Raw genomic sequence first — 121,896 nt, 5'->3', positions numbered from 1 at the left:
GATAATGTGTAATTTCCCATCTGGCAACACCAGTCACACATTCACACTCCACATTCTACAGACCGTGACTGACATCGCCAGGAAAGTAAAGTTACGTACCTGGTAACCTTTAACTGACTCGCTAAGATATCACACCAGAATAGCCCCCATCTTCTGTCACAGCATATTCATGTTAAGGTCACACTTTATTACCCTGCAACAAGATATTCACTGATAAATCCATCATATTTGACTTCACTATAAAAGTGGGTGACATTGTTATCACCAGGAAAGATGAGGTCACCTACCTAGGTTCCATTCTAGAGGCTAATCTTTCCTGTGATAAAATGGCAACCAAGGTAATCAAAAAGGTCAACCAACGAACGAGATTTCTCTACAGAATCTCCTCTCTGGTAAACAAAAGCACCATGAGGATTCTAGCGGGAACTCTCGTTCAACCCTTTTTCGATTACGCATGCACCTCCTGGTACCCTAGCACCTCCAAAACCCTCAAATCTAAACTCCAAACATCCCAGAACAAGCTAGTCAGATTACTTCTAGACCTCCACACCAGATCACACCTCACTCCTATACCCACTTCTCCAAAGTGGGCTGGCTCAGGGTGGAGGACAGAGTAAAACAACTTGCACTGAGCCTAGTCTATAAAATCCGTTACACCTCCCTGATACCGAAGTACATGTCAAACTACTTCCTTAACGTAAATGACCGCCATAACCACAACACCAGGGGGAGCTCCACTAACCACGTTAAACCTAGATTCCGATCTAACAAAGGTCTTAACTCATTCTCTTTCTGTGCCACATTATTGTGGATTGCGCTCCCAACAGGTGTAAAGGAAAGAGCATCTCTATCCTCCTTCAAAACCACACTAAAAGAACACCTCCAGGCAACTACAACTCTAAACTAACACCCTCCCTTCCACGTCATAATCAATCAATCAATGTTTATTTATATAGCCCTAAATCACAAGTGTCTCAAAGGGCTGTACCTCTTCGGATTGTAAATAATCAAATGTAAATAATCAAATGTAGACACTTTTTCTTATACTTTCTGATCTCTCTCTCTATGTCCACTACTTGCTGTACATATCCTACCAAGTCAGTCCTACACTGTTTCAATGTCCATTTCTCTGATGATACAATTGTTGATGACTAAGTGTTGATACCAAACAAACCTAACCCCCCTCCACATCCCACACCCCGGATTGTAAATAATGTAAATAATTCAATGTATATACTCTGATGATTATCTTGTGTGGTGACTGTATTATGATGATAGTATATATTTGATAGTATATACTGTATCTGTATCATTAATTAATTTAAGTGGACCCCGACTTAAACAAGTTGAAAAACGTATTCGGGTGTTACCATTTAGTGGTCAATTGTACGGAATATGTACTTCACTGTGCAATCTACTAATACAAGTTTCAATCAATCAATCAAATAAACTGCGTGTGTAGAAGCGCGAAAGGGTTAACGACATACCGGAAGTGGGACACCAGTTGACTATTTCGGAAAACTACAGGCGTCTTTAAAGTTATTCGTCGGACACGACAAGATGGGAACAACGGCGAGTCAACTTGGGAAAGATTTGCTCTCAGAATACCAAGTAAGTGACCAAATTGAAAGAAAAATAAATATAACGCTAAATGCCCCCCGCGGCTGTGCTAGCTATGTTGGCTTAGCTGCTAACGAGAGCATTGTCAACAACATTGCCTGTCATGTTAAACTTTAAGTTTAAACGCTATTAGAACGTTTGCAAATATCAAGCAGTCCGTGTTTCTCCATGGTGACCGTTATACTTCTGCTTCTAGGAGCTGACATTTTTATCAAAACAAGAAATTCTTCTGTAAGTAAACGTTCATACTAAGGTTCCTTTGGCTGTGTTTATGTAAACAAGCTGGCATGGCTTTGTTATAGGGCGCATAAACGCTTCACTGAGCTGCTCAAGAAAGAAGAGCAAGATGTTCCAAACGCTAGGGTGCCCATGGAGAAGATTCTCACCCTTCCAGAACTAAAGGTGATAAGGACTCCTCCATATAGTGCATTGGGTATTGATAAACTGCACTGACCTTTCTACCTCTTGTCCCAGTCCAACCCTTTCGGAACGAGAATCTGCCATGTCTTCTCCACATCAGAACTGAAAGATGGGAGCCTTACCTTTGAGGATTTTTTAGATCTTTTGAGTGCCTTTAGCGACTCTGCTACACTGGAAATTAAGTCTCATTACGCATTCCGTATATTTGGTAAGCATTGTAGGTTGATTGGCAACACAAAATTTACCCTAGTGTGTAAATGTTGTCTATCTGTGTTGGCCCTGCGATGAGGTGGCTACTGTGATAGGCTCCAGCACCCCCCGTGACCCCGAAAGGGACAGGCGGTAGAAAATGGATGGATGGATGGATGTTTACAAAAAACAACATGCACACACATCTATTACAGCCAAAGTAACAGTTCTATTCATGCAACGTTCCTATCTTTAGATTTTGATGATGACGGAACTCTTGATTGTGGGGATCTGGAGAAACTGATTAACTGCTTGACGGGAGAGACGGATGACACAAGATTAACCTCGGAGGAGATGAGGCAGCTCATCACCAATGTGAGTGAGCTTTGCACTGCAACACAGTGAATCACGACCCTCAAATCCTGTTCTTTCTTCTGCATGTTAAGATTCTTGACGAGTCCGACATCGACAAGGATGGAACTGTGAACCTTTCAGAGTTTCAGCATGTTATTTCCAGGTCCCCGGATTTTGTCAGGTGAGCATAAAGCTAATCAAAAGTAGGGATGGGTATCATTTACATTTTAACTGATAATTGAATCAAAGTTAAAGTACCACTGATAGTCACACACACACTAGGTGTGGTGAAATTAACCTCTGTATTTGACCCATCCCCTTGTTCCACCCCCTGGGAGGCGAGGGGAGCAGTGAGCAGCAGCGGTTGCCGCACTCGGGAATCATTTTGGTGATTTAACCCCCCATTCCAACCCTTGATGCTGAGTGCCAAGCAGGGAGGTAATGAGTCCCATTGTTATAGTCTGTTATGACGGGGGTTTGAACTCACAACCTACCAATCTCAAATGGTACTATCAAAACAGTACATAAGAAGAGGAAGCTATCCATTTTTTTGGTTAAAAAAAAAGCCTTATGTTTATGACATTAAAGTTGGTTCAGTAATTGAAATGCCTAAATTAAAAATTAAATGACCATTCATTAATGTAAGAAAAATCCACAACAAATTGCCATAATTGCAGCAAAACGGACCATAGGGAATGCGCAGAAAAGGAATCATTAGTGTATGTTTGATGCTCATAACCGTGTTTCGATACCCATCCCTAATCAAGTGTTTTATTAAACACGATTTTAGAATTTATTTCAACCCATTTCTCCACAGTTCCTTCAAAATTGTGCTGTGAAGACCTTCAGTCGACAACTGAAAATGATCATCCACTTATTCCATTGTTTAATTAGTCATATAAACCTGATGTTTGCCTTAAATTATATATGTATTTTATTGACTTATCTGCTGTTAAATGTTAATCAACAGGTCAGTGATTTTTGAAAAAACTGTTCTTTATATTTCCATAAAAAAGTTGAACAAAATACACAATTTTCCCAGTTTTTTGTACCAAGTAAATTACAAAATGCTGAGTTTGACTCTTAAAAGATTTGAACAATGAGCTCAAAAAGCAAAGTCCATGTTTATTAACTGTATCAGTCATCCACTTCCTCCTTGACGACAGCAGCAAAAGTGTTCCACCCTCCGCACGTCACGTCAACAACACGCATCTGTTTGTCCCTGAAGTAGTCCACACGCCGCGGCTCATCTGAACAGGACGTCTCATATCCGAGCTGACCGTATTCGCCTAAGAAAAACAAGAAAGTTGTGCTTTGTTAAGTTAAAGTACATTTTTCTGTCACTTTGTTCAGAGTCAATGTCAAACTCACCCCAGCCCCATGTGTAGAGGTCACCAGTGGCTAAAAAAAAATGAGGAAAAAAACAAAGGTAATAAAAGCTTCAGTTATGTTGACCAAGAAAACTTTTAAAACCCAAATCTTAGTAGTGATATAACAGAACAAAAACGTTGGTTTTTAGAGGTGTTTATTACTGTGTTGGTCTGCAATTTGTTTTCAGACTTGGTCTTACCCATCTCTAGCTGTTCAACAAGGTTTGATCTGGAAGTAATCCATATTGCACTTTTGCCAGCAATTAAAATCAAACAAGATAATCCCATTTTAAAGGGTCATATTATTATTTGCTTTCTACATTTAAAACACTACCTTGCGGTCTACATAAAACTAAAATGTTTGCATCGATTTTGTTTTACAGTCTATCTTCAAGCCGCTTTCTGACATTCTCTTCTCAATGCGCGGTTTTGTTAGCAATCTCTACGTACAGAAGCCCTGCAGGCCAAGCCCCCTTCAACTGCGTTGTCGTTTTTAGCACTTTCATATCGAGTCTACTTAGATGTATAAGTTATACGTTACTTTTTATTAGAAATGGCAACAGCGTAGGATTTTAGCATGTGTGTGCATGTACGTAACAGTCTGATCCACAAGAGGATATAGGAAAAACGTTAAACTTCAACTGGGGATTACAACCGAATCAGGGTTTACGCGGGTAATTAAAAAGCATTATGTCATTAAATGGAATTTGCGGTAATGAAGGCCTTAAATGGCATTAAAAAAATCATTAAATATAATGTCCAGAGGCATTAAAATATTTCATACAATTGTTGGCCTGGGCCGATAGCCAATTCCTTGGATTTACATGACGGCTCATCAAATATGCGTGATTCATGTTGAAACAGCATCTGTTTCAATGAGTACTAAGTACCATTTAACCTTTCTCAAAGAAAAATGCTCTATGCTTGTGTTGTTTTGGGCTGTACGAACTGTTCAAATCGCTAAAAGGATAATCGTTTCTTCAGAGTTCCTCGAGAGGTAATCAAGGAGGGCAGAAGTGTGCAAGATTTTAGGAAACGACGACGAGAAAAACGGCACACACTCCACTCCAAGGGAGCAGAGTCAAAGAATGCACGAGTTTGCAGCGATCACTTTGTTAAAGGTTTGTTTGATATACTTTTAACGTTTAGTATTTCCCCTTTTAAGTATTTATCTTGATAATATTTGTATTTCTTAAAACAGATTTTAGCTACGGGTGTCTTGTAAAGCAAGTGTAATTAAAAGAGCAAATGTGAGCACAACCTAAAGTAGTTAAGCTTTTACCAAAGGCAGCAATCATAAATGAAGCTTTCAGCACATACACAATGTTCACATCTAAAGTTATATTTTGATAATGATGGAGAAAAACACGCGTAATGGTAAACGGCACGTGCAACAGCACCAACAAAAAACATAACTTTAGACACAGAGTTAAATCATGAAATGCAACCTTTACCCAAGCAAAAACGATGCATATTTAGACAATCTTGATACCAATTTCCTTGACCCAGCCACACAAAAAAGTTACAGACCTCCATGCTTTTCCAAGTTTTCATCTGTTTTGTCATGTAGAATGATATCTGGATCACAACATAGTTTGATAGGTCTGGGAACTCCAACGGATAATCCTTAATATCATTTGACAAATCTTTTTTTCGATAAAATATCAGTGTCTATTCCATTGCATAGTTAGATTTTTGGATTGTGTCTGCTTTTTGCAGGAAGATCTATGCCCCTTGCGTACTCAGAGTTTGCGCGCTGCATAACAGCCATCTTGGCTTGGTGGACCACCACTGTTTATCATTTCCGGGAAGAAGTCACGCACGGTAGACAAACAATAAGTCTCGCTCTAAGCACCTGAGCTTGTTTATTTGACAGCAGAATTAAATTAACTTGAGTACAGCCTCTTGTCAATCAGCCTCAATCTTTTTCGTTACACGCAGGCGGGACAATATACAGAATGCACGGACATCTCCTCACTACTCGCAACCAACTAATGAGAAGAACTGCTAAGTATCATGGGCGCTGTTAGGGGGTGGCTACCAGGGCTGAAGCCCTTAATGTTTTCTGAAAAGCGACAAACCTGAATTTAATTTTAGGGTGGAAAAAAAGTATTGGCAGTAAAATGCAGTACTGGAGTCAGACAGAGAGAGAGCAGCTGTGTAAAGTAGCCTGCATACATCCTAACTGAGCCTCCCCTGAAAAATAAGCTGTCTGGGGGCTGATGGTCTGTATGTGGCAGCCAATCACCTAAACGAGTCCATTTTTCTGTGCCTACCAAAGGTCCAATTCCATCTTTTGGCTGCCCAATCACAGGAAGTGCCGCAACTAACGACTATTTTGATAGTCCGCTTATCGACTATCTTAACAATTTGTGTGTTTCGCCATATTTAGATTTAGATTTATTGGTCCCCGTTGGGGAAATTCATTTTCACTGCTGTACATTTAAACGATAGACATTACACATCACGAACAAAAATAACAAAAAGACATCCTACATAACCAACACATTTACAGGCTTGTCAGACAGGTCGGCCGGGCCTGCTGTTTAGGGCGGCTATAGCTGCAGGGATAAGGCTTTTCCCGAGGCGGGCCCTCTGGAATTTGATATTTGGGGGCAACCTAATTGTTAGTACTCTCCATAATTGACTGGCCTCAGTTACACAGGCCTATACAATTGATGAAAAATACATTGTTGTTCATAATTTATTTTGAATAAATAAACATTTAATATTTTTGATTGGAAGGACAGAGTGAGGATTTGACAGGCGGGAACCCTTTAATTGGCTATTGTCAACGGCCGATGCACAAAGTCAGAACACTAAATGCAACATCTTGTGAACGTGCGCTTATGCTTTGGCGAAAGCGCGACAAGAAATACATGTCCAACAACTACACATTTCAGCAGAAGTGGCTAGGGTTGGGTATCGAGTATCGATTGGAACCGGGACTAACTTTCCGATTCTCCCGGAATCGTTCAAAAGTTTAAATTTCGATTCCTATTTTCGATGCTGTCACGCCAATTTAGTCCGCCGACCGGAAAAAAATATGTCCGCCGAACCGGACGAAGAAGCCGCTGAACACCAACGAAGAAGCGTCCACCGCCGGAAGTGTTAGCATAGCCGAGCGAGTCAGTCAAGCTCAAGCATGGATAGCGGGTGTCGGCGGTCGAAAGTGTGGCTTCACTTTTCAAAAAAAATTGAAATAACCGCGAAATAACAGAGCTCCATGTCCATCAAGAAACGAGTGGAGAGAGAGCTGCAGATGTACCAGGGCGTTCCACCGATACTTATGTCTGACGACCTTGCTACATGGTGGTGGTCCGGTGGAACCAACAAAAGACTTATCCTTTGCTGTCAGATCTAGCTTTCTCCTATTTATGCGTTCAAGCTTCTTCCACACCCAGCGAATGTGTATTTTCCACAGCAGGAGACACTATCTGTCCAGAACGCTCACGCATCCTGCCTGAGAAGGCGGATATGGTCATTTTCCTAAACAAGAACTGTCTCTGATTTTATACTGTACCTGCTGCTAATCTGGACTGGGTTTTGCAAGTTGTTTCTTATTGTTTATTTGCTTTTCTGCACCAGGTTAGCCCATCAGTGGGAGCACGCTAACATTTTTAAGTACCTGCAGCATCATACACTTGTGTGTGTAAATGTGTTTATGAGGTTTTCAAAAATAAAGCTCTCTTGAGGAAAGTGTACCCCTGGGAAAATGTATTCATAATTTATAATATTTATATTCAAGTTCATAGATTTTATATTTATATTCTAGTTGAAAACAGCCCTGTGAGGAATTTATAGTAAAGTTCATAAAAAGTTAATAGAATTAAAATTGATGGAGAATGTCAGACTATTTAATTCAGAAAGACTGTAGGTTAGCTAGCTCATTTAAAATATCCTAAACTTTTTTTTGACCATGCCTCTTAAGAGAATCGGAACCGAGAATCATCAGGAATCGGAATCGAAACAAAGAATCGGAATCAGAATCGTTCAAATTCAAACGACACCCAACCCTAAAAGTGGCTGGCTGAGGAAGTTTTCAAAACATAATTAAAGCCCATCGAGAAACCTGCAGCGGCGTTCGTCACTAAAGTCTCAAATTCCGAACAACTTGTTTGGAGCAAGTTTAGAAGAATGATATATTTATAAAACTAATTTTCTAACATTCTCCGCCATGCCTCCATGGTTTTATTTTAAATTTTCGGTACTGAGTGGTAGGAAAAGTTGATTTTTGAATTGTAGGACCCCTTTAATATATGTTTAGACACTCAAACAGATATCTGCCAAATAAGATCACTGTTTAAGCATGTAGCAACATGTGAATCTTATGGAACTTTGGAAATGGAAAAATAAAAACGGTAAGTAGAATTTAACATAATTTAAAACCTTGTGAGTGACCTGTGCTCTTAAGTAATTTTGTTTGCCAATACTAAATGAACATTGACATTTGAATTAGACTTTCACCAGCGTGAAGAACATTCACTAAGAATAGCTACATTTTCTTGCCAAAAAAAACTAATAAGAGTGCACAAGTTTGGGAAAAATCTAACATTTTAATAATTAGGACAAGTGTAGCTGTCTTACATGTTACTGCTGCCGTGTGCCGGGAGCCACAGTCAACAGACGTCACCTCACAGGATGGAGTAATGTCCAAAAGAGCTGGGAATGCCTGGATGGATATAAACACTTCTTTGTCATTCTCTTCAGTCGGCAGCTCCTGACATGAAGAAGTTCCTGTAAGTTAAAAAACATAAATAGACTGATGTCAAACCTCATGACATTTGGATACTTTGGTTAAAGTTTCTTACTGTATTGTAACCAGTGTTTTACAGTAATCCATTAAGGCCAATGACAAATGTGTAATGGCCAGTGCTATTTTTAGCTACCACTGTATCCTATACCATTCTATTGTCAAAATCATATAGGTTTGAAGTACTAAGACATATTCTTCATGCGACCAAGATTGTAAGCACAAACAAATCAGAGCAAATTTAGAAGCAGGAGCTAATGTTTATTGGGACTATATTTCTGAGATGACTTTTGAGAGTAGAGTAAATGCTTCAGAGTGATTTTTTAAATTTTATTTTCTTATTTCAAGGTTTGAATAGTTTGCTTTTAAATGGAATACATATTAAGCTGCTTACTTTGTACTATTTTCACACTTAAATATGTACACTGTGTACTTAATTCTTAGAGCACAAATTTTGACAATGTAGTGCCGTTCCAAAATAGGACTGCAGCTATCAAATATTTTAGTAATCAAGTATTCTCCCACATTTTGGCTTGGTTAAAGAACAATTATAAATACACAAGAGACAAAACATTCTATTTATGGGGGCTGTTTGCAACTTGATCAAAGTTACATTTGTTATTACCTTTTCTTATTTTTTTAACAAAAACACTATTAGCTGAAAACAGTATCACAATATACGTGTTCTGTATCAACCAATCAAAAATAAGGACTAGGAGAAAAATATATTAAATGTAAAATGTGTTATTTAAAATATAACCTTCCTCTGATTATAATCCTCTCAGCTATCAAGGCGGAAAGGTAATGTCAACACAACCATGGAAAACAATCAATGTAAACAATATTTTAAAATTACGTTGAACGCTTCACAATAACCTCTTAAAATTAAGGTGAAAAAAAAGGAATATGTTAGAAATGCCTAATAAAGTGTAGCAAAACGGTGCAAAGTGTGAAAAAGTAAACCGAGAAACCTAAAAGGTATTATTTCAAGGGTGAGCGCGGCTAAGGTTGTGTGCTATTACTGATTATGAGCGCCTTGGTCTGACTATGGTCCGTTTTTTAAAAAATCCTAAAAACTGCCATACTGTCGAGGTGACTATTCTTCTTTTATCAACAATTTACTCGCTCTCTGCAGCACCTTTTTTTAGTCTCTCTTCTGACTAAATACAAAGAATGAACCTTGAGACAACATGATGGCGCAACCAAAACTAAAAAGTTGATACTGTTACCTGATTGGCTGTTAGCGTGTCACTCCCACTCACCAGTGATCACTTCCTGAATTGCTCAATTAGCAAGGGCCTTTGTTCATGCAACTAACCTTGCCTCGCAACTTCCTGTTTTATCCGGCGGACCAAAATAAAAAAGCATATATACCTAACGCAATTTTTTATTGATATCGATTACGTGTCTATCGCGATATATACTGATATCGTTTTATCGCCCAGTCCTATGTTACCAATAGTGGTTTAACAGAACCTATCGATATGAATATTTTTTAAATGTCTATATTTTTTTTACATTTACAAGTTTTTCTGAAAAAAATGTTTGTTAATACACAACCAATTGGTTTCATTTTGAAATTACTAAAACTAAATTAAATATTTCAGTATGTTCATGGCTGTGGTGTATTTATAAACCCTGAACTTAGACCTGACCGGCTGACTGATTTAGACAAACATTCTTAGTTAGATTTTACATTTTATTTCGTAGCGGAGCACACGAGACACAATTGATACTTGATATTTTATCACTCAACCAAAAGAGTGAGACACACAATTTCTTGTTCCATGTGCCCTCTCGTAGTTTTTATTTTATCCTTGCATTGAACAAAGAAAGCACAGTCTACTATATCAAATTCCTTGTGTGTCAAACATACTTGGCCAATTAAAATTATTCTGATTACCGGTACACAGAATTGTTTACTAGAAATCACAAGCTATGATAAGTGAGCTAAAATGTTTTTATTTTCTATTTCTTTAACTCCCAGCGCTGTCATGACATCTTTCTATGCCACATCAATGTGGAATGCGCTCCCAACAGGTATAAAAGAAAGGGCATCTCTATCCTCCTTCAAAACCGCAATAAAAGTTCACCTCCAGGCAGCTACAACCCTAAACTAACACCCTCCCCGGATTGCTAATAATCAAATGTAAACAATCAAATGCAGATACTTTTTCTTATGCCTTCTGATCTCTCTCTCTCTATGTCCACTACTTGCTGTCCATATCCTACCCCCCCCTCCTGATTGTAAATAATGTAAATAATTCAATGTGATTATCTTGTGTGATGACTGTATTATGATGATAGTATATATGATAGTATATATCTGTATCATGAATCAATTTAAGTGGACCCCGACTTAAACAAGTTGAAAAACTTATTCGGGTGTTACCATTTAGTGGTCAATTGTACGGAATATGTACTTCACTGTGCAACCTACTAATAAAAGTCTCAATCAATCAATCAATCAATGTAATTTGTAATTAAATAAACTAATAAAAAAGATAAATGGTATATATTATAAGACAAATCTTTGGATTTGGATTTGTTTTTAGTATCAACATTTAATCTTTTTTTCCATTTTATTATTATGCCTTTTTAATCTATTTGTCCATTTTTGCTGGGTATTTATTTTCTTTGTACAATGTGTCAGGAACACATAAAAAAAGCCACATTCCCAAAAATGGTCCCTGAGCCACATGATGAACACCAAGAAGACAACGTGCTGGCAAACGATTAGGGGTGTGGGAAAAAAAATCGATATGAATTCGAATCGTGATTCTCACGTTGTGCGATTCAGAATCGATTCTAAATTTTAAAAAATAGATTTTTTTTTCTTTTTTCCATTGTATTTTATTTAATGTATTTATTTTTTTAATTAATCAATCCAACAAAACAATACACAGCAATACCATAACAATGCAATCCAATTCCAAAACCAAACCGACCCAGCAACACTGCAATAAACAGGAATTGAGAGGAGACACAAACACGACACAGAACAGACCAAAAGTAGTGAAACAAAAATGAATATTATCAACAACAGTATCAATATTAGTTACAATTTCAACATAGCAGTGATTAAAAATCCCTCATTGACATTATCATTAGACATTTATAAATAAATAAAAAGAACAATAGTGTCACAGTGGCTTACACTTGCATCGCATCTCATAAGCTTGACAACACACTGTGTCCAATATTTTCACAAAGATAAAATAAGTCATATTTTTGGTTCATTTAATAGTTAAAACAAATTTACATTATTGCAATCAGTTGATAAAATATTGTCCTTTACAATTATAAAAGCTTTTTACAAAAATCTACTACTCTGCTTGCATGTCAGCAGACTGGGGTAGATCCTGCTGAAATCCTATGTATTGAATGAATAGAGAATCGTTTTGAATCGGGAAAATATCGTTTTTGAATCGAGAATCGCGTTGAATCGAAAAAAATCCATTTTGAATCGAATCGTGGGACACCCAAAGATTCGCAGCCCTACAAACGATGCAAGAGTGTATCCAAGCAAGGTTTCACTGTGCAACTTACACTCTTCTTGAGGTTTCGTACACGCATGCATGGTGGTAATGCACACTTCCTGGTCTTTTGGAGGCAGATCTCCTCTCTCATGGCAAATCCTTCGCCTTTCGTGACCGCTTGTATTTAATTACAAAATGAATGCATGACATTGCCCACTCCCCTCTTTCACTATTAATGTGTTCCTCGACTCACTAAATGTAGAGACAAAGTCGAAAAAGTGGAAGAACATATCCCGTCTGATACGTCTCTGGCAAGGCAGGTGTACATAAGGTGTACTGTAAAGCTGAGTTACGATGCATACTGCCACACTTCCAGTATAATTTGTTCATAAGCGAGAGCGATCCGGAGGTATTTGTGGCAGGGCAAATTTAATTTGCTTAAAAATGTCCCCTTTAAATATATGGGAAACAATGCATTTGCTTCCTTTTTTCCTAAGGATTGGTAACATAAGCGTGTTGGACCACAATAAAAGTTGTCATGCTTTTAGCTTTACCATTATATAAGCCTTGAGGCAGAGGAAGTTCCTGGATAATTTTTCGTAATCAAGGTACTCAAATTACATGAGTAATTGTTTCACCACAATTACAAAATGTATGTATGTTTTTCTTTCCTTTTTAATTGTCAATAACAACCACTAAACTGTGTTCTTCCCATTCTGCTAAGTAGCTAAAATGGCAATGATTAAGGGTGGTTACGGTCAATCACAGCCCACTTGCCACTTACTTATGCACTCAAAATCCAAAAGACTACATTGAGTGCACTACTTGACTGCAAACAACAGAGGCACTTCTGATTCGGTCTCAATGAAGAAGAACGTGCTTGAATTCTCCATGAAAACATGTATGATTTACCATATAATATGTATAAGCACCAGCACTACATTGTGATGCGTTAGAGTAGATCTGACATCCTCAAATAAAATTACTAAAATACGAGTAAAAACCCAGTTTAAAAAGAAAGCTCAACCTGCTCCTTGTTGACTATTCAGATGCTGCCGAGTCTGCCTCACAGCTTGCGAGGGTAGTCCAAGCTGGCCACTCTCATTCCAGCCCCACACATACATGTCACCCCCATCTGTTAAACATATATTTCAAACCATTTATGAAGAGTAAACTGAGCTGACATCATTAAGTGTTTCTGTTACCACTGATGCAAACAGTGTGCCAGCCTCCTGTGGCCACACAGCTCATAGTCATGCCCCAAAGGGCCTCCACTACCCTGGGTTCTTCTTCAGACGAGAGGCCCCCATGCCCAAGCTGGCCATGACTGTTAAGTAGCACAGAAAATGATTAAGGTCTTCTCCAGATTACTCGTCATTGAAACATGTGGGATCTACCTGCCCAATCCCCAGGTGTACACCGCTCCAGCGGCGCTGAGCAGGATGGTGTGCTCTGCACCCAGTGCCAGCCTGGTGGCCTTCAGGAGAGGTGATAAAGGGTGGTAGAAAGGAGGTTTGGTGGCAATGTAACCATCATGGGTCAATGGCAGATTCAGTGGCATACCTGGAAATCAGGAAAGTGATAGAGAAGATGGTGGTGCTGTTTGTTTTTCTTCTTTACATGATCATACTATTGCAACAATGTTATTTTTTTTAAAAATAGGTTAATATAGGGTGTGAACAAATTGACATAAAGATGGGTTAAAAATTAATCCTCTTCCTACTCCTTTTCAGATGTGTTAAATTGTGCAAGTGTAAACTTGTGATGTATTATACTTCCAAGTATTCTATTTAAGCATGTTAAAAATAAGCTCAACTATTATTAGTAATACTGTGTGTGTTTGTGTCATACTGCTATCTAACTGATGAGGTTGGCAAAAAAACAAACAGTTTTTCCTCACTCTCTTTGGTTTTGCATTATATATTTTTTTCCTTTTCCAAAAATACAATTGTGTTTTTTTATTGTTCTTAAAGGGGACCTACTATGCAAAACCTATCTTTTGGGTACCTGTTTTTGTGTATTTGGGATCTGCATAGGTCGCAAAAATGTGAAATCAAACAATGGAGACATGGCGGAGATATTTAAAAAAAAACAACAAAAAAAAACAATGTTGCCTTCATACTTCCTCCAAACAAGCCATTTGGAATGTGCCTCATTTGCAGTGTCAGTCATCTTACCTTAAAGTAATTGGTTATAGTTACTAATTACCACTCCCAAAAAGTAATTGAGTTAGTTACCTCATTGTAAGAGTAACTAGTTACTTAGCAAAGTAACTGAGGCGTTATTTTTCATGTTGTTATTTTATACACTATTATGTTTGATACCTTTAATGTCAAATACATTTATATTAACTGATCAAACAACACAAACACTGAATACAGTATTTTAGAACATTTGGCATTTATCTGAATCGATTGTACTGTACCGTATGATATGCATGTGAATAAAATGTATAAAAACATTCCGTATATTAACATTTAATATTGAAAATACAAAACCCATACGGTACCAAAAATGTAAACTTGGGTAGAGGGACACAAAGGAGCCTATCCCAGCTGCATTCGGGCAGAAGGCGGGGGGTATTCAGTGAGATAAGATGAATTAAATGCGCTGACCGTTCATTGCTCCTGCCAAATGAATTGCACTGAGTGGAGCGGATCACCACTCCAAGATGGCGGCTCCGCGTCTCGTCAGCGCCAGTAGCGGTCGATGCTGCGTCTACTTATAGGATGTCTATGGGTAGCCCCATAGACATCCTATGCCATAGACATCTTATAAGTAGACGCAGCATGGAGCGCTACTGCCTACTGGCGCTGACGAGACGCCATCTTGGAGTGGTGACCCGCTCCACTCATTGCAATTCATTTGGCAGGAGCAATGAACTGTCAGCGCATTTAATTCATTTTACCTCACTGAATACCACTGATTTTCACGCGGTTTTTTGTCATACATGTAACTATGATAAAGGACACATGTTTTGCCATGTTTTATTATTCATAGTTTGCTTAACAGTAATAGAATATTATTATATGCTATAAGTGACCAGACATCCGAGATCAAAACTGGGAATATAATCCCAGAGAAGGGGGAAAAAAACGGTCAGCTATTTTTAAATTGAAGAAACAATACGATTAGGTTATATATACATGCGTATATCCTACATAAACAATGTATGAATACATTAGATATCTATATATCTTAGGGACCTATAGCCTGTATCTCTGTTGCTGCAGCAGCAGATACTTTATTCTGTCTTGACACTTTGTATTGATATTCTGTATTACAGTCTTCCCTTAAATGATCATGTTTACAGTGATTTTTTTAAATCTATGTCGCTTTGGATAAAAGCGTCAGCCAAATACTTAAACATAAACATATATAAACACCTGAAAGTCTTTTTATCAGCTAAAACCACCAATCTGTTTCACTGGATTCAGAATAAAACCAAATTCTGTCTTACCCAACAATGTTAGTATTTGAATATTGTTACTTGAAGACTTATTCCTGGTTACAATTATACTGTTAAGAAAGTATTGTCTTATACTTTGCCTAAAATGAGAACGCATCATAATCAGTGGCGGCTGGTGAATTTTGTTTTAGGTGGGGCTGAAAGTTTGTAAACCAAACCCCTGTAGGGGCGTCATCCTCCCCCAGAAGATTTATTTGTGATTTTCACATACAAATTAAGCATTCTGACAAAATAATGAAGACAAAATAGAACATTTCATCGGTTTCTTTTTACAAAATACAACCAATAGTACGTTAATGTTAAATCTTACTTGTAAAAAGTAATCCCCCGATTACTATTTTCAACAGTCCGCTTATTTGAGTAGGAAAACGCTGAACACCAGCCCGGCATCTTTGTTTTCTACCTGTCAACTGTCAGTTTAGGCCAGGGGTCCCCTAACGTTTTGACTCGGGGGCCGCATTGGGTTAAAAAATTTGGCCGGGGGCCGGGCTGTGTGTGTGTATATATATATATATATCAGTGGCGTGCGGTGAGGTTAATATCTGGTGAGGCACTGCATCATCACAGTCAGATTTACAAACATATGGACCCTAAATAGTATCTTATTCACCATGTGATTGGCAGCAGTTAACGGGTTATGTTTAAAAGCTCATACCAGCATTCTTTACACAACTGTAGCACACAAAAAAGCACATTTAATAAAAAAAACATTATTATGGTTTTACCTTTCTTGCTGGACAGCCTTTGCGTGTGTACCACGCCGTTTGAAAAGAACGGGTCTTCTGTCCCGAAGTCAAAAGCAAACCTTTTAGCTCCGGCGTTGGTATACCTTTAATTATTACCTCCTATTTCGATTGAAAGTCCAGTTTAGAAAACTGTTTTATTTTACATATGTAATCCTCCATGTTTTTAATAAAAGTCCAGGCTAGAGGAAATAAACAATCGCTTGCAAACTTTTTTTTTTTTTTTTCTTCTGCGGCCGAGGAATGATCTTTGGGATCACTACCGCCCTCTACCACCAGGAGGCCGGATTACTGCGAGCCTCAACCAGTACATCTTTTGCAGCAGATTTATGAATGCTCAGCACAAGAAATACGTTACACACATACAGTTGTTGACAAAATACACTGTACATTATATACCTCAGTTAACTAAACTATGCCATAGTTTAGTTAGCTGATATAATTCATATAGCAATACAGTCCCACTGCACAGCAGCTCAGCAGTTAGCCGAGTCATTGTGCAATCCATGTTGAGGCACAAATCAGTGACGTGCCTCATCTGGCTGCTGATCACCGCACCGTCTCTTCTCAGTATTTGAACGGCAAATGTGAAAATAAAAATAAAAATAATCTAAAACTGGTGAAATTAAATGGAAAATAACTTTAGTATAATCACTGGATACATATAACAATTTAATTATTATTTTTTTCTTTTTACATTTTTTTTCTTTCCATGACGGCAGGTGAGGCCCCGCGTCCCCTGCCTCTAGTGACGGCACGCCACTGATATATATATATATATATATATACATATACACATACATACATACATACATACATACATACATACATACATACATACATACATACATACATACATATATATATATATATACACACATACATATATATACTCATCCATTTTCTACCGCTTGTCCCTTTCTGGGGTCGCGGGGGGTGCTGGAGCCTATCTCAGATGCATTCGGGCAGAAGGCGGGGTACACCCTGGACAAGTCGCCACCTCATCGCAGATATATATGTATATCTATATATATATATATATCTAATATATCTATATATTTGATATATATATATATATATCAAATATATAGATATATTAGATATATATATATCTATATATAGATATAGATATATATAGCGCACTTTCCGCACGCGCGATGATGTCACGTTATTGAAGAGAAAATGCATTTTTAGACAATATGATTTGCCTGAGCGGCTAGGAGACACCGTGAGTAGCAAGCGGTACAAAGTGGATAAGACAGAAAAAAATAATTAAATTTTTTATTTGTAATTTTTTTTTAATACTTGGGACTTTATTTTGGACGCTGGCGAGCCGGATTCGGCCCGCGGGCCGTAGTTAGGGGACCCCTGGTTTAGGCTGCTCCCCGGCTACTCATCACCACTTCAAGATGGCGGCCGAATTTCTCGCGTCACAGTAGCCAATGCTGCGTCTACTTATAAGAAGTCTATGGGTAGCACCAACATAGACATCTTATGCTAGCACATGTTCGCTCAAAACACCGGAAGCGTTTTTTGTTTGCATTCTGATTTCAATGGCTGTCGTCTTTATGTTAAGCTTTCAGTTTTATAAAGACTTTAAGTTACAATTGTGATAGTCACTAGAATAGAAGTTGTGTAGAAAATTACCAGCGTCCACAGGTGACGTTTTTGTTTTCATGCTCCATGTTGGCGTCTCCTGGTTGTTATTCAAGTCCCATGACTCAATTCTGTCAGGAAAAGCGAGGATCAAAAAAGACTCTCCGATGGCGGCGTCCTCGCACCCGCGGCTCCGCGCCAAAAAAGTATCACCCGCCGCATTAAACCCTGCCAGGCACAAGCCTCCGTCACCTGACAAAAACGTAGATACATGACTCAGCTACAGGGTTGTTATATTTAAACAAGTGACTCACCATCTAAATGCAGGGATGCTAATCCACTCCAGCTTGCTCGGACTCCACTTATTTGTCTGCCGCAGCTTCCGTCCAAATGACATTTCAGCTCTGCTGGATTGATCACTTTGACTTCCTTTACAATGTTGCTGTTACTGACACTTTCACGCACATGATGCAGCTGTCCGAAGGCGTTAAAGCCGAATCCGAACCAGCGCATGGCACCGGAGTAATACTTTTACATTACTGCGCATGCGTAGAACAACAACCGGCACTTCACTCTTTAATAGTGTACTCAAAACACACAAAGTGGAAATGAAGAGGAGCAATAAAGGGGTAAGCACGCAGTTTAGCATTTATATAAAATATTTTGTGAGAAAATGCTTTAACAAAAAGTGTTCAATAAAAAGAGGAATGTGATTACTTGTGCATTTATATACATTACACACACATATATATTATTCAGATACAGTAATTGTGATAAATACATTTGTTAGAAAATCAAAATGAGGCAGGTATAAAAGTTTTAAACGAAAAACATGGTTTCGTTTCCATATACAGTCGTCCCTCACCACATTGCGGTCTTTTTGTGAATTGCAGTTTTTTTAAGCATATTCTACACATTTTTTGGTCTGAATTAAGCATTTCCAAGCATAACAATGGCTAAGTGAACTAAAAATATCAAAATTATAATAGGAGATAAGACCAAACCAATCAGTATTGTGTCCACTGATTGGCTCAGTCTTAAGCAGTGTCACTACCGTATTTTTCAGACTATAAGTCGCAGTTTTTTTCATAGTTTGGCCGGGGGTGCGACTTATACTCAGGAGCGACTTGTGTGAAATTATTAAAACATTACCGTAAAATATAAAATACTATTATTTAGTTAATTCACGTGAGAGACTAGACGTATAAGATTTCATCGGATTTAGCGATTAGGAGTGACAGATTGTTTGGTAAACGTAGCATATTCTATATGTTATAGTTATTTGAATGACTCTTACCATAATATGTTACGTTAACATACCAGGCACATTCTCAGTTGGTTATTTATGCGTCATATAACATACACTTATTCAGCCTGTTGTTCACTATTCTTTATTTATTTTAAATTGCCTTTCAAATGTCTATTCTTGGTGTTGGGTTTTATCAAATAAATTTCCCCCCAAAAATGTGACTTATACTCCAGTGCGACTTATATGTTTTTTTCCTTCTTTATTATGCATTTTCGGCCGGTGCGACTTATACTCCGGAGCGATTTATACTCCAAAAAATACGGTATATTGGATTAAAAAAGTTTAAGTGTTATTTCATGTCTTGTAGGGCTCTCATAATGTTGAAAAACGATATTTGAGGTTTCAAACTACTATGAAAATATTAAGATTTACAATTAACGATTCTTAAGTGGAAATTTGCAGTCATGTTTGGAACTGTGGCCCAGCTCTATGCTCTCGGCAGGATGCTTGAAGGTGCACAGGAGTTTGCCCAAACAGTTTTGGAGAAGGCATTCGACCGTGTCCACTGGGAGGTCCTCTGGGGAGTGCTCAGAGAGTATGGGGTTTCGGACCGCCTGATTGTGGCGGTCCGCTCCATGTGTGATTGTTGTCAGAGCTTGGTCCGCATTGCTGGCAGTAAGTTGTGCCCTAAACCCTCTGACCAGTAGGAAGTCACAGAGAAGACCCAGAACATGTTGGGGGGGACTATGCCTCCCAGATGACCAGGGAACGCCTCAGAATCCCCCGGCACGAGCTGGACGAACTAAGTCTGGGCTTCTCTGCTTAGGCTGCCCCCACCCCCACCCCCGCCCCCGTGACTCGACCTTGGATAAGCTGAAGAAGATTGATCGATGTTCGGAACCAATTTGAAAGCGATTAACGAGGAACGACTGTAATCACTTTTTGCTAATTATCTAATTTCCGCCATTTTTGGATGTAATCCATAATTACATTTCAAGATGAAATTCAGAGTAAAAAAAAGTTGAAATGGTTTAAGTGTTCAGGTACACTGCAAATATATAAAAACATGTACACACCGTATGTGTTTCAAGATTTAACAATTTAAGTTCCCTCTGGCTATTCCTTCCCGACTCTGCTCATGATGATGCCGTACTCCATCGCTTTATCAAGGCAGCTTTGAGCTATCTTGGAGACCGGGTCTGGTGTGCCCTCTCCTCCTTTTGCCAAAACAGAAAGAATTTCCAGGACTTCACTCTCAATGAGCGTCTCTGTCAGAACCTTATCGGCCTGCATCACGTTATAGACGATGACCACTGCGCGATGTCGCAAGTCGGTTATTTCACTGAGCAGGAGTGCCTGCAGTATCTCCAGCCAATGGGTCGTCTGTGGAAAAGAAAGGAACTTTGTAGTGAGGTTGTGTGCAACATGATGGAAGGGTTGAGGGACGTGGCCATCACAGCTCACCATTTCTGGGATGCGAGAACAAACACTAGGCTGCTCAGCAGTCAGCATGGCCAGTGTTCCCGCAGCGGCTTTTCTCAGCCTTTCGTCTTCCTCGCCACAGTAAAGCACAAGCAGTTTGAGGCGATCATTGCCAGTGGCGAGGTACAGCTTCTGCACCTACCAGCAATTCAACTTTACAGCACAATCTGTGTCACAGAATTACTGCTATTGAACATCTAACCTCTGTGCTCAGTATGAGGTTGCACATGCACTCCGTGGCAGATGCTCGGACCAGGTCGTGCTCCTCAAACATGTAGCCTTCAATTTTTGGAACAGCCTTTTCTTTTATGATTTTTTGTCTGTCAAAGCAAACCATAAATAAACATAAACATAAACTCTTAAATCCTTAACTAATAAGTAAAGATGTCCCAATCAACATTTTTTCCCTAGGATACCATTCCGATTTTTTGGCCTCAGACCTGATCTGATTTCAAGTCTTGGAAAAATATATCACTCTTGAATCAACACAGTAGTTAATACTATGATCAATGTTAATTAAAAACTAAATGTGGGATATAAATATAATGGAAGTATAATTGTTTGTATATAGTATATAATTGGTGCAAAGGTTTAACATGTGTACAAGGATATTTCACATGCCTTTACTGTGTATATAATTGAACAGTATTTATGTTGTGTATAATGTGTATTTATAATATGTTGTGAAAAGGAAATTTCATATTTTTTTTGGAAGCTCATCTCGTACTTGACATTGTTTTTAGGGTTAGGCGCAATAAGTGTTCAACTTCAGCCTAAACCCTTTCGGTCTGTAACATTTTTTTTTTTTAATTTATGAATGTACAACTGTTTGTTTATGAATGTACATCTGTTTGTTTATGTAAAACTGTTTGTGTATTTTGTTGACCATTGACCGAAGAAATAATAAACTAAACTAAGTCCCAATCCGAGGCTTTGACGATAGATTGTAAAACTGAAAATGTCTTATAGTAAGCAACCAAAGTAATGACAATAAACATTTTTATGAAGCGTATCTTATTAAATTAAAACATTTGCTAGTATTGTTGTATACCAGATGATGTATTAAATGTGTGCTATTGAATGTGTCAGACAATGTTTAAACAAAATAAAACGGCTAGTACACAATAACTAAACAAAATCAAAAACTTCTATTGACTGCCATTTAAACATTTTGGGTTTTGCCTTCAAGTCTTCCTGTACTCTGAGAATTACTCCCTGACTTTGTAAACAATAAAAAACGTTAAAAAAAAAAAGTGTAATATTAAGAACAACAAAAATAAAAATATCAATCTAATCACTTTAGAATCGTTTATATAATGATACAATACTAAGTATCAATAGTATTGACTTCTGAGTCGGCCACCAGTTAGCGGTTAACCTATTGTGTCGTGTGTGTAGCATGCTTAGTCATTTTGTTTCCTGTAGTCCTCCAGTGATAATGCTACTTGGAAGAAACATAGGTATCTTAGAAGCAACTTTGCACTGTGGATAGATGACGTGTTCATTATGGCTTGTGCTCAAATTGGAGCCAGCGTTTAGCAAGACATCTTGAAATTCATGCAACTCCTGCATGTGTTTATCAAGGAATCTGAAAATTTAACTGTCTCCCTGAGCGTGCATCCTTTTTGAAGGAATCTTTCACGTGAGTACAATCTTTAGCCAAGTAAACACAGACACAGCTGCGGTAAAGATCAGTATAAAAAAAGCAAATATTGGCCACGATCTGATCCCATAACCGAGATCGGGGACATCTCTACTAAAAAGTGTTGGCGTGATGTACACTATTCTTACAGAAAAAAGTCAATTATATTTAAATCATTAGAAGAAGACAAGTCTAAAATAGTAAATTACTTTAAAGAAGGCTTCCAAATACTAACAATCCCAGAGCTTCTTTTACAAAATGAAAGCAGCGAAGAGGTGTGAATGTAAGCATGAATGGTTGGTTGTTTATATGTGCCCTGTAATTGATTGGTGAGAAGTCCAGAGTGTAGTCTTCCTTCGCTACATGGCGCTTCAAATGTCGGTATTCACCACAATGTACATATTTTACAAATGTTTTTACCTAAACTAAGCATTTTCAAGCATAGAAGTGGCTAAATGAACTAAAACTATCACTATATAGTCGTATCGGCTACTAAAAGAGACTAAACATATCCGAGCGTGCTGTTTAGTATTGTGGACTCTAATTGGCTCAGTTTCAGGCAGCATCACTACATTGGATTAAAAAAGTGTAAGTGATTAAAATGTGTTTTTTTCAATGTCCATGGGGCGCTCTAATGTTGAAAAACGTATTTCAAAGGTTGTTTCGTTGTTTTTTATGCTCTGATTATGAAACCAATTAATAATTGTACATCCTTAATTTATCGCGGTTTACCTGCCTTTTGTCAACTGGGACAAACAAAAATATGAATTGGCCCTTTTTAGTGAGCTACTCAAAGTCAGTAACTGGCAAGATACCATTTGAGGCCATTTATTGGGAGACACCGCCCCCTAGTGGCTAACCTGAGTCTTTCACTGATTCCAGCCAGGTTGGTCAAAGCCATGAGTGCCTCAAAGTTCTGCAGCTGCGTGCAATAAAGACTTAAAAGACTGAGAAGGGGGCGCACCACCTCATAAATCTGTAATAAAAACACACAATGAGGTTAACCCAGGAAATATATTGTAACTTAAGTGGCGCATAGACATTGTTTCCTAACCCTTTCTCCTGGGAAGGCAAAACCTGGATTGGATGTGATCGTAATTTTGGCCAGTGCTTGTGCCGCTTTCACTTTTCCAACGTCAGTATTATCAGATGCCAGTGGGATAAGAGCCTATGAAGGAAAACAAACAATACAGGCTCAAATATTAAAGTGTGCGTCCCCAAATCAGTGATGAATGGCCTACCTTTCCTCCACCCTGTGCCACTACTGTTCCTCTGTCTTCCTGTCGCTCCACTAAAGCCAAGAACACCCTACAAAAAAAGATTAGAATGGACGGATTGGATTGTAAAATAGGTTGGGAAAAAAAACTTCTTAGCTGCTTCCTACCTGGCAATACACTCTCTACAAGCCTCTGTGAGAGCAGGACTCTCATGTTTTACCATACACACTAATGCAGAAACCACTCCAGCCTCCAGCAGCTTCATCAGCCTCTTCTCCACATAGGAAGGGGCATCCTGATACATGAAAAAAAAACATAAGCTTCGTTTTACACAAAAAACTAAACATTATACACTTTGAAACAGAATTATAGTTCCCCTGTGAGGTGTGTGAGGTATAATGTCATTGGGAGTGTTACCTTGGGGTGCACCTCTGGAACGTGCTGCTTTGCATACTTGGCCAGCTCCATCATCTGAGGGTCAGGCTTCTCCACCTCATAGCTGTTGGTGCAGTTCACCAGGGTGGAACCAACAGCAAAAAGTACGGTTTTGTCCTCAGACTACAACAAAAAAACGGCAACAATATGCACGTGTGACTACTAGTGGAGAAAAATAAAATGTACTTGCGTCATGCAATAAAAAAAATCCCACCTTTGCTAGTTCAAACATAGCCTGGAGAGCTTTCTTATCTTCTACTAAGTCCTCTTTCACATCCGCGTCAAAAGTGAGGTAAGCGAGACCTTCCACAGACCACCGACGGGATTTGGGGGGCAAAGACTCATTACAAAGCCACCTACAGTAAAAGGCAAGATTCCAAGGCACCACCAGTTTAGCTGTTTTCCTGTACTATTCTCCTAAACTATATAAAATGTTTGAAAAAATCAGTCACACACACTTCCTGCATTGTTTGGACAGCTTTAGAGTCGATCCCTCGGCAAACTGCTTCATGCTGAAATCTGTCCCTCCTGCTGATCCAAGCTTGCACAAACCCTGCCAGAGACCATTGTTAGTTTTGTCTATATTTAGACATGTTCACATCTCCAACTGTTTGCTTTGGAACTTGATTTACCACCAGAGCTCTCACACGTATCCTGTCATTCTCACTCTTCTTGTAGAGGTCCTTTAGAAGTGCCACGCCGTTGGCTGTGATGAATGAGGCTCTCTTAGCTTTGCCTGCCGCATGAACAAGAGCCTCCACTGCTACTTGCTGGTGAGTTACATCGTCAGAGGCGCACAGGGATATCACTGCGTCCATCATTCCTGACATCTCCAAGGTGCGATTGCCAACATCACTTGGCCCTTGGAGGAGCACAGAAACAGTGTGGATGGCTCGCAGCTTGGAATTGATGCCTGATTGCCTAAAGTTTTGCCTGCAGCGGATATAAATAGCAGACCATTTGTAGGCAGGTTATATTATACATTTAGGGAAAATAACAAATATATACACATACAGTGGTACCTCAACTTAAGAATGTTTTGACATAAGAGCTGTCTCTCGGCTAATTGTTATGCTTTAATTTACAAGCAGGAATTCGAATTACAAGCATCGCCACCATTAGTTGGCGTAGCAAAGGTCATAGTGAACCCCATGAAATCCAAACAAAACATCTGGTCTTACTATCATTAGCTTACAGCTATAGCTCAACATAACTTGGTTTTCTAACCATGGGAACGATGAAAGTGGGTGTTAAGGAGAGTACTAGTAAGAAGCGGCTAATATTAATTGAACGAAAAAAAAAAATCAAAAAGAGGATGTTGATGAAGCAATTGGAGCGTATCATTGCTAGTCTGCACCATACTAAAGTAAAATGAGTCTAACGCCAGCCAAAGATGTCAAAATAAAATGTAATCGGCTTACATTTTTCTATGAAATATATGGAAAAGCTGCAGATGTGTTTGACGGAAAAGCCGCTGAAGGAAATGCCATAGAAATCCACTTTCCAAGTAAATGCTGTACATTATTATTACAATACTTCATAAAACTACTGTAGTTGTTAGTAGTACATTCTATTTTATTGTTTTTATACAACATTTATTTTCTCAGTTAGTTTTTCTTTTTAAATGTCATGTTACATGTTAAAATGGAGCTGTTTTAGGGTAGCAACTAGCAAGCACCGATTAAAATTATTTCTATTAATTTCAATGGGAGACGATGATTGCAGATAAAAGTGCTTTAAGGTAAGAGCTCCGTCAAAGTTTATAAGTTAAGGTACTACGGTAATAATATTTGGAGAAACCTGGATGACCAACTCACTGAACATAGTCTTCACACAGCTTGTTGAAGTTCTCCCGCTCTTTGTCACTATTCAGATCATCATAGAGCTTGTTTAGCAAGACAGAGCAGCTCATGTGGGAATTATCTGTAAGTGGTGGCCCATTTGAGAGCTCGGGCAGTGTTGCAGCCACCTCCAAGATCTTCTTCAGCCCTGCAGAATGATTTCCATTGAGCTGTAAAAATATGTACTACAAAAAGGTAAACACTCTCAACAGACTCAAAAACTGCTGAGCAGAACCCCATGCCTCTTTATCTCTTGCTAAAGTTAACTCATAAAAGAAAAATGGTATAGAGAAGCAAATGTGTGTGTTTAGTAGTGACATACCCTGGTCTATCACCCACAATGTGAGAGAGTTGTCTGGGTTCTTTAAGGATTTGCGGGGTACTTGTTTGACCAGAAGGTTGATGGCGTTGTCTCTGCCAACTCCTGACACATTTGATGCAGGCATCATCTCTAGGAGGTGACGCAACATCGAGCGAAGCTCCTTGGATGGTTCTGTGTTAAATGTATACAATAAGCCAACACTGACAGCACAAGACAAAGTTTACATCAATTACAATAAACCCTCAGACAATCTATTTACGGAGACGATGGAAATTGAACGTCTGCCATCCTAAAACATTTAAATACTGGTACTGTTTGTTAGCTAGATTCTTGGCTGACTTTAAACTTCCCTAAAACGTTTTCGTCTAATTTGGAGATTGATGCCATGTTCTCCAAGAACTACAAGAGTTCTCCAAGCCTGACTTTCCAAACTCACCAGGAAGTATGGCTTCTTCCTTTCCCCTGATCTCCCTCTTCATGCCATCTGTGAGAGCCTCAAACATCACCTGCAGCACGTGGCATGTGGCCAGAGAAACTGATGAGACTCCGGATCCCATTACTGCACACAGTTGCTCCATCCCCAGCTCATTCACTATAGCCATAGTCTAGGATTAGAAACAAAAATGACAGCATTAAGAATGTAAGAACAAGGTGGATACTGCTTCTGAATAGAGGTCCATCCTTTCATTAAACTCAAATTAGAAATGCATCCATACACAAACAAAACGTGCCTTGCTGCAGAATTTTTGGATTTCCTCATGTTTTGAATACCTAAATTCAAATTACAGTGCTGTTGCTCTATCTAGTGGGGATGTTGGTAAATTGCTGTTTCTCAAAATCTGTCCTAGATGATGTACTAACCTAATTATATCAAAATTGAGAAAAAAGACAGCATAATAAATATAATAAATACAGACAAAATGAGTAAACAACTATTGCAATAAATAAGAACAAATATCAGGGAATTACTCTAGACTGATGCTCTGTACACAAGCCAACCAGAGTCCTCAGAGCAGAAAGGACAACATCCTCTTGCTTGGACTGAAGAAGTTTGTGAATTAGCTTCACGCCATCGTTACGGAAGATCTGCTCAGCTCCTGCATCTTCCCGGGATAAGACCACTAGATTCTGGGCTGCCTGAAATCAGTCAATGATTACATTATTTGTGCAGAACTATACAATGCTAGAAGAAATACAACTGTGTTAGTTTTATGTTATTTCCAGGGAAGAAACCTTACCTTTTGTCGGTCAGAATCTTTTACAGACGTATCTACGAGGAGCGAGAACATCTGTTTCACACGGGCATCTGTGGAGTTCTGCTCTACTGACTACATGCATTAAGTGGGAAAAAAAGCAGAACTATATAGGTGTGTTTTTTTTCAAGTCATAAAATATTCACACAGGTTTCACGTCACCTTCTGCTGGATTTGTGTCCCCAGCTGTCTGAGCAGATCCTGGAATGCTTTGTTTTTAGGCTCAAGCTGGGCACACCTCTGAGCATCGAGAACAGCTTGGTCAAGGCGTCCAAGTTTCTGAAAAGCCTGGGCCCTCCTAAATCTGGCCTTCACATCACTTGGGTCAGTATCGAGAGCTGGGGGGGAACAATCACCGTTATCATGCACACTACTCACTGTGGACAGAACATTTGGTTCACCTGCAAAATCTAATAACATTTAATGAAAAAAAAAATCTGTCTTTACACAGATAATGGTCAGTTTTCCGTGTCAGAGATGTATAGTGCTAAACACAACTACAACACAAACATATACAGTACATTGTTTATTTATTCATTTTCACTTGGCTATCTAATTTTAGAGTCACATGTGAGCCAGACACACCTGACTTAAGGCGATAGAGAAAACCTTTCAACTCACATCTACGCAATAGTTTCAAATGAACCTAATGTGTATGTTTTTTGATTGTGGGATGAAACTGGAATAGCTGGAGAAAATTCTCGCCAGCATGAGAACATGCAAACTCCACCCAGGTCAGGAACCCAGAACCTGCAATTGTTGAGCTGCATTGAGTTGAGTTGAGTATGTGTTTTTTTCGAACATGCATGCATATAACATGATACGTCACAATTTCCAGGTTCTGTATTCAACATGTGGCGACTTGTCCAGGGTGTACCCCGCCTTCCGCCCGATTGTAGCTGAGATAGGCTCCAGCGCCACTCGCAACCCCGAAGGGAATAAGCGGTAGAAAATGGATGGATAGATGTATTCAACATGTTCGAAAAGGAGTAGGAAGAAGTAGAGGTTATTTAATCCTACCCCTTTTCCTTTACATAGCAGTTGCTAAAACTTTTGTTCACTTCCTGTTCTCAATTTATTCACAATATACTCCATAAGTAATAACAATAAAAATAAATAAATAATATTGAGTGAAGTAAGTTATATTTTTTATTTGGTGAGATAAGTAAGATTATCTAGAAAATGAATGGATGGATTAAATAAATTCAGAATGTTTATCATGGTTCTTCTTTGTACTTTGTAAACACTTTGAGTTTGAAGAGTTTCTTGAAGTGGATCATATTAGTACATAGTTTGATTTCTTTGCTTAATTCATTCCATTATTCAATTCCACATACTGATATACTGAAGGTCTTAAAGGCCTACCTACTGAAACCCACTACTACCGACCACGCAGTCTGATAGTTTATATATCAATGATGAAATCTTAACATTGCAACACATGCCAATACAGCCGGGTTAACTTATAAAGTGCAATTTTAAATTTCCCGCTAAACTTCCGGTTGAAAACGTCTATGTATGATGACGTATGCGCGTGACGTCAGTAGTTAAACGGAAGTATTCGGACACCTTTGAATCCAATACAAAAAAGCTCTGTTTTCATCTCAAAATTCCACAGTATTCTGGACATCTGTGTTGGTGAATCTTTAGCAATTTGTTTAATGAACAATGAAGACTGCAAAGAAGAAAGTTGTAGGTGGGATCTGTGTATTAGCGGCTGGCTGCAGCAACACAACCAGGAGGACTTTGACTTGGATAGCAGACGCGCTATCCGACGCTAGCCGCCGACCGCACGGATGATCGGGTGAAGTCCTTCGTCCTTCCGTTGATCGCTGGAACGCAGGTGAGCACGGGTGTTGATGAGCAGATGAGGGCTGGCTGGCGTAGGTGGAGCGCTAATGTTTTTATCATAGCTCTGTGAGGTCCCGTTGCTAAGTTAGCTTTAATGGCGTCGTTAGCAACAGCATTGTTAAGCTTCGCCAAGCTGGAAAGCATTAACCGCGTATTTACATGTCCATGGTTTAATAGTATTGTTGATTTTCTGTCTATCCTTCCAGTCAGGGGTTTATTTCTTTTGTTTCTATCGGCATTCAAGCACGATGCTATCACGTTAGCTCCGTAGCTAAAGAGCTTCGCCGATGTATTGTCGTGGAGATAAAAGTCACTGTGAATGTCCATTTCGCGTTCTCGACTCTCACTTTCAAGAGGATATATTATACGAGGTGGTTTAAAATACAAATCCGTGATCCACAATAGAAAAAGGAGAAAGTGTGGAATCCAGTGAACCCTTGTACCTAAGTTACGGTCAGAGCGAAAAAAGATATGTCCTGCACTGCACTCTAGTCCTTCACTCTCACGTTCCTCATCCACAAATCTTTCATCCTCGCTCAAATTAATGGGGTAATCGTCGCTTTCTCGGTCCGAGTCGCTCTCGCTGCATTGTAAACAATGGGGAAATGTGAGGAGCCCTTCAGCCTGTGACGTCACGCTACTTCCGGTACAGGCAAGGCTTTTTTTTATCAGTGATCAAAAGTTGCGAACTTTATCGTCAATGTTCTCTACTAAATCCTTTCAGCAAAAATATGGCAATATCGCGAAATGATCAAGTATGACACATAGAATGGATCTGCTATCCCCGTTTAAATAAAAAAAAATTCATTTCAGTAGGCCTTTAAGTGTTGTACGCGAGTACAAATGTTTTAAATTAAATTTTTCTCTAAGACTATATTCATCCTCTTTTGTTGAGAAGAATTGTTGTATATTATTGGGTAGCTGTTTGCAGTGTGCTTTGTGTAGAATTTTAGCTGTTGTAAGGCAGACCCAGTTACCACATGTACTACAGTGCTGCCTTGTTTAATAACTTTGATTTATCTTGTAGGGTGTGGAGATTGGGTGGTTAGAGTGTCCGCCCTGAGATTGGTAGGTTGTGAGTTCAAAACCTGGGCCGAGTCATACCAAAGACTATAAAAATAGGACCCATTACCTCATACTTGCCAACCCTCCCGGTTTTACCGGGAGACTCCCGGTATTCAGCGCCTCTCCCGATAATCTCCTAGCAGAAATGTTCTCCCGACAAACTCCCGGTATTCAGCCGGAGCTGGAGGCCACGCCCCCTCCAGCTCAATGCGGACCTGAGTGGGGACAGCCTGTTCTCACGTCCGCTTTCCCACAATATAAACAGCTTGCCTGCCCAATGACGTCATAACATCTACGGCTTTTAGAGAGTAGAGTGCACAACTGCGCACACAACAAGGAGACGAAGCAGAAGAACGAGGAAGTTACAGACATGGCGACGCCGTCGACGAGCAAGATGAAGAAATACGCTTGCAAGTTCCAAAACTAATGGAAACAAGAATTTCAGTTCATCCAGCAGCACCGTTCTATGGGCCACCTCGCAAAATGTATTATATATATAATAAAATAAATGTATATATATATATATATATAGCTAGAATTCACAGAAAGTCAAGTATTTTATACATTATATATATATATATATATATATATAAATGAAATACTTGAGTTGGTGAATTCTAGCTGTAAATATACTCCCCTCTTAACCACGCCCCCCCCCCCCCCCCCCACACACACACACACCTCCGGGTATCGGAGGTCTCAAGGTTGGCAAGTATGCTTTACCTTCCCGGGCACGGCCGCCGCTTCTGCTCACTGCTCCCCTCACCTCCCAGGGGGTGAGGGTGATGGGTCAAATGCAGAAGATAATCTCACCACACCTTGAGTGTGTGTGTGACAATCATTGGTGCTTTAACTTTATTATGCTTATTGCATCACACGTACTGTAGTACTGAAAGAGTGGCTTGGTCTACCATGTGTGCAATAAATGTGTTTGTAATATTTTCCACCCATGTGTTAGTATGTTAACACATATTTTTTAACTTAGCATCTGCATTTACATAAAACTAATATTGGTAGCTCATTAAGGGAAGGTTGTTTCCCTGTATATTTGTCATATAGTATTTGTCTATCATTTGCAATACATAAAAATGCAGAATTATTACATTTGGAAGCGTCAGCCTCTGCTTTGCTGTAGTCCTCCAGTTTCAAGTAGCATGCAGAGCGGTTGCGATAAAGAACCGCATTCTCTTGTCGGTCGTCACTTAGCTTCAGTGCTTTGGTGTAACAACACACAGCACCCTGTGGATCCCCGGCCTTGAAGAGGATGTTCCCCTCTTCCCTCAAGGCTGCAGCGTCCTGGGAAGAAGGGACGGTCAAAAGAATTTAAACGCGAGCTCACTGTCACGAATGTGATGCGAACCACATTTTTACCTTCTCTTTTGTCTCACTCATCTTCGCGTTGTTCCACAGTTCGGTGTTATATTATTATTTTTTTGTATCCTATGGTATTCACAAAAACTACTTAATTACGCCGAAAACTTACACTAAACATTTTCTAGTAAAGACACTTCCGTGTGTGCGGCGCACAATGATGACGTAGCCAGTGACAACCACGGCACCGGCCACGCTACACTACCATATAAGGAATGCCGGAGAACACAGCGCGCTCTTAACCTCAAATTTTCACCGGAGCCCCCCAAAGCTCACATTTGAAGTCTTCACATTTGTTTAAAACCTCTCAAACGTGCATTGTGGATTACATGTGTAAATCAAAGCCATAACCAGTTAGAAAACCAAACGTGTAATAAAGACATGTTAAAAATGAACATTACCTGGTTAGTGTGAATGTTGTCTGTCTATCTGTGTTGGCCCTGCGATGAGGTGGCGACTTGTCCAGGGTATACCCCGCCTTCCGCCCAATTGTAGCTGAGATAGGCTCCAGCGCCCCCCGCGACGCCGAAGGGAATAAGCGGTAGAAAATGGATGGATGGTTACATGTGGGATGTAATCTCATAAGGTACATAATAATTTCATTTGTTGTGATTTTTAACCTTTTACTCTCCATCCATTTCCTTTTGAAAATCCTAATCAGGGTCATGGGGAAGTGCTGCAGACCATCCCTGCTGACTTAAAAGTTAAAGTTAAAGTACCACTGATTGTGACTCACATACTAGGTGTGGTGAGATTATCCTCTGCATTTGACCCATCACCCTCAGGCCTCACCCCCTGGGAGGTGAGGAGAGCAGTGAGCAGCAGCGGTGGCCGTGCCCGGGAATAATTTTGTTGTGATTTAACCCCCAATTCCAACCCTTGATGCTGAGTGCCAAGCAGGGAGGTAATGCGTCCCATTTTATAGTCTTTGGTATGGTTTGAACACACAACCACGGTTAGAATGGTTAGAGTGTCTGTCCTGAGATCGGTAGGTCTTGAGTTTAAACCCCCGCCGAGTCATAGCAAAGACTATACAAATGGGACCCATTACCTCCCTGCTTGACACTCAGCATCAAGGGTTGGAATTGGGGGTTAAATCCCCACAATGATTCCCGGGCGCTGCCACCGTGGCTGCTCACTGCTCCCTTCACCTCCCAGGGGGTGATCAAGGGTGATGGGTCAAATGCAGAGGATAATTTCACCACACCTCGTGTGTGTGTGAGACAATCATTGGTACTTTAACTTTAACTTGTGTGTATAGTGACACGCTGGACTTTCCTTTAAAGGGGAACTGAACAATCATTATGAGAGACATGATGATGGATGTTATTTTTTCTAATGCATTCTAAATAATAAATAAATGCGATCAAAAGTCCACCCACAATGGAGTCTATGGGAGCCATTCAATTCCGCCAATGGTTCAAAACCATCCAAACACCTCCATTAAGGATTTATATACATGATGTAAGTATGTATGTAATGTTGTAATAGGCTCATTAATAATAGTATTGAATATTTACGTATTTTGATCATTTTATAATTTTATTTTATTTTTTATTTTTTTGTCCTGTCCAGCAACTCAGGCAAATCATATTGTTGATGTAGATACCCATATTGGCTGTACTAATTTACTTTACAAAAGAGAAGTGTGGGATACTTCTCCTGTTGCCTTATTTGTATTTGACTTTATAAAATGGATTTATACTGTTATTTGGAGCAGCCGGGCTGCAGCAGGAGGGGATAGAAAAAGTAAAAAAGGATGACAGAGGGGGAAATTGTGGGGACAAGAGGGGATAAGACAGAGAGACAACAACAACAGCAAACACAACAATAATAATAACATATTTTGATCAATTTAAGCATACACGGCGCATTAATTAAAAAAACGCATCACAACGTTTGCTTCCCCCCCCCCCCCCCCCCCTTCATCACTGATTTCTGGTCACTGCAGACTTTATGAGAGCCAACAAACATAATAAAACATAATTTACTCTACAATGTCTGCTGTCATTAGGATGCCAACTGCTAGGATGTTCATATATTCCCATTTAGATGAAAAATGTCTCATAATTCTTGTGAAGAAACGGGGCAGGCAGGCAAGCTCTTTCCGTGTCTATATTTTGACACAAAAACAATGACTTGTGTGTTGTTAGGGAACAGTTGGTAATGGTTATGTGCAGTAAAACTTTTCATGAACTCAACTCACCTTAATGTGTGTTCCTAAATTTGTGTTGGACGTCTTAGACGAAGAGAACAGTTATGATATCGGTTTACAGAGTAAACAAGTATAAATTACAGTTTTGGGCATTGTTTTCTATAAATATATTTATAACTTTGGCTAAGGACATGCATTTTTGTGGGATTCCTGCACGTCATCTTCATCACTAAAGGAAAAATCTAATCTGCGGGAGAGAATTCCTCTGATATTGTCAAGTTTTTTTTTTTTGAGTCATCAGCTTGAGTCCTCCCTCTGTCTCTGACTCCCTTGTCGTCATGTGACATGAGTGCGTGACTGTTACGATTTTGCTTAATAGTTTAGTTGACCTGCCTTATCTTTCCTCTGATAGGCCAGTCTGTTATGTTTTGCTCTAACCTCATTATCATCATCATGGATTTTCTCCATATGTATGGATGTTCTCATTCATCTAGGTCATTGTATTATCTCCACTTTTTTTTTTGGCCTAGATTCGCAATCGATTTTCTCTCTTTGTAGCTTGTAGCTGTGATGTAAGCTACCTAGCTGCATGGTTCTAAAAGTAGCTAAGCTACAGAAAAAGCTACTCGTTAAAAAAGTAGCTAAGCTACAGACAAGCTATTGAAAAATGTAATTAAGCTAAGTAGCTCAGCTACATGTATCTTTTTACTGCCCATCAATGCTTATATGTTTGGTAAATAATACCATTCTAATTACAATGATAACCTAAAATACACATACTCTACTACATACCGGATGTGGAAAAATACTAATGTTATGTCATACTGGCTCTATTTGCAGTAATGTATTTACATTTTCATGAAAGTATTCTGTGTTGTATAGAAATGTCACATGTATATACTTTTAACACCATAAATATTATACCTATTGATAAATAGATGAGGATTTCATGTTTCAATTATGTTTTCACTTACAGTACCACAGTTTGAACACACTATATGAAGTATTGTCATGTTGCATCACATTGTCACTATCTTTTCCCCGCCCAGGTTAATCCAGTTAGCTGAGAGTGATGGTTTCCAGATAAGTGTCCTGAAGATGAATTTATCTGAACAGCCATCTACCATTGTTGTGAACCCTCTGTTGCCATGGGAACATGCTGGTCCCCTTAGGACTTTGTGCTCAAGTTTACCTGTTAGATTCTCACATTACAACAAACTTCTTTGTGCGATTGTTCTCCAAGATGAAGAGTCTGTGCATGTCTTCCAGGGCCAGGGTTTGCTTTGAGACCTCATATAACACCAGCACCAGGCGAGACCCGGCGAGCTGCTTACTTAAATCAGAATGTCAAGCAACTGTTAAAGCATTGGCGCCTACCAAATGTTGTTTAAAGCAGCCAGACTTGTGCTGTTCCTGGCACTGCTCTGACACCAAAGATTTTCAAATGATAACCATTTTTACACATGATGCACTTAAAAATAATTTTCACTCTAATTAGATAACAAATACAATATTAATGGCGTGTCAGCTAAGTATACTCTGCATTGTGTTCATCTGTAATTTTGTTTTGTAAAATTATTGTTAATAATGCCCTCAGCCATTATGTGACCTGTATTTAAGACGTGTTAATACCACAAAATATGCTGTTTTTAGTGTAGGATATTACAAATAAGCCTGAAGTCAGCTGGGATAGACTCCAGCCTACTCCTAATGAGGGGAAGGGTTATAGAAAATGGATGGCTGGATGGATAATACAAATAAGGCCAATCAAGAAAAAATAGCTACTGTTCGTTTCTTTGTGTAATGATGTTTTTCACACAGAAAAACAGTAAATAGAAAGATAGAGACAATTAGCAGGATAGTACTAACAATACAACAACTATTTCACCAACATTTTTAGAGCCGTGAACCTTGGATCAAGGAAGAAAATTCTTTACATTTTGTTGAGGATTTTAATTACCGTATTTTCCGCACTATAAGGCGCACCTAAAAACCTCCAATTTTCTCAAAAGCTGACAGGGCGCCTTATAATCCGGTGCACCTTATATATGGACCAATATTGAGCCACAACAAACCTAAACTTCATTTTCATAAAGTTTAGGTCTCGCAACTACGGTAAGCAGCCACCAACTTCTTTTTCCCCCTTATAAGCGCTTCTTCTATAGTAAGCAGCCGCCGAGTTCATTTTCCCCCGTAGAAGAAGCGCTTCTAACCCAAAAATGGCTCCTATTAAGAGACACGCTTACGACGCAGAGTTTAAACACAAGGCGATCAGTCACGCAGTAGAACACGGGAATAGAGCAGCAGCGAGAGAATTTAACATAAACGAATCAATGGTGTTTAATTCGGACACTGAAGAAGAATTCAAGGGATTCGTGGATGAGGAATAACTTCATAAAGTGAGCTTTACATGTTTATTTTGTGTGTTGTGTTGTGTGACATTGTTTGAGCAACGTTGAGTTATAGATATATTGTTATTGCTCTGCACTACTTCGAGTGTTACTATATTGTGATTGCACTAACGTTTGATTTACCGTAACAGTATCACTGTTTTTTACGTGTTTATTGAATCAGGGAAAAGTTCCCCTCCACTATGTGATATAAATGTTGCACTACATGTTATACCTTGCTGTTGTTAAAAGATAAACAAAACACCACATCACTGACTTTACCACGGGGAAAATAATAAAACAGCTGTTTATTCATTTTGGGAGTGAACAAAGTTGTCAGAATGCTGGTTTGTAATCTATTAATAAAGTTTGACTGCCCTATCTGACTGTTTTGTTGACATTCCCTTTAGCGCAGCTCCATCTAATGGATGCATAGGTGCGCCTTATAATCCGGTGCGCCTTATATATGAACAAAGTTTTGAAATATGCCATTCATTGAAGGTGTGCCTTATAATCCGGTGTGCCTTATAGTGCGGAAAATACGGTATTAAGTGAATAATACAGGAATTTATTATTACGGTTTGAGTGACTATATATGGAAGGTATGGTCCAGCTAAATAACTTGACGTTTGAAACGCTAAGAAAACGGAAATGCTGATTATCGGTCCTGCTAGACACCAACATCTATTTAATAATACCACCTTAACATTTGACAACCAAACAATTACACAAGGCGACTCGGTAAAGAATCTGGGTATTATCTTCGACCCAACTCTCTCGTTTGAGTCACACATTAAGAGTGTTACTAAAACGGCCTTCTTTCATCTCCGTAATATCGCTAAAATTCGTTCCATCTTGTCCACTAGCGACGCTGAGATCATTATTCATGCGTTTGTTACGTCTCGTCTCGATTACTGTAACGTATTATTTTCGGGTCTCCCTATGTCTAGCATTAAAAGATTACAGTTGGTACAAAATGCGGCTGCAAGGCTTTTGACAAAAACAAGAAAGTTTGATCATATTACGCCTATACTGGCTCACCTGCACTGGCTTTCTGTGCACTTAAGATGCGACTTTAAGGTTTTACTACTTACGTATAAAATATTACACGGTTTAGCTCCAGCCTATCTCGCCGATTGTATTGTACCATATGTCCCGACAAGAAATCTGCGTTCAAAGAACTCCGGCTTATTAGTGATTCCCAGAGCCAAAAAAAAGTCTGCGGGCTATAGAGCGTTTTCTATTCGGGCTCCAGTACTCTGGAATGCCCTCCCGGTAACAGTTAGAGATGCTACCTCAGTAGAAGCATTTAAGTCCCATCTTAAAACTCATTTGTATAATCTAGCCTTTAAATAGACCCCCCTTTTTTAGACCAGTTGATCTGCCGTTTCTTTTCTTCTCTCCTCTTCTCCCCTGTCCCTTGCGAGGGGGAGTTGCATAGGTCCGGTGGCCATGGATGAAGTGCTGGCTGTCCAGAGTCGGGACCCCGGGTGGACCACTAGCCTGTGCATCGGTTGGGGACATCTCTGCGCTGCTGACCCGTCTCCGCTCGGGATGGTTTCCTGTTGGCCCCGCTGTGGACTGGACTCTCGCTGATGTGTTGGATCCACTGTGGACTGGACTTTCACAATGTTATGTCGGACCCACTCGACATCCATTGCTTTCGGTCTCCCCTAGAGGGGGGGGGTTACCCACATATGCGGTCCTCTCCAAGGTTTCTCATAGTCATTCACCGACGTCCCACTGGGGTGAGTTTTTCCTTGCCCGTATGTGGGCTCTGTACCGAGGATGTCGTTGTGGCTTGTGCAGCCCTTTGAGACGCTTGTGATTTGGGGCTATTTAAATAAACATTGATTGATTGATTGATTGAAAGTGTCTATTGGGGTAGCAATTCTCCAGTGTAGGGGTGCTTAATTTTTTTTGCCGAGTGCTGTTTACAGAAAAATTACTCGATCATGTTTATGATATCTTTCATTAAATCAATGAATATCTGTCAGAGTATGTTGGTGACGAACCCCAAGATGCAGAGAAGGAGGCAGGCATTGTGCGAGGAAACATGATTTAATTAAACTCTATAACCAAAAACAAACACAAGGGTACAAACAAAAGGCGCGCACAAGGCGGACAACAAACTTGGCTATGAACAGAAACTAGCACAAACGCTACACTATGGACAACAAACAAAAACACTTACTGTGACGCGAATAAACAAAACTCACGTGGCAAGAAACGAGCAGGATGAACTATGACAGGAACAGAGTGGACAGAAGTAGACAGAGCTACAACGACAAGTATAAATGACAATAATCCAGCAGTGACTGGAGGGCAGGGCAGGTATAAATAGCAGCTGGCTGATTGGCACCAGGTGTGACCGGTGCCAATCAGCCACAGCTGAGGGGACAGCACTCAGAGAGACAAATGGGAAATAACCAAAATAAGAGTGCTGACAGGTAATGACAGAGGAAAAAACCAAAACATAACTAAACTGTCAGGGACAAGCATGACAGTAGCCCCCCTTCCCATAACGGATACCAGACATTGTAAAAAATCCCCCCCCCCCAAAAAAAAAAAAACAGTCCAAAGTCACGGGAGGGTGGAGGGAGGACAAGGAGGTGGGCCGCCAGGCCAAGTGTCCCCGCAACCAGCGGGGAAGAGTCAGGTGGCGACGGCGAGTTGAGCGCCGCCGCAATTTGCGAGGCGGTCGCCCATGGAACGACCACATCTGTGGCCGACGAGAGGATGGTGGCGGCGCCCTCTGCTGGCCCACCGGGAAGGATGGTGGCGGCGCCCCCTGCTGGCCCACCGGAGAGGGTGTCGGTGCCCCCTGCTGGCCCACCGGAAAGGGTGACGGCCCACCGGAGAGGGTGGCGGAGGCGTCTGCTGGCCCACCGGAGAGGGTGGCGGAGGCGTCTGCTGGCCCACCGGAGAGCATGGTGGAGGCGTCTGCTGGCCCACCGGAGAGCATGGTGGAGGCGTCTGCTGGCCCACCGGAGAGCATGGTGGAGGCGTCTGCTGGCCCACCGGAGAGCATGGTGGAGGCGTCTGCTGGCCCACCAGAGAGCATGGTGGCGTCTGTTGCAGACCCCTCGGAGATGATGGCGCCATCTCTTGCAGACCCACTGGTGTGAGGAGTAGCTGTGCCTCCCCAGCTGCACAGCTACTCATAGCCCCCCCCCCCCCCCCCCTCCCCAAGGGACAGATCCCAGACGTCCCCAGATAGGCCCACAGACGACAGGGGTGGGTGGGAGAGGGCTTGAAAAGCAACCAAACTTTTCTTTAATTTATCCATCATTTCCAACGCTTTGTTAAGCCTTTCCGCCATGGACAGCTCTGCGAGGTTCGTATTAGGCTGGATTATTCTGTCAGAGTTTGTTGGTGACGAACCCCAAGATGCAGAGAAGGTGGCAGGCATTGTGCGAGGAAACATGATTTAATTAAACTCTATAACCAAAAACAAACAAAAGGGTACAAACAAAAGGCGCACACAAGGCGGAGAATCAACTTGGCTATGAACAGAAACTAGCACAAAAGCTACACTATGGACAACAAACAAAAACACTTACTGTGACATGAATAAACAAAACTCATGTGGAAAGAAACGAGCAGGATGAACTATGACAGGAACAGAGTGGACAGAAGTAGACAGAGCTACAACGACAAGTATAAATGACAATAATCCAGCAGTGACTGGAGGGCAGGGCAGGTATAAATAGCAGCTGGCTGATTGGCACCAGGTGTGGCCCGGTGCCAATCAGCCACAGCTGAGGGGACAGCACTCAGAGAGACAAACGGGAAATAACCAAAATAAGAGTGCTGACAGGAAATGACAGAGGAAAAACCAAAACATAACTAAACTGTCAGGGACAAGCCTGACAATATCGTCCACTATCGGCACTGTCCTTCACACCCACTTCCTTCCTTCCTATGGTTGAATAACACAGTTTTGACCATCTGTGGCTATAAGCTAATACTAGCGAATAAGACCTGATGTTTTTGGCGGATCTTACAGGGTTCACTGTGACATTTCTTACACCAACTACGGTCGAAGATGCTTGTAACAAAATGTTTTGTTTTCAATTTAAAGCATAACAATTAGCCAAGAGACAGCTCTTATGTCAAAACACTCTTAAGTTGAGATACCACTATTTATATAAAAAAAGAGAAAACAAAGAAATCTATCAAAACATGTTTAAAACCAAAACAAATAAAACGTTGGTTATTTATTTGGCAAATAAACGAAAACAAACAAAAGTCGTTTTTCAACAAATAATAACCAAAATATGTATACTTTTTACAGCTTGGGATGCTCTTTATGTTAATGATGTCAAGTAAATAATTATTGTAAGCTACCTTAATAAAGAATTAATAATGTGCATTGCTAGTTTTTCCTGTTTTTTCTTCCCGCATAGAATTAATTAAAAATTCATGGATAACTTGTGTGGTGGTTTCTTATATTTTAAGCAGGTCAGCTTGTGCTGTTTACCATGACCCTTTTCATTCCCGACTACCTTTGAAATTGCCTGATGTGATCTTATGTATTGAACTGTATTCTTTAAGTATGCTGCAGACCAAAAAAAGCAAAAACAGCTATTTGCCGTGAATCCCGCACATTGGACACCATGTACGGCTATAATATGGTTCATGTCTTAGACTTAGACAAACTTAGACTTAGACAAACTTTATTGATCCACAAGGGAAATTGTTCCACACAGTAGCTCAGTTACAAAGGATGGAAAGGATAAGGCTGGAAAGGATAATGCACACACAGGCACAAAAAGAGGGCGAAAACAAAAGGTATAAAGAAGACTAAAAATGTACCATAGTAGCAATATAAAATATAACATATATGTAATATTTACATGTTATATATACAGTATATAATATATACTGATATATTACTATATTATATTATATTTGTATATAATATATACATCCATCCATGCATTTTCTACCGCTTGACCCTTATACAATATATAACAAATCCCAATTACCATGTACAATATATGCAACAGCTGCAGCAAAAAAAAAAAGGGGCAGCATAAAATAGAGAGTAGATCTAGAATGTCGAGAACAATGGATATTTAAAGATTATTGGACCATGATTTATGCTGCTGTTTGTTTGCAACAGTTCATGCTCTTTACAGTAGCCCTATTAGATATAATATAATCATAAATATATAGGTATACAGTATGTATCCATTCATCCATCCATTTACTACCTGCACCTGTCCCTCTTATATCTATCATATATATGTATATATATATATATAGATATGCACACACACACACACACACACACATATATGTATATAAATATATATATATATATATAGGCGCCGATCTACATTTCTGCCAGTGGGTGCTCGGTGTGTGTGTACTAAAAAAAAAAAAATAAACGTTCAGTGAAGTTGATATCCCATATGATTTGTGGCTTTATTATTTTGTAAAACGGACCAAACTCGCCACAAAATTAACTACAACGAGATTGATTTTTAAAAAATTATTTCAAAGATTGAAAGTTGCCATCAATCCCATGTAGGTGCTCGGCCCCGAAGCACCCACGGGATCGGTGCCTATGTGTGCCACGAAAAAATTACCTCCGCCACAAATTAAAAAAAAAAAAAAAAAAGTTTTTGTTTTTGTTTTTTTTGTCCTGTCCAGCTTCTCAGGCAAATCATATAGTTGATGTAGATGCCCATATAGGCTGTTCAGATTTACTTTACAAAAGAGAAGTGTAGGATACTTCTCTTGTTGCCTTATTTGTATTTGACCACTACTGTTTTCTGTTTATTTGTTACTGACTGTGGCAGGACACCTCTGCCTCTGTTTCACTTTATGTTGCTGGTAAATAATATGGTTGTAGTAGTAGGCTAAAGTTAAATTATTTAGTATGCACTAATTAAAGGGGGCAGAGCTTTAAGAGACATTTTAGCTTTTATATTTTATAAGATATATTTTTTGTAAGAACCACAATTAATAAATATATTTCAGTGAATAACTTATTGTTCAAATCTGTATATAATTATGTACATAAAGTGTTGTAATTATATTGTAAAATGGATGGATGGATGGATGGATGGACGTTTAAAACAAAACTGTTATTATTAATTAGTAAGTATACATTTTTTGAGCCTTTTTAGAGAAAACCACATCATTGTAGTAAATTATGCAAATTACTCGACGATGTCATGGTGACCACGCCCATAGCCACGCCCCCACCGCCACAGGTATCTTTGCAGTTTATGGGAAACACTGATATATATATATATATATATACATACAGTATATATATATATATATATATATATATATATATATATATATATATATATATATATATATATATATATATATATATATATATATATATATATATATATATAGTATCATCCCGGAAGAGTTGGTGCTGCAGGGAATTCTGGGAGATTGTTCTGTTGTGTTTATGTTAAGTTTGTTGGTGTGTTGCGGTGCAAATATTCTCCCGAAATGTGTTTGTCATTGTTGTTTAGTGTGGTTTCACTATATGACACAGGTTTATGACAGTGTTGCCGTTGTTCATACGGCCACCCTTAATGTGACATGTATGCCTGTTGACTAAGTATGGACTTCATTCATTTCAAAATAATTTCACATGACCATTAAAGTGTAGTTATGATCCATTTGTATGACAGCTTTACTTGACATCGTCTACCAAAGAATATTATAATCAAACTCTACAAAATACATCTACACTTATAATTATATATAAATAGGTATGAAAAGTTATTGCTTCATTCGTCGGTCCTATACGTCTGCCCAACTATACGTGCTAATGGGGTTGTCTTAAAAGATAACAATATTAAAAATCAGTACAACACACAGTCCTTCTAATGCTCCAGTCGCATATTCCCTGGTGATCCACCCAATTGCTAAGCATTATAGTCATTTAATGATTATTACACATGATTACGTGGCTTTCAGAATATTCAATAATCAGGGTTGCTTTTTTTCCTGGTACAGTTGAAGCTCTTGGCCAATCAGCGCTGGCTCCTCCCACAAGCCTTTGCGGCGGTCTGAAAACGCGAACTACGGTAGCTGCAATGCTAGCTGCTATGCTAATCCGCTGCTCCAGGCAGGTGACAGTCAGCCGTCAGCCCCGTCGAAGGAAGCCCGAGGCAGACATACACAAGCACGACGAAGCACCATTGACAGGTAACGTCAGAATTCTAAATCAGTCCAAAAATGTCCCACAACAACATCTGTGTTGTACGACTAAAACATTAGCCTAAGCTATTTTTGTTGTTGTCATGTAAGGTTATTGTCCAAACGTGCCAAGGTACCCACTTAAACGTTGCCTTAAATGTTGTGTTTACTATAAATAATACACGGGTAAAGCGTGTAATCCAGCAGACGGATGTAATGACTAGAGATCAACAGCGTTAGCTTGTTAAGACGGAAATAGATTGCTGAATTTTGGATTGTTGGGTTTTTTTTCCGCCCGCTTCTGTACTTTTAGAGCTTGACTGCTTATTCGGCTAAAGCGTGCGTAGTTTCGGTCAAATTTCGGTTCAAATATGTGTATTTTTAACAAAGTCCTGTCCAAATAGTAGCTGTCCCGTCAAGTTAAACCTTAACAGGAGTCGAGCTCATTGTCAATAAAGCCAACATGGCAGGCGATGTTCATAGGTTGTCATTGTTTACACAAACGACCGGGGAACTTTGCCTACACTGTCCCAAAACAATATGTCTGATCATTAAATGGCTTAGGGTCAATTATTTCGTCTGCGTTTTGTACGTATCATGACATATTGCTCTATTTTTGGACAATCATTTTTTTTAAAAATCTAATACTGTATGTCAGTTTGCTAATGCACCTCTGTGGTTATGGTTAAATAGTGACAGCGCTGACTTGTGAGCGGATTATGCCTGTGTTGGATTTGTTCACAGTGGAGAAACATGAACACATTAGGAGCTTAAAGGAAATACCCAACCCCCCCTGCTTCCTGATTGTTTTCTCTTTCTTATTGTAGCTCTTATTTTTACCATGCTGTCCCTGTCACATGCGGTTAACTGCAAATTGTTCCTTGCTTCTCTCATCTTTTGATGTTTTTTTTAACAGCTAAAGAAGACTCTCATGTGTGATGTCATTGTGGCGGCTGTCATCAAGCAAAAAGATCTGCCTATGCTGCTGTCGTCCTGATTTTCTGGATCTACTATTTCGGAGTGTACTTTTTATTTTCTTGGGTAATTATGGAACTGGAAGGAGCATAAGAGGACAACATTGAAAAATCACTCGCTGCTGTTAGAGTGAGGACTAAACAAAAAAAAAAAAGCAGGCCCACTGAGAGGCACCGCGTGCTACAGGGACACCAAGCTTCCTGTCTGTGTGGTGCTTGTTAGCTCTTTTCCTGTTTTCTCATAGTTTTGGAGGATTGAGCACAAGGGCTACTTTGAAGCAGCACACCGGTGTCTGTAGCCTGGCCGAAGCCCGCAGACCGCTTGCCAGCTCACTTAATTCACGTCATTTGGTGCCACTGCTCACTGAAGTGTGGTCACCAGTGCCATGAATGGGGGCTGGAGGACGCACCCGTGAGGAACTGAACCCTTGCAATTGACAACACTGATCACATTTCTAATACTTTGCTCTGTGAAGAGTTGTTTTCAATTTTGAGCTCTGTTTTTCGTTGTGTTGGGGAAATAAGAGACCAGACCTACTTTTACAAACTGGACAGAAGCTTCAGGATGAAGCTAAGGAAACAGGTGACAGTGTGTGGTGGGGCCATCTTTTGTGTGGCTGTATTCTCACTCTATCTCATGTTGGACCGTGTCCAGCATGAACCTGCTAGGCGACAAAATGGTGGAAATTTTCCAAGGGTAAGATAACCGTGAAGGTTATACTGTGATCTCATTTTGTTTTTCTGGCATCTTTTATTGTTCAGTTTATTACCTTGCTTTTTGTATGTGTTGTAGAGCCAAATTTCTGTCCTGCAGAATCGGATAGAACAGCTGGAGCAGCTCCTAGAAGAAAACCACCAAATCATCAGCCACATAAAAGACTCTGTCATGGAGCTCACAGACACAGGAGCAGTGTCTCCCAGCGGCCATCTGCCCTTCAGAAGTGCCAATGGCTCCTGGGTCCTTCCCTTTGACGGCCACCCTACTTTTCTTGCTGTAAAGCCCCAGGACTGCCAGTTCGCTGCAGGCAGCCAAAGTCAGGCAGATGTTCAGGTGAGCCTCCAGTATGTTTGGCGCTTTGATGGTCAAATGCTAGTCACTGTGTTCAGTTTATGTGAAATACAAGATAATATTTTAGTTTTTTCCTGTCTACAGATGTTGGATGTAAACTCCCTGCTAAAGTTTGACAACCCCGATGGTGGTGTGTGGAAACAGGGCTTTGACATCACCTATGATGCTGATGAGTGGGACAAAGAACCCTTGCAAGTGTTTGTGGTTCCACACTCACACAATGATCCAGGTAATGCTTGTTATAATGTAACCCAGTGTTTACATAGGTAGTAGACATTTATTGAGTTTGCTTAATTTGTTATATCATATTTTTCCAACCTCATGCCACAACCAACGTCTTTAGAATGAGGGTGACCTCACTCTTTACCTTAAGAAACTGTTTGCTACTGACTTACTGTAAAGTAACCTGTAAATGGTGCAAATGCAGATAATTAACTTCATTCCAAGATATAGAGTGCTGTGTAGAATGTTAGGCCTCCACAGCCTTGTTACTTTAAAGAGGACCTATGATGATTTTAATCTAAATTGAAAACACTTTCTTGTGGTGTACATGATAGCTTTGGTGTAAATTATGTGTAAATTTGCTCTACAGTCACTTTTGTAACCTGTTTATTGAGTCTATGTGTGATTGTGGAGATATTCCTACACTGGTAAACTTGAGCCTTGTAGTTTTAGTCACTGTTTCTAGTGACCGTCTAGACATTTAGTTCAGCACGGGGCATTTGAGTGTTTCAGGGATGAATAAGCTCTAGCGGACACATTTTTTCCCCAAACAAATGTTTCATCTCCTCACAATGACAACATTTCAGTCACATTTCTGTCTATCTCCCTGATATTATTTTGCGTTCAACAGCGGATTCCGTTGCATTGGCAACCGTCCGCGGTTATGTAAATGCAGAACTCATATGCCTTCTATTGAGTTTAGTGATTATGTAGCGCTGTGTCAAATAAAAAGTAACTTCTAGTTAGGGATGATGTTTGAATAGAAATTATCGAGTTCGAGCCTATTATCGAATCCTCTTATCGAACCGATTCCTTATCGATTCTCTTATCGAGTCCAGATAGGTTGTTGTATATGGAAAAAAACACACAATATTAGTTTTAACAAAAGCTCACTTTTATTATATAAGAAAACAATTTAATCTAATAAATAAATAAATATTGACTGTTACCCCCCTAAAAAAATAAAATAAAATAAATAAATATTGACTGTTGTTACCCAAAGTATATTAAGTGGGATTTTTCAGAAAAACAAATATATACAGTAACACAAAAACAACCTGTCTCTGTGATCACTATAGGTGTATAAATAATAATATAGTGTTAAATAAAATCAGTCCCTTGGGCACAAAACTGAAAATAATACAGCTCTCCAAAAAGTGCACTTCTGCTGCTATTTGACAGAACTGTTTGTTATGATGCTTTGACATTTTTGCACTTTATTTCTTTATTGAAAGAAAATTCTATGAAGAGAAAAGTTATTTGCAAATGTGGTTACAATGCTAAAAAATGAAAAGTTAAAGCTAAAAAAAGAAATACACTTTGAGTTAACATTATTTCTTTATAGGGAGAAATATGTTATGAGCTAGGGAATATAACAACTACACTACCCAGCATGCAACGGGAGTGACGAGCATGCGCGGTAGCCCCGAAAAGTGTTGCATATCGTCACCCGGCAGCTAAGAATGAGCACGCTGTGAAAGTAAACGTCAAGAACTCAGCCAACACGCCTCGTCTGCATTATTTATAATTAGACAGACCACACATATACAGTGTGATTTTGTTTTGTTTACAAGGAAAGAAAAACAAAAGTTAAAAAAGGGAGATGTCATATATGTATGTGCTGCGGTTGCTTTAAGAACGTTGCGACAGCTGCCGTAAAGGAGGTGCGTTGCTAGCCTGGTTGCTATGTTTCCGGTTGGTCGTAAAAGTGTTCATGTGTTTGCTCAAATCTCTCAGTAAAGTTATTCATTGGATTATACCTTTTGTTTTGAACTTTATTACACATTGGAGCACTTTTTCCCGTCCATTTTTTCCTGCTTTCGCTATCTGCTCCTAATGACTGAGCTACGTGACGCCATTTCTTGTGATGTCACACGGAGCATTTCTGGTCGGGACGGGATTCCTTCCGAGGGATTCGAATAAAGAACCAACTCTTTTTCTTTACTATAGTGGTCTCGATAACGGGTACCGGTTCTCAAAAAGGGATTCGAGTCCGAGGACTCGGTTCTTTTCTTATCGAACAACCGGGAAAACCGGTTTCGAGTATCATCCCTACTTCTAGTAGACATGCTCTTTTTTTCACTTATTCGCTCTTCATCTGTTTTACCGTCACAAGCTCTGAAATTTGCATGCACGTTGTGCGGCCCGGTAATCGGTTTTTATTAGTATTACATTTTCATAATCATACAAAGCCATAATCTAAATTTGAAATTAAAATTGTATTAACTGTCCAGGCTTAGTATCCAACATTGTAACAACATTTATAAATGAGAAAAGATGACATTCATTGTAGGTCCCCTTTTAATTAACTTATCTCAACAGTCATTTGACATATGAGGAATTCATAGATACCAGCTTCAAACAGCCCACATTAAGTCATCTTACAGGTTGAAAAAAAGTCATTGCTTTATAACTTAAATGTGAGACAGGTTATTTATAGACATGAGACAGTACATCTTTGCAATATATTGAACTCCGAGTGCATAGAAAGCCTGGCTCTGCTAAATGACTTTCTGGCAAGAACTCGACTTAAATAAAACATGAGGCTTATTTTTGATCGTTTGCAGAAGTTTTTCCCTCTGTGAGTTTCATAACTGCTTTTTTGTCTTGGTAGCAGAGAGGTTGGGACTTCAATCTGACAACAACAATTTTCTTTTTAGGTTGGATTAAAACTTTTGACAAGTACTTCACAGACCAGACACAGCAGATATTAAACAACATGGTGGTAAAGCTTGCTGAGGATCCTCGCAGGAAGTTCATCTGGTCAGAGATTTCCTTCTTCGCAAAGTGGTGGGAGAGCGCGGACGCACAAAAGCAGGAGGCTGCGCGCAAGTAAGTCACAGTTCAATAGAGCGCACAATTTTTCAATCCTGTCAGCCAAATCCGAGAACAAGACAAAATGGCTGTGCTGCTTTGTGACCGCGGTACAGTGTTTTACACAATGGCTCATATGCACGAGTAAATTGTGGACGCTCTGGATATAGCGTGTTGTCTCAAGCTAATGAAAGTCTTGCACTTTAAGGTGGGATTATTCTCACCTTCTTTTCTTAATCCTCCCTGACAACAGGCTGATCCTCGGAGGACAGCTAGAGATTGTGACAGGAGGCTGGGTGATGACTGATGAAGCCAATGTTCACTACTTCGCCATGATAGACCAGCTCATTGAGGGACACCAGTGGCTTGAAAGAAACCTAGGTACCCAGTAGATGAGGAATTATTTATTTGATGCTTTCTATAGGGATTTCTGGGAGAATAGGTCTGCTGTGTCACTAAGGATGGGAATTGATAAGATTTTTCCGTTTCCGATTCCACTTTCGATTCTACTTAACGACTCGGTTCTTTATCGGATCTCTTATTGATTCTTATTTGGAAAAAATAAGAAAAAGGTGGATTAGCATCAATTTTGTTTAGTTTAGCACTAACATGTCCTTGCAAAGCCAACAGTGAGGTCTTGAGAGGCACATAGACAAAAACAAATAACTTTTGAAAATGAATAGAGGAAATATTCTTCTATAGAATTCAACAAAATAAAATGTGTGGAAATGATGCAAGAATGTAACATTTAGTCAAACATTTTCAAAACTTTTAGGAATCTTTTATTTCCCTAGAAAATATACTGGTGAAACTCAAAATATTAGAATGATTTGTTTAGATTTACAAGGTGAAACTATCATATACATCACATGCAACTCAAGATATTTCAAGCCTTCTTTTGATATAATTTTTCTGATTATGGCTTACAGTTTATGTTAACCTTGATTTGAAAATCTCATAAAATGTGGGGTCTTCAAAAACTGTAAGCTAGGATCATCAAAATAATAATAAATAAAAGCTTGACATATCTCACTTTGCATGAGTTAAAATACATATTGGTTTCACGTTTTAAATTGAATTGCTGACATGAATGGAAGTTAACTCAATATTTTAATTATGAGTTTCACCTGAATATTGGAAATGACTAAGTGAAAATGTGGTTGCAGGCAAACATGCAACTTTTCTTCGACTACTATTGAAAATTCTCCTCTTGAAATTCAGGAGCACGGTGGCTAAGGCTTGCAAGCTTTTGGCCACAAACTTAGTCACTGCTTGTCTGTCTGTGTGTTCGCTTTGCTGTCATGGTAAATCTAAATGAGATGGCATGCATTTCAATTGCGCAAATAATAGCGCTAACGGGCAGTTAGTACCTGTTGCATTTGCGACAGATAACATGCTAGCGTTACTGCTGCTGGGATGAAATCGGCGCCGTTCAAAAACGCAACTTTCATTTATAGTTATTGCATGCTGTGTGTTCAAATGTTTTAGCATATTGCTCGTATGTCTTACTCTTGATGAAATAGAAATCTTGCAATTATTCCAAGTAGCGCTGTTGTAATCATTCCTTGAAAAATATAGCCTGGCTTTAGAGCGTTTGTTCCGTCCGGGCGTCTGCATTTTGCTGTCTGCCGTCACTACACACTATGCGTAATATCATCAGTGTTGGGTTAGTTACTGAAAACCAGTAACTAGTTACAGTTACTAGTTACTTCATTTCAAAAGTAACTCAGTTACTAACTCAGTTACTTACACCAAAAAGTAATGCGTTACTGTGAAAAGTAACTATTTAGTTACTTCTTTTCTTCTTCTTTTTTTTTTAAAGCTCCCATTAATGCCCTTTTAGCCTTCATTTCAGTGCTGTTATTGCGCTGGAGAATAATACAATCTGTTGATCAACTTGACATGCATTTGCATCACTGAACTCTGCTAAGCAATGTAGTCTACATACAACACACAAAGACAAAATATGTTTCAAAGGGCCAATTTGTTTCTGGCCAGAACAAATTGACAAAACTATTTTAAATAGCTGCAACATAACATACATAAGTAACAAACAGCATAATAACAGCATAGCTGAAAAGCAAGAAAGGCACACACTACATACACAAAGCCTAACCATGCATTTTTTCCTCAAGCAATTCTGACACAAAATCATGTCTGAAGCCCAGAACACTCTACACATTTCCCCAGTTTTAGTTTAGAGATAAGGAAAGATTGGCCTGGCCCACTAGGATCCCTCTTTATGTTTGTGAACTTTATAGTCTATACATTTAGAGTGATGTGATAATCAAACACTCTAGAAGTCTAGAATGAAAGAGTATATAAGAGAATTGACAGCAACGTTCCCTCTAAGGTGTGCGCCTGTGCAATTGCGCACTGCTCAAGCATCCGCTGCGCACGGCAAATCTATGCCACGCATAAAATCAAATAAAAAAATAAGCGCATAACAATTTTCGACACACAGACACGACAGAGAAAACACTTTTCGTCATCCTTGTTCAAATATTGTAACGTCTGTCGAGACGCTTTGAGGACATGAATTCCATCCATCACTTTACTGAACAAAACTCTTTATTGTCGGCCATAAACACATCACCAAAACATTAGTAAAAAAAATGATATCTAGCAAAAGTGGTCATTTTCTGCAGTACAAACCAGACCAACAGCAACTTTGTTATATCAACAGCAGCCGCTCGCTGTTTCTCACTTGCGCCAACACATGCACATATGGCACTTAGCCAGTGAGGCGTTTACAGCCACACAAAAAGTGGGACAACTCCAACACCACACATAAAGTGTCATTCCAGGTCGTTACACTATGATTTACCAATCAAATGTGTGCTTATTCTAGTGTCATTTATTAGGAATTTTAATTTATAAATATTAATAATTAAATGCTGTTAGTATATTAAATAAATACTAATACAAATATATTTTTTACAAACAGGAAGTTGCAGGAATGTACACATGATCCCCTGCTTACATCTCATTGTGCAACATGAGAATGTTTTAATTGGGAACTAAATGCAATGTCTGAAAGGGGTACAAGTTTATTAAAGTTATTTTATTAAAAATGTTTGGAAAAGCAACCGATTGTTTCCACAAACCAACACATTGGTGAAATCCGCAAACTGCTACAACACATCCATTTATCATCATTCAAATATTACAATTATAAAAAACATGGTGTCAGTTATCAAAATGACACCATAACTTTGTGATGTGGCTTTTGTTAACAGAGCCGGCCGGAACTTTAAAACCTCGTTTTAATTCTTCCACCTTCTGTAGCCTTTGTTCCGTGTCCATATTGTTGTCTTTGTCTTTGTGTTTCCTAGATGTGTAATAGTGGCTTTTTAGATTATATTCTTTCATTACAGCCACACTTTCTCCGCACATAAGACACACAGGTTTGCCTTTACCTCCGTGAACATGTACTCTGCCTCCCATATGACTTGAAACCCCCTGTTCTCACCGTCCACCTTCCGTTTAGCCATTATTGGGGAGAGAGGTAGCTGAAAGTTGACATCTGCCCTGAATGCTGATGAATAATGAAGCCGAGGCCCACTTGCGTCGCTGCAGTGAGTTCTCAGGCTACGTTTGCACTGTGGGGAATGGAGTATTGGTGCATGCAAAACAGCAGCAGGCAGCTGTGGCCTGCGGGCCGGCCCGGTTCTAATACTAATCAAATATCATCACAGGGGCCATAAATACCGTATTTTTCGAAGTATAAGTCGCTCCGGAGTATAAGTCGCACCGGCCGAAAATGCATAATAAAGAAGGAAAAAACATATATAAGTCGTACTGGAGTATAAGTCGCATTTTTTGTGGAAATTTATTTGATAAAACCCAACACCAAGAATAGACATTTGAAATACAATTTAAAATAAATAAAGAATAGTGAACAACAGGCTGAATAAGTGTACGTTATATGACTCATAAATAACCAACTGAGAACGTGCCTGGTATGTTATCCATCCATCCATTTTCTACCGCTTGTCCCGTTCGGGGTTGCGGGGGTTGCTGGAGCCTATCTCAGCTGCACATGGGCAGAAGGCAGGGTACACCCTGGACAAGTCGCCACCTCATCGCAGGGCGCCTGGTATGTTAACGTAACATATTATGGTAAGAGTCATTCAAATAACTATAACATATAGAACATGCTATACGTTTACCAAACAATCTGTCACTCTTAATCGCTAAATCCGATGAAATCTTATACGTGTAGTCTCTTCCGTAAATGAGCTAAATAATATTATTTGATATTTTACGGTAATGTGTTAATAATTTCACACATATGTCACTCCTGAGTATAAGTCGCACCCCCAGCCAAACTATGAAAAAAACTGCGACTTATAGTCCGAAAAATACGGTAATTCATTCATTCGGACTTTGACACCTAGGGTTTAGCTCCTCAACAGGCAGTGATGCCTATGCAACATTTCTGACAGGAACAGTATTTTCATCCTAAAATATTTTACCCTTGTTCTATTATAGGTACAACTCCACACAGTGGGTGGGCAATAGATCCTTTTGGTCACAGCTCCACTATGGCCTATGTGTTGAAAAAGGCCAACCTGACAAGTATGCTCATACAGAGGGTCCACTACTCGGTCAAAAAGCATTTTGCTGCCACTCGCAATCTGGAGTTTATGTGGCGGCAGAACTGGGGTAAGTAAAAAGCAGCCAGCTCACCTGCTGCAATAGGTTGTCTACCTTTCCTGCCATTGTAATGGCCTTTAACATTTCAGGGATTGTCAGTTCAGTAGCTGATTATAAACATGCTCTGCTAGGGTTTGTCTGTTCTACTTTGATGGACTGAATTGCCTTGCGGTTAGCAAGTTTTTTTTAACTTATAGCCAGTGGTGAGTCAACATGTCCTTTTGTAATCGTTTTAGTCCCTTTTAACCAGATTTAATGTTGTCATGTTGACAGAGTTAAAGTTAAAGTACCAATGATTGTCACACACACTAGGTGTGGTGAAATGTGTCCTCTGCATTTGACCCATCCCCTTGTTCACCCCCTGGGAGGTGAGGGGAGCAGTGGGCAGCAGCGGTGCCGCGCCCGGGAATCGTTTTGATGATTTAACCCCCAATTCCAACCCTTGATGCTGAGTGCCAACTGGCCTATTTGTAAAGCGACCACACTATTTAAGTTTATATTGTAGCCAAACCATTTTCCCTAAGCTATGTCTAAAGAACATTTGTTCTTTTTAGAATTTTTGCCCATTTTTTTGTTTACTTGTACAATAAATGCTGAAGCGGCGTAACAGTTTTTAATTGGCTTCACTGCAGTAGGAGATATTGAACACTTTTCTTTTCTCCTTAGATCTATCAACCAATTTTTTTTTACCTTTTATGTATCGAAATATGTTTTTTTACATAAAAAAAGCCCTCTCGACATAAAAAACCACCTACATAGTCACATTTACAAGTAGCAAACTTTAAAGTGCGATATGGTGAGGAACGACTGCATTACAACACTCACTTGGCTGCAATAGATCAATTAGCCCCTAGCGTGTTTTACACAAGTAATAATTAAAGGCTGAAATGCTGCCTAAAACAACATTTTGTTAAGGTCCACAATTCCTGGTAATCTGTTTATGTGCTTGTCACTAACCTTTTGCTTCTGCTTGGGAGGTTTTTGTACTCTTCTGCCTAGCTAATCTCTTAATGTGTACCATGTTTACAGACACTGGATCCAGTTCAGACATATTTTGCCACATGATGCCCTTCTACAGCTATGACGTCCCTCATACCTGTGGGCCTGACCCAAAGATCTGCTGCCAGTTTGACTTCAAGAGGCTACCAGGAGGACGGATCAATTGTCCATGGAAAATCCCACCTAAAGCTGTGGTGGAAGCAAATTTAGCAGAACGGTAAGATGCTAGAAAAAAATACAACATGGGGGATTGATGATTAAGGAACAAAATAATTGTTTGTTTTATGACATTTGCCTAGTTTGATAATATATTTGTTTTGCCTACTTTGTAGGGGTGTAACGGTACACAAAAATTTCGGTTCGGTACATACCTCGGTTTAGAGGTCACGGTTCGGTTCATTTTCGGTACAGTAAGAAAACAACAAAATATAAATTTTGGGGTTATTTATTTACCAAAGTTGCAAAATCTTCCACCAAAAATATTTTTCTTAGTGTAATATTTGATGTGAAGTAATCGGAACCTAGGATAGGTCAATAATTCATAATAACATTGATTTTGATTCAATATTATGTTTTGAGCAATGACAGTTTGAAAGAAAAAAAAACAGCTTTGTTTTATTAGTCAACATTGCAACTTTTTCTAAATTACATTTAACCTTTAAGCTTTTTTATTTCACTTTTGTTATGTTTTTGTTTATTTTAATAGAATTTTTAGAATGTGCCGTGGGCCTTTAAAACATTAGCTGTGGGCCGCAAATGGCCTCCGGGGCACACTTTTGACACCCCTGCTATAGATAATAAAAAATTAAATCTGATAAATCTATGGATAAAAAGCAGAGCCTGGCGACGCATGCGCGTTTATCATAACTCTCTCGTTCTCTCTGTCTCTGCCCCTCCCTCACGAATGCTGCTGCGCGCACAACTTGTTTTGTTTTTAACCCCTTCTTAACCCTGAACGTACATTGAAAATACACGTAACCCTAACTCAAAATGCCGGACATTTGACATTAAGAAACTCCGCCCTGACAGCTCCGCAAAAGAGGACATGTCCGGTGAAAAGAGGACGTATGGTCAGTCTATCGTAGCCCGTTAGCTGCTAGCATGCCGTGTGTTGTGCCTTGGTGTGCATTGTTTACACAAAGTGCGTTACGCTGCTTAATATGTCCGTGTGGAAACTCGTTCGGTACACCTCCGAACCGAACCGTAACCCCCGTACCGAAACGGTTCAATACAAATACACGTACCGTTACACCCCTACTACTTTGTATATCAAAGCGCATTCAAAATTTTAGTTAATGTGACCTTTATTATCTAAATCAAATGTAAGAAATGCTTCATTTCAGAGAAAAATGGATTCTGTTAATTTCCCGTCTGCATTAACACATGCCCATTATCCAAATTTTTACTTTCATTAAGGATAGCAGGCAGAAAGAGAGCGTACAGGGTGAATACAGATTTATATGCCTACTCAGTGGCCTAGTGGTTAGAGTGTCCGCTCTGAGATCGGTAGGTTGTGAGTTCAAACCCCGGCCGAGTCATACCAAAGACTATAAAAAAAATGGGACCCTTTACCTCCCTGCTTGGCACTCAGCATCAAGGGTTGGAATTGGGGGTTAAATCACCAAAAATGATTCCCGGGCGCGGCACCGCTGCTGCCCACTGCTGCCCACTGCTCCCCTCACCTCCCAGGCGGTGAACAAGGGGATGGGTCAAATGCAGAGGAAAAATTTCGCCACACTTAGTGTGTGTGTGACAATCATTGGTACTTTAACTTTAACTTAATTTATATTACCGTAAGCAGATTTTAGCAGACATGGATAGATTTTTAGAGTACACGCAGCTTAATAAATTACAATATCTTTCAAAAGTTTTATAATTTCAGGAGTTCACTTCAGAGTAGAGGTGGTACCTCTAAAACCGAGGTATCACCGCATTAAAACAGGTGCTACCTATTGTTATCTTGCTCTTTCAAGGTTGTAGTTATTTCCTAAAAAGCTGCTGTTGAATGCTGGGCATGGCATCTGCTTGAATTAGTTTTTCTCTAATCCAGGGCACAACTAATCCTCGATCAATATCGGAAAAAGTCCAAACTTTTCCGAAGCAAGGTGCTTCTCATCCCCCTGGGGGATGACTTCCGCTACGACAAGGCCTTGGAGTGGGACCAGCAGTACACCAACTATCAAAACCTCTTTGACTACATGAATTCTCACACTGAGATGCACGTCAAGGTGAGAAGTTGAACTGTCGCTGACATTTATGTATATTTATATATTTATTATTTTGCATGCTTCCTAACTTTAGCTGAATATTTGAGCGTGCAATCTTTTTTGGTGGGTAATCTAATCATGCAGAAGTATTACTGTAGGTTCGCTGAGGGAACAAATAATCTGTCAAAAGTTTTGTGCTCCATCCTATGCAAGGAGAATTTTTTTGATCCATACTCATGTTCCTTTTATTCTATTCTGGGACTGCTTAAGGTATTTTCCTTTGTTTTAACATTAATTTCATTTCTGCTTGCTCCTCCAGGCTCAGTTTGGTACTCTCACAGACTACTTTAGTGCGCTCTACAAATCATATGGGTTGGCGCATGGATCACGACCTGCAGACTTTCCAGTGCTTAGTGGAGATTTCTTTGCCTATGCGGACCGTGAAGACCATTACTGGACTGGCTATTTTACATCCCGCCCCTTTTATAAGAGTTTGGACCGTGTTATTGAGTCCCACCTCAGGTAGGGCAGCTTTATTCACACTTCACTCATTACTGTCACTCACATGGTCTGCTGTGTGTGGTAGTTGGCTTTCCAACAGGAACTTCAGCTTTCTTTGTGTGAAATGCAAACAACCTGTAGGTGTGGCATTTATATTTCTTTGGTTAGACAGAAGTACATACATACATACATTCTTGCATAATACATACATGCAGTACATACACTGGTAGATCGTATAAACTAGATGTTTTCTAATGTTCAATCCGCCAACTGTTTGGTTATAATATGTTACGAAAAGATTTCTCGCCTAGCCAGGCTCCTCATGTTAACCTTTTGCTTGTGGAATCCCCAGGTGTTTGCAGATGCCCTTATCTTATCTTATCATGTTGCTCTCCGGTATTTTACCCTTTCAGTTGTGATCATCTTCTTTCGTCTAGATTTTATTGATTCACACTTCTATTCCAAATGACATTCATGTGAGGTGAGTCAGGAAGTGTATTTGCTCTTTTTCACAGAAAGACACAGTAGGCTTGTTGACCATCAACTTTTAATCTGCTAGTCAGACAGGAAGGAGTCAGGTAATAAGTTGAATTCATGTTATAAATGTAGGTACAGTGTGTACTAGGGCTATGAATCTTTGGGCAAAACACGATTCGGGTGGATTCGATTCTTGGGGGTGACTATTCGATTCAAAATCGATTCTCAATTCAAAATCGATTCTTGATTAAAAAATAATACTTTTTAGTAACATTGGGTGGCAGTTCTATGATTACTTAAAAGAAAACTTAAAAAAAAAATATACCAAAGCATTTAATAAAGTCAAATACAAATAAGGCAACAAGAGAAAAATCCTACGCTTCCATTTTCTAAAGTAAATCTTTACAACTGATATGGGCACCTACATTAACAATATTATTTGCCTGAGTGGCAGGACAGGACAGGACAGATTTAAAGAAAAAAAATAAATACATTTTTTAAAATCCATCCATACATTTTCTACCGCTTGTCACGTTAAAATCGATTTTCTAATTAATCGCGATTCTTAATCTTTTTTATTTTTATTTTTTTACGCCACTGTGCCCACATACCGGTATTTTTTGGTGCACGTTCCTAATTGGGTTGGTCCAGGAAGACTGTTATGATTCTGGGCTATTGACACTGCTATTGGTATTTTTTTATATATCCAAGTGACTGTCGTCATTATGACATACTGTCACAATTTGGGGGGCAGCGTGGCAGCAACTTGAGGCTTCCAGGATGGATTTCCGCCTCCGCCATCCAAGTCACTGCCATTGTGTCTTTGGGCAAGATACTTTACCCACCTGCTCCCAATGCCACCAACACTGGTATAATTTTTGTAGCTTAAAAGATGTAGATAATGGGTTTCACTATGTAAAGCGTTTTAAGTCTTTAGAGAAAAACCGCTACGTAAATGTAATTCACTTCACTTTCACTTCACATTCGGTTCAAGTGCCACTACTACGCACGGGTAGAGGATAATCAGTTTGGAATAATTACAATTAAGAAAGCAACACCACACAAAAGTTTGCAACATAACAATACTTCTACCTCGTCCCCAAAGTCACACACGAATAAAAATTGCTATTACAAAATGCACACCCACCTCACATGCTCAGTGTTTATTCATATTATATATTTTATATGATATACCATGTTAAAGGTCTGTGACTGAACATGAACACATTGATATAATTTTACTTCATTATTTATTATTTAATTACAAATTTTAAATGTTATTATAGAGACAAGCGGTACAAGGTGAATGAATGTATATACTTAATATAATTGTAATGAATAGAAACACAGTGATGGATATGTGTGGTCTTTATAAGATGATGACATAACAACTATATTGCACATTGCACATGCACACATAGATGACTTGATAAGACCTAAAAGCTGGTGTTGATAATTATTTCCCTGCTGTGAGGTGTTATATCATGATGTTGCAGGTGCACAACCTCTTGTGCTAATAAACATTGTAATATAAAATGCATTTTTCACATATTTTATGGAAATTACATAATGTACCGATAAGCAGGGATGTATATAGTTATAATTTAATTGATACGATACCGTTATCGATATTTCTTATCGATACTGGTATTTATCTGTACTCTTATCTGTACTATATGTAATTGCTATAACTAAAGAGGTTAAAACATGCATTTTTATTATATTTTTTATTGGCACAGAGGTTAACATTTAACATCAGCAGGGAAGTCTTTATCAACCCCTGCTTTTTAAAACTTCCATACATCCATCCATTTCCTACCGCTTGTCCCTTTTGGGTCCCAGCTGAACTTGAGCGGAAGGCAGGATACATCCTGGACAAGTCGCCACCTCATCTCAAGGCCAACACAGATAGACAGACAACCAATCACACTCAGATTCACACACTAGGGCCAATTTTTAGTGTTGCCAATCAACCTATTCCCAGGTGCATGTCTTTGGGAAGCCACGCAGTCTCGAGGAGGACATGAAAACTCCACATAGAAAGACCTCGAGCCGGGGAATCGAAGACCAGGACCTTTTTTAAGTCCTAAACAAGTCAAATATGTTTGTAGTGCAAAGTGCAATGCTGTTATATCATCTTGTAAATAAATAAATAAAATAAATACATTTAAAATTGATTTATTATCTTGTAAACACCACACAGATCCTTCACTGTTTTTCTATTCTTTACAATTACACTCAGCTGGAAATAATATTTATTTAGGCAGAGTACAAACTTTTTAGATGGTACTGTATATCATATCATATCATTTGTATCATATCAAAGAAATCAATACAATCAATTAGCATATTAAGTGGGTGTGCAGTTAAGCAAGGTGTGTTTTGATGCCACACAAACGCGGTACGATGGAGTGACGTTGCCTGTCAGCGGGAGCTGTCTTGCTTCTTAGCAACTTTATGGATTATTTTGTTCCTTATTATTGGCCTGTGGATTACTGGATTGCTGGACACTGGACTTTGAGGGTCTTTTGAGAAGGACATATTGGTGTTGCAAACATTTGTGTGGTGTTGCTTCCTTATTTGTGATTATTCCAAGCTGATTATCACATCCTAGGGATGGGCGATAATGGCAAAAAAACCTTACAGATCAGATCTCCATTAATATCATAATTTTTTACATTGTTTTTAACCTGCCAGTTTTATATAATCTGTATTAAAAAACAAATTAACTAGGGATTATTTCAAAATTGTATTTACATTCTAAGAGAATTTTAAAAAAAGAAAAAGAAAAAGCACAATAACAATGTACCAAAACATTTGAGTTCACATGTCTCCAAGTAAAAAAAAGCACACACAAAGATGCATCAGTTATTATTTCAACACTGGTGGTCCAACTATAGTATTTAAAATTGTCAAGTTATCAGGAATTTACAGATGAAGCTGTTAGATCGGTAAATTGGTGTGTTTTTCTACACACCTTTATGGTGGCAAGTACTCATCATATTTGCAAAAGAAACATATCACCTAACACATAGAAGTCATTTGGGAAATGTTTGGCTCTGTAATTGGAGTTAGTTTGTTAGTTTGAGGTGGCCATGTGTCCCGGGGGCAGGCACACAGATGGCCCGAGAATAGTTGGCTCTCATTCAGTATAGAGAGCCGGGTCCTGGTTGGCACGGCTTCATGGAGGCGAGTTTTTCAACTGCACGGTAAACATTATTTTCCCTTTTCCTCTCAATGACCGCATCTCAATCACAATACAGCAATATCCGTAACTTTCCGCATTTAGATTCTGTTTTAGCAAACATTGATTCCATCTGCGATTCCATTGACACGTAAATCTATGATTGTTCACTAACGCGTAACTGGGAGTAAGGCATTAAAAGTTAAACTTTAATTGGCTGCCCCGCCATGTCTTTTTTTATGCTATGCAGCGGCACCTGAAGGAAAGTGACAGCGCACACGCTTGTCATAATTACAATGGTCAACTGGACAAAAAAACTACCAATAGCAGTATCATTAGTTCAGAATTTTAGCGGTCTGCTTGGACCAACCCAAACAGGAACCGCTTACCTAAAAATACCGGTAAGACTACCGATGGATACCGATATCGATATTTGTATCGATAAAATCCTAACGATATACATCCATATTTAGGGGTGCAGAGATCCTTTACAGCTTGGCGGTTGCCAATGCTCGCCACATGTCCATGGAGGGACGCTACCCAGTCTCGGATTACGCTCTGCTTGTGGATGCCAGGCGTTCTGTGGGGCTCTTCCAGCATCACGATGCCATCACTGGCACTGCAAAGGAGAATGTTGTCATTGACTATGGCACTAGGTAAGGATGTGCGCGCGAGCAAGAAATGACAGTGACTTTGATAGATTCCTAATTTAATTTACAGTATAATTTTACCTTCTGTCTGTTTGGCATCAATTGACTAGTGTGATGAACTGGAGTAAAATAATAAGACGTACGGTATCTGTGACTGCTTGCTGAGCCATTAATTGTCTGCTGTCCTCCTACCATAGATTGCTGCGGTCACTCATCGGCCTGAAAAGAGTAATCATCAATGCTGCTCATTTCCTGGTAATGAAGAACAAAGAGTTTTATCGCTTCTACCAGACAGAGCCTTTCCTGGAGACGGTAAGAAGAACCCCCTGACACTACTAGAAATGTTTTGCCACTCTGCGCTCTCTCGTGGTTGTTGCGTTTTTCTTTATTTTTGCAATTTTTCGATTTTACCAGAGAAGAACTATTAAACTTGTACAGTTCTCTGTTGAACTCTTTTCACTGGTTCCCATTAAACCAGAAAGTGACGCTTCCACCCGTTGACCTGGTGAATGTCCTCTCCCTGGCTAAAAAAAATTAACAAATTGCTGCTCTTAAACACGAAAAACACAGATTTTTGAAGATTCGCCGCCCTGTGTTTTAATGAAACCTGGCACAGTGAACACATCCCGAATAGCTCACTACACCTCGAATAGCTCACTACACCTAACAGACTTTCAGCTCCTCTGAGCTGGCTGCGCAAGAGCTCTCTGGAAAAATTAGGCATGGTGAAATAGGTTTTTACATAAACAAAGGTGTTAAAGCAGACATGGAGCCCACATCTGGAGAGTTTTTTCTTACAATCTGTAAATCGATTTATTCACCATGGTTGGTGTTTACATTCCACTTCAGGCCTGTATAACAGAAGCGTTATATATTATAGACGTGGAGAAAAAACATCCTGACCTTTGCTCATCTTTCTGGGGGATTTTAACGTAGCAAATTTAACCCACAAACCCCCGAAATACAGACAGCATATTAAATGCCCCACCAGAGGAGCTACCACCCTTGACCACAGCTACACAGAAACAAAGGACTCTTATCGCTCTGTTCCCCCAAATTTAACCCACAAACCCCCGAAATACAGACAGCATATTAAATGCCCCACCAGAAGAGCTACCACACTTGACCACAGCTACACAGAAACAAAGGACTCTTATCGCTCTGTTCGCCGTGCAGCTTTAGGACTCTCTGATCACTGTCTGATTCACCTCATCCCGATTTACAGGCAGAAGTTTTAAAAACTGCTAAGCCTGTAGTAAGGACTATAAAAAAGAGTCAAATGAATCAAAGCTACAGGTCTGCTTTGAGTGTACTGATTGGAGTGTCTTTGAAGTCACATCAGAAAATCTTGACAAACACACTGAACCTTTTGACATCATACAGTGCATCTGGAAAGTATTTAGAGCGCTTCCCTTTTCCACATTTTGTTATGTTACACTCTTAATCCAAAAAGGATTCATTCAATTTTGTCTTTATAATTTTACACACAATATGCTATAATGTCAATAATCTGAAAACTATTTATTTTTGGTTTTTTTTAGAATTTTTTTGCAAATGTATATAAAAAAAAACAACTAATAATTCACATGTACTGTACATAAGTATTCACAGCCTTTGCCATAAAGCTCAAAAGTGAGCTCAGGGGCATCCTGTTTCAACAGATCTTCCTTGAGATGTTTGTACAGCTTAATTTGTTGGTTGGACATGATTTGGAAAGGCACACATCTCTCTCTTGTATACACTTGGCAGTGCATGGCAGAGCACAAACCAAGAATGAAGTCAAGGGAAGTGCCTGTAAACATTCAAGACAGGATTGTCTTGAGGCACATATTTGGGAAAGGTCACAGAAAAATATCTGCTGCATTGAAGATCCCAATTAGCACACTGGCCTCCATCATTCGTAAATGAAAGAAGTTTAGAACCACCAGGACTCTTCCGAGAGCTGTCATCGAAACTGAGCGATTGGGAGAGAAGGGCCCAAGGGTGCAGTCAACATGGGACCGAATCATATCCTACATCACCTTGACTCCTCACGGACATACGCTAGAATCCTGTTTGTGGACTTCAGCTCTGCATTTAACACCATCATATTCTTTCACCGTAAACTCACCCAGCTCACAGTGCCGGCCTCCACCTGTCAGTGAATCACAAAGTTCCTCACTGACAGGAAGCAGCAGGTAAGGCTGGGGAGCATCACTTCCAGCACCAGGACAATCAGTACTGGCGCCCCCCAGCCAATCAGAAACAAGGCACAGCATTCCACCTGCCCCAGGAACTGCTTATCATGTTTTACACCTCCATCATTCAGTCTGTTCTGTGCACCTCCATCACTGTCTGGTTTGGATCTGCAACCAAGCTGGACAGACAGATTGCAACGGACAATCAGGACTGCAGAAAAGATCATTGCTTTCGACCTGCCACCCCACCTGTCCATTGTCATGATACGGGCAGGTAGCATCACAGCAGACGCCTCACGCCCTGGTCACAAACTGTTCAAACTCCTCGCCTGCGGCAGGCATTACAAATCACTGTACGTCAAAACAACCAGTCAAAGGAAACAGTTTCATCCTTCAGGCTATCACTCTGATGAACGCTAAACAGTCACATTGTCAGACCTGTTGCTCTGAAATAACCCTGGAACTAATCTGTCGCTGTGAATGTAGTACCTCATGTTCCTTTCATCATCCTTTTACTCTATTCACCACTGCACTATTATGTTATTAGTCTTCACATATTTGTTATTTAAGTACTTGTTCATATTTTAGTTAATTGTTGATATTTACCGTTTACATTGTACAAAGAGAGCACAGTCTACTGAGGCAAATCCCTTGTGTGTTAAACATACCTGGTCAATAAATCTGATTCTAAATAGTTTAAGGCTTAAATCTGGGTTTTTGTCTTTCTGTGTTGGGTTGTAGGCTTTTTTCCTATGTATTCCAGCATCCACTAACGGTTCAAAAACGTGAATTTGAGGTTCATTGAGCACCATAAATATGTTTGGATCTAAATAGTTGTTGCTTACCAGTCTTGTGGTTGACTGGCAATCAGTCCAGGTGACGAATAAGTGTTGTGTTTTTTTAGGATGATAGACGCGCTACTCAAGACTCTTTACCTCAGCGCACTTTAATCGAGCTGGACCCAGCAGGGCCAAGGTAGGACTTTCATCATATTCCCGGTAACACTACTTTTCCCACATCTCTATCCCAAAAGTCTGATTAATTCTTCTTGTCGCGGTCAGGTACTTGGTGCTGTTCAACCCATTCGAGCAAGAGCGACTGTGTGCTGTGACCGTGTTGGTCGACACAGTCAAGGTGAGGGTCATCACTGAAGACGGACAGACTGTGCCTGTGCAGTTGAGCGCTCAATGGAGCTCAGCGAGTCAAATGAGTGGAGAGGTGTTTGAGGTGCGTGGTCACTTTTCTTAGATCTCACTGATTGCAGTCTTTCTATGCTCTCTGCCTTTTACCGTCAGGTCTGCAGAATCAGTGCTCTGTCCTGTCTTTGCAGCATTGCTTCACTTTCATTCTGTCAGAACGCTGTCCAATAACAGTATGTGCTAAATCAAGCTAAACGAGTCTTATTTGATCCACTAATCTAATGACCAGTTTTAGAAAAATTACTGAAAACTAAAGTAATTAACATTACTTGTTACTTTCCCCAAAAAGTAACCTAAGTGCTAACACGGAACTGTTCTTTAATAGATGCATTTAATTACTAGGGAAAGTAATTAATGCTTTTTTAACGTATATGTGTCTGCAGTTGAGAGGTGTTACATGAGAGAGGAGTGCGTGAGTGTGTGCCTTTTTAAAAGGCGGTACCTGGTGCTAAGTGAAGCGTGATATTAGCAGGGGCGTGCTCTTTGGCTGTTTTAGCTCAACATTGATAGTCTGTAGACTGGAAACAGAATGTTGACGGCAGCGCTACTGGAATGTTTTTAGTGATAGTTAATAAAGCGAATGAACGTGCGTCAATGGCTGTTGCCCCCCTTGTCCACCAACGGCGTGATATAAGATTATTTTTGTTGAGAATTGTCATTTTATTGAAAGTTCATTATTCCGTAGTTGTCGTAGTAGTACAAGCTGAGACATCCGACCTTAACCCAGACCAACGGATTTGATGAAACAAGCAAATTGGAAGCACCTTTGGTGGTTAGTGCAAGCGGTTGCATAGCAACCTGAAGCCTACGGAGCTCTGATTGGACAGATTTAAAGCGTCTCTAATCACGTAGAGTGATCACAAAAACATGGTTACTTTGTTAACACCTCCAACTTGAGCCCTGTCCGACGTAAGGTCCGGATTTGTTGACATAAACAAGTTACAAGTGCTGCTAGCCGCTCAAAAGCGATTTAGCGTCCACCGTCTTTCGAAGTGTTTGCAAAGCAACAATGCAATGTAAGGGGCAAAACGTCACTCCACTGAACGAGTCTCTGGAAACCGAAACCCAGAAAATAATGATGAAAAAAATAAAGAAATCCTAGTATTACCTTTTGTAAAGTCTGCAATCTTATATAGAAAGTTAGAATGTCTTCTTGAAAAGGGAGATTGTGACGACATAAGGAATCTCAGATGAAATGAAGAATCTTCGAGAGAAAAACGCATCACTGCGCCATAATATAAAGGTCCGGCAAGAAGACAAAACCACTCTAAATAGACGAGATGGACGAGAATACACGAATGAATGTGACTGGACAATTTTGAAATTTGGCACCTAGACTCATGTTATTGATGAGCACATTTAGAGGGTGGGGAAGAGTCTTTGTACATTTGATTTTAAAAGAGCTAAAATCTATTCATCAATCACCAGCAATTACGTTGACATAAAAGGCTACTGCAAGGAGTGTCATGGTCACATCCATTTAACATGTGACAGAAAGCCTGCAATTAACAGCCCAATGGTTTTCAAATGCTGCATCACGAACCAAGATGACTCCATTGGCAATTTTTTTTTAATCTGTAGATTTGCCTGTGCAGTTAGCCACAGAACTGTGCAGAGTGCAGGATGCAACCCAATGTCTGCAGGGCATCACAGTCACATAAGCTCATCAACTTTGGACATCCAGAGCCAATTTCACCACTCTGTGCGAAGCAAAACAAGAAAAGAATGATTTTATATCTAGGTGACAAAAAAATCCTATTTTTTCCTTGCAGTGATAGCACCACAGACATTAAACTAAAACACCTTTTTCTGTCACTACTGGAGTCAAACACAAATGCATGTGACCTTTACAAAGAAAACTCACCAGACAGTAGGTTTTGATGCAACTGGATCAGTTGTAAGAAAACTGATAAGGCCAAATGTCTCATCTGACCATGTCTCATCTGGCCATATTTTCTTGTATCAGTGTGTTCTGACAGGGCATACCAGTCTCCCAGTGGTGCAATTTCTGTCAGAGAAACATGATGTTAATGCCATCGCACATTGGCTGACAGAATGGATTCGTGCAGGTGCGTGCACCTGTTACAAAACAAGTGAGAGACTTTTCTCTGGCTATTCTAGGAGCTCTGGTGAAGGCTTTTACTCCTCATTTTGACTGGAAAACTTAGATAAATTAATACTTAAACATTTTACTGGGGAAACGATGCAAAACGATCACCTTGTTTTCTCAGGGTTGATGTTGCACACTGCATGCATCAATATGATCTGCAACTGGGGTTGCCAAAAAAATGTTTCTGAGGTTCTTAGCACAGCTTTTTAAATCCCAATCTGTGGAGCATGCAACATAACTATTACATTAGTATTAGTAAGTATTGTGGCATTAAGTGAAGCTGAAGATATTGATAGTTCTTCAATTCCTTTATCAGAAAGGTGCAAGAAATACCTGAAAGCACACATTGCACAGGAGTGGATGACACGAAAAGCGCTTGTTCTCCCTACACCACCACCCGTTTCTTTGCAAGGATTATGAGACATTTTTCATCTAAATGGGAATATATGAACATCCCAGCAGTCTGCATCCTAATGACAGCAGACATTGTACAATAAGTAATGTTTTATTATGTTCGTTGGCTTTCATTAAGTCTGCAGAAATCAGTGAAGAAGAAAAAAAATGGCAAACGTTGTGATGCGTTTTTTAAATTAATGCGCCGCATATGCTTAAAATGATCAAAATGCGTAAATCTTAGCTTAAAATTTTCAAAATACGTGAGTATTAAATGTTATTATAAATGTGCTTGTTGCGACATTACATATATATGTACATCATGTACTGTGTATAAAACCCTAATGGAGGTGTTTTGGGGCTCTATAGGCAGAATTTAGGCTCCATTGTAAGTGGACTTTTGATCGAATTTAGTTAATATTTTGAATGCTTTAAAAAAAATCAATTGGTCATGTATTTAGCTGTATTTAGCTGTATCGATCCGTTGTGGGGAAGAAGGAGCTGAGCCGGAAGGCAAAGCTCTCAATTTACCGGTCGATCTACGTTCCCATCCTCACCTATGGTCATGAGCTTTGGGTTATGACCGAAAGGACAAGGTCACGGGTACAAGCGGCCGAAATGAGTTTCCTCCGCCGGGTGGCGGGGCTCTCCCTTAGAGATAGGGTGAGAAGCTCTGCCATCCGGGGGGAGCTCAAAGTAAAGCCGCTGCTCCTCCACATCGAGAGGAGCCAGATGAGGTGGTTCGGGCATCTGGTCAGGATGCCACCCGAACGCCTCCCTAGGGAGGTGTTTAGGGCACGTCCGACCGGTAGGAGACCACGGGGAAGACCCAGGACACGTTGGGAAGACTATGTCTCCCGGCTGGCCTGGGAACGCCTCGGGATCCCCCAGGAGGAGCTGGACGAAGTGGCTGGGGAGAGGGAAGTCTGGGCTTCCCTGCTTAAGCTGCTGCCCCCGCGACCCGACCTCGGATAAGCGGAAGAAGATGGATGGATGGATGGATGTATTTAGTAATGATTGTAAACAATAGGTAAAATTCCCAAAAAAGTGCAGTTTGTCTTTAACTGTCAATGCGTCCACAGACACACACAAGTCCCGTTTGGTGCATTTCAAAGTGTTACCAAACATGTTGCTACATCATACTTGCCAACCTTGAGACCTCAGAATTAGGGAGATATTCAAAGAGCCAGCTGGGGGTTATATATATATATATATATATATATATATATATATATATATATATATATATACACACGAAAAATTTGAATTTCAGTGTTCATTTATTTACACATATACACACATAACCCTCCTCTACACATGGTTGTATTTGAAGGTGCAATGCTTCGCAGCCAGTAGCACAGCCCTTGAAGCCTTCAAGGGCCCATACCTATGCGCCTTCAAGTTGAAGGAGCATAGGTATGGGCAGCACCTGTGAAATTTAATTTGCAGGAAAGGAGTGAGTTAAGGGTTGAATTGTCCATCCTTGTTCTATTCTCTGTCAGTATCTTTCTAACCATGCTGAACACCCTCTCTGATGATGTATTGCTGTGTGGTACTCCCAAAAGTGCCTTCATCAAATGCACCAGAGTCTGGAATCTTCCATCTCTCCCTAGCATGGCCCAAAACCTGTCAATCCTTGCTTCCTGAGGAATATCTTCCCTGCCAAGCACTTGGTACTCCACTGCTTCTTCCCTAAGGCTATCCAGGTCCAACCGCAGCTGCGGCAGACTTTTCCCTAGCTCTATAACTGCAAATGAAAATGAGCAAATTAAGCACAAGTGAGCTGGGGATATAAATGCTTTCTCTGGTCTTATCATCTATAACTTCTGAAGTTGATTATTAAACAACTACCGCCATCAATTAAAAAAGGGGATGCACCGGAGTTTGGGGAAAATTTGATGCCGTGACTCTGGGTCCAACACGGTCAGGTTTTGGAGGATGATGTTGTCGAGGGGGAATGCAGTTATCATCTTTGTGGTCACAGCTACAAAGAAGTCTCTCACTGCCGTGTGACACATGATCAGATCAAAAAATACAGCCATTGTATGATGGGATATCAGTTAGTTAGCTCTTAGGAGGTAAGCTGATTTGGATATCACAATAATCATAATGTTTACTTGATCATCATTGGGAGAGAGGAGGAAAGTTCAACCATGTTGTCCTCTAAGAGATTTTGTGCAGCTGCTCCAAGAAAGAGTTCGCTGTCTGCCAACTGTAGGCTGGCATCCTTGAACTTGATGTCCTTCAGTGGGACATCAGCAATAAGGCTGGCAGGGAGAAATCTTCCCATTAATCTTCTCACCAGGCTGGTCATCTCCTGGTGCAGCCTATGAACCATCACTCCTTCAACCTAAAAACACATGATGGATTATGCCTTATAAAAAAATGATAACAGCATTATTTATTATCATAAATATTCAAGTATATCTTTTGATAGGCTGGCTGACCTGAAACATAACATTGAACTCTGCCAGTGGTTTCAGAGCCTGGGAGTGGAAGAGGAAGAAGAACTTTGTCTTCTTGCTGGTTAAATGCTCTGCCAGCATCTTCACCTTGCCAGGCTTCTCCACATCTTCATGACTGGCAAAATATGCCTGCAGTGCATCCCACTGGTTGAGCACCCGGTTTATGCAAGTCAGCAAGCTGAGCCACCTGGTTGCACAGTATCAGAGTATCTTCCGAGTTTCTGAGTCTGTGAACTCCACAAACTCTTTGAAGATTTCACAACGTTTGGCACTAAAGTTGAGAAAGGTTAAAAAAAAAAATTATTAAAAAAAAATAGGAAAGAAATTGTTAAATAATGAAAAGCCAGGGAACCAAAATTACATCCAATAACTGTCAAATTGTGGCACAGAGGCTCTCTTTTAACTTGTGCAAGTGTAACATGCGGCATATCAATATGCTTACCTGATGTCAAAGTAAGCATATATACTGCTGAGGATGTCTTCAATAGGCTGGTGTAGAGCCCTAATGCCACATGCTGTGGCCAGCTGGACCAGATGACGGATGGATCCCATGTCAATTAGGGATGGCTGCATGTCTTTGATTCTGCTGACAACAGAATTGTGCTTCCCCTTCATGACACTGGCATTATCACTATTAAATGCCACAACGTTTCTCCAGTCAATTTTTCTGTCACTAGGAATAAACAAAGTACAACATTACTTATTAGTGGTCTGTCTCCTAGCATATTGTAATGTATTTACATTTAAACATTAGCGACTTTACTTAGCACTGTGTTCAGTGACTCAAAGAGGTTCTGTGCTAGCCAATGTTGCACACTGGCATGTGCAGAAACCTTGTCACCACCTCCTGAGTTTTCGGATCGCAAACCCTGGCCAAGGTTTGCTTCTTCCTACTCCTTTTCGAACATGTTGAAAAGAGAAACTGGAAATTGTGATGTATCATGTTGTATGCTTGCATGTTCAAAATAAACTCAAACTCAAACTCAATATCACAAACTCCTTTAAAAAAAAAAATATATATATATATATATATTTAGAGAGCAATTTTCACTGACAGCAGCCACAAAATTACTTTACAAGAGAAGTGTAACTACAAAATACATACTTTATCCGTGTTTCTGCTTGTGCTTTCATCACACATCAGACAAAGGGTTGGTTTTGGCACAGTTCGATCGCTTCCTTGTCCAATTCCGGGGTAATGGCACCTATCAATTACGCAGTAATGAAAACATAGTTTTTCTACTAACTGTACTGTACTTGCTGCTTACCTTTCACTATTTGAGTAGCCTTTGTTCTGCCATTTGTGTACTGGCGAGCGATCTCTGAATCCGGGAACATATCCTTCACGGATTTGTTGAAAACATTCGCAAATGAGAAGGGGATGTTGCTTGTAGCTATCAGCATAGCCATCTTTGTCTTGGCATAGGTTACACCCTCGGGTCTCCATTTAGCAAGGTGGCCCATAATACTGGGCTGTGACCATTGCTGCGTTGCCGCAGCCTTGTGCTGCTTTGACCGTTCATGAGTGACTATATCCGTTTGGCCACCGTGTTCAATGGAGAAGTCTGATCTACAAAATTTGCAGGCAGCATAGCCCTTCCCCTTCGAGCTGTCCTGGATGAACTGAAATTCTTTTTTCCAATGATTTTGGAACTTGCAAGCGTACTTCTTCTTCTTACTCGTCGTTGCCATGTCTCTTCTTCTGCTTCGTCTTCTGTTCTGATTGCCGCGCTTGACTTCGAGGTGTAACCGTTACTATTGTCCGGCCGGAAACGGCGCTCAGTGAAGGATGGTGTAGCAATATTGTTGTCCGGGTGAAAATCGGGAGAAATTTGTGAGAATGGTGGCCCCGGGAGATTTTCGGGAGGGGCACTGAAATTCGAGACTCTCCCGGGAAAATCGGGATGGTTGGCAAGTATGTGCTACATTAAAAAACAAAAGAGGAAAATAATTGTACCTTGTGAATATTTGTGACATTTGTTGAACATACTGGTAAAGGTAAGCAAGTATAGCCTCACCTTCCACATGTTCCAGCTAGCGTTAGCACAAACTAGCAGTGTGAGGTGCTCCTCCATCAGCCTGTTTTGTTCCGCTACAGCATTCTCTTTTGCAGTAATAAAAGTTCCCTCTGGCATATTTTTCCAAAAAAGTCCCATCTTATCATAGTTAAAAAGATAGGTAGAAATCCTCCCTCGCGGATAAAAGCCAAGTCGAAGCGTCAGTGTTGTCCGAGCAGTCTTGCCTTATCAACGAGCATGCTGCACCTGACATGAATGACGGCTGCTCTTTTGAAACATTCCCAAACACCCCCTAAATTGTTCTGTGCTGGTTCCAGCATGGTCACTTTTGGACATCAAGTCGCCATATAAATGCAAGCCTTCTCTCAAATGATAGCCTCGGAAATGCAACAACCGAAAACACAGAGGTTGTTTTATTGTTTGTGCTCTGGCGCCATCTTTTGGATGAGTTTGCTCACTGCAGGTGCTGCATTCTACTTCCATTTACCGTATTTACTTGTCATTGTGTCTTCTAGCCGTCCATAGCATTTTTACTTTTATGGATTCTTCATTCATCTCTCCAAGCAATGTTTGTAAGTTTTACAGTATTGTAAGTATTACAGTATAACTAAAACGGTTTATATTTACTAAACTGTCCCATGTGTGATGTCTGTATGACTGTTTTCACACATATTTATACAGGCTATCGTAATGTAATCAAACTGGTGTCCATAACTTCCTTTGAAATCATAAGTCAAGCAGACATTTAAGTATTTATTTTGGCAAAAAATAGTTTCAAAAGTATGATAATATTATTAAAGTTTAAAAGGTATGCAATTTCATGTAGTGCATATGTTTTTTTCTTTCAAAATAATTAATGATTAATATTTTTACCAGGCCTTTGCGGGCCATATAAAATAATGTGGAAGGCCAGATCTGGCCCCTGGGCCTTGAGTTTGATACTTGCGCCATAGACCAATAAATCCCAGCTGGATATTCTTCACTGATGAAATGGAAGAGGAAATTATGAAAATTGTGAATAAATGTAAATACAAAACTTTAATTGACTAACAGAATTGGGATTCAAACACAAATGTAAGTTGATGGCATTAGGGTAGGGCGATATATATACCAAAACTCGTATCCCGATATGATATTTGTGGCTGAATACCGATATACGATACATATCACGGTATTTTTTTAATCTGAAAGTGAATTTAGACCCAAATATGTGTGTCAAGTTGATTTATTGGAACAAATTCTTAACAAAAGTAAATTTAGGGAAATCTTTAAGATTCATTCGTAGATGGGTGCACATAAAAAATATTAAAATGCCTTGAAAATAATAAGAATAGTAAAGTATAATCTTAAATTTTCATTAAAACAAACTTTTAGCTATGCTCAAATCCTCAGCTAATAAGAAAAACTCAAAAGAACAAAATATAAAATTAAGTCCCTTAATTAAATTCCCTTAAAAATTAAAGCCAGAAACACCAAGATGTCAATTGCAGGATGCTGTGTTGTAGGTGACATTATTGCCACTGCAGCTAAACACGCTTTCAGATTGTGTGTACATTTGTTGTGGCACTGCTTCTTGAGCAAAGTAGTTGTGACTGGGAAGCTCATACGAGTTAATTATTTCTGGGAGCTTTTTAAATTGTTTTTCTTTTTTCATATCGTTGAAACTAGAAACACATCTATTTACAAAGTTTATATTTTGACATACATTTCTTCAAGTGCATCCATCTCGCTTGTGCTGTTGATTTGATAGAATGGGGCGGTATAGCTCGGTTGGTAGAGTGGACGTGCCAGCAACTTGAGGGTTTCAGGTTTGATCCCCGCTTCCGCCATCCTAGTCACTCCCGTTGTGTCCTTGGGCAAGACACTTTACCCACCTGCTCCCAGTGCCACCCACACTGGTTTAAATGTAACTTAGATATTGGGTTTCACTATGTAAAAACGCTTTGAGTCACTAGAGAAAAGCGCTATATAAATAAAATTCACTTCACTTCCCATAAATTGCGACTCGCCACGCTGCTCTCCTGAATGCGTGTTGCCCCGAGTGATGCCGAGGCTTAAATCAAACGGACGTGATTGCTGGCAACGATACTGCTTAAGGTATTTTTTTCTTGAGAGTAAAATTAGGGGAAAAACGGGATCGACAAGACGCCGGGAACACAGGACAAAACACATGATTTCTCGGCAAAATGGGAAGGTTGACAGATATGCGTCACACACTCCTCGTACTTGACTTTGTGTCAAGTGAGCACGGCTCCTACCCTGCCTCACTCTGTGGGTGGAGGACGGGGAACAACACCCAGCGCAGAAAGACTTCCGTGTCAACACATTAAGGATTAGATACAGTATACAGAGGTTAATTTGTCTTTATTACGAAAGCTTTTTTTTTTTTTGAGACTGAATTTATGTAGGTAAATTTTTTGCATTTGAATTTTTTGAACTGAAATTATGTCAGCATAATTATGAAATTATGCTGACAATTTCATCGGAAAAAAATTGTTAGCAAAAGCGTGTTTTAAATTCAGTGTAGGGTTGTACGGTATACCGGTACCAATGAATCGAAAGCGGGTCCTATACTGTCTCTGAAAAATACTGGTACATTTTTTTTCTTCTTTTTCCGGACATGAGGGCACGCCGTTGTCGTCACGTTGGACATTGTTGGTAAAACAAGCAGAGGCGCATGTTAGGCAATGCACACGCACGGCATACTTACAAGCAGAAACAGTATGAAGACGGAGAATGGACGCGGACGCATTTTGGCATAAAACTAACGATAAAGGTGAAGCTATAAACTAGAGCTGCACAATTAATCGACATCGAATGGACATCAAGGTTTAATTAGAGTGATAAATAACCGCAAGAGGCTGAGGGTTTTGTTTAGTTTTTTTCCCCGCCGTCACCGGCATTTGAGTGAAAAACATTTTGCCAGTCAGAGGTGTTGAGCCTTGCATTCGATTGTCTCTTGCTTCAAATAGAGAAATAGAGGTCTTACTCTTTGCATCCCAGCACCTGAGTGTGTTTATTTAACAGTATAGATAACTGAATGCAGTGAGCCCTCTCTTCAGTCATTCACAATCTTTGTCTTGGTGGGCAGAGTGCGGGGCGCCAGTTTTACAAACAGAGGAAGCACGTACAAAGAGCCTCGCCACTTGCGACATGCCAGTGAATAGTGCCGCAAAGTAACACAAGTTAGGAGGAAAAGAATATGCTTACAAAACCAAATATCCTGTTGTGGTTATATTTCAGCTTCAAATTGGATGGGTAATATTTCCCTGTTAACACGGACGATTGAGAGAGAGAGAGAGAGAGAGAACGCCTTGATCGCGTGATGCCAATCAACAAAAAGACAACCTGACCTTTTTTTTCCAATTGGGGAAAAAATGCACTTTAATATTGGGCAGCACGGTGTTATAGGGGTGAGTGTGTGTGCCTCACAATAGAAGCTCCTGGGATCGATCCCCGGGCTTGGGGTCTTTCTGTGACTGTGTGGGTTCCCTCCGGGTTCTCCGGCTTCCTGCCACCTCTAAAGACATGCACCTCGGGATAAGTTGATTGGCAACACTAAATAAATGTGTGAGTGTGAATGTTGTCTGTGTTGGCCCTGCGATGAGGTGGCAACCTGACAAGGGTGTACACCGCCTTCCCCCCGAATGCAGCTGGGAGCCACCCTCGCGACCCCGATAGGGACAAGCGGTAGAAAATGGGTGGTGGATGTTCAATATTTATCCAAGTTAAATTTTTGTTTACAGAAATAATAGCACATTTTCAATTTTTGTTTGTGTATCTGTTTAGGATAACTTAGTTATTTACTTTCCAATTACAGTACAAAGGAATAAAAGTTTATATCATTTTAAATATTTACTTGCACTTTTATTGTATATTATAATATCATTACATGGCATTACATCTACATTTTTATCTGCTATTTCTTCAGTTTAAGAGCATGATGTAGACAAAAGCTCAGAGTCTGCATAAAGCCAAATATTTTTTAAAGTAAATTACTTCAAATTGTTCTAATGTGTGGCACCTTAAGACAAGAACTAGCTAGCGGCTAACATCCATCCGCAGTCCAGTGTTTTAGCTACTTTTAAATAAGTAATCCTCACCTCTATTGCAACAAATAAACTGTTTCTTACAAGTATCAAGAAAAGGAATAGCTAAATATGCTTCACTACACACTGTAGGAGGAGGATACAATTGCTTACCACACTAACAGCAAGCTCGCACTCCTGAATGTAAACAAATGCCATGGGTGGATTTACGCAGTCATCAACCGTAATAATACCAAGTACAAGAGCTGTATTTAGTATGTAATCCTACAATGATCACATCGATATTTCTTATTATCACATAATCTTTTGTCATTTTTTTATTTTATTTATAAGCATAGGAAATACGTCTCTGGACAGAGGGAAAATTTCATTATGACCAATGTATGACCCTCTAGCTACTTGGTATTGGTTTGATACCAAAATTTGTAGTGTCACCCAAAACCTATGTAAAGTACTCAAGTAACAGAAGAATACGCGTTTATTACATTTTTTAACAGAAGTGTATATAGAACATGTTAAGGCAGAAAGTAAGCAGATAATAACAGTAAATGAACAAGTAAATAAACAATAACAATAAACAATAATAAATAATAAACAAGTAAATGAACAACTTATGTATTATTTATTTATTATCATTTAAGTAGATTTATAATCCATTTTCTACTGCTTGTTTCTAATAATTTTGCCACGTTTGTATATTCTCAATATTCAGTGTTTTATTTTTCAGAGTTAATATTGTAAATCCAAGGCAGCACGGTGGTAGAGGGTTTTGTGCATCTGCATCACAATACGAAGGTCCTGGGTTCGATCCTGCGCTCGGGATCTTTCTGTGTGGAGTTTGCATGTTCTCCCCGTGACTGCGTGGGTTCCCTCCGGGTACTCCGGCTTCCTCCCACCTCCAAAGACATGCACCTGGGCATAGGTTGATTGGCAACACTAAATTGACCCTAGTGTGTGAATGTGAGTGTGAATGTTGTCTGTCTATCTGTGTTGGCCCTGCGATGAGGTGGCGACTTGTCCAGGGTGTACCCCGCCTTCCGCCCGAATGCAGCTGAGATAGGCTCCAGCGACCCCGAACGGGACAAGCGGTAGAAAATGGATGGATGGAATATTGTAAATCCCACATTCTGTATTTTTATTTTGTCTTATTCACTAAAAAACTACAATTTATTTCCGTTTTTGAGATGGGCTGTCATAACGTGTTGAGACATTATTTTGTGAGTGTTTGTACCATCGTGTGAACAAATTTTTTTTGCAGAATCTTAGGAACTTCACTGTTTAAAGTGTTCATAAAAAGGGATCCAAGCACATACAGCAGATTACATGGCCTGTAGCATTACCTGCCTCCTTGTAAGACCTGTGTCACGTGACTTCCAACTTGACACCTCATTGGCTGCTTTTGAGATAGGATCGTTTGCTTCAGACTTAATTTACTGGGTGGGTCTTGGAGCAGCAAATTTTTCTGCACTGAATTTTTTTTTATAACTGAATTTTTAACACACGCATTTTGCCAAGGAATTTTTTTTTTCAATTAAATTGTTCGCATAGTACTCTAAATTCAAGTTACGTAAATTCAGTAATAAAAAAAAAAAAGAAGAAAAAAATCTTTCGTAATAAAGACACCAATTACCTCCTATATATACAGTATATATATATCAGTATGCCGAATTGTCTCTAATATATACCTCTTTAAAATGTACCGGTATACCGCCCAGCCTTAGATGGCGTAGACATTGACAGGGTAAAAGGATTTAACATTTGTATGTGTAACAATAGATGACAAAATGCACTGAAAATTTTATATAAAAAATATAAAACATAAGGTAGCAAGAAACACTGCAATGTTCTGGACCAAAAATCACTCCATATTCTCTACTGCTCGCTAGTGTTACTGTATCTGAGTTGTATAGAAATATCGGGTAAATATGGGGAAACAACTACAATAGTATGCTCAATCCACTAACTGTGTTACAAAAAAGGTCAGTTAGAATATGCAAAATGTTAGTTATAGTCAACATATAAACACTTTATTGAATCAAAAATACCATCCATCCATCCATGTTCTACCGATTGTCCCTTTTGGGGTCGCGGGGGGTGCTGGAACCTATCTCAGCTGCATTCGATATTAAAATAAAATTATTTGGTACATTAGCAAACAGCAAAACATATGCACAATAATCTGCTTCTCAATAATGTACAACAATTCTACTCAACAAAGACGAGAAATACTACCTTAGGGAAAATTCAACTTAAAACGTGTATGCACATGAATTAAATGATGGAATGGATCAAGCAAAGAAGTCAAACTGATTCTGCTGACTGTGTGGCCTATAAGCTAACCACAAGGCCTGATAAACATCCATCCATCCATTTTCTACTGCTTGTCCCTTACGGGGTCGCGGGGAGCTGCTGGAGCTCTAACTTAATTGATAACTGAGACAAAAGAATTCAATCATTAATCACTCATTTAGCAAATTTTGTGAATCACAATTTAAGAACAATATAGTCATGTGAACTTTATTGTTTGTTTGTGTTACAGATTGAGTACAGCAATGTTTTTCAAGTGTGCCGCGGGAGATTATATCATTTCACCTAATTGGGTTAAAATTATTTTTTGCTTGCAAACCAGTAATTATAATCTGCAAATAATGTGCTGTTGTTAAGTGTCTGTGCTGTCTAGAGCTCGGCAGCGTAACCATGTTATACTCTTCCATATCAGTAGGTGGCAGCAGGTAGGTAATTGCTTTGTAGATGTCAGGAACATAGTTTGTCGTGATCACTATATGCAGACGACAGCGGGAGGCAGATCGCAGGTAAAAAGGTATCTAACGCTTTAACCAAAATTAAACAAAGAATGCCCCTAAAAAGGGCATTGAAGCTTAGGGAAGGCTATGCAGAACGAAACTAAAACTGAACTGGCTACAAAGTTAACAAAAACAGAATGCTGGACGACAGCAAAGACTTACATTACAGCGTGTGGAGCAGACTCTGTCCACAAAGTACATCCGTATATGACATGACAATCAACAATGTCCCCACAAAGAAGGATAGCAACAACTTAAATAGTCTAGATTGCTAAAACAAAGCTGGTGCGGGGAATAGCGCTCAAGGAAGACATGAAAGTTCTACAGGAAAATATCAACAAAACAGGAAAAGACACTAAAATGGGAGCGCAAGACAAGAACTAAAACACTTCACAGGAAAACACCAAAAAACTCAAAACAAGTCACGACGTGATGTGACAGGTCGTGACAGTACACCTACTTTCAGACGAGAGCTATAGTGATGCATGGTTGGTTATGGTTTAAAGTCATATTCAACAATTGCGAGAAAGGCTTTCTACTGTAAATATCGGCTGCTGAGTTTAAATTTTAATGATTTCTGCTAGTGGTGTGCCTCTGCATGTTTTCAATGAAAAAAATGTGCCTTGGCTGAAAAAAGGTTGAAAAACACTGGAGTACAGGAAGTGAAAAAATGTGTGAGTAATTGCTATGAAACGGAAAAGTAGTATGATTAAATAAGCTCTGCTTCTTTTTACTCCTTATCGAACATGTTGAAATGTGAAAATGTTAATATGTGACATAGCACTTTGTAACTGTATGCATGTTCGAAATAAACTACTGTATTACCATAACCAAACAAATATTAGCTTGTGTGTAAAATACTAAAATCCAGTCTAATGTGAATTTGCATAGATGAATGCAAAATACTGCATTATGCATAATACTTATGTATGACTAAATATATTGCAAAGCGTCTTGTGAATGTAGCACAAAAACAGAAGTGCAAAGTTTCAGACCGGCTCCTCCTTGATACATTTCCCCTGAGTGCTAACTGCAACCACTTGCTGTGTATTCAATGAAATGACCTGAATGTGCGATTACATCCCAATGTTACAAATGGAACAGGCTTTTTCCCTCCTGAGACCATCCTCAACAGGAGAAATACATTTCAAGAAGCCTAATAGATCATGCAGACATGCATTAATCATTAAGCTGACTTTCATTTTTAGATTAAAGAGCAACTCTGGGTGAAATACATATTTATTTTAATCATAATATTTGAGTGTTTCTTACACGCTGTAAAGATTGTCCTTGATCCATGGTGTCTCAGTAAGAAGACTTCAAGGCTAAGAACATGAGTAAACTAGACTTTGAGCGTCATGAATCATAACTGGCATACAGTGACTATTACATGCTTGGCAAGTGGCACTTTTATTTTGTAATATATATTTTGTATGTATCAACTCCAGATCCTTGTAGGTCTGTCGTTGGATGGGAAAATGATGTTTAATTTTTAGTCCCCTGACTGCTGCCTTGTCATTGTTTAGGTTTTTGCTTTCAACACAGGTCAGTGTTATTTGTATTCGCTACAAATGTTGTAAATTAGTACTTGAGATTTCTCGTTCTTTAGTTTTGATGAGATGATCCCATTTTTCCCTTTGTTTTTGTAATTTGAAAAAGAAGTAGTCCTCGGTTTACGATGTTACACGTTATGTTTCGTGGTTACATACACGATCCCATAAATTTATTAAAACAGTAAAAACATGAGATTTAGTCAATGTGCACCGCTGAAAGAATAAGTGCCATGCGCAGCACACCATTGCAGTGTGTGCCCGCATGGCACACTGAGGAAGAATAACATCTGTTATTACTAAACTTTTTGGACTTTATTATGTATATAAATATGATTTAATTTACATTAAGCGGCAGGGCTCCAAAGAAAGGGAAAGTCATCACCGTAGAAGTAAAAATTAACTCCATAAAAAGCACAGCAAGAATAGACACGTCACCCAAGAACATACACTTTTGGTCCTAACCAATCCACTCTTGTGACCATCATTAAGGATAATGATTATTGAATGCTAATGAATGCTAGAGGGGTCATGGATTTTGTGAATGTCACCCACTTTAAATATTTGCTGGGTTGAAATTCTTAGATGTGTTTGAAACAATGTTGAAAGACCTTCAGAAGGCTGATGCTATGTCCATTGCGTTGGATGAGTCGAGTCCACAGACAGAAATTATGCTGTGTAATTGTGAATATACTGTCTGTCCGTTTTTTGACCGAAAAATAATTACTATGGAATGGAACGTTATTGTCATTACACCAAAAAGTACAACAAATGAGGAGGAGAAAAGGCAACTCCCAAACTAAACTCCTGTCGTACCACGTGAGGTGAAGCGACAAACACGTGGGATGTGGGGGGTTGGGTACGTGTGTGTTTTCCGTGGATGTGTAAGCATGAAGAGTGGCTTTGTCCTTTAAATCTCTGTGTTATAGCGATACCACAGCAAGTCAGTCCAACAAAAGTCAACACCAAGCATGAAAGACAGAGAAGGAATACTGGACTGTCCTCTAGGGAAATCTCCAAACAACTACTATGCCACGTGCCACGTCGTTCTAACCACAGAAAACAATCCAGATTAGAAAGTTTCTGTTTGAGCGAGCGAAAACTAATTTAAACATTTCACTCTTAATTGTCTATTTCTGGTCCTCAAATTCTTCATATATACCAGATCAAACAGCTTCTCCAAAAATGTTTATCCAGTGTGCGATTTAGTCCAGAAATCACTGAATTCTGAGTGCCCACAACTCTGCCCAACCTTTAATCATTTGCGGCAGTTTTGGGTTACTTTGAACGGTTGCCAGCATCTTCCAATTTGTCGATGTGCCAGGGCTCTGCTTACTCCAACCAGCAGATGTCCTGATTCCGAATAGATAAATGTCTTCAACATCCTTAACTGAAAGAATCACAAGGCGCTCTCAAGAGTCCACCGTGTGTCTTGCAACAACGTTCTGTCAAGACAGGCAGGTTCCCCCCAACCCAAGCTTCGCGTCGAGAAGACCTTGTCAATTTCGTTGAGTGAAAAGTTGATCAATTACATTGTTTAGAAATTAAAGAGCCGTGCAAAAAGAGGCTCTAAAAAAGTTAAGACAAGACAAAAGAAGCAAAAGTAGAAGAGATAAAGGAGAGGGAAGAGAAGCGTCTGTTTTCGGGAGAACCAGAGAGAAAATGCTTACTGCGTTTAGAAGGCACTGGCAAATGTTTGAACACATTAGTCAAATGTAAGCAGATTTAAAGTGGAGGTAAAAAAACAAAAAAAAATTAACTTTTTTTCCATCCATCAGAATCCTTTTTTTAATTTTATTTATTTTTTTACAATACACAGTATTATTTTATTTGTCATTACTGCCTGGTTGACAGTTTAAAAAGTCTGTTTTTGTCCCTTAACCTTTCTCTTCACAGGTTACATTCATGGTGCGCCTGCCTCCACTGGGTCTCGCCATTTTCCACCTCTACAATTCTCCAGACTCACCAATGACACTGTTCTCTGACACCTTGCTTCGGCTGCCGGGTAACTCACTGCCACCCCACGCCTCAGATCCACTTCCTGTTCGGTCTCAGCAGACTGACACTAAGACCTTCTATGTCAGCAGCCAGTTTCTGACCCTGGGCTTCTCCGGCACCACGGGTCTGCTGGAGGTTTGAGTCTGATTTTCTCATCTGTACTTCAAATAAACCCAATAAAATAGACTTTATTAAATTCTGTCTTCATCTACAGAGTATCAAACGGAAAGATGATCCTGAGAAAGTGAAGGTGGAGATGCATTTCTTGGTGTACGGAACTCGCATCTCCAAGGACAAAAGTGGTGCTTATCTGTTCCTCCCTGATAAAAAAGCAACGGTACTGACGCACAGGGTTTATTTCTGGGTGCCACACTTTGCCCTTCTATATCACATTATTGCACTTTCTCTCTCTTCAGCCATACGAGCACAAGGAACCGCCCGTAGTGCGTGTAGTTGAGGGGCCTCTTTTTTCTGAAGTGGTGGCATACTACCAACATTTTCAGCAGACTGTTCGCATCCACAATGTGCCAGGTAACTAAAGTGTGATGTGGAATCTGTTCAAATAGCAACTGTGTTTATTGCATAGCACCAGAAGGGACGATGAATCCAATCAATGTGTAATTTATATTCCATTAAAAATACATATTCACACGCATGGTTTTTAGTTTTTAATTTCACTTCCTCCTTGTGTTTCTAGGTGTGGATGGCCTGTCTGTGGACATCACCACCTCGGTGGACATCAGAGATCAGGCAAATAAGGAGTTGGCCATGCGACTGGTCACCAACATACAGAATGGAGACGTCTTCTACACAGACCTCAATGGCTTCCAGGTCAGTTCCCGTCTAGAGACTAAAGGTTGACTGATGCTGTTATTAATAGGGGTGTCCTAATCCAATATTGATATTGGTCCGAGCCACTAACAAATGTGTTTGAATCATTCAAATTACTGCTTCATGAGAGTCATGCGCTTAACTTATTTAAGTATTTTGATCACTCGTTATTCCCAAAAACTAATTACGACTTCACTTCAATTTAAATAAAGACAGCTTACGTTCATTCCAGTTAATACATGTGCTTTTCATACTTACCATCATTTTCTGAGTAATGCCTCTTGATTAGGCCTTTTCTAAAATTCCACACTACAAAATATTTAAAGTGTGTTCTATGATTCACGCTGATATCAGTATTTGCCAATACTCAAGGCTCCAATATGAGCATTGTATCGAAAATGAAAAAGTTGTTTTGGGAAACCCTTAGTTATTACAATAAAACAATCTCAATGTGCTTATTGAGAAGCTAACAGCCGCATCCTCTTGTAGATGCAGCTTCGTCAGCGACACCTGAAGCTCCCGTTACAGGCCAACTTCTACCCAATGCCAAGTCAGGCGTACATCCAGGACAGCAATCACAGACTGACGCTGCACACTGCTCAGTCTCTGGGTGTCAGCAGCCTGAGAAATGGTCTGCCTCTTATTTCGCTTTCGCTTTTTCCACTTTCTCAATGTCATGTGACTCTTAGAGGTTAGAATGTTTAGGCTGGACTTTTTTATCGATCACCCCCAGGTGAACTCGAAGTTATTTTGGACCGCCGACTGATGCAGGATGATAATCGTGGGCTGGGTCAAGGCGTTAAGGACAACAAGAGGACCGTCAACCGCTTCCGACTGCTTCTAGAAAGGAGATCCACAGGCAACAAGGTCAGTTCAGACTGCCAACACAAGCTGTGAAATTCCCTCCTCAATAACTACTTGAACAAAGGTACTGGTACACCTGACCAAGAAGAAAGAAGGTAAGAAAATATGAGGTTCCACTCTTAGAAAATCATTGTCACAATTTGCGTAATCTGTTGTAGTTCATCCCAAAAGTGTGTTTGATGGTCAGGGCTCCTAACCAAACTTCCAACTGTGCTTGTATGGACCTATAGCAGTAAAGGGCTTTTCTCAAACGATTCACACAAATTAGAAGCAGAGAACAATCTAGAAATATCTTAGATTGCTGAACATTTAGGGAGTCTGAAGGGCCAGCAGAGCAATTGATGAATTAATTGTATCCCATTAGAGGACACTGTTGAGTTCTTTGGTACTTTAAACCGCCTAAACTTTAAAAGGCTGAGAAGATGGTAGAGAATGTTTCTGGATAAATTTAAGTTGATAACCTTAAAAAGTTACTGTATATTATCATTAGTACTTCCATCCATCAGGATACTTTCTTTTACTGAATTGACGACTCTTTCTGCTCAAGTACCTTCTTCTGCATCATCATTAACTTATTGGTATGAGTTTTGTCATGTGATTTTTAGATTTCACAGCATATTTTCGAATAAGTCAGTTTTGATCTAACAGATACACAGTATTCATAGATGTCATGATATTTTTTGAGCAGGACTTTTTTCTATGTCATTTGTTAGTTTGTAAGCATGTGTGATTTCAATTAGGGTCTAATTTGGAGTAAATTATGACCCCATCCATCCATCCATTTTCTACCGCTTATTCCCTTCGGGGTCGCGGGGGGCGCTGGAGCCTATCTCAGCTACAATCGGGCGGAAGGCAGGCCCTTTTCTCTTAAATTTAAGTTTGATATGAACAGCAGGTGGCAGTAGTGTGCAGCGATGGGCCAACTTGCATGTTATTATTTTAAAGCAAATCACCAGATTTTATTGATAAGTATCAAAGTAAAAGGAAAGTAAATCATCACATAATAATTGGAGAATACCCAGTGTGATACAATATGGTCTTCTGCGAGCATGCCTTTCTAGTTTATTCATTAGGTGTGCGCTAAGTTTTCTGTGCATATTATGTACGTATGTGTGAAAGCTCTGCTTCTTCATTTTTCTTCATTATGCTCTTCATAAACACCTAATTAGCATATTTGTAATCCGTCCTCATTTCAAGTGTTTGTTTTTCATCTCTCCCTTCTGTTGCCTTCAGCCTGATGGCTTCTTTGCCAAAGTCTCCTCCTTGTTTCACTCTCTCCTCTCCAAAATGTTGAGTGACAGGGTTCAAGAGGTAACATCGTCATGGCAACAGCAATGATGCTTGCACAAGTAGTCTGTGCCGTAGCTCAGATTTCTTCCCCCTCCCCATCACATAGGTCCTCTTAGCCAACAGTAACAAATGGTATAATTGATCAAACAAATGAGAATGGAGGACATTGATTGCTCTCCAGAACTGCTCATGATTCTTTAGGATAAAGTGTCTCACAGAGTCAAACATAGAGCAAGTTAATATTGTGTTTGTCTTTAAAACATAAACCAAACCCAGTGTGTATTGATAGTTCTGTGTTGTAAGTGCAGTAGTCTGTGAAATATACAAAAAAACAACTGTCAATCACATTATTCATCTCTTCTCTTGTCTAGATGACAGATAGCGCCACCACAAGCTTCCCCTCTGTGCTCAGTCACATGACCAACGGCATCCTGAATCACAACGTTTTGGCACTGCCTGTCCTGCCCAAACGGCGCGGCATCCCCCCCCTCCAAACCTTTGCACCTCTCAAGTCCAGCCTTCCCTGCGACTTCCACCTGCTCAACCTGCGCAGCATCCAAAGCCAAGTAAGAGGGCAAAAAAAAGGAATAATGCACACACGTGGTCTTTGGGTGACAAACACATTTCAGTAATTCAGTCCTATGACACGTTGTTAGTTTAATTTAAGTGTAAATCGGAAGTCATAGCTAAATTAACACTGAAGTCACACACTCTGTACAAAAACACATGAAGAACAGAACATACAGTAATAAAAACACTGAATGCAATAATTTCATAAAACTAAGGCTATAACAGTATTGTAGATACCACGGTATTGCAGTTTCAAAATCCTTACAATAATGCCATGACGTGTGATGGTGTCAAACAAATACTTGGTGAGTATTTTTTTCTGGCATTTTTGCATTGGCCAGTGTGAAAATACACTACATCTCCCAGAATTCTCTGCACAGCGCGGGACTGGTAAAGTGGGGGCTTGGAACGCAGTAAGGGGAGAAAAGGAGGTAACATGAGGGTGAATTGTGTTTGCAGTCGATCACAGGAATTGTTTTTTGTGCATGTTTCCTGAACATTTCATCAAAATCTATTCATAACTTATTGAGAAGTGTTGCTAACAAACAGACAAGCAAACCCTGGCCAACACATAACCTCATTGGCGGAGGTAATTAAAGTACCAGTAGAGTAGAAAAACGAGTTGACTTTATATGTTTAATTGCGTTTCATTGTAGCCGTTAAACCATATCCAATTGTATTTACAAACTGCAAAGTGGGTATGTGGAAAATACCGCTAAACATCACAAAATGCCACAATTTCAGACGGCCAAATATCTTCAGCAATTTCTGTAGATTGACGTCACGATGTGAACGCTTCTGCACTTTGACCATATCAGCAGATCAGTCATACTGGAAATACGCAAAATAGAAAGAGATGTGCTGTCTGTCATTCACAATCCTTATGTAAGATATGAACAGTTGTGTTTTTATTTTTTTATGCATTTTAAGTCTGCTAACAATGGAGTCAATGGGGGCTCTCCATTCCGCCTGCAAAACTCTCTAAATAATCATCCAAAATCTGAAAACAATACTCTATATACATATGGTGACCTGAATGTTAACCAAATATTAGCGATGTTGTTATTATAAGCGCTGACGCAGACAAACTATGCATAGTCTATGCTGCACTGGACTCAAAGAAAGACTAATGTCATTATAAAATGAAACTGAAGATGGCAGTAATGAAACCTATGCCGTAAAACTGTAAAGAAGAAGATGCTGTTGCAGCACAGCTGCATTGAGCCACCTGCTGCTGCTGCATCGCGTCTCGGCTTGTCAAAGTTTTTCTAGAGTATAAATCATGCCTCTCATCTGCATAATAGGAAGATTTAGCCATAAATCTATAAATTTTTCATCTGTGACATTCAATCTATACCCGAAGATGGAGACAAACACACACAACCAAAGACTGCAGCAACTTTTTTAACCTTTCGTCATGTGGATTCAAATTAGTTATTCATCTTAATGGGAAGATATGGACATCCTATCAGTCGTCATCGCAGTGAGAGCAGACATTGTACAGCAAGCTATCGTTTTATTATGTTTGTAGTTTGTATTTCTGGTTTAGCACTTAGCAATAGACCTACAGCTATCGAATATTTTAGTAATCGAGTATTCTATCGAATATCCCGATCGATTAATCGAGTAATCGAATAAATAATATTTTTGGTTAATTAAGGTTTAATTATACATGTTAATATGTGCCCTCAATTTTTGTGTTTGGCCTAATTGTCTTTTATTTTCTAAACACCTGTTTTCAAATTGAAGGCTGACACGCACAGCTAAAATGCGTCCGTGTTTGATTGTGCCAATTTGTGTGTGCTAATAAAAACAGGTGCGGTCACAGCCCTATGTGCTGTGTGGTGTGACCGGATAAACAAAGTTCTTGTCTCTCGTGCGTCTTTAATGGTTATTATACGGTGCCGTTTGAACATTGGTTTCTCCACGCAAACCCACTGAGCTGTTTTCAACCTGTCAACAATACATAAACAATATAAAAAGACAAACCACTTAATTATGACAACAGTTTTTAATGCAATACAGTTCACTGTATTCATTGCATGCAAAATAGTAATCAATGTTAATTTTGCCATCATAACATGTTTGAGATGAAAACAATTATATATAAAATTAGTTATAAATGTACATTTGCTGAGAAAGTTAAAATAAAAATATATTCTTAGTATTAAAAATAAAACAATAAGAACAGTTTTCATTATATCAAAGATAAAAAGTGGATTAGGTAGTGCCTTTAATACTGCATTTCAAATGTGCAACTTCATATTCAGAACCAATATGGCTGACAGGAACTTTGGCACACAAGTGCTACCACTGTGAACCAGGACTATAGTGGGTGCAAGTGCAAGGTATCCAAGTAGCATGACTTGAATAACTTTGCACGACTACTTTCGCATGGTTACTAATGAAAGGCTAATTGAACACGACAGCTCGGATAGCATTGTTTGTTTTCAACACCTTTGGCGGCATTTGATGACTTTGCGGGAGTGAGAGGACAGATCCTGGTTATCATAATGAATAACATTTATTTTACTAACACAACTTTTGCGTTGACATTTGATAATAGATGACTTACCTCGCCTCCGGACGTCCCTCAATCGGATGCTTTCTCGACAGGTGCTGCAGCATCGAATTTGTGCTATTGTGGTATGCGAGCTCCACTTTGCAATGTTGAACGTTTTCCTTCCATTTTAGTGTGAAGTGTTCCCACACCTTAGACAACTTTTGTCGCTTCTTATTTGCCTCGTTTTGCTATGGCTCTTGTCCACTGCTTTCTGCGGCGTCTGCCATTGGGAGTTATGTCGGCGAAAAGGTTTTCTAAACTCAAGCGTATTTAAAAGAGCGATGTTGTGCAGTGCAGGGGGCGTATGATCTGTGACGTAAACACGCTGTGCAATATCTAAACAGTCCGTGCGAAACGTGAGTACTGTTTATTAAACGAGACAAAAAGCTGTAAAAAAAAAAAATTTACGATGCCTCGAGGCAGCAAAACTTCCTCGAATATATTTTGTAATCGAATTACTCGAGGAATCGTTTCAGCTCAACTTAGCAATACTGATACATTATGCTTAGTGTTTCACTAAGGCTGGATCTGTTGAGCACACAGCTTCTTAAACTTGTAGCTCACCCTCCTTATATTCGGGAGCAAAAATATAAGGTTCTGGATCATAATTTTTCCCAAAGTAATTGTTGTTGGCTCTCACAAAGTCTGCATGATTTGCATTGTTGTTGGTGATGAAGGGATCTGTGGTTCCTACGTGAATAATGTATTTTAAAGTCGATCCCCTCTGGCTTACACTGTATTCATTTTTAGTCCCCCGGCTGACGAGCGGCTAGCAGCTAATTATGTGTATCCATACACAGTGTGGAGCTGCTCTGCTCCCCTAAATTACAGTAATAATAATCACATCCACTGCGGCAAATAAACTACATTTCTTAGTGTCGTAAATATCATTGTCATGTATTATCACTGGAGGAACAGGCTAAACTTGTTACACACTGAGAGCAAGCCAGTAGCAGGTATGCTACCGTAATAGCTAAGCTAAATTCTAAGCTAGTTTTGAACAACACCAAGAATAAAGTGTCGATGGAATTGCGTTGCAGCAAAAAGTAAGCAATTTTTAACTAGAAATTAACAAGCAGATTAATAAGAGTCTCGGGAGAAGATAATATAACAACTGTTGGTGTGTCAACATTATCACAGTCTGTGCACAATTTGTAACAGGAGGGTGGATCGATCAACAAATTGGTGGCGTCATTACCAAAGGTAATATCAGTATATGACGCTAATATTTTTATTTTCTCCAAATCATTTATTTGTAAACATTAACAAAAACAACACATATAGGGAATTATTCCCCAGACACAGGAGGACGTTTGAGGGCAAAAACTAATAAGTAGCAGATAGTTACTTTTGTTTAGTTATTTTGTACAAAAGATTTTATTTTTGTTCAAACAATTGTTAAAAAAAAAAATAATGGGTGGCTGTAACATTCGAACAACAAAGCATATTTTTATTCGGTGTGTTTGTAAATTAAAAAGTTTGTTGAATAAATAAAGGCTCCAGAATGTTAATATGATACTTTTGAATATACACTGCAACCACATACTTTATTTATCCCACAAAGGGGAAATTATTTCCTATCCTATCCGAGAATATTGCTTTTACAGTAATCACTTTGAATCGGGACCAATTGGAAGTCAACCAGAATAAATTGTGTTCGACTCTAGAGTAATAATATATAATTCATAATCAAAATGAATTGGGACTATTATCAAAGGCAAAATATATAATGTAAGTTTATGTAAGTATAAATATTAGTATATAAAAACATGATGTACTCATCACTCTTGTGTTTATTGATGTGTGCCTTAAAAGTAAGTATTGACCGCACATGTCTTTGTAATTTATTCAGTTGATATTGAGTTGCACCTACTTTTGCTGTCATCATAAGCTGAAATGTGTGTACTGCTTTCATTGCTAGGTTGCAATAACCTCACTTCTGGTTCTATGGTTATCACAAAAACCAAGGCAAAACACGTAAAAGTATCATGTGAGGATCACCTCTTTATATGTTTTTGTGCAACTTTAGAGGCATTTCTTTACATGTCGGTTTAGTTTCCACATTATACAACTTTATGTTCTGTTAATGTTAAAGTTGTACTGCATGATGTACTTTGTATTTGTGTGTACTAAAACAGCAGGACCCCAACGCTCCGTCACCATATGCAGCTTTAATTCTTCACCGTTTGGGTTTTGACTGTGGATTGGATGCGCCAAACTTGGGTTTCAACTGCACCACCACCCAAGGACAGGTGAGGAGAGACCCAAGCCTTTCCTTATTCATGACCATGTTCTCATGCTGGCTCGCATTCTTGTTTTCTCTGCAGCTAAACATTTCCAGCCTCTTTAAGGACGTGGAACTGCAGCTGCTCCAGCCTACATCTTTGACTTTTATGTATTCAAGTCCTCCATTGGCCAACCATTCCACAGTCAGTCTGAATCCGATGGACATCTCTGCCTTCAAGCTCAAATTGCGCTAAGCTGCCCGAACCCAACGGGCTCGGACTCTTCAGGCCCAAAACTGGACCTCCACTGGCTGCAGACTGTGACAGAGGGTCGGGGCTTTGTCAAACCCATTATGCAGAACCACAGGCGAGTCGGAGAACGTTGGTCCATTGCAACGCGGGAGCTGATTGCTGTTTTGAACCACAAGAAACTGAACATCTGACTGAGTTCTGCTATGTAAGAATGTTTTCTATCCTGAAACTGAACTACTGAATGTAAATATCCTGATGATGTGCGACTGGAAGGATGGGAGCCAGGATTCTTCACGACACAGTGCAATTGACAAAGCTTGTTTTTCTTTCAGGTTTATTGTTTTTAAATTGTCTATGTGCACAATCATTTTAGTTTGGATATATTTTCAATTTAATGTCACTTTTCTTTTTTTTTCTTTTTTTTGTCTCAATGCAGCAAAGAGATTGTGTGATGTGGACATTTGGAAACACAGGTGGTCCCATTTCACTGTCGCCACAATGTGATCATGACTCATGAAAGCTCCATAGTCACTTTCACTGTTTAGCTTCTGTACGCTCATCATCATCAGTCGTCTCTGGAGAACATTTGTCTTCATTCTCATGTCACGTCACTGCATATTTTGTTGTGCTGAACACATTTCATGCACCTGGCTTGTGCAAAATTCACAAATACGGAATTTCAATTAAATTAATTTCAATTGAAATAGCTCCACCCTACAGAATGTTTAATTGGAATGACAGGAAGTATAATTAAATTAATTGCGTATCAGATTAATTCATTAAAGGCAAGTAAAATAAAACAGTTGTCACATTAGTTTTGACCTAAATACTTTACAACTAAATACTTTACAAACACTCAAAATAAATATGTTTTTTTTTTTTTTAAATAATTGCATTCTGGTAAATGAAGTATTTTTACACCATTTTCCATAATTTCAAGGTAACAATGTCTTTTAATTTTATACCCACATTATTAAGTGTTGGCATACCAGCAAGATAGCGCCAAGTGACAATATCCATGACTTTTTAGTTTCTTACCTACATTTGGTAACATGCTAACTTTTGGCATGCTAGCGAGTAGCAAAAATGGCAGCACTAAGGACAGAAAGTGTAAAATGTCCTTAATGAGTTGAGCCTTTTGACTTCATAACTCTGTGAATCGGTCAAGAAATGTGGGAGTAGTTCATTATGGAATACAACAAAATGATCTATTGGAATTTTAATTATGTCCTTTGATTGTAATTTGTCAATCTAAATTCAATTATTCTTTCTGTTTGCAACCCAAATTGAAATTGATGAAATTGGAATTTGGGAGATATTCTTAATTTAATGTGGACTTTTGCATAAGTCCAGTGTGCTCAGCTGACGCTATACGCCACAAAAATGTGCAGAAGTCATAAGCCACCAGTTTATGTTGTTTTAATGATCTTTTTCACAGCATTCATGTCAATAGAGTAAAATATAATTTTGCAGCAAATAACACATGTAAGGGTGACCTAAAGCTTTTGCACAATTCCGATACATACGCAACTCACAGAAAGTTGGGGGTTAATGGGTGAAATGTAACATTTACATGCAAATTTAACAATGAACTAGGTTCATCCTGAAATGTTTAGTGACTTAGCGCAGAGTGAGCAAGTGCTGTAAAGCGGGACTGAAAGTTAGTCTTCGGTTGTGGGAAGTTCCTATATTCAAATCACTGATCGAGTTCACAGCCGCAAGAGAGATTTCATTTGCAATGAGATTATTCAATTCCAGTGCTCCATCAGTGACATTCCAGCAAGTTTTGCAACCATGAGGAAACCTTTTTATGCACTTAATGTGTCTGCTGTTTTTCTAGAAGTTTAAATTTATGTTTTTGATTTGAATGTGATTTGTTGTTGCAAAGTACATTGTAGGCACACACGAACTCCAGCAGCCTAATAAGCATATAATGTGTGTGGAGTGACCACTTACAACAAAATTCAATCTCCACAGATATTTTTGCACAATGTATGACTGCCTTCAATGGGACTGTGAACACTTGTCACCTTTAAAAAAATATCATTACTTAACATGACTAAATTGCTGGTTTCCCTCTGGAGGTCTTGTCGCACATGAACATGTTCTGCCCTGGCTTCCATTAGCACTTCATTGATTGTCACTTCCGTCCATTTCCATCATCTTTTTTCATTGTGCGTCTCGTCTGTCCGTAAAACTGTCCTTCATAAAAACGAGGGTGAAAAGGAGCTGTGGTAAGGTAATAAAAAGGAGGCAATTAAGCTATCTTCTGTATTCCATTGTGTATAAAATGCAAAGGAAGATAATAAAGATGAATAACTGATTGGGCGGTTGACACACATGCTAGTTTGGTCCTCAAGCTTTATTCCAACAATGTTAATTTAATGATTGTTTTTGTACATCAGGGATGCATCCATCCATTTTCTACCGCTTGTCCCTTTCGGGGTCAAGGGGGTTGCTGGAGCCTATCTCAGCTGCATTCGGGCGGAAGGCGGGGTACACCCTGGACAAGTCGCCACCTCATCGCAGGGCCAACACAGACAACATTCACACTCACATTCACACACTAGGGCCGATTTTAGTGTTGCCAATCAACCTATCCCCAGGTGCATGTCTTTGGAGGTGGGAGGAAGCCGGAGTACCCGGAGGGAACCCATGCAGTCACGGGGAGAACATGCAAACTCCACACAGAAAGATCCCGAGCCCGGAATTGAACTCAGGACCTTCGATATTTAACTGAATTGTTTTGTGGGCCACATTTCCATGAAGTTAAAGACCGGTAGAGCCGTACGTCTCCCTTCACTATTTTTGTATATTCTGCAGAAACAGCGTCCTCTGCAGAAAATGTTTTGATTTATTTTTGTCAGAATTACTGGAGCGCTCCGCTGTTTTTAAGAATATGCTGCAAAAATGTGAGTCATAAGTTCTTAGAACTGACCTCGCAGCCACCTGTTGAATAACCCAAATGACGAAAGAGAGAGGACCTAAAAATTAACCTTGAGGAACACCACTAGTATAACTAAAGAAGCTAAACAAATGACTACTGTCAAATAAACAATCTAAATCACATTACGGAAAAAAAACAAAAAAAACAGCCAAGATGAGAGGCCTGAAGAACGCCTCAGTTATGTAAATCACAAGTTTGGCCCCCGTCACCTAAGTGTTCTATGTTTGTGAGCAAGGTTAAAAAATGTCAACTGTCAATGTGTTTCCAGTGGTCCAACTTCCTCTACACAACAGGACCACTCTAGTTTTCTCGGAATTTGCTGCAAGTTTTGATCTGACCTTGTTAATAGCCCTGTTGTTTGTCAGTGATGTCCGACTTCAATGATTACCGCTCAAAATACCATCATTTATGTCACCACATGACCATTGCCGGCGAAATACTATACAGAAACACATTTACGCACTACTGGGCATTGTACAAAACGGGTTATTTTCTGGCGCATTTACCATCAGCAATTAAAACATTTCTTATGTTGTACTGTCAAAATTTAAATTGCAAAAAACATATTAAACATGAAAAAAATAAAGAAATAAAATATCTGAACTCACATTTCATCGTCGGGAAGGCTGAGCTAGCTTCCGGGGTTGGCCGACATGGTCTCACAAAATGTTTTTCTTTAAATATCCTTCATGAAAATGGCCTTGCAAATATATGTGTTGTCTAATCATAAAAGATGCAGACCAGGCGTGTTGGCTGAGTTCTTAAAGTTTACTCCACAGCGTGCTCGTCAAAACATCCTACATGGATACATTCAACAAGCTCGGCATAGCTCGGTTGGTAGAGCGGTCAAGCCAGCAACTTGAGGGTTCCAGATTCGATCCCCGCTTTTGCCATCCTAGTCACTGCCGTTGTGTCCTTAGGCAAGACACTTTACCCACCTGCTCCCACTGCCACCCACACTGGTTTAAATGTAACTTAGATATTGGGTTTCACTATGTAAAAGCGCTTTGAGTCACTAGAGAAAAGCGCTATATAAATATATATAAAATATAACAACCTAAACGGGGCTACTGTGCATGCTCTTCACTACTGTGGCATGCTGGGTAATGGAGTTCTTACGTTACCTAGCTCATAACATCACTATATATCTGCCTTAGGCCATCTAGAAGACCTTACTGACAACAACTCGTGATCTGATTGGCTATCGCAATTATCTATCAACTGTGTGTGCCCGTTCACTTACAGTGCATAGATGCCATTGTTGATTCTGAAGGCTCCAGGCAGATTTGGTACAGCATGGCAACATAAGCTAGCTGAATTCTGATTGGATAAAAACTCTATAACTTAAAAACAACAGGGTTGGAAGGAGCAAACATAATATGACATGAAGAGAATATGAATACTTTTAGATATTTAGGGAAAGTAAATTAAAAAGTACTTTTATTTTTAATTATGATCATGATTTCTGGTTATGTTAGGCCAGCAAAGAAGGCCTTGATGGCCCTGACGGCCAGTGTTGTGTTAGTTACTGAAAACCAGTAATTAGTTACAGTAACTAGTTACTTCATTTCAAAAGTAATTCAGTTACTAACTCAGTTACTTACACCAAAAAGTAATGTGTTACTGTCAAAAGTAACTATTTAGTTACTTCTTTTTTTTTGTCTTTTTTTTTTTTAAAGCTCCCATTAATGCCCTTATAGCCTTCATGTCAGTACTGTTATTGCACTGGAGAATAATACAATCTGTTGATCAACTTCACATGCATTTGCATCACTGAACTCTGTCAAGCAATGTGGTCTACATACAACACACAAAGACAAATATATGTTTCAAAGGGCCAATTTGTTTCAGGCCAGAACAAATTTACAAAACTATTTTAAATAGCTGCAACATAACATACATAAGTAACAAACAGCATAATAACAACATAGCTGTAAAGCAAGGAAGTGGTCAAAAGTTTATATAAAAATGGAAAAAACATAATGTCATGGCTGTCTTGAGTTTCCAATAATTTCTAAAACTCTTATTTTTTTGTGATAGAGTGATTGGAGCACATACTTGTTGGTCACAAAGAACATTCATGAAGTTTGGTTTGTAGTGGATTGTCCGAAGCTTAAACAGGCAACAAAAGTAGTTTAGTACAACACATTTATTTACCCATTATCAGAAGTGCAGGTTGAATTAAGTTAGCCGTGCAGACAGACCACATGTTACTCCGGAGTAAACAAGACACACACAAGCCAAAATCACTGTCGAGTTCCGGTCTTCTGCCATTTTTTATATGTCTCTTGTGCGTCATTGTTTTTTATCTAGTGCGTCAATGTCTTTTTGTTTTCCCTATCTGTTCCATAACAACTCGAATCCTTTAGACAGTCAACACATTCTGTAGACAGGTTGGCACGACTTAATATTCACTTTTGTCCCACTGGCACAGAATAGAAGAGAAATTAAATGAGCGTACATTCTTATTAGACATGCAATATAGGTCAAAGGTCAGAAATTCTACTACATACCCGCCTTCCAGGGTCTTAAGACCCTGGACCAAAACAATTTCTGATGTAGACCACTAAGTTAAATCTCTACCACAGATAGAGGCAAAAACCTCAATGTTTTTATACGAGGCAAAAATTCCGTCTATGACCCTCCTTCAGAGCGATCGCTGTTACCAGCCTGCAGTAAAACCATCTCACAGAACACAATTAGTGGCCTACCCTTTGATTTAGTAAAGGAATAACAAATACTTTGATCATGAACATCATTGAACATAAATAGATGAATGTATATAGACTTATGACTGTAAGACATTTGCAAAAATATTTTTCCCGGCATTTGCAATGAATGTAGTTACCAAAATTGTTAATTATCAATTGATTTTGAACACACAACTGAATTTCGTATGAGTCCATGTTCGATTAGTGCTCGTATAGATGGCTCGGTGGTGCCTCAGGCTGATGGCCTGCCGACACCTCGTTGGGCTTTTGGCTGCCTTGGTGAAGAAAGAGATCCACTCAAACAGTCTGTCTCTGTCTCTTCTTGGGGTGTGGTTCAGTCCATTGGGCAGACTGTTCAGTGGCCGGTGCGTGCTGGCCGAAATTGGGGAAAACTCAGGTAGAGTTGGAGCTGTGGGGGCTGTGGGGAAGGCTGGGGCAGAGTATGGGGCGTGGGGCTTTGGTCCAGGCCCTCGGCTTGCTTCAGGGCCTCCCGGCACTTCTTTCCACAGCTGCTGGAGTCCCGACGGACACATCGGCTGGCAACCTTAGTTGTTCTCGTCATCGCTGGCAAGGTGTTGTCTCTCCTCTCGGTTCCTTCCAGTCAGATATCGGGTGTTGGTCCTGGATCGGCTTCGACCGTGCCCCTCTTAGCGAGTGCAAGGGAATCTGGAGTGGCTGCTTTCATCCTCAAATCTGCACAGAGGAACTGGCACACAAATTCTACATTTTGCAAACATACCATTTTGGTCTCATGGTCTTTCCGCCTTCCTAGGAAGCTGCTGGTCCTGAGAAGTGCTGATCTTGTGACTGAAGACGATAACCTGTTTTCTTAAAATAGGTGCCGTTGTTTGACCTAATCTTTTTGGGGAAACCATGTCGGGATATTAGATAATTCACAAAACATTTAATTACTGAATTGGCACCCTCCTTTGAGGTTGGGGTTGCTTCTGCCAACCACTGCAATTGTCAATCTAAATCATTACGTTCCTTTATCCTTGTACCGGATTGATCATATCGATTAAATAAAAACTCAACACGCTCAAACTTGACCCAATCCAAACTCACCTCCCCCCTCTGTCCCTCTCACAGGGACAGTGTTAGTCGTAGTAATAGTAATAGTAATAGTAGTAGTAGTAGTAATATTAGTAGTTTCAGAAACATCCAAGAAAAAGAAAAGGCAGCTGATAGTCAAGCGCAGCAAGAACAGAGGCGGAGGACAGGTCATGTTTGAGGTCACTGTTCGCTTTTGCAATAGTACTTTGATATTTTACAACACCCAGTGAATTATTGTGCCCTCAATAATTCACTAAATAGTTGTATTTAATTTAGTCTATCTATGATGGGACAATGCACAGAAACATTAAGTTCAGAAACAGATATGTTCTGTACCAGATTATATCTAAATAGCTACTTTCCATCTGTAGTCCCTGGCTACCTAAATTAAAGGGATCCAAAAATTAAGCAATAAAATTATGACACTAATTAATCATAATTTATATACATTCATAATAATCAATAATTAATCAAAAATAATCATACTGTAGCATGTAATCAATTTTAAGAAAAGTCACCAAATGCCCCTTCATGGACACATACTTAACATACAGTACAACCACACCTTATTTACATTATCACACAAAGACAATACCTGCTCTTGTTCACATCTGTCATCATTCGTAACAACAACCAAGATTTTAACAGCCATACCTCAAAATTTACAACATAAATGCTCTCATGGATAAATATAATACTCATTAAATTGATGTGTCAACATAATGCCCCTCTTAGTGACCGTGTGAGCAGCCTTGATTGCTCCAAAGCCACTTTTTAACTTCAAATTTTCTATTCCTTTTGTTATAACGTGGAGAAGGCTAATTGGTCTGTACATGTTCTGGTCTTCTTTATTTCCTGCTTTATGGATTTAATCATAGTAGCAGTTTCTCGACGTGGTAGGGAAAGTGTTTTCCGTTATTGATTTATTTATCAATTGTTGTTATACGAGCAATAATACAATCCTTATATGTTTTTAGGAAGATAGTGTCCAACCCATATATATATCTCTAGATCGTGAGTCTGATAATGCAGTGAAGATTTTGTTTAACTTTGTTTCATTTGTTAATTCTAAAATTAGTCCATCCTGAATAAATGACAATTATTTGCACTGATTTTGAGGGACTTTTTATTCAGGGTTTGTACAGACTGGATGAAATGTTCATTAAAATGATTACTTATGTCCAGACTGTCTGCGATAGTAGCGCCATTGATATTTAATGTTATAGTGTTGTTTCTTGTTTGCTCTCTTTCCGTAAGTTTGTATCTGGTTTTCCATAACTCTATATTGTTCCCTTTTGCAGCTTTGATTAATTCTAAATGAAAGTCAGCCTCAGACTTCCGCATAAACATTGTAACTTTGTTCCTCCAAACTTTTAAAATCATACGATCTGTATTTAGACCTGTTTTAATTGCTCTTATGAGAGCTGAGTCCTCATGTCTTTATTAGAATCCAAATTGTTTTATTAATCCAATGGTATTTTTATTTTACAGTCTTCTTTCTGGTTTTGTATTTGTGTATTTACAGATGTTCTCTTTGATTTTTGTCATCCAATTGTAATTCTAGTAGGGCTGCTTATCATTTGTATCATGTAGAAGCCGTTTATAATATCCTTAAGTTTCTTTCTACGTGTTTTATTTAACCAGTCCAGATTAACGTCCCCCATGACGTTACTTCTTTCATACTATGCTGTTTGAGGATGTCTGAAAATGAATCAAGAAAAATGTCTTTAGCTGTGGTCGGTCGGTATACTACAATTACCTTGAAATACATTTCTGAGAAAAATGTGATTTTAATTTCAACATACTCAAATTGATCTACTTTTAATGTTTTCCCTTTCATAAATCATAATTCCTCCCCCCTTTGTCACTCGATCTGTCTTTTCTGTAATCTTGTCCCCCGGGACATTAATTAGAACGAAAGGTGTTGTGGGTTTTAACCATGTGTCTGATAGACAAGGTAATCCGGATTAGAGTCTGACAGTAACTGCTGTATTTGTTCAGTATATTTCCTGTGGTAGAAAGTTTAATAATGCGGACACGTTTGTTACTGAATACTTTCTACAGACTTCTGTCTCTCTGCGACTTTGTGTATGTAATAAGCAACTACAATTATTTGATATGCTTAAATTTTGTTTTAGCTCAGCTGTTGTGTAGCTGCTAGCTCTTTGTAGCCTACAGCAGGAATGTCCAAATTGCAACCAATAGCTTTGTTTTTAACAGACAACCGAAATAATTGAAAATGTGGTATTTGCGTATCGGTTCAATCAGCGGCAGCTACGCCCTGTTTTATCATTTGACCTACATTTTTGGTTTCGTAGGCAGGACAGAGAGCAAAGGAACAATGTGGGTCATTAGTTGTCCATCTTATACCATTGTAATTGTTGTAAGGATAGTTCACATGAGCGGCCATACCTTGAGTCCCACCATATATAAGAGTCAAAAGGCTCCTATTATGAGTCGTCTAATTGGTGATCATACACTTTGGCGGTTTGGGTGGCAGGGCACACGGACGCACCTCAGTCAGCCAGTGCTCGGACAGTTGGAGCAGTTCCCGTCCTCCATTCGTTCCTGGGAGGCGTCCCCAGTAGTTGTCAGCTGATGTCGTGCTGTCAGGCAAGAAGTTCCTTCTGTGCAGTATTGAATGTCAGGGCACAGTTCGTAAGCAGGTCATTACAAGGTGTGTGCAGGTTGACCACAAAGGAATGCTTCAAAGATTGTGTTGAACATTGTCCGTTGACACTTATGTCCAGCAGGGGTCTGTTTGTATCCTGCTGTTCGTCCTGCTGTCATACCTGTATTTTTTGTGAGCATGTTCTGGCTACAACTTTGGAGCTTGTCTTGTTCAGATTGGCAGTCCCCCTGCTGCATATCCTTTCCACCCTCGCTTGACCTAGCACAACCGTGGCTACCACCCAAGTCCGTCTGTATAGTTTTACGTTTTGTTGAGGTTTTTTCCTCCAGAATTTGGAACTCAAAACATGTACACCCATCGTTTTCATATCCTCTCGGTTAGTTCAATTTTGCATATCACGTTTTAAAATTACAGTCTTAACTATCCCATTAATTGCTAATCAATAACCTTAATTCAAAGATTATACGTACTACTTCATGTGTATTTAAGTACCCTTTTAATTCACTTAAAGATTATCTATAAGTTAATTTAAACTATCATTTGTCTATCAGTAGCCGCGAGCAAGCTGTCATGCTTGCACTCTGACCTCCCGCTGTGCATGATATTCTCCAAAACAAAAGAATGTTTTTATTCACGTTTCTCCTTATCTTTCAGCTAAATCTTTTAATCTTTTAACGTCCGCACTGTGTTTATTTTTATTGTCTGCATTTTAATTTTGCTTTTATTTTCTTTCATTTCACTTTGTTGCATGAAAAACGCCACACAAACAAAGCTGCCCCGCCTTGCCTTGCCTGTCTCCGACTGGTTATCCAACCTAGTCACAACAAACACACAAGGCCATGCTCTAAGCGCCAGGCCTAATCACACTTCTCCTCTTTTTAACACTTTACATATCGGCTCTTATTCTAATTATTAATGTAGGCTGTTATTTGTAATTATTATTCAACACTATTCACACCAAACAGTTGTAAAGTTATAGTTATTCGCATTATACTCTCAAAATCTGTAGCTAACTGAAAGCTGTTGAGATTTGGTTTGCCTCTTTCATCTCAGTGGCCTAGTGGTTAGAGTGTCCGCCCTGAGATCGGCAGGTCGCAAGTTCAAAACCCCGGCCGAGTCATACCAAAGACTATAAAAAAAATTTTGGGAGCCAAATCACCAAAAACGATTCCCGGGCGCGGCACCGCTGCTGCCCACTGCTCCCCCCACCTCCCAGGGGCGATCACGGGGATGGGCCAAATGCAGAGGACAAATTCCAGCACACCCAGTGTGTGTGTGACAATCACTGGCACCCCAACTTTAACTCTAACTTTATTCTGTCATGCCATTATCCTCTTCTAGCTCAACATCCAGAAGTATGGTGTACTGCAATGTCTAAATAGAAATATAAATTACTCCAAACTAAAAATGTCAGACTGCACTTTAAAGTTACTTTTATTAAATTAATTTCCAAACTAACCACCACCACAGCAGACATCTTCCTCAATCCTATCCCAATACTCCCATAAATTAAAAGTGTTTCACAACAATGGTTAAGAAGTTATTTTAAGTAATAGATCTCAATATGTAGAAATTAATAAGACTAAATCTTTACCAGAAAGAGTAACTTGACAGAGTATATGAACTAACTTCTTGAGAATAATAATTGATCATAAATATGTTGGAAGCCACATATTGAACATATTAAAGAAAAATATCCAAATCCATTGCTATTCGGTATAAAGTTAAACACATGCTGAATAAGAAATGTCTGCATAAGTTATGTCATTTATTTATTTTTTCCATATGTAACATTGTTTTGAAGTTTGGGGAAATGTTTATAGAAGAAATATAGACCCAATACTTAAACTTAAAAGACTCATTTCAATAATACACAAAGCATTATTATTATGATCATACCAATCCATTTTTATAAGTCATAATGTGTTATTCAGATAATTTAATTTTAAAACAATGGCAATTATGTTTCCGAGTAAAGAACAACAGCCTTCCAGTTTGTATTCTTAGCTTGTTTACATTATGAGGAGAAAACTATCATTTACGGGGGATATTGATTTTTGAAATAGGTAAAAAAAAAAAAAAAAAAAAAAATACAAATGTAATTCAGTTCTAGGAGTTAAATGATGGACCATCCTCAGTGATGAGCTGAACACATGTAGTTTTTTGTTATGGTTTAAGAGACCCTTGAAAAGTAAAGTTTTTTGAACATTATAAAATATAGTAACAATTACTTTCATCTTTTAACGTTGATGTTCCAGGTAATTTAATGTTCAGTAAATGTATATCATAGGGCAATATAAGCTTTGGCTTCCGCCTATTCTTTTTTCGGTCATTCTTTTTCTTTTCTTTTCTGTGTGTAAATGTGTATGGTTGTTAATATGTCTAATTTACTGTTAAACTGCTCACACAAATTGGTTGATGGTTGATTCTATGACCAAAATAAACCTATTTCATCTATTCATTCATTATCTATCGCACTCATAGTTTTATTCCATTTTGCATGTAATTATTCCTATTGATTTCTTCCCATTTCACTCAAACAACTAAACAAACAAACAATTAAACAAACTTGCAGCTAACCACAATCAACAGCATACCATTTACGAATACCTTCATTTGTCACTTTCTCATCTTTTCTTCACTTTCGTTTTCCTTTACAAACAACATCCTGTATCCATCTCTTCCTTACACTTCACACAATGTTTCTATTTTCTGTTCTCTTAGAAACCATTCACATAACGTAAGGTTATAAACATCCTTTTCCCATATTTTCTCAAACCATCCTCTTCACCCTCAATCTGTTTTTTCACCTGCTCTCTCTTCCTCTCTCTCTCACTTTCTCTCCTTCTCTCACTTTCTCTCCTTCTCTCACAATACAAACACAATAATCCAAAATAATCAGTCTTATAAAATAATTTTAGCTTTAGATATGATTTAGGGCAGTGGTTTTTTTCCCAGTAAAATAAAGAAATAAAATACAGCATAATGTCATCATTTTCTGATTTATTAAATTGTATAACAGTGCACCATATTGCTCATTTGTTGTGGTCTTACTTGACTTATTTGAACATAAAAAAATAAAAATAAGAATAACTAAAACGTTTTAAAAATTAAACAAGTGATTAAATTATAATCAAAATTTCTATACATATAATCAATCATCAACCTTCTTTGAATATTGTAATAGAGATCCATCTGGGCTCGTGAACTTAATTCTAAATATTTATTTTGTTGAAGAATTATTCTTCTATAATTATATTTATAAAGGATTTTGAATTGTCGCTAAACAATAACAGTACAATACTTTTTTATATCATGGCCGTTAATGCCTAGTTTCTCTTATTTTACTGTTCTATTTTTATTCTCCTTGTAATATTTTTCTATTTTGTTTCCATTTATACCCTTATTAGTTACTGTTTACTTTTTACTTCTTCTTCCTGAGGGAACTCTCCTGAAGGAATCAATAACGTTTTATCTGTCTATCTATCTATCTATCTATTACTAACCCGAGCACAATTCATGACGTCATGCTCATCTTGCAGACAGTTATTTCCATTTAGTTTTATTCTCTATTTGTAATTCTACATGCACCAATGTCACATAGAAATTTGCTTTCTGTGTTATTTATTTACATTATTATTTCTGGTTTACTTGCTGTCTGTTTACTTAAGTTCTAATTTTTTGGTCTGTCTTCCTTCTGATTAGAATTTGTTTAACGCTTCTCTACGTTTTGTTTTGACTATGGCGCTGAGTGTTGGCGCCTCTTTTCTGTACTTCTTCAGACTACATGTTTCACAGTTTGCACTGATGCCCTTAGACGTTTTTAGAATATAAATGTAACTTTTATTTTATTGTGTGTTTATTCCTAAAAAAAATTAAAATGTCAATGTATAATCAATTTATCTTTATCAAATTTAAATTCAATATTATTAATTTATTTGTTGTATAACTATTAATTCAAAGTTACAATGTGTCCTACTCTATGATGTGCGTGTGTGTGTGTGTTTGTCTCAACTTCCACACAGGAACTGGATGGATCAGATAACCAACAAGGCTGTTCAATACAGTATATTACACACATAATTAATGACTAATGAATTTAACAATGCTTCAATGTCCCAGTCCAAATGTATGTGTTGATATTTAAATGTTTATTTATTCATATACAGTATGTTTTATTTTTCCTATTATCAAAACCAACCTGTCAGCCTTCTCTTCAGATTTGAGTACAGCTGTCCACTATATATATATATATATATATATATATATATATATATATATATATATATATATATATATATATATATATATATATATATATATATATATATATATATATATATATATTATTATTATTATTATTTTTTTTTTAAACTAGCTCAATGCTAATCTAATCCAATGCTATGCTAACTCAATGCTAACCTAGCTCAATGCTATGCTAACAGTGTCACACCTCTTCGGCCCACGCCTCACGCAGCTGTCACTCACACAGCCTCGCCACTTCTGACACACTCTTATCTCAATATGTCTCCCAGCTGAGACTCCTTTTTTTTATTTTTTATTTTTTTATATGTGTCACACAGTCACTCGCACACAGAGAATTTACCAGCGAGCAAGAGCCTTTTTTCCCGTACTCAAAATCTCAGTGTGTAAAACAACTGTAATATCGCACAGTCACAATCACCAGTATAGTTAAAAACAAATTCAAATGACTGGAATTCGCTCGCAGCGCCAAAGAGGGGGAGCTTCCCTGCTTAGGCTGCTGCCTCCGCGATCCAACCTCTTGATAAGCGGAAGAAAATAATTATATGGATGGATCATTCACTCTTGTGTTTTCTGTACATAACTTTGTCTATTTTCTCACACGCACACACATTTTGGACAATTTCCCAACTTTTACAGATAGCGGGGCTGTGAGAAAAAGCGTGAAGGGAGGTTGGGAGGTGAGGAAAAGGAAGGGGGGGGGGGGGGGGGAATTAAACCAGATAAGAAACCAGGTGCTACACAAAAGTTATTAAATTACGCATATATCTAAATGTACCAACATAAACTGACTCACTCAATACACACACATTTCAGCATTCATCATTATACACACACATTGTTAAATTACCATACCACCCCATTGTCCGGACAAATATAAACAACTAATGCACGCGTGCTTTTGTGGAATCGGCCGTCTCATATCACAAAAACCAGGTTCCATCATTGCTCATAAAACGGCGATTAACCCGTTTCATTGGAGCAGCACCTGCGTTATCCCTGACCATCACGGAAAAAACCTGGCCTAACGCCCAGTAGGACCACTGGGAATCACCCCACAATCCTACAGACTCGTGTCTGGTCAGTCCATACAGTTTCACCAAGTTTCACCAAAGCTCTACCATATGCAGCCCGATCAATACCTGTCTATTTGCAGCAAATTTCCAAATTCGTCGTGACAGCTATCCGCTCAGTTGATCTCCTTTACCGGAGTCAATGAGCGGTCACCTATAAGAGGCTTTTCCCACCGCTGCAGTTTCCACATAAACAGATATGTCGCACCTTCATAGACGTCATCAAATGTCACACCAGTTAGCAAATCTTGCCTATAATTTAGCTGTATCCAACTCTGACTAATCTGATGCACTTGCAGAAAGAAGCATCCTCTGCCAACAACGACAGAGGATGAAGAGGTTAAAAGAAATTTTTCGTCTCACATCGTCTATGCTTCTACACTCCAAACCACCAAAATTCTAATAACAATCCCCTTATGTTAAAAACAAGAAATCACAAGTTTTCAACAAACACACAGACAAATGATCACATATAAAACAACTCAATCCAACCATAATTTACCCCATTCCAGGTTGTTTTTGGAGAACCTGACTAAACCTATCTTTTATCAAAAATAGATTCAGCAATTAGTCTTATCGATCCGGCTCTCTCCAGGCAGAAAATGTTTACACTTTAAGCAAACTGCTTACCTTGTGATGCGCGCGTGCAAGCGTTGTCTGCCTGACAGAGAGAGCGGGAGCGGCTGTCGACCTGTAGCTTCTAAACCATCCTGTTCGTGACGCCAATTTGTGTAGTGGATTGTCCGAAGCTTAAACAGGCAACAAAAGTAGTTTAGTACAACAAATTTATTTACCCATTATCAGAAGTGCAGGTTGAATTAAGTTAGCCGTGCAGACAGACCACATGTTACTCCGGAGTAAACAAGACACACACAAGCCAAAATCACTGTCGAGTTCCGGTCTTCTGCCATTTTTTATATGTCTCTTGTGCGTCATTGTTTTTTATCTAGTGCGTCAATGTCTTTTTGTTTTCCCTATCTGTTCCATAACAACTCGAATCCTTTAGACAGTCAACACATTCTGTAGACAGGTTGGCACGACTTAATATTCACTTTTGTCCCACTGGCACAGAATAGAAGAGAAATTAAATGAGCGTACATTCTTATTAGACATGCAATATAGGTCAAAGGTCAGAAATTCTACTACAGGTTCTTTTATGAATTTATTATGGGTCTACTGAAAATGTGACCAAATCTGCTGGGTCAAAAGTATACATACAGCAATGTTAATATTTGCTTACATGTCCCTTGGCAAGTTTCACTGCAATAAGGCACTTTTGGTAGCCATCCACAAGCTTCTGGTTGAATTTTTGACCACTCCTCTTGACAAAATGGGCGCAGTTCAGCTAAATTTGTTGGTTTTCTGACATGGACTAGTTTCTTCAGCATTGTCCACATGTTCTCAATGGGGTTTAAGTCAGGACTCTAGGAAGGCCATTCTAAAACCCTAATTCTAGCCTGATTTAGCCATTACCACTTTTGACGTGTGTTTGGGGTTATTGTCCTGTTGGAACACCCAACTGCGCCCAACCTCTGGGCTGATGATTTTAGGTTGTCCTGAAGAATTTGGAGGTAATCTTTTTCATTGTCCCATTTACTCTCTGTAAAGCATTGGCAGCAAAACAGGTCCAAAGCATAATACTACCACCACCATGCTTGACGGTAGGTGTGGTGTTCCTGGGATTAAAGGCCTCACCTTTTCTCCTCCAAATATATTGCTGGGTGTTGTGGCCAAACAGCAACATTTTTGTTTCATCTGACCACATAACTTTCCTCCAGAAGGTCTTATCTTTGTCCATGTGATTAGCAGCAAACTTTAGATGAGCCTTAAGGTGTCGCTTCTGGGGCAAGGACTTCCTTCTTGCATGGTAGCCTCTCAGTCCATGGTGATGCAAAACACGCTTGACTGTGGACACTGACACCTGTGTTCCAGCAGCTTCCAATTCCTTGCAGACCTGCTTTTTGGTAGTTCTTGGTTTACTCTTAATCATACTGAACAAATTTCTCTCAGCAGCAGGTGATAGCTTGTGTTTTTTTTTCCTGATCGTGGCAGTGACAAAACTGTGCCATGCACTTTATACTTACAAACAATAGTCTGCACAGTTGCTCTTGGGACCTTAAGCTGCTTTGAAATGGCTCCAAGGGACTTTCCTGACTTGTTCAAGTCATTGATTAATTTTTTCAAATCTGTGCTGAGTTCTTTTGACTTTCCCATTGTCGCGTTTGTAACCGAGTCTAATGACTGCATCACATGAGCCCTATTTAAATGGGCTCAGAGAATTCAACAGGTGTCGTCAATCATAATCACTCACATGAAGTTTAGAGGCCATGCCATGAAGCTAAATTGAGTTGATTGTAACTTTTCTACATCACCAAAATTGATAATGTATGTTGCTGTATGTATACTTTTGACCCCGCAGATTTGGTAACATTTTCAGTAGACCCTTAATTAATTCATAAAAGAACCAAACTTCATGAATTTTTTTTGTGACCAACAAGTATGTGCTCCAATCACTCTATCACAAAAAAATAAGAGTTGTAGAAATTATTGGAAACTCAAGACATCCATCCATCCATCCATCTTCTTCCGCTTATCCGAGGTCGGGTCGCGGGGGCAGCAGCTTAAACAGAGAAGCCCAGACTTCCCTCTCCCCAGCCACTTCGTCCAGCTCCTCCCGGGGGATCCCGAGGTGTTCCCAGGCCAGCCGGGAGACATAGTCTTCCCAACGTGTCCTGGGTCTTCCCCGTGGCCTCCTACCGGTCGGACGTGCCCTAAACACCTCCCTAGGGAGGCGTTCGGGTGGCATCCTGACCAGATGCCCGAACCACCTCATCTGGCTCCTCTCGATGTGGAGGAGCAGCGGCTTTACTTTGAGCTCCCCCCGGATGGCAGAGCTTCTCACCCTATCTCTAAGGGAGAGCCCGCCACCCGGCGGAGGAAACTCATTTCGGCGGCTTGTACCCGTGATCTTGTCCTTTCGGTCATAACCCAAAGCTCATGACCATAAGTGAGGATGGGAACGTAGATCGACCGGTAAATTGAGAGCTTTGCCTTCCGGCACAGCTCCTTCTTCACCACAACGGATCGATACAGCGTCCGCATTACTGAAGACGCCGCACCGATCCGCCTGTCGATCTCACGATCCACTCTTCCCCCACTCGTGAACAAGACTCCGAGGTACTTGAACTCCTCCACTTGGGGCAGGGTCTCCTCCGCAACCCGGAGATGGCACTCCACCCTTTTCCAGGCGAGAACCATGGATTCGGACTTGGAGGTGCTGATTCTCATCCCAGTCGCTTCACACTCAGCTGCGAACCGATCCAGCGGGAGATGAAGATCCTGGCCAGATGAAGCCATCAGGACCACATCATCTGCAAAAAGCAGAAACCTAATCCTGCAGCCACCAAACCGGATCCCCTCAACGCCTTGACTGCGCCTAGAAATTCTGTCCATAAAAGTTATGAACAGAATCGGTGACAAAGGGCAGCCTTGGCGGAGTCCAACCCTCACTGGAAACGTGTCCGACTTACTGCCGGCAATGCGGACCAAACTCTGGCACTGATCATACAGGGAGCGGACCGCCACAATCAGACAGTCCGATACCCCATACTCTCTGAGCACTCCCCACAGGACTTCCCGAAGGACACGGTCGAATGCCTTCTCCAAGTCCACAAAACACATGTAGACTGGTTGGGCAAACTCCCATGCACCCTCAAGGACCCTGCCGAGAGTATAGAGCTGGTCCACAGTTCCACGACCAGGACGAAAACCACACTGTTCCTCCTGAATCCGAGGTTCGACTATCCGGCGTAGCCTCCTCTCCAGCACACCTGAATAGACCTTACCGGGAAGGCTGAGGAGTGTGATCCCACGATAGTTAGAACACACCCTCCGGTTCCCCTTCTTAAAGAGAGGAACCACCACCCCGGTCTGCCAATCCAGAGGTACCGCCCCCGATGTCCACGCGATGCTGCAGAGTCTTGTCAACCAAGACAGCCTCACAGCATCCAGAGCCTTAAGGAACTCCGGGCAGATCTCATCCACCCCCGGGGCCTTGCCACCGAGGAGCTTTTTAACTACCTCAGCAACCTCAGCCCCAGAAATAGGAGAGCCCACCACAGATTCCCCAGGCACTGCTTCCTCATAGGAAGACGTGTTGGTGGGATTGAGGAGGTCCTCGAAGTATTCCCTCCACCGATCCACAACAATCAATCAATCAATCTGCAGTCGAGGTCAGCAGAACACCATCCTCACCATACACGGTGTTGATAGTGCACTGCTTCCCCTTCCTGAGGCGGCGGATGGTGGTCCAGAATCGCTTCGAAACCGTCCGGAAGTCGTTTTCCATGGCTTCCCCAAACTCCTCCCATGTCCGAGTTTTTGCCTCCGCGACCGCCGAAGCTGCACACCGCTTGGCCTGTCGGTACCTGTCCGCTGCCTCAGGAGTCCTATGAGCCAAAAGAACCCGATAGGACTCCTTCTTCAGCTTGACGGCATCCCTCACCGCCGGTGTCCACCAACGGGTTCTAGGATTACCGCCACGACAGGCACCAACTACCTTGCGGCCACAGCTCCAATCAGCCGCCTCGACAATAGAGGTGCGGAACATGGTCCATTCGGACTCAATGTCCAGCACCTCCCTCGTGACATGTTCAAAGTTCTTCCGGAGGTGGGACTTGAAACTCTCTCTGACAGGAGAGTCTGCCAGACGTTCCCAGCAAACCCTCACAATGCGTTTGGGCCTGCCAGGTCTGTCCGGCATCCTCCCCCACCATCGCAGCCAACTCACCACCAGCCATGACATTATGTTCTTTACAAGTGTATGTAAACTTTGGACCACAACTGTAATCAGGTGGATCTGCTTTCTTCACATAGATTTTGTGCTTTCTCAATATATTTAGTTGTCTCTTTAAATTTTCATTATGTTTCCTGGGCTCCTTGTGAGTGTGCAGTGATGTCAAGAGATAATGCAGACTTCGTTGCACATGTACTTATAATTCCACGGGTGTTTGGGTATCACAGCAACACACACACGTATGAATGCTTTAGCAACTTCATAAAACATTTATGTTTCCTGGGCTCTGTGTAAGTGTGGGCTGATTTGAACCATATTGTACATGTTATTGTACATCTGGTATACCACAATAAACACTATCATGTTAACAGGTGTAAGTAATGCCACCAAGTCACCTATGGCCGCTCTTCCAAGCTTCTGATTGGACAAAATGTGCATGATAGCATGTGTATGCGTTTGTTTGTAGACAGAGACTGTTCTGAATCTGCACGTATGTGGATGAAAACCAACACTTCCCATCCAACCTGATGCAACTTGAGAGGTGCTGCTAAGAGGAATGGGCAAAACTGCTCAAAGATAGGTGTGCCAAAAAACTTGAGGCTGTAATTGCTGCATCAACCAAGTATTATGTACATGGGATTTTTTTAGTTTTACATAAAAAATGTACAAAAATCCAAAAGACATTTTCACATTGTCATTATGGGGTGTTGTGTTTAGAATTCTGAGGACACAATGTATTTATTCATGTTGGGAATAAGGCTGTAACATAAAATGTGGAAACAGTGAAGTGCTGTGAATACTCTCTGGATCCAATGTATACTGTAAGCCAGGGGTGTCCAAAGTGCGGCCCGAGGGCCATTTGCGGCCCGCAGCTAATGGTTTACCAGCCCGCCACACATCCTGGAAATGCTATTGCAAAAATAAATTAAAAAACATTAAAAAAGTGGAATGAGGTGAAATCTAACTACAAAAAGTTGCAATGTTGACACAAAGCTGCCATGCAGGTTGTGTTTTTTCTTTTGTCTATCTTTAATTTTCTTTTTTGCCATTGATAAAAAAAACAAATTGTTATAATGAATTTTTGACCTATTCAGGGCTCCAATTATTTCAAATATTTCACTTTAAAATGTTTTATGTGGAAAATATAGCATATTTTGTGTGGTTGCCATACAAAAACATCAATGTTTTCTTTGACAAAAGAGCATAAAAATAAACAAAATAATAGTTCAAACATAAAATCAACAGATATATCTGAAGTAAAAAAAAAAAAAAAAGTATCACTTTATGAGTGGGGCACCTTTTGGATCCCAAATACATTTAATGGGATTTTATTTATCTTTTCACTGTGGTTACTTAAAAATAATAATGAATAAAAATCAATGGTGTCCTGCATTATTGATCTTTTTAAGGCTCAAATTACTTCACATCAAACATTGCTTTCTGAATGTTTTGGGCATTGGGGGAAATACTGCATATTTCAGTTTTATTATAAAAAACTAAGTTGTCTTTGACAGAAAAAGCATAAAACCTTTTTGTTTTTTTTAACTTTATATCAACCTGAAGTTGATATACTGTAGTCGTTTAATAATAAAAAAAAATAATAATTTGACTTGTTTTTAACATTTTAATGACTTAGAACCTTTATGGTCCCCAGGAGCACTAAAAAGGTAAAAAAAAATTAAAATCCATATATTTTGTTATGGTTTGAAAATGAAAAATATCAAAAAGGCCCCCGCATGCTTTAATTTTTCTGTGTGCGGCCCTCAGTGGAAAAAGTTTGGACACCCCTGCTGTAAGCGTTTTTTTTCAAGTATTTGTGTGGTCAACTATGTTCAAGTTCCTCAGAGTCTTGTTCACGGGTGAAGGAAGAGTGGATCGTGAGATCAAAAGGCGGATCGGTGCGGATTGGCTGGCCTGTGAACGCCTTGGGATCCCCCGGCAGGAGCTGGATGAAGAGGCTGGGGAGAGGGATGTCTGGGCTTCTCTGCTTAGGCTGCTGACCCCGCGACCCGACCTTGGATATGCGGAGGAAAATGGATGGATGGATGGTGTGGTCATCTAAATTTCACAACATTTCAGTTTGCTAAAATGACATTAAGTTGACTAAAATATAGAGCAGGGGTGTCCAAAGTGTGGCCTGGGGGCCATTTGCGGCCCGCAGCTAATGTTTTCCCGGCCCGCGGCACATCATTCTAAAAATACTTAAAAAATGTTTTTAAAAACATGAAAAAGTGAAATCAAAGAGCAAATAGGTGAAACGCAACGAGAAAAACTTTGCAATGTTGACTCTAATAACACAATTTGTTTTTACAATTTCTCACAAAATAATAATGAATCAAAATCAATGTTGCTATGAATTATTGACCGATTTAAGGACAAAAAGGACATACAAAACATGAAAAAAAAAAGGAAAAAGTTAATTATTATATAAATTGTTATTATAAACATGCTAAGCTAATTACACTATATATTATCTGAAGCTGATAGAGAGATTTAAGCGTTGAATGTAAACATGAGTGGGGCACTTTTGGATCCCTAAGAATTTTAGTGGAATTAAAAAACACATGTCTTTGCTAAAAAAAATTAAATAATAATAATAAATTCAAATCAATGTTGCTATTAATTATTGACCTAGTTAGGGATCCAATTACTTCACATCAAATATTTCACTTTGAAAATATTTTTGGGAAAAATATTATATTTTGTATTTTTGCCCCAAAAAATAGGGTTTTGACAAAAAGCTCATTAAATGTGTGTGTGTGTTTGTGTGTGTATATATATTTTCACCTGAAGTTGAATTAGAGATTCAAGCGTTTAATTAAAAAAAATATATATATAACTTGTTTCAAACCCGTTTTAAGACTGAAACCCTTCTGCGTCCTTAGGACCTAACTTGCAGGAGCCCCTAAGGTAAAAAAAAAAGAAGTGTATATTGTATTGGTTTTGAAAATGAAAAAATATCAAAATGGCCCCTGCATGCTTTGATTTTTCAGTGTGCGGCCCTCAGTGGAAAAAGTTTGGACACCCCTGATATAGAGTATAAAAGATAGGACATCTTTAAAGTTTTCTTGAAAACATCTTAAATTTAGGTTACCCGTAAAGCATTTATTTAACTCAAAAGTCAATAAACAATAGAGAAACATTTAGTTTTTTGGAACGGTCAGTTTTCTATGCAGTGTTTCTATCATTTAAATAAAGTCCTCATCTTTAACTTATTGGCATGGTTTTCCCTTCTTCGCACCTTTTTGTCCATTGTCGTGGTCAGAGCTCCTCTGTAACATTATTTAGTTTCGGTCATCAATGTCGCTTGTTTTTTAAGTGACTAAAAGAAATGAACACTGGTTCAAAGTTCAACAGATTGATTCTTCAACACTTCCTCCAGCGTTTTAATCCCCTTCTGCAAGAGTTTTATTTCCTTTAGTTTGAGTTTACACGATCTGCATTCCTGCTGTTTATTGCTGTTGTTCATGGGGGCCCCATCATCCTCCTGACTGATGATGTGTTGTGCTGCTGCGTCTGATTATGGGGAATGAGAGGAAAACTGAAGTAATGTCATAGTTTGCTCTACACAAACAACCGTAATAAAACATTTGGGAAAAAAGATTAATCGGATTTCGCAAGGCAGTATTTGAATAATATTCTTGACGTTATTCACAAATTCTTCACATGTTCCTCACACATTCGTTACATGTTTAACTAACTTTCTTCACGTTTTTCACACATTCTTCACATGTTTTCTGCACATTCTTCACATGTACTTCAATGTTTATTTATATAGCCCTAAATCACAAGCGTCTCAAAGGGCTGCACAAGCCACAACGCCATCCTCGGTTCAGAGCCCACATAAGGGCAAGGAAAAACTCACAACCCAGTGGGACGTCAATGTGAATGACTATGAGAAACCTTGGAGAGGACCGCATATGTGGGTAACCGCCCCCCCCCCCCACAGGGGAGACCGGATGCAATGGACGTCGAGTGGGTCTAGCATAATATTGTGAAAGTCCAGTCCATAGTGGATCTAACATAATAGTGAGAGTCCGGTCCATAGTGGGGCCAGCAGGAGACCATCCCGATTGGAGACAGGTCAGCAACACAGAGATGTCCCCAACCGATGCACAGGCGAGCGGTCCACCCCGGGTCCCGACTCTGGACAGCCAGTACTTCATCCATGGCCACCGGACCTGTGCCCCCGCCTCCACAAGGGAGACGGGGGCAGAGGAGAAAAAAAAAGAAACGGCAGATCAACTGGTCTAAAAACGTACTTCATACGTTCTTTACATGTTCTCAATATGTTCTTCACACGTTCCTCACACATTCCTTATTTGTTTTTTATAATGTTCTTGACATGTTCTTCACACATTGTTCACATTTTCTTTACACGTTCTTCACGTTTTCTTCACATGGACCAAAAAGCATGACCAACATTGCCCACGTACAATGGGACTTGACTAATGTCCTCCTTTGGGAAAAGAGCACCTTTAACCACAGTATGTCCAAGGTACAAAGAAGCTGCCCAGTCTGGATCACACTCCAGAAATTCATTGGCTGAAAAACTCAAGAAACGCAAACATAATTGATTAGTAGATTCCTTCATTTGTCATTTTCAGAGCATACACTCAAGACAATGAAACACTGTTCTCAACTTAGTTAGCTAAAAGTTAACTTGAAATCCAACACTATCACATGTCTTCCACCAATCAAGTCACGACAGATGTAACTACACAATTATGTATTTACTAGAGTAATTTATAACTTAACTTTGTGAAAAAATGCTGCTCACCTCTACTTTGGAAAACGATAAACTTAGTTGTTTTTTTTTAAACTTTCAAGATGGGTACCGGAAGACACAATCGATTTACGCATGCGCAAAGTGTACGTTTTCATCATCTTCTTCTTCTTCTTCTTCTTTTGGGTTAATGGCGGGTTGCATCCATGGTTTGGTGCATTACCGCCCTCTTCAGTATGGCGTTTTGGCAATACTTCTTTCTCTCACACCCTCATATTTTCTTAAACAAGCCCGTGTATGGGGTGCCAAATGTAAAAGTTCAGACACATTTTTCTAGCAGATATTCTCACATTTAATGGAGAACTGCACTTTTTGGGGGGAATTTTGACTCTTGTTCACAATCCTTATGAAAGACAAGAATAAACATGGTTTTTTTTAATGTATTTTAAAGATGATCAATCAATCATCAATCAAAGTCTGAATTTATATAGCCCTTAATCACAAGTGTCCCAAAGGGCTGCACAAGCCACAACAACATCCTCGGCTCAGATCCCACATCAGGACATGGAAAAAGTCAACCCAATGAGATACAATAAAACCTTGGAGGGGAGCGAGGGCTGTCTCTGTAGAGTGATTTGCCCTGAAACCGTACTGAAAGGGTTCACAGAGATTGTTAGACGCTAAGTGTTCATTTAGCTGCTGTGCAACAATTTTTTCGAGGATTTTCGAGATAAAGGAAAGGTGGGACACCGGCCGGTAGTTTGCCATGAGGTCAGGATCGAGGTTAGGTCTTTTAAGCAGAGGATGAATAACCGCTTTTTTGAATGCTAGGGGAACAGTGCCAGAGGAAAGTGATACGTTTATAATATTTAGCACTGATGGTCCTAATATTACAAACAGTTTCTTAAAAAGTTTCCCAGGAAGTGAGTCAAGTAAACACGTTGTTTGTTTTTCCCATTTACACGCCGCAGGAGTTCCTCTAATGTTATTTCATCAAAAAGAAAGAGACTATTTTGGAGGGCAATATCCGTCGTACATACATTCGTATCTGTGTTAATAGAACCCAGTTGTAGCTGGGATGCGTTGTCTTTTATATCCTTTCTAATGAGTTAAATTTTCTTACTAAAGACATTCATAAAGTCATATGCCGAGTGGGTGGAGCTACTGGGAGGAGTCCCTTGTTGGGTTTGCGATGCTACTGTACTGAACAAATATTTAGGATCGTTTTTGTTGAGGCGGATGAGATTTGAGTAGTAATTAGCTTTAGCTAAGGTAGGCATTCTTTTATAAGTTATTAAACTATCACTCCATGCTTGATGGAAAACCTCAAGTTTAGTCGCACGCCATTTGCGCGCCAGCTTTCTAGTTTCACATGACGTTCATGATAAAAAACGCTTGGAAGACGCGGCTAAAGTGTGTCACCGTTGTAGCTTTCCAAAGTCCTCTAAAACAACTTCAAAACCCTCCATCAACGTTTAATATACACATTGCAAGTATATACTGTATATAATGTAGACACGTTTATAACAATAAGTAACATGTACAACATTTACCGTATTTTGGTCATGTTATGCATTGCCGAAACTGGTTTCTTCCGCACATTTATTTCTATTTCCATAGCATCGCACTTCCGACTTCCGGCAACAAATGTGTGTTCCTACTTCTAGATACAAACGCGAGTGCCTTCTAAACATGGCAGACTTGGTTACAACAAAGCCGACTATTTTTGGTCAAATGAGGATTCACAACCTTGTCTTTTTGAAGCTGAATATAAGGAGGATGAACTACTAGTTATAGATGCAAGCAGGAAGAGATAGTGAAACGTTGGAGTAGACGGAAGCCGAGAAAGTGAGGTCTGCGTGACTTTGACGCTGTACATATGGAACTTGAAGCCAAGCTATGCCGACGTAAATGGCCTGCTTACCCAAAATCAAATTGAAAAAAGTTCCCCAGCCAGCTGGACCAAACGCACAACCGTCCATCGAGTGAGTCACTTTAATATTGATGATGATCCATGCAGTACGTTATGTGTGTTATAACAACTACAGTACATACGCTGTCAAACTAGCTGTGCACAAACAAAACATGAAATGTGGGCTAATACTTTACAGATACTGTAATATGATTGTTCATGTTTTTCAGTCAGTAAGATTGGTGTTTTATCGCATTGTTGTGCATTACAAACTCAAACGCAATTCGGGTGCTGACGTAGAAACTAACTTATCTCTCACCATAGCTAGCTCACGGCTAATACCGTAGCACACTGATGTGTTAGTACGCAGAAAAACGTTCCTCAGTATTCGTTCTTACAATAACAATGTCGCTACAGCTTGGTTATAATACAGGTTACGGAATGTAAATGAAGTATTGTTGATGTTTTTTGAATGCATTTCGAGGTAGAATTGATTGCTCCCATTAGCTGCATTGATAGCCACCTAGGATGAGCTGATTTTTACATGTAAGAATGCAAAAAAATTATAAATAATTTTGTCTTCTTGTCTCTCATGACTATGAAGGAAGTGCAGTTCCCTTTTAATTCATTTTCATCACATTTAAAAAAAAAAATTAAGTTTAAATTAAATGTTGGCTCTAAATATTGTATCAAATTGTTAAATTCTAAATGTTAAATCTAAATCTAAATGTTATATCCAAACCTAAATCTTGAATCTAAACGTTAAATCTAAACCTACATGTTCAATTTAAAACAAAATGTTGAATCTATATCCAAATCTTAGATCTAAATCTAAATTTTAAATCTATATCTTAAATATAAATGTGAGCTCTAAATCTTAAATATAAATCTTGAATTTACATTCATATCTTAGATCCAAACATAAATGTTAAATCTAAATCTAAATCTAAATGTTAAAATTTAAACTAAATGTTAAATGTAAATATAAATGTTAAATCTAAATATTAATCTTACATCTAAATTTAAATGTTAAATCTAAACCTGAATCTTAAATCTAAATCTTAGCTCTAAAGGTAAATTTGGTTTAAATTTAACATTTGATTTAAACCTAAATGTGATGAAAATGAATTAAATGTGAGTAAACTGTATTGATTGTGAGAAAAGTGCGATAAATATGAGAAATATATATATGCTAGAAAAGTGTGACTGAAATTTTACATTCATCACCTGTGCTCCTTAAAAAGTCTAAGAACTGTATTTGGTGTACTTATATTCAACAATCCATAAAGTGTTAGCTCTTTCATTCTCCCTCCCTCCAGTTCCCTCTTCATCACCTTCTTTTGTGAACTATATCTCCTGCACTTTAGAAGCACATGTTCGACCGACTCTTCTTCTTGACACTTCTCACACAAGCCAGTATCATATTTCCAGTGTTTTGCGCACACTCTTCAGCAGGTGGTGGGAGATGGTTTGAAAGAAAAAAAAGTGGTCTCTCCTTCTCTTTCAAGGTTATCAAAACTCAGCTGACTGCTGCACACAAGCACAACATTCAAAAATGTGTTTGATGCTGAATTTGGGGAACAGAAAGGCATCACTGCTGCAGTCAACAAAAGATGGAACTCAATACTGAGGCAAGTGAAGGCCGTTCTCCAGTGCAATCATGTAACTGACTGCAGCAATAACTAAGTATTTCAGTCTATTACTGCATCACCAACACAAATCGTAATGATAAAGTCTCTTGTTTCTGTTATTGTTTTTACATGCTTACCAGAATTGATCCTGCAAGATGCTGCAGAGACTAAGCAACCTGTGCCTCTTATTGATGAAGAAGAGGAAGAGTATCTTGGAGAAGGAGAAGGGCTGTTTGCTGCTTACCATAAGATACAGAAGAAGGATGTTGGGACCAACGTTCCCTCTAAGGTGCGCGCCTGCGCAATTGCGCACCGCTCACACGTCCTCTGCGCACAGCAAATTAATGCCGCGCAGAAAATCAAAAATCCCATCTGAACTTTAAACAAAATAAACACATTAAAATGTATTCTGTATGATTTTGCAATGCAACTCTGTGAGTGACAGGTGACAACAAGAGTGGCCCCAATGAATAAAACTATCTTTGTCAACACAGTTCAATTATCGTCTATCGAGACATTTTACGGACAGGAATTCCATCAATCATTTTATTGAGCAAAACTGTTTGTAACCACACCACAAACATGAGTAAAACAAACTTTTATCTATAAAAACTGGTAATTTTCTGCCATACAAACCAGGCTTAAATCAACTTTGTTATCCGTCGTTTCAACAGAAGCCGCTCGCTCTGTCTCACCTGCACCAACACACGCACTCAGTGCTGCGTTTATGGCCACACAAAAAGTCGGACAACCCCAACGCCACACAATGTGTAAATGCCAGGTTGTAACACTCTGACTCCTCAATCAGATTTGTGCTTATTTTACTGCCATTTATTAAGAATGTTAATCTAAGGATATTATTCATGAAATATTGTCACTAGATTTCATAAATGCTAATAAAAAGATGTATTTTACAGACAGAAAGTTACAGGAACTAAATGTAATCTCTGAAAAGGGTAACATTTCTTTTAAAGGCAGGATCCGCAGCCAGACATACAATACTAGCACATGGGTCATGAAAAACATGTTTTTTTGTTATTGTCATTGTAAGGGGGCAAAATCCCTTCCATCCATCCATCCATTTTCTACCAGTTGTCCAGTTCGGGGTTGCGGGGGTGCTGGAGCCTATCTCAGCTGCATTCGTGCGGAAGGCGGGGTACACCCTGGACAAGTCACCACCTCATCACAGGGCCAACACAGATAGACAGACCACACTCACATTCACACACTAGGAACCATTTAGTGTTGCCAAACAACCTATCCCCAGGTGCATGTCTTTGGAGGTGGGAGGAAGCCGGAGTACCCGGAGGGACCCCACGCAGTCACCGGGAGAACATGCAAACTCCACACAGAAAAAACCCGAGCGCAGGATCGAACCCAGGACCTTCGTATTGTGAGGCAGACGCACTAACCCCTCCGGCAAAATCACTTATATCAGAAAATTATTTGAATAAAACATTTAAATGGTTATGATGTCAGGTTTGGGACAGGTGTGACGCTGGTGTGGCCACAGTGTGCACGTCTGATGTTGCTCACATGTGCTCCACTGAATGCTCAGGGAGTTTGTGCGTTTGCTCACACACATGAAAAATTAGAGGGAACATTGTAACTTGGGACTACTCCAGCACTACAGCTAAGTCACTACCTTGACATAGCTGAAGGACAGAATGTCCTTTTGTTCTGGGCATTGAATGGGTTGGGTTATGGGTTATACTTGTATAGCGCTTTTCTACCTTCAAGGTAATCAAAACGCTTTGACGTTATTTCCACATTCACCTATTCACACACACATTCACACACTGATGGCGGGGGCCGCCATGCAATGGTGAAGTGTCTTGCTCAAGGACACAACGGACGTGACTAGGTTGGTAGAAGGTGGGGATTCAATCCAATTCAATGTTCAATTCAGTCTTCCATGAAGACTCTTCCTTCACTGTTCCGAGTGGCCGTTAGAGTCTTGGCAGTGCCTGCCTCCAGTGCTCCAGTGGAGCGAGTTTTCAGCCATGGTGGCATCATACTACGCCCCCATCGTGCACATAGAAAGAGTAAAATAAACCAAATGTAATAATAACAATAGATGATAGTGGATCAGGAAAGGCATAGATAGCACAGTGATTACCAACAATACATTCTTTCCGAGTATTAAACCACAGTTGACATAATTCACACAAAAGTTATAATATGTCTATGATTGTTGGTCCAAAGCTCATGCAGATTTTGGCAAAACGGAGGTAATAAGTTATTTTTGTGTTCATTCTGTGTATTTTTTGTGTTTATTGCGCCGTCGGGTGTGTGTTAGAGTGCTTACTTGTAACCAAACACTGCAGGAATGTCGCAGCAGTGTGCGTCAAATACGGCCGCCAAATTATACTTTGACGAAATGAAAGCATGTTTTATTGTACGTTTGTGAGCTGGAGTATGTTCAGAACTATATATATATATATATATATATATATATATATATATATATATATATATATATATATATATATATATATATATATATATATATATATATATATATATATATATATATATAAATATATATATATATATATATATACATATAAATATATATATATATATATATATACATATATATATATATATATATATATATATATATATATATATATATATATATATATATATATATATATATATATATATATATATATATATATATATATAGATGTATTATTTTTTGGTTTATTTTGTCAGAAAACCTAACGTCAAAACGACAGCAGTTGCATGCATTGGGGCAAAGCCGCACACGTCCTTGGTAGCAGTCATGGCGTCTGTTGTTTAGTTGGCCATACTCTCGCTATACACCACTAATAGCACGTGGCTTACCTCGCTTTGGCTACACAGTGCGCTGATACAGCTACTGTTTCATTTATTTGGTCCCAGACCCTTATCAGGACACACGGTTGTTTTGTATTTTTATAAATATTTGAAAAGCATATGAACAACAAAATTATCGTCAATTGATCTCAGTTGCCGATACCGATGGAATTTGTCAAGATCATTGAGCGATTTTGCCTTTAATTTGTTGATCATGTTTATGTTTAAAAATAAAACATTTTTGTAAACAGTGTAACATTTTGTGTTCATGTAACAATATGAACACAATGATATACAATACAGTAACACACCTTGCAGCTGCTCAAAAGTCAGCCCTTCAAAATAAAATCACCTTATTTTCAAATATTGACGGCCATGATTCAAATCCTCAAAGCCATTCTGTGTCCAATAATTTTGTCCCTCTCTCCGTAAACAGACCAAATGCGTTTTCATACTGTGGGACAAAGTGTGTCAATTGTGTTGAAAAGAAAGCTTATGTGTGTTGACATAAAAGAAGAGTTGTGGTTTGGAGGCAGCAAATATTCCCGAAACCTTTTAGTGATCCCTGATGGAAGCTGAAGGAGGCTTATCAACATTTTGTTTCTTCATTTCTATATTTCATATCTAATATGCTGATATGGATACATATTCACATTTCTTCATCCAAACATTGGACACCAGTGACATGCAGTGAAGTTTGAGGTTGGGGAGGCACTGACCCACTAGTCAGATTTACAAATATACAGT

At 39.3% G+C, this 121,896-nt stretch overlaps 4 protein-coding genes across 7 annotated transcripts; 2 read left to right on the top strand and 2 right to left on the bottom strand.

Annotated features, from left to right (window-relative positions):
• Nucleotides 1–1,462: 1,462 nt before the first annotated feature.
• On the top strand, nucleotides 1,463–4,009 carry LOC133641721 (calcium and integrin-binding protein 1-like). Its single transcript, XM_062035664.1, has 7 exons — nucleotides 1,463–1,611; nucleotides 1,817–1,851; nucleotides 1,923–2,022; nucleotides 2,095–2,248; nucleotides 2,486–2,604; nucleotides 2,676–2,764; nucleotides 3,401–4,009. Exons 1-7 carry the CDS (start codon nucleotides 1,561–1,563, stop codon nucleotides 3,420–3,422), a joined length of 570 nt encoding a protein of 189 aa, XP_061891648.1. The 5' UTR covers nucleotides 1,463–1,560; the 3' UTR covers nucleotides 3,423–4,009.
• On the bottom strand, nucleotides 3,398–18,606 carry LOC133641720 (RCC1 domain-containing protein 1). The gene is made up of 8 exons (XM_062035663.1): nucleotides 18,308–18,606; nucleotides 18,045–18,245; nucleotides 13,583–13,748; nucleotides 13,391–13,512; nucleotides 13,213–13,320; nucleotides 8,541–8,690; nucleotides 3,955–3,984; nucleotides 3,398–3,872 (listed from the first exon to the last, which is right to left on the bottom strand). The coding sequence occupies exons 1-8, from the start codon at nucleotides 18,504–18,506 to the stop codon at nucleotides 3,721–3,723; spliced, it is 1,128 nt and encodes a 375-aa protein (XP_061891647.1). The 5' UTR covers nucleotides 18,507–18,606; the 3' UTR covers nucleotides 3,398–3,720.
• Nucleotides 18,607–18,615: 9 nt separating this feature from the next.
• Nucleotides 18,616–31,899, bottom strand: unc45a (unc-45 myosin chaperone A). The gene is made up of 19 exons (XM_062035662.1): nucleotides 31,722–31,899; nucleotides 31,454–31,646; nucleotides 27,597–27,772; nucleotides 27,420–27,509; nucleotides 27,151–27,318; nucleotides 26,618–26,786; nucleotides 26,182–26,352; nucleotides 25,836–26,007; nucleotides 24,651–24,951; nucleotides 24,477–24,571; nucleotides 24,233–24,374; nucleotides 24,001–24,141; nucleotides 23,751–23,878; nucleotides 23,608–23,674; nucleotides 23,421–23,534; nucleotides 23,227–23,342; nucleotides 20,927–21,044; nucleotides 20,707–20,862; nucleotides 18,616–20,625 (listed from the first exon to the last, which is right to left on the bottom strand). Exons 1-19 carry the CDS (start codon nucleotides 31,740–31,742, stop codon nucleotides 20,359–20,361), a joined length of 2,805 nt encoding a protein of 934 aa, XP_061891646.1. The 5' UTR covers nucleotides 31,743–31,899; the 3' UTR covers nucleotides 18,616–20,358.
• Nucleotides 31,900–43,305: 11,406 nt separating this feature from the next.
• On the top strand, nucleotides 43,306–92,827 carry man2a2 (mannosidase, alpha, class 2A, member 2). Of its 4 annotated transcripts, none has more exons than XM_062035667.1 (24): nucleotides 43,306–43,457; nucleotides 44,365–45,119; nucleotides 45,216–45,473; nucleotides 45,576–45,720; nucleotides 48,374–48,545; nucleotides 48,781–48,908; nucleotides 53,022–53,195; nucleotides 54,216–54,402; nucleotides 56,236–56,413; nucleotides 56,712–56,914; nucleotides 61,028–61,210; nucleotides 61,402–61,516; nucleotides 64,286–64,356; nucleotides 64,443–64,608; nucleotides 81,866–82,102; nucleotides 82,182–82,304; nucleotides 82,384–82,498; nucleotides 82,665–82,798; nucleotides 83,288–83,429; nucleotides 83,532–83,665; nucleotides 84,896–84,973; nucleotides 85,324–85,518; nucleotides 90,227–90,337; nucleotides 90,413–92,827. In XM_062035667.1, exons 2-24 carry the CDS (start codon nucleotides 44,988–44,990, stop codon nucleotides 90,563–90,565), a joined length of 3,534 nt encoding a protein of 1,177 aa, XP_061891651.1. In that variant the 5' UTR covers nucleotides 43,306–43,457; nucleotides 44,365–44,987; the 3' UTR covers nucleotides 90,566–92,827. The 4 variants fall into 4 exon arrangements, with proteins under 4 accessions (XP_061891651.1, XP_061891650.1, XP_061891653.1 ...); XM_062035666.1 differs by having other exon boundaries at nucleotides 90,224–90,337; XM_062035669.1 differs by lacking the exon at nucleotides 84,896–84,973.
• Nucleotides 92,828–121,896: the final 29,069 nt, after the last annotated feature.

The sequence above is a fragment of the Entelurus aequoreus genome, linkage group LG24 (genome assembly GCF_033978785.1).
Source record: "Entelurus aequoreus isolate RoL-2023_Sb linkage group LG24, RoL_Eaeq_v1.1, whole genome shotgun sequence".
Classification (NCBI taxonomy): Eukaryota; Metazoa; Chordata; class Actinopteri; order Syngnathiformes; family Syngnathidae; genus Entelurus; species Entelurus aequoreus.
The sequence above is the reverse complement of the archived record's forward strand: the minus strand, read 5'-3'. Positions and strand labels throughout refer to the sequence as shown.

What these genes read in the sequence shown, in the direction of transcription:
- LOC133641721 (XM_062035664.1), top strand. Translation starts at nt 1,561, where the DNA reads ATGGGAACAACGGCGAGTCAACTTGGGAAAGATTTGCTCTCAGAATAC. An exon ending in TCAAAACAAGAAATTCTTCT is followed by an intron (nt 1,852 to 1,922) that starts GTAAGTAAACGT and finishes GCTTTGTTATAG; the next exon opens with GGCGCATAAACGCTTCACTG. An exon ending in TGAGGCAGCTCATCACCAAT is followed by an intron (nt 2,605 to 2,675) that starts GTGAGTGAGCTT and finishes CTGCATGTTAAG; the next exon opens with ATTCTTGACGAGTCCGACAT.
- LOC133641720 (XM_062035663.1), bottom strand. Translation starts at nt 18,506, where the DNA reads ATGCGCTGGTTCGGATTCGGCTTTAACGCCTTCGGACAGCTGCATCAT. An exon ending in AACGTCACCTGTGGACGCTG is followed by an intron (nt 13,749 to 18,044) that starts GTAATTTTCTAC and finishes CCTGATTTCCAG; the next exon opens with GTATGCCACTGAATCTGCCA. An exon ending in GCACACGGCAGCAGTAACAT is followed by an intron (nt 3,985 to 8,540) that starts GTAAGACAGCTA and finishes ATTTTTTTTTAG; the next exon opens with CCACTGGTGACCTCTACACA.
- unc45a (XM_062035662.1), bottom strand. Translation starts at nt 31,742, where the DNA reads ATGAGTGAGACAAAAGAGAAG. An exon ending in GGACACAAATCCAGCAGAAG is followed by an intron (nt 27,510 to 27,596) that starts GTGACGTGAAAC and finishes TAATGCATGTAG; the next exon opens with TCAGTAGAGCAGAACTCCAC. An exon ending in GGAAGAAGCCATACTTCCTG is followed by an intron (nt 26,353 to 26,617) that starts GTGAGTTTGGAA and finishes CATTTAACACAG; the next exon opens with AACCATCCAAGGAGCTTCGC.
- man2a2 (XM_062035666.1), top strand. Translation starts at nt 44,988, where the DNA reads ATGAAGCTAAGGAAACAGGTGACAGTGTGTGGTGGGGCCATCTTTTGT. An exon ending in GTTATTGAGTCCCACCTCAG is followed by an intron (nt 56,915 to 61,027) that starts GTAGGGCAGCTT and finishes ATCCATATTTAG; the next exon opens with GGGTGCAGAGATCCTTTACA. An exon ending in GCACCACGGGTCTGCTGGAG is followed by an intron (nt 82,103 to 82,181) that starts GTTTGAGTCTGA and finishes CTTCATCTACAG; the next exon opens with AGTATCAAACGGAAAGATGA.